Below are 144,179 nucleotides of genomic sequence, written 5' to 3' on the forward strand. Positions count from 1 at the left end.
CTGCAGCTCACTCGTGCCTGGTGCCTCACTATGTGCTGATCTGCCTTTATACTACCCTCTAAGGTATGTGCTGTGCCAGTATTTGAGCTTATGACTGTCAGATCAAGTGACAGTGCTTCTTTCTCAGTAGCTCAGTGGCTGCAGTGGCTAACCAGGCAGAGGTTCTTGGGTATCTGAAAGCATAAATACTGAAGGGGAGGTTTGGGATGAGGGAAGGGGTTTGATGTGGCAAGCAAGAGGTCCATCTGCAGCTTTCACATCATGCCAAATAGCAGGATGAGGATGAGATAAGAGTTGGGAAGGGGCATAAGGCAAAAACAGACTGTCATCCTGAATTAAAAACAAGAAATGCTGGAAATACTCAGCAGGTCTGGCAGCATCTGTGGAGAGAGAAGCAGAGTTAATATTTCAGGTCAGTGACCCTTCTTCAGAACTGGCAAATATTAGAAATGTGAAAGGTTATAAGCAAGTAAAGCGGGGGTGGGGCAAGAGATAACAAAAGGAGAAGGTGTAGATAGGACAAGGTAACAGAATAGCTGACCAGAAGGTCATGGAGCAAAGGCAAACAATATGTTAATGGTGTGTTGAAAGACAAAGCATTCGTACAGATAGGGTGTTAACGGACTGAATATTGAACAGCCGCAAGTACAAACATGAAAAAAAACAGTGGGTAAGCAAACTGAACAAACTAAGATGAAATAAAATAAAACAAACACAAAAAAAAGAAAAGATAACTAAAAATAAAAGTAAAATGGGGGGCCCGTCATGCTCTGAAATTATTGAACTCAATGTTCAGTCCGGCAGGCTGTAGTATGCCAAATCAGTAAATGAGATGCTGTTCCTCGAGCTTGCATTGATGTTCACTGGAACACTGCAACAATCCCAGGACAGAGATGTAAGCATGAGAGCAGGGGGGAGTGTTGAAATAGCAAGCAACCGGAAGCTCAGGGTCATGCTTTCGGACTGAGCGGAGGTGTCCCACAAAGCAGTCACCCAGTCTGCGTTTGGGCTCCACAATGTAGAGGAGACCACATTGTGAGCAGCGAATACAGTATAGTACATTGTCATTCTGAATGTTCTCCGCAACACTGGATGCAATGGGCTCTGTCATAGCTATCCCCATGATGGCATGCATGCCTGTCCCCCTCTGGTTCTGGTCTGCTCGCTCATGTTATGGGCAGCCTTGCCTGCAAGGGAGAAGGAAGAAAGTCAGTGATTAGATTTGGATGAAGTGCCTGCTGTGGTTGAATAGCTGAAAGTATGCAGAAGCAATGAAAGGTGGGTGTGAGGCTGGCAACATTGGAAGGTATGGGAGGGTCAGGTGGAGTATCTGAATGTTACTCCCGTGTTCTGATTGAGAAAGATTGCTGATGGGTGAGTTATGGAGGTATGGTGCATTGAACATTAGAGTTTGGTGGGTGCTGTCGATAGGAGTTATCCTTTGAAGAGGCATTCACTGACCTTGACCACATATATGTCATTGAACTTTTTAGATCATAAGATCATAAGAGATAGGAGCAGGAGCAGGCCATTTGGCCCCTCGAGCCTGCTCCATCATTCAATAAGATCATGGCTGATCTGATTTTGGCCCTAACTCCACTTTCCTGCCTGCCCCCCATAAACTTTGACTCCCTTGTAGATCAAAAATCTGTGTAGCTCAGTCTTGAATATATTCAATGACCCAGCCTCCACTGCTCTTTGGGTAGAGAATTCCAAAGATTGACAACCCTCTGAGAGAAGAAATTCCTCCTCATCATCGTCTTAAAAAGGAGACCACTTATTTTGTAACTGTGCCCCCTAGTTCTAGATTCCCGAGAGGAAACACCCTCTCAGCATTTACCCGGTCAAGCTCCCTCAGAATCTGATACGTTTCAATAAGATCACCTCTCATTATTCTGTACTCCAATGAGTATAGACCCATACAGCTCAAGCTTTCCTCGTAAGACAAACCCCTTCATCCCCGAAATCAACCTAAAGAATCTTCTCTGAACTCCTTCCAATGCAAGTATATCCCTCCTTAAGTAAAGAGACCAAAATTGTACACTACTCCAGGTGCGGACTCACCAATGCCCTGTACAATTCTAGCAAGACGTCCTTACTTTTATTTTCCATCCCCCTTGCAATAAATGCCAACATTCCATTTGCCTTCCTCATAACTTGCTGTATTTGCATGCTAACTTTTTGTGATTCATGTACAAGGACACCCAGATCCCTCTGTACTGCAGTGTTCTGCACTCTCTCTCCATTTATATAATACTCAGTTTTTCTATTCTTCCCGCCAAAGTGGACAACCTCACATTTTTCCACATTATGCTCCATCTGTTAAATATTTGCCCACTCACTTACTCTATCTATATCTCTTTGCAGACATTTTTCTGAGTTTTATTAGCTCACTGCACATCACGGCGGCACGTTTTGAAGTCGGCGGCGTGCCCGCATGCATTGGCCGCCGCTGAGCCCCCAAGACATTACACGTGGGGGCTCATTTAAATGGAAATGATATTGTGGTGCATTGCGTGTAAAAATTGAAATAAATGCTGGAGGCCCTTTCCCACTGCATCCCTCACCCCCCACCCCCCCACCACCTCCCCACCCCCACAATGTTTATTTTCGGGGCAATGTCAACATAATGAACTTTATTCCCAACCTGAACTTTTCTCCCCAACCTCTTCGCTTTTGCCCTTCAACCCCTTCCCATCATCCCCAGAGCATAAGAAGTGTTTTTCCAACTTTCCCCCTTCCCACCCTGATAATTTTAGTCCTCCCCCTCCCTACCGGTATCTTGCCTCGGAACTCCGAACAGAGTTCCGAAGGTGCTTGAGTTGCAGCCAGCAGTTGTAAAATCAGCGTGTGACAGCCACTGGGACCAGGTAGGTTTATTTGCATCTTGTTTTAATTGAAACTATTATTTAAATGAAGGCCCCACCACTTAGCGGGGGGTGCTGTCCGGAGGCATCACCACAGGCGGTAAAATTCAACAGGCCCTTATCGGTGTTATGGTGGGTCTCTCCCGCAAGTATTTTACGGGCACCCCCACCCCCCCCCCCCCCCCCCATGACCCCCAACGTCGAGGGACTGGTAAAATTGAGCCCTTTGGGTCTTCCTCACAACTTGCTTTCCTATCTTTGTATCATCCGCAATTTTGGCTACAATACATCTGTCCCTTCATCCAAGTCATTAATATAGATTGTAAATAGTTGAGGTCCCAGCACTTATCCCTGTGGCACCCCACTATTTACAGTTTGCCAACCTGAAAATGCCCCATTTATACCAACTGTTTCCTGTTAGTTAGCCAATCCTCTATTTGTGTTAATATTACCCCTAACACCATGAGCTCTTATCTTGTGCAGTTGCCTTTTATGTGGCACCTTATTGAATGCTTTTTGGAAATGCAAATACAAGACATCTACTGGTTCCCCTTTATCCACCTTGCCTTGTTACATCCTCAAAGAACGCTGATACATTTGTTAAACACAATTTCCTTTTCATAAAACCATGCTGACTCTGCTTGATTGTATTATGATTTTCTAAATGTCCTGTTACTACTTCCTGAAAAATAGATTCCAGCAATTTCCCAATAACAGATGTTTTGCTAACTGGCCTAAAGTTTCCTGCTTTCTGTCTCCCTCCTATCTTGAATAGAGGTTTGCGGTTTTCCAATGCTCTGGGACCTTTCCAGAATCTAGGGAATTAAGATTACAAGCAATGCATTCACTATCTCTACAGTCACTTCTTTTAAGACCCTAGGATCTGGGCCATCAGATCCAGGGGACTAGTCAGCCTTTAGTTTTCCTGGTACTTTTTCCCAAATGATAGTGATTGTTTTAAGTTCCTCCCTTCCTTTTGCCTCTTGATTTTCTACTATTCTTGGGATGCTTTTTGTGTCTTCTATTGTGAAGACAGTGTTACAACTGGGTGAGGAAGGGATCTCAGGCCCCCCTCTGGCCCCTTTCCTGGTTTGGCCGTAACAGGTTTAACTTTTAAAAACACAGTGTTTTAGCTTCACCTCAGTGAGTCCTTACTCACTGCTCTCCAATTGTAAATGAACCAATCAGCCAGGCGTCCATAGTTTTAAACAAAGAAAGTGTAAGTTTATTAACCTTATCACTCTAACTCAGTTAAAATTACTAAAATACGTGGCGCAACCACGCTAGCATGCATACGAGATAAACAGACACACAAATAGATAGAGAGGAGGAGAAAGAATTAAAGGGGGGCTTGGATTAGTAGATGGAATTCAGTTACTGTCTTTAGTTTTGCTGTAAAGTCTTTGGTTGTTATTGCGGTCTTGTAGTTCTCGCTGGGGCCCAATGCACACTTTCAAACTTGCTTCTCTGGTACCAGAAGGCTGAAGAGGTCCTCTCTCTTGAGGCTTAAGCTGTTTCCGTGGGTCCCTGGGACTTTGCTTGAGAGAGAGAGAGAGAGGGAGAGAGCTTTCTTCTCTTCTGCCTTCAAATTGCAGTCTGCCTTTTCTGTGTGGCACAATTCAAAAAGTCCCCAGGTTGGCCAGCAGGTTAGTCATGCGACCCACTCTTTGTTTGAAAAAGCATCGTCTGCGAGGATTGTTGATTTCAAAAGTTCTCCAGTCATATTCAGTTGCGGGGGCATTTGGGGGGGGGGGGGGTGCAGAGGCGGTGGAGCTTTGCCTCTTACAAAGTCAATGGCCCTCAATGTCTTTTGAGCACCACTATTGACAAAACCCGTCATGCTAACTGAATCAGTGAGCAGTCCCATTGTCTCTCTATGCAACTGTCTCTCAGAATGCAAATGTGCAACCATGTTTTAGCTGTTCAACTCTGTGGTCCTTTTAAACAAGTTATGTTCAATGTCCAGTAAAAAGAGTTCAAGCAGCGTTCCATATCTTTTGTGGCACTGCTATCAGGTCCTCAATGTGAGACGCCAGGAATTGACCTCCCCGGCCATCTGCTCCCATTCCCTTCTCAGGGTTTGCCTTGACAGCCTCCAGCCCTGTACGAAACCATTGTCTCTCTGCTTCTTTGACCTTGTGCACTAATGCCTCGAGCGCTTCATCGGAAAACCTGGGATCCCTCTCTCTTGGCTGTTGTTCCATTTGGGGTGCTTAACTTTGCAGCCAATTCCTGCACAGACAGATAACAGAAGCTTCCTTACAATGAGTAAAGCTCAGGAGTAGAGTTCCCCTTTAAGAATCATGGAATGGTTACAGCATAGAAGGAGGCCATTTGCCCCATCATGTCCATGCTGGATCTCTGCAAGAGCAACTCACCGAGTCCCACTCCCTGCCTTTTCCCTGTAGCCCTGCAAAATTTTTCTCTTCAGATAATTATCCAGTTCTCTTTTGAATGCCTCAACTGAATCTGCCTCCACCATGCTCTCAGCCAGTGAATTCCAGATCCTAACCACTCGCTGTGTAAAAATGTTTTTATTCATGTCGCTGTTGCTTCTTTTGCCAATAGCTTGCATTGGTGTCCTCTGATTCTGGATCCTTTGGCCAATGGGAACAATTTCTCCCTATCTACTCTCGATCTACTCTCGCCGGACTCCTCATGATTTTGAACACCTCTATCAAATCTCCTCTTAATCTTCCCTTCTCTGAGAAGAAAAGACCCAGCTTCACCAACCCATCCATGTAACTGAAGTTCCTTATCCCTGGAAACATTCTTGTGAATCTTTTCTGCACCCTCCCTAATGCCTTAACATCCTTCCAAAAGTGTGGTGCCCAGAACAGGACACAATACTCCAGTTGAGGCTGAACCAGTGTTTTATACAGGTTTGTCAAAACTTTCTTGTTTTTGTACTCTATGCCTGTATTTAGAAAGCCCAGGATCCCATATGCTTTATTCACTGCTTTTGCAACCTGCCCTGCAAACCTCAATGATTTGTGCTCATATATCCCCAGGTCCCTTTGCTCCTGCACCTTTTTACCCTTTATAATTTTACCCTTTACAATTAGCTTTGCCGAAACACGTGCTAGCCATGCTCGCTGCTGGGCACCCTGTGGAGCGTTCAGCCAGCAGTGCAGCTTGCACTCGAGCAAAACTACGATCATTCAAATTAGGAGGCAGCATGAAGTTTGTGTGCTGCCTGCCTCAATGGGACTAGCATGGGCAGATCATGAATCACAATCTCTGGGCCCAAAAACGAGAGCATTCCAATTTTTTCCCCTTGTGTTATGAATTTGCGCTTCCAGCTCTAAATTCACATCAGGAGTTCAGGTGTGGAGGTCAGTAGGCCCTGCAGAACTTCTGACCATTAAAGTGGATCCTGCATGGCCTACTGATCTCTGCACCCAAAATTCAGAAATGTGCTCCCAACAGAAATTCCACACTGAGAGTATAAATTTGCAAAATTAGCCTTCATATTCAAGATCAATTGTGCATTTAAAATTGGAGATTGATAGGTTTTTTGTTACCCAAAAGTATTAAGGAATTTGGGGCAAATATGGAGGTAGGTCACAGATCAGCCAAGATCTCATTGAATGGTAGAATAGATCCAAGGGACTAAATGGTCTACTCCTGTTCCTAAGAAGTTATGAGTCCCAGGTCACCACGTCAACTCAACCAAGTCACCTGATGTGCAGCAAACTGCCACAATTCAAATGCTGAAAAGCATTTATGCTTGTGTAGTAGGAAGCTGCTGCACCTATTTTACTTTCATTTGGCATATCTGTATGTGGTAACATGGGAACATAAATAATTGAGTATGTGTCGAACTGCATGGGTGCTATGTTCTACCTTAGCTCTACCTTAAAATATCTCCCCATGAAAATAGTCAACCCTTGGCATCAGTCAATCGTGGCATTGTAAAGGAGGTGTTATTCAATGTTGTGAAATATTAAAGAGACATGGGCCTTATGGGAAAACAACTGAGAAACTGTTCTTCCATTGGGAAGGGGGAAGAGCCAAGGGAGTATTGTGTAAAATTTCAAATCACATGCAAGTGATTTGGTGCAATTTACATTTTTGTGGGGCAAATTTTGGCCTTTTTTTGAGAAAGCTAGCAAGCAACTCCTTAAAATATTCACCTCTGGACAACCACAACGTGACATGGCTGACAGTCTAACCTGTGACTTCTTTGCTGTTCCTCATTCTTGGACTATTAACTGCGTATGTGTGTAATCCCACGCTTAGCCAGGGTACACCATATACTGAGCGTGTGGGAGCAGCGATCTCTCTCCATTGTGGGTAAGAACTGGTCATCAGGTGCGAGGTGCTCACATTGTTGCTGTATATGGCGCAGGTCTGGCCCATACTCCACTCCTGCGCTGTGGTGGTCACCTGAGCCATTTTCCACTTTATCTGAAGATCCAAAATGGACTGGGTCCGGAGGGATACAATGTACAAACCTCTGGATAAGGGCAGGAAAAATGTACCCATTGTCGCCCTCATCATGATGACCACCTTTGTGTGTGGCTGCATCAAGCTGTTCGTAAAGCCCCAGTTTGCAAACACCAAGTGTGACTACATGCTGAGGTTCTATCTGTGCCCGGTATTGCGAAGGATGGGCCTGGTCACATTGCCGCGCAACGCTCCATTCAGTTGGACTGTGCTGTACCACCTATCCTTCATGAAAAAGTTTCTGCGGAAAAACACCTTTGACCACCAATCCAGTGGTCTGCATGGAATGTCCTCAAGGTTCTATGGGAAAAGGAGATGGTGGATCGTGTCGGATGGTTCCCCGAACAGACTGCCAAAGTCATTTGGCAGAATGCCTCATCACCAGAACTTTCAAACAAGCACCAAGACGTAGCTTGGTTGGTGCTGAGAAGGGTCCTCCCAGTCATATCCTTCCTGCACGCCCGGAGTATCAACCCCTTCATAGAGATGCAGTGGTTTTTGTCAAGGTTCATCCCAAGCAGCTCTGAAACACGGGAGTCTGTGTTCTACAGACTGTTCCCAGGGACGCACACCGAGATAAACATCAGCTGCTGCTGGAGGACCATCAATTCGGCCAAAGACGCTCTTTGGTCTGCCCGAAACTTGCTGGTCTTCCAGCGCAAAGAGTTGTCCACGACCAAGTATTGCAGACTGGCACATTCCGAGGTCCAGGACTACGTGCTGAGGGACGCACTAAAGCTTGGGGCAGCCGCTGCAAAGGGTCAATGAGGAAAGACCACTGTGTAAGGTCCTCCCGCCATAGTGAACTGAGGGGCTGGACCCCTGGGAAACCCCTCGGGCTGTATACACCAAATATGGGTTTTGCTGTAAAATGTACATGGCATGTAACATGGAATGGAAGGGTTGTGAGGCAACTCACTCCTTGAAGAAAACTGATTTCCTTTGCACTTTTTGGAATTGTCAACTTGGTGCTGTTTTGAACTTTGTTGTAATGTTTTTTTTCCACAGATTTTTATGAATAAAGTATATTTTTGAGGGGAGAAAAACGCTTTCCCATTGCCTTCTGTGTGATTGCCCCCCTTATAGAGTGTAAAGGAAGACGTCGTGCTGCAGTTCAGCACCGGTATTGCGGTGCAGCACGGGCGCCTGCCGCCCGATGCCACCACTCAATACACAGGGCATGTGCCGCGAGGGAGCGAGAGAGCGAGCCCTGGGCTCTTCCACCAATCCCAGCACGAGGGTGTGTGCGCGCGGCCGGCGCATTGGAAGGAGGAAGTCAAGCGGGGAGAGATGTACAACCGCAGGGACTCCAAGTGTAGCCTGCACATGGAGCAGGAACTGCCGGGCTGTGTCTACCGCCAGCGAGGAGGGATACAGGTAGGAAAGAACAGCCAGCCAACTCATCCAACTTTACCCTGAACGCCGCTTCATAGCGTGCAGCCGACACACACACACACACACACACACACAGGACTTGCACTGGTGTAAGATCGTCCGAGCAACCAAAAAATATGGAAAGTCAAATCATTATTATTTTTTGTCTTCACGTTTGGAGGAGGCACCTGTTACCTCGGCTGCAGTGCGTTGCTGCCATTGCTGCATAAAGTTCAGTGTGTGGCAGAAATAATTTCGGAGCTCATCTGCAGAAATCTGAATATGCCTCTATCCACATATAGTTCTAGAGAATTTATATATAAAGTTTTATGGGCGCGTTGTGCATGTTATCTTGTGGCGCTGCAGAAGTCCAGAGCACATTATTGCGACTGTCAAAAACTATTCGGAAACAGTAGTTTCTACTGTAGTTTAGTGGCAGCAGTAGAAATAGTCTGAATTATATACCGCTGTAATCTATTTAAATAATTTGGTGATGAGAAACCATTACATGACAATACCATTTACTAATTTTGTTCAGAAACTTACACAAGGTTTTTCACATTCTGGCAGTGGTTGTAGAATTTGCATACTACAGTGGTGCGCTTTTCTCTGGAGCGTGTTGGACTGCTGAAAGTTTCGAGAAACGTAATTTTGGAGATTAGTTGGAGATTTTTTTTTCCCATTAGAATTTCTCACATGGTCAAAAGAATGAGGAACGTTAGTCGAACTATTTTGGGGAAGTCGTTTTAAACAACTTCTGTTTGCATTGTGGTATAGAGAATTTATTAGATCAATAATTTAAATAAATTGTGACTTATAACTGTTTGCGCACAACTGTCGTTGATACAGATTTTCGGACAAATTGGGCAAATGCTCCAATGAAAGAGGATGCTCAAGTTATTTCATTCCTACCTAAAATTTGAAAATTGAAAACGTTCTGCTAAATTAGTCATTCTATAATTATACAGTGCAGGGCAGAGCTGTAGGAGGAACTCATTTATTTTCAAGGCTTGCTATTAGCCAAATTAGTATTCAGATATTTGCATAAAACAATTTTATATATGCAGAACATACCGGGGAGGAGACAGTAATGTAGAAATATTGGTCATTTTAGGTATTGGACGTACTAATAATTTGTTTTAACACATTCTTGTTCTAAATATGCCATTTGTGTTAGCAACTATCTGATGTTGGTCAATGTTGGACCTTAAAATTGTTATTTGGTGATCATCATAATTAATTAAATTACTGGTTTTACGAAATCCAGTTTCATAATTTTTAAATATTAAAGTGCACCAAATGCCCACAAGAGACCAATCACTGATAATCTGCAATCCAAGCAAAAACAGTAACATTATTTCTACCCCACTAAACCTCAACCTTTTACTCCGTGGTGTTTTCAGTTGCTTCAAAACCAGTGTTTAGAACATAAAGTGTTACAGCAAAAGAGTAGCAGCTTCCCACCATTCGTTCCAAATCTGTGGAGCCATCTGCCAGTAAAACAGGAAGGCATGGGTTCCCTTTCTCTCCTGGGCTCGTTTCGCTATTTTAGGGAGATTCACTTCTCCCTATGTAGGAGCTAACTGAAGAAATTGGTTACTGCGACTTCTTGAAGTGAGGGACAGTCTAAAGCTGCTGTTCTGCCCATCTGCTACTATATGAGGTGTATTCATTATTAATCGAGGCAGAGCTGGTGCTGCTCAAATATGCAGTCCTGCTTGGGTAAATGAGACATTCTTCTGTAAATTGCTTCATTTTTGATTGCTGATTGTACAAGTGTCACAAAGCTGACTCAAGGTTCATCGATGCATGCTCAGTAAATTAGAGAGAACATAACTATAGATCAACCAGAGAATGAATTCTGTGCTTCTCTTCACATACAATGACCCAGGGCCATTTAATTTTCTGCTTAATTTTGTTGCAGTCAGTTTGCATTTTTGGGTTATTATGGAGTGGGAAATTAACAATAAATAACAAATTTCGTCAACCTCTGCCTGTAATGAAATTTCTATAAATCTTTGTAATCTGTGAAAGATCAGGGTCTCCCTGTCAGATAATAATGCATAGTTTTTTTTGAGAGTATTTGGACCTGAAGGAAGAAGGGCATATTTTCCATAGCAGATAGTGAATTAGAATAGTAAGCAGTTTCATTATCATCCATCCAGTAACTTGCTACATTATTCCTTTCCCCCCTCACTACAGAGCATCAGCAGAATATGGAAACTGAAGAGGCACAGGACATTTCCCAACTGTCAGGGGAGACAGGTAAATAGAATTTATGTAATTACACCACATTCTTATACAGCTCTCTTTTATAGTGTAAGACACATTTTCTCATATTTTCATTTTTAATGTTTTGTGCTGTGTTATGGGAAGTTAACTATACATGCTCTCCATTATAACACACATGACAGATGAACTCTTATGAACTGTTATAATCAGGGTGGAGAGTATACATGCCATAGACAACTTTTCTTTTTAGATAACACTTTTTTAGGCCTACAGCAAAACCTGAGTAAATCCTTATTCAAAGTATTAATCTAAGAATGAAGTTTATTGTAAAGAGATTCATATTGGTAATATAGATAGAAATGGTACATGATGGATTGAGGAACCTGAGGAAATGACTCCTAGAATTTACTGCATTATATAGAACAAAACAGAATTCCTCCTTTTGTGAGCATGTCATTTTGAGATTACTTCTATATTGCAATCCAACCTTACTGTTGCCCTATTTCTACTTTCATCAAAAAAAAATCAGTAAATAAGGAAGGTACATTTTTCCTAGCAATTTTCATATGCAGAACTTGAAGTTGGTTTTATTTAGCATTCATATTTAATTTGATCAAGAAGTTACTTGAAACACATTTTTAAACTTTAACTAAGTATACTCAATTAATTTAAACTTTATTCAATCATACATTAAGGAATATTAGTACCTTCTCATTGAGGCTTATTTCACAACAGCCCTGGTATATGTTTCTCACAGATGCAGTATGAATGTGAGACATTTAGCACAATTATTAGTGTCACACATCCTCCTCATAACCAGACCACACAATCTGCAACTCTATTCCACATGAGCCATTGAGCTTTTTATGTTCTAAAGTCCTCACACACATTGTGCCACAAATACCACACTCTCTATTTGCGAGTGTTAAAATGTCATTTGCTGCTGTAAAGATAAACTATTGAAACATAAAATAAAATTACAAAACAGTTCACTTTTTGAAACTCTTTACCTTTAAAGAAAAACTGCATAACCTAACAATAAGGCATATAATGTGACTAGCTTAAATTGCTGTTCAGGAGCCTCTCTCACTTCCCATGCAGCAGTTATTCTGCTAAGTCCAGGTTCCTCCCAGCAGCTGCTTATCTTCTGGTCCAGATCTTGTTGCCAGCTGCTCATCGCTCTGTTTAAGTCCTTTGACACAGCCACTCCTTTCCTGGTCAAGATCTTTTTCAGGACATGCTCCTCCATGATCCCATGCAGTTTGCAGGAACAGCATTCTGCAATTTACGTTCCAATGACACAGTCTCCTGCTGGAGTGAACTTTGAAAGCTGTCCTTTATTTTGTAGCATCACTAAAACATTTCTGATCTGCTTTCTCATTCTCGAAGTAGATGTCTGGAAGAAAATACAAAGCAAGACCTAATGTTTAATTTAAAATAAAAGTCAAATTCTTTAACAAACAGAACATCAGTCTGTATTCATTGAACACTAAAATATTAAACTTGGCCACCTTGACTACCCATAAGGGAAAAATACTTGAGTATTTTTCATAACACTTATTCAGTATTTTTCTTCTTCGGCAAGTACATATTCTATGCCACTGTCTGTAATCATTTTTTTTCCTTCCAGCCTACACAATTTATAGGAAAAGAAAAAGAAAAACTTGCATTTGTATAGCGCCTTTCATCATCTCATGACATCATTACTTTTCATAATTAATGTTCAGTGCTGTAAAAATTAAATTATTATATGCTGTCAACAAAAACATTGAGCCAGATTTTGCTGTGAGTGGTGAATGAATGACACCTGCCTTTCGTTAGGCTTCCACTTGTATGTCAGGACATCCAAATGGCCTGGTACCCTCTATAAGCATCTCCTTAACCAATCAGATTGAAGAATAATGAGCAGTGCAGTGTCTAAACCAGGAAGTGTAAGTTAGAATAGTGAATTCAATCCTAAATCAGGTATAGAAAATGGACAAAAAGTAGGGAAAAAATAGGATTAAGAAGACAAGCGATAGAGACAGAAAGAAAAAGTAAAAAAAAGTATTTACATATTTTTAAAAAATGTCTCCCAACAATAATAAAAGAATTGAAAGAAGAAGTCTTCACATTTGAAAAAGTTAATTTCCAGTGTCAGAGAGATTGTTTGGCCATAATTAAGACTTACCACATTGTGGTTAAGAAGGTATTTATACTGGAATGGACAAGCCCTCGCTGTTTGTGAGCTAAGTCCGTATCTATGTCAGTACAGGAACTTCGTGCCGTTCAATTCATTTGAATGGGAGCCGGATGTCGAGATGGTATTTTCACACAGCTTACAGAGAAGCAGAGCCTCTTCAATAACAGCTTCCGATATTTGCATTTAACTGCGCATATGTACTTAGTGGACGTTGCTGTCCAATTTATGCATAAATAGCGGTGAGCGCTGTTTTCCTTACCGTTATTTTCACAGCAAAATCCAGCCCAATGCTGCAGTATCAGTTTCTTAAGTTGCATTGTATTAGAAATGCAGTTTTGTTAAAAGATTGATGCAAGCAAAGGAGGACATGATGCAAGGGAGGATTTTCATATAACCAAACATACTAAAACATATATTTTCTGCTGGGTCCAGTTAGAAGGGAAAGCTACTTTAAATGTTTTTTTAAATGCTAACTTTTCAGAAATTAAAGTGTAAAATTTCCTGTGTGAAATCGAGACCAATAAATTAAGCAGGCACGGGCCTGGACTTTTCCTCTATTAAAGAAGAAAATTTATCCTTAAATACTTCACCATGTTTTCCGACCTACAGCTGAACTCTGAAAAAGTTTTTTAAAATTGCCATTGTTTTTGCCTTTCTGCTGTGAATATGGTGGTATACTGTGGTGTAAACTATCATTTATGTCTCATTAGTAAAATGAATTTTATTTTGTGGTAAACTACTGCAAGCCATTAATTATGTAATTCAGTTTAAAAACTTGTTTCCGGCCTCAAATATGATATAAAATAATACAATCATAAAGGTAAAGAAATGTTGAGGAATAGATACAAAACATCTTTCTTGCTGTTCACCTGAACTTCCCAGTCAGATTACATGAAAGATCCCATGGTAGTATTCAAAGAAGAATAGGGTCGCTCTCCCAGTCTCCTGGCCAACATTTATCCCTCAACTAACACCATCAAATGCAGATTAACTAGAAAACAACAGAGACCACATTTCAAAAATAATTCATTGACTGTAAAGTGCTTTTCCCTGAGGACATGAAAGGTGCCTACATTGATGCAAATTACTTTAATTATTTCAGTTATTTTCTTTGGCATAATAATACAGATGTGAAGAATAAAATATGTGTTAAAGTTTGCACATCTCATTAGTTAGCTTTGGATGAATATTCTTCTTGACTCTAAGGTTTTGTCTTGAGTCACTCATCAAATGTTTCCTAAGAGAAGAAATAGCACCTTAAAGCCTGAAGGCACACCATACACACTTTGGTAGGGGGAAAAGGGATGATAAGTGAAGGTAGACAAGACAGTATGGAACTCTAAAATAAAAATAAAAAATGCTGGAAATACTCAGCAGGTTAGGTGAACTTCTGCCTGACCTGATTATTTCCAGCATTTTCTGTTTTTACTTCAGATTTCCAGCATCCACTGTATTTTGCATTTGTATTAGTATGTAACTCTATCTTTGCTTAGAAATACCATGAGCATTGCTTCATAATTAGACATTTCAGATTTTATTTTTACTTGAATTCAGGTTAAAAGAATCAGTTGAAATCACCTTGGAGTAAATATTGCTTTTTGGGTCAAAAACAAAGCCTAATATTAATTTTCAAAGAATTCAGGTATAATTGGAACAAAAACAAGAAATGCTGGATTCACTCAGCAGGTCTGGCAGCATCTGTGGAAAGAGAAGCAGAGTTAACGTTTCGGGTCAGTGACCCTTCTTCGGAAGGTATAATTGGAATTCCTCAAAAAAGCAATTTGGAAGGAAAATAATACTATAAATACACTATAAATAAATAAATACACAAGTGCCCACACAAAGTATAATGCTAAAAAGATGTTGGCATGTATTTTTGACTGTATCCATAGTGCCTCCAACTGTACAGAACTTTTTTCAGTCATTAGTATCTGATGCAGATACTTGAAGGTACACTTGTCACAAAGAGTTTTATGATTACAAATGTCCTGTTTTATTTTAGACTGTAAAAGAACATATCTGTTCACAACCATTATCACATGACTTTTGACAATTTCAGGAACAACAAAGTCTGTTTTGTTTATTCATTCATGGGACATAGGCTTCACTGACAAGGCCAGCAATTATTGCCCATCACTAAAATCAGATGGCCTCTTTATGAAACAACATCATCACTTTAGAAAGTTTGAAACTCACCTTTTGGGAGTTAGTTGTCAGACTCAGTTGGATTGAACCCTAAAATTAGACATTTATCCACTATTAACACGATTTGGTGTAATTCACATCACATGACCTAGTTGCTGTAAATCAAATTTGTCTTCTGCCGTGTTTCCTTTAGAACAAAACAAAGTTAATTCTAATAATCCGAATTCTTTTGAATTAAGTAAAGGCCAAAAAGTAATGATATTTCAGTAATTGCTTACTGGAAGTATATTTCAGTTATTATAAAATGTGGAATTTGAGCTGAAACATTTAGTTTCTTATTAATAAGTTATGAGAAACCATGTTTAATATAATGTTGTAGTTGCCATGATTAAATGAATTTACAAAATGTAGATTTTTTAAAGTTTCTTAATTGGATTGAGATTACTTTTAGAACCTTGCCACTGTGTTTTTAACAAATGCTTGTATTCATCCAGGTGAAATGCGTGACTTAGGAGTAGGATTCTTCCCATTTTTTCGCCAACTTTTATCAGCATCAGTAATTCTCATGTCTAAAGTAATACAGCGTAGTTACGGGATAAAGCTTTAACTGAAGTATCCCAACAATGGGTAACGATTTCTTCTGTGCATGATATATCGCAAAATGATAAATAATCCTTATTGGGAAGTGTTCACAATTTTATTATTCTCAGCGCATAGAGGAAATCCTCTCCTAATATGTTCTAACCCCAGCTTCAGTGAAGCACTTCTGGATCAGTGTGTTTGTGCGACTTTCCACACTCATTAACTTTATTGGACTCTCCATAATATTGAGTATTCATGCTACATGATGTACAGGGGTATTCTGTGTACTCACTCCAACTAGTACCCAGGTTGAAACTGTCCATGTTATAACTTGAATATGCAGCAAGCAGAGTGGGGAGAGCTTCACCTTATCAGTCTACACTGGATTCAATTCCAAGTCCCAGCGTTAAAAGGACACAGTTCTACCCTCTGCATTCAATTTATTCACCACTGTTACTCCAACTTAATATATGTGAGTATATGTCACATAAAGTTTGCCTACTGATCCTCAGCCATTATTTAGAATAGTTATTGTGGGCCTTAAGATCCCATTAGTACATTTTATTTATGCCCTTCACAAATCATGTCCATGTCTGTTCAGTAATTGGCAGATTTACTACAACAGCAAGTTATATTTATATAGTACCTTTAACATTATGAAATGTCCCAAGGCTTCACAGGAGCATTATAAAGCAAAAGTATAACCATATAAGGCAAAGTTAGGGCAGATAGCCAAAAGCTTGGTCAAAGAGGTAGGTTTTAAGCAGCATCTTAGGAAGAAAGAGAGGTAGAGAGGCAGCGAGGTTTAGGGAGGGAATTCCAGATTTAGGGCCGAGGCTCCTGAAGGCATAGCGACCAATAGTGGAGCAGTTAAAATCAGGGATGCTGAAGAGGTCAGAATTAGATGAGTGCGGATATATCAGAAGGTTGTGGGGCTGGAAATAATTACAGAAATAGGGAGGGGCAAAGCCATGAAGAGATTTGAAAACAAGGATGAATTTTAAAATAATGGCATTGATTGACTGGGAGCCACTGTAGGTCAGCGAGCACAGGGGTGATAGATGAACGCGACTCTGTGCAAGTAAGGATACTGGCGGCAGAGTTTTGGATGAGCTCAACTTTATGGAGGGTAGAATGTGGGAGACCTACCAGGAGTGCATTGAAACAGTCGAGTCTAGAGATAGCAAAGGAATGAATGATAGTTTCAGCAGCTGACGAGCTGAGACAGGGGCCAAGTCAGGCGATGTTACGGAGGTGGAAATAGGTGTTCTTAGTGATGGTGTGGATATGTTGTCAGAAGCTCATCTCGGACTGAAATGTGAAAACAAAGTTGTGAACAGTCTGGCTTAGTCTCAGCCAGTTGCCAGGCAGAGGGATGGATTTGGTAGCTGGGGAACTGACTTTGGAGAAGGGACCGAAGACAATGGTATCAGTCGTCCCAATATCTAATTGGATGAATTTCTGCTTACCCAGTCCTGAATGTTAGATAAGCAATCTGATAATTTAGCAACAGTGGAGGAGTTGAGAGAGGTGGTGGTGAGATAGAGCTGGGTGTCATCAGCGTACATGTCAAAGCTAGCTAGATGCATTCAGATGATGTAGTTGAAGGCAGCATGTCGATGAGAAATAGGAGGGGGCTAAGGATAATCTTTGGGGGTCACCAGAGGCACCAGATGCAGCAGCAGGAAGAGAAGCCATTGCGAGTGATACTCTGGCAAGGATAAGCATGGAACCGGGTGAGTGCAATCCCAGCCAGCTGGCAACAGTGGAGAGGCGTTGGCGGAGGATGGTGTTATGAACCATGCCAAAGACTGCAGAAAAGTCAAGAAGGATGAGGAGGGGTAGTTTGCCTTTGTTACAGTCACATAGGATGTCATTTGTAATGTGGATAAGAGCCATTTTTGTACTGTGGCAGGGATGGAAATCTGATTGCAGGGACCCAAATGTAGAGTTCCAGGAAAGGTGGGCACAGATTTGGAAGACAACAACATGTTCAAGGACTATGGAGAGGAAAGGGAGGTTGAAGATGGGGACAGTAGTTTGTAAGGACGGTGGGGTCCATGTTTATTTTGAAGAGAAGGGGTTGACGGCAGATATAAAGGAGAGAGGGACAGCTCCTGAAGAGAGAGAACCGTTAACAATATCAACTAACATGGGGACCAGGCCAGGAGGGGAAGTTGGGTGCTCAGCAGTTTAATGGGAATAACATCGAGGGAGCAGGAGATGGGTCTCATGGACAAGATGAGCTTGGAGAGGGCACGAGGGAAGATAGGAGAAACTAAAGAAAGGTTCAAGATCAGGTCTAGAGCAGTGGGAAACTTTAGAGCAAGTTTGGTCCAATGGGCTAGTGGAAAGGAGGGAAGCAGCAGAGGCAAATGATCGATGGTCTCAACTATAGTGACAAAGAAGTCCACGGGTTTCCTCGCACTTACTGTTGGAGGTGAGCATGGAGGAGACAATGGAGAAGGGTTTAAGAAAATGTTTTACTGTATAGAAAAGAAGCTGTGCGGACAAAGAAGGTTGTAGGTCTGGGAGGTGGAAGGGGGAGGTGTGTGGAATGTGATACAACAAAGTGATCAGAGATGGCGTTATCTGTGATTGATACGCTGGGAATAGTGAAAACACATCAGATGGCGAGGTCAAGGAGGTGGGCATAACTTTAGGTTGGGGAGTTTACATGGAAGGAGAGATTAAGGGAGGATAAAAGGGCACGTGAGCTCAGAGAAGAGAGAGCATGATGAGTTGAGATAGAGGATGAAATCACCAAGGATGAGAAGTCGTTTTGTGCAGAGGCTGAGAAAGGAAAGCATTGAAGATACCTCAAACAAAACAGCTGCTTTATTGGCTCTCCATTCACCACCTTAAACATTCACACTCTACACCACCAGTGCATCATGGCTACAGTGTGTACCATCTACAAGATGCATTTCAGCAATTTGCCAAGGCTTCTTTGACAGCACCTCCCAAACCCATGAGCTCTTCCTAGAAGGACAAGGGCAGCAGGAACCTGCAAAATTCCCTCCAAATCACACACCAACCTGACTTGAAAATATATTGCCGTTCCTACTTCGTCACTGGATCAAATCCTGGAACTCCGTACCTAACAGTACATAGACTGCCACGATTCAGGAAGACAGTTGATCACCACCTTCTCAAGGGCGATTAGGACTGGGCAATGAATGCTGGCCTTGCCAACGATGCTCACATTCCTTGAATGAATAAAAACAAACTTTTGGTATCTGCCTTCATATAGTTTCCATTGTCTATTTTACTTTTATATCTTGCATTAATTTTGTTCCTTTTGTTTATTATATCAATTATTTTACTTACCTCTTTTTCACTCTGAAATCAATATATTACTTAAATAATAGAATCATTTAAATCCAACCTAGAATCATTCTCTGAAAACTTTGCATCTGTCAAACAAAATATGGTATAAATCAATTCAAACATTTTGACCACATGCATATTTTTCTGATAGTAAATTTATGACTTATGCAATTTACTCTTATCCTTTGGAGGAGGTGGCTCTACAACTATCCCCATCCTCAATGATGGGGGAGCCCAGCACATCAGTGACAAAGATAAGGCTGAAGCATTTGCAACAATCTTCAGCCAGAAGTGCCGAGTGGATGATCCATTTCGACCTCCTCCTGAGGTCCCCAGCATCACAGATGCCAGTCCTCAGCCAGTTCGATTCACTTCAAGTGATATCAAGAAATGACTGAAGGCACTGGATACTGCAAAGGCGATGGGCCCTGACAACATCCCAGCAATAGTACTGAAGACCTGTGCTCCAGAGCTTGCCGCGCCCCTAGCCAAGCTGTTCCAGTACTGCTACAACACTGGCATCTAGCCGGCACTGTGGAAAATTGCCCAGGTATGTCCTGCACACATAGAGCAGGACAAATCCAACCCAGCCAATTACCGCTCTATCAATTTACTCTCGATCATCAATAAAATGATGGAAGGTGTTATCAAGCAGCACTTGCTTAGCAATAACCTGGTCACTGATGTTCAGTTTGGGTTCTGCAAGGGCTAATCAGGTCCTGATGTCATTACAGCCTTGGTTCAAACAGGGACCAAAGAGCTAAACTCCAGAGGTGAGGTGAGAGTGACTGCCCTTGAAATCAAGGCAGCATTTAACCGGGTATGGCATCAAGGAGCCCTAGCAAAACTGGAGTCAATGGGAATCGGGGAAATCTCTCCGCTGGTTGGGGTCATATCTAGCGCAAAGGAAGATGGTTGTGGTTGTTGGAGGTCAATCATCTCAGCTCCAGGACGTCACTGCAGGAGTCCATCAGGGTAGTGTCATAGGCCCAAATATCTTCAGTTGCTTCATCAATGACCTTCCTTCAATCATAAGGTCAGAAGTGTGGATGTTTGCTGATGATTGCACAAAGTTCAGCACCATTCGTGACTCCTCAGATACTGAAGCAGTCTGTGTAGAAATGCAGAAAGACCTGGACAATATCCAGGCTTGGGCTGATAAGTGACAAGTAACAGTCGCGGCACACAAGTGCCAGGCAATGACTATCTTCAACAAGAGAGAATCAAACCATCTCCCCTTAACATTCAATTGCATTACGATCGTTGAATCCCCCACTATCAACATCCTGGGGGTTACCATTGACCAGAAAAACTGGAGTAGCCATATAAATACCATGGCTGCAAGAGCAGGTCAGAGGCTAGGAATCCATGGCAAGTAACTCACCTCCTGACTCCCCAAAGCCTGTCCACCATCTACAAGGCACAAGTCAGGAGTGTGATGGGATACTCTCCACTTGCCTGGATGGGTGCAGTTCCAACAACACTGAAGAAGCTTGACACCATCCAGCACAAAGCAGCCCGCTTGATTGGCACCCCATCCACAAATATTCACTCCCTCCAACACTGACGCACAGTGGCAGCAGTGTGTACCATCTACAAGATGCACTGCAGCAACTCACCAAGGCTCCTTCGACAGCACCTTCCAAATCTGCGACCTCTACCACCTAGAAGGACAAGGGCAGAAGATGCATGGGAACCCCACCACCTAAAAATTCCCCTCCAAGCCACACATCATCCTGACTTGGAACTAGATCGCCGTTCCTTCACTGCTGGGTCAAAATCCTGGAACTCCCTTCCTAACAGCCCTGTGGTTGTACCTACCCCACATGGACGCTAGCGGTTCAAGAAGGCAGCTCACCACCACCTTCTCAAGGGCAATAGGGATGGTCAATAAATACTGGCCTAGCCAGCAATGCCCACATCCCATGAACAAATAAAAAAAAATGTAATTATTTTAAGAGTGCAAGACAATAATCAAAAACTTGATCCAGGTGTCTTTCGTGCTGATCACCTGGAATTCTTGTTAATGCAACAAGATTGAAGTCAATATCTCACTGAAAATGTTTGGATATAAGTGAGTTGAGAACATGAATGCTGTATTTAATGTAGTATTAAAAATACATGGACACACATTACTGGAGAAAAATTACAGTTAATGTACAGATGCATTCTTCTCTCTTAAATGCACACATCTGTCATTATTATTGCTTGATTATTGTAACCATATCCTTTTTACATAGGGAGTAAGGAAGCTCTTTCTGTAAATGACCAACCCGAACAACTAGAGCAGATGCCTGTCCCAGAAGATCTTTCCACCAGCTCTGGGAGCCAGAACATCCCACAGGGTGAGAGGGTCATTGGTAAGTGCAAAAACTTTAGAATATTTACATAGAATGTACAGCACCAAATAGGCCATTCAGCCCAACTGGTCCTTGCTGCTGTGTATGCTCCATATGAGTCTCCTCCCATCCTGCTTCATCTAACCCTATCTCTTAAACTTCTATTCCTTTCTCCTCATGTGTTTATTTAGCTTCCCCTTAAATATACTAAATATTACTTTAGTATTACATATTATGCTAGTCATTAAAATGAATGCCTTTTCAGAATAACAAAATATTATTTGAAACTCTTCAAAATAATTAAGTAGTTCAGATTGACTACAGTTTGGCTAGAAAATGAAATATGGTTTAAATAAGAAATCTACAATATAAAAGAAATGGTTTAATATGTGTAAAACGCTTAATAAAATATTCTATATAAAATAGAATAGAATCTTTTAAATGCTTCAGAATAAATCGAGCCTGATGTTATATGATATATCTTGAACATACTCAGAGTACTTCTGCTATTTATCGAAAAAAATAAGAAAATGTAAAGACTTTTTTGAGTAAGGTTGTGCTACATTCCCCCTTGGTTTGTAAATCTAGGGCCAGATTTTATTCCAGCAGCTAGGCTCGAAGGTGGGGAGAAATCCCGCCTGGGCCTTCCATCAGACCCCCATTGCTATCTCACAGTGGGCAGCCAATTAACTGTCCGCATCAGGAACGCATCCCTTTAAGAGACGAGTTCCTTCCTCCAGAGCTGCCGGCAATCGGAAGGCTGACAACTGTGCAGTACCAGCAGCGCCACTGAGAGCAGTGACCACTGCCAGTACTGCAGGATGTTGGAGACCCCGGGAAAGGTAAGTAGGGTCGGAGTCGCCGGGACCATTCACGCAGGCCCCAGCAATGGGGTAGAGGTGTTAGTGAGGGTGGGGGGAGTCTTCCTGGGGGGTGGCCATCGCTGCTGGTGGTGGGGGGACACTCCAGGGGCCCTGGATTGCCCTAACTAGGAAGGACATCCCACTGACCCTGTTAGGAGGTCGCCAGACATTGCCTGGTGGGCGTCTCCACATGGTAGCAGGCCCCTCCGTCCTCTGTAAAATTGGAGTGGAGGCAGAATGAGGCCCTTAAGTGGCGGCCTTCCTTGCCCTGGGCAAAATGGCACACCTTGCCATTTTGTTTGACCCCCGCCTTCATTCCCATCTCCGGCAGGATAAAATCCTGCCCCTAGCGTGCAACTGAGTCATACAGTGAGGATGGTCCCAGATTTGATTCTGGTTTGTGCTGAGTATACTGATTTCTGCTGGGGGTTGTTATAGGGGCATTACAATTGACATCCTTGGACTAGGAAGGTGAAAACTCAAGCAGGGTTTCCACTAAGTGGTGATTCCTGCTGGAGAGCACACTTGTGTAGGCAAGTAAGGACAGGTTTGAGTTCAGTTGTGATGTTACCTGAGGTGAAAAAGCCTGCTGACACTTGCACAACTTGGGGCAGCCAGATTTCTGGAATTGGTCTTAAAACAGATGATAGACATGTCATAAACCCTGCTTTAGGTGTCACCAGGGATGTCTGAAAAATCATCTGACCTAAAATGCTGTCGGATGTCTTTCAGGAATCCTTAGGGCAAAGGACATAGTCCTGTGAAATTGGTTCTTATTGCTGCTGTTTCTCCTTATCTATCCTATCAAATCCATTTATAATTTTAAGCATCTCAATTAAATCACCCCTCATCTTAATAAACTCAAGGGAATACAAGCCAAATATATGCAACCTGTTCTCAGACTTTAAGCCCTTCAAGAAAAGGAAACTTTTGTAGGGCTGTAGGGAACATGCAGGGCAATATGATTGATTGGTTGGATAATACTTTCAAAGAGCCAGCACAGGCATAATGGGCTGAATGGCCTACTTCTGTGCTGTATGATTCTATAATGAGCTCTGATATCATTCTGGTGAATGTGTGCTGTATCCCCTCCAAAATCAAGAATATCTTTCCTGAGGTGCAGTGCCTAAAACTGAACACAGCATTCCAGATGGCGTCTCACTGAGGTTCTGTACCATAATTTCCTCCCCTTTGTATTCCAACCCCCTTGAGATAAAGTCCAACATTCAATAAGTTCTTTTGATTATTTTTGTACTTTTGCGCTAGCTTTTAATGATTGGCATACTAAAACACCTAAATCCCCCGTTCCTCCACAGGTCTCGGTCTCTTCCCACTAAGAAAATATTCAGATCTGTTGTTCTTGAATTTTCATTAAACTCCATTTGCCACAGTTTTGACCACTTGCTCAACTTGTCTATGTCCCTTTGTAACCTCTTACCCCCATCTACACAGCTTTACGTATTGTGCCTCCTAACTTAGCTTATCTGCAAATGTGGATATACAACTCACAATTATTCACCAAGTCATTGATAAATATGCTGAAAAGCTGAGACCCTAGTTGTGATCTCTACGTAACACCACATATTACATTCTGCTAATCAGAGTATATTCCCTTTATCCCTACTCTCCGTCTCCTACCTCCCTATGTAGGATCATAGGAACTGTTAGATGAAAAAAGACCAAGGTCCATCTAGTTTGCCTTCTACCAAACTGATAGTCACATGATACAAAAATAATAGTCATTGACTAATCAAAGCAATCAACCACTATTGATTAATCTACAGCAGACTCAGACATGAGGTGAGTGGTGAAAAGCTTTGAGAACCATAGGTTCAAAGTTACCTGTACCTTCTAAGCATGCTACACTTAAAAACCATTTCTCAAATCACTCAACTATTGCATTCCAAAAATAATACTTTCTAAAAGAAATCAATCTAATTTGCATTTGAATGAATTAATAATGTCTGCTTCCATCATCTTTCTAAGGAACTGGTTCCATAGATTTACCACTCACTCCCTGAAAGAATGGCCTGATATTTGCAGGGAGGGTATGGGGGAGCATGGTTGCATGGGTGAAACCCAACAAAGCTGGGATGTGGAGGCAAATTTAATGCCAGGACCTCATCAATCATCATAATTGCACTGTGGGACACTGATTTAAATATCTTAATGAAGAGGTGGGATGCTCACACTGCTATAAAGATAGCAGCAGACATGTATGCACCAGGTTGGAGATGCATTTCCCATTTTTATTATTAATTAATTTACCACAGACAATGAATTAAATTAAATTTTTCACCCTACCTCAACCCTCTCCTGCCCAACATGGGCAGGCGGGGGTGAGGGGGGGAGGGTGGTTGGTGGGGGTGGATGGTTAAAATCGAGACTAGTGTTTCTGAAGATTAGTTTTGAATGACACAAGGCTAACTCTAATTCCATATGCTTCTGCTTTTGTTAATAATCTCTTGTGCAGAACCTTATCAATTGCCTTCTGGAAATCCATGTAGACAACACCCATAGTCACTGTCCTGTCCCCCATGTTAGTGACTGCCTCAAAAAATTCAAGCAGATTAATCAGACATGACCTACCCTTCATAACTCCATGCTGGCTTTTATTGATCAGCTGTTCCTCATCCAAGTGCTCAGTCACACTGTCTCTGATGAAAGATTCCAGTCACTTCCCCACAACTGATGTGAAACTGACAGATCTGTAGTTTCTTGCTTTCTCTCTCTTTCAATAATGGAGAGTCATTTGCAATTTTGCAATCCAAAGATTCCAGAATCTAGGGAGCTTTGGAAAATTGCATCTGCAATTTCCTGCTCTATTTCTTCTAACACCCTGGGTGGGAATCATCAGCTCCAGGAGATTTGTCAATCAGGTTAATAAATAGATTCTTTTTTTGGAGAACCGTTGCAAGTTTTTGAAAAAGCAGATTGTGCAAGAAGAGTTAGGAGGCCCAAGGAGAGGTTTTGTAGCCTTCATCTGTCAGAAATGGGGCAATTGTGCCCTACAAATGGTGGGCAAATTACTGAGCCAACTTTGTGTACTCAAAAGTATTTTTTAAAACCCGTTCTTCTTTTTCATAGTATTTTAACTCTCCTTTACTTGTGCTTGTAAGGAAAACTGCACTGTGACATTTAAGGAGATAATGCTGTGTGAATAGCATCTTCATGGCTATGATTCATGTTTTATCATTGCTGGTACAGTATAAATTCCATAGTTAAGGACAATATTAACGTGTTTCACTTATTTTATTCACTACATAGACTTTTTAAAAACTCCCACCTGTTGCAAGAACCATTTTTGTGTTTCACCCCGATGAGAGGCAATGGGCAGGATTTTCCCTGTGGGCTTTTGAACCCCGAATGTAGGTCAGAAGCCGGCATTGTGTGGGAATCACTCTTGATGATTTTCCCCAGGGTGTCCAGTTAATGGCCAGCAGGCAAGTTTGTTGTCCAATTAAGGATGGCGGGAAGGCTCTTGAAGCTGGAGGGCCAATTAGAGGCCTTCCAGCTTGAAAGGAGCAGCAGGATGCAAAGGAAGGTAAGTAAGGGAGATGGCGCTTCAAGCTGAAGGCACCCTCTCTCCAACCTTTTAAAATTTTAATTAAAAAATGGGATTTGCAGCCAGGCCACCACTGTGGTGAGAGAGCCCCTCTACAGGTCAGCCTATGGCTGCTGCAGCACCCAGACAGGCAGAGAGGGCCTCTAGGCCTGCCTGGAGCGCTGGCCCCCCATTCAGCAGCCAGGATGCAGCCTCCAGGCACCTAAACTGGCCCTGCGCCTGTGGGAACCTGGAGGCCAACTGGAAAATCCCGGTTGGCATCCTTTAAATGGCCTTAAGTGGCCTTTAAGGAGCTGTATGAGTGGGTAGCCCACACCTGCCCCCCACCCCACTTCCCACCACCACCATTCTCGGCCCCAGCGGGGGCTCAAAATCCTGTCCAATATATCAGGTCAGTTGCAGGCCCCAATGCCAAGCCATTTCTGCACAGTGGGCTGATTCAACAACACAAGGACGGGGAATAGCAATCACATTTTTGCTTGTGAATGCAAATCTGGGGTGAACTTTTAGTTTCCCACTCCATATAAGCCAAGTATGCAGCAGCATCCAGTCCATTTCTGTGCAAGAATCTTGTATTTGTAGTACTTTGTAGCAGTACAAAACAAAACATTGAAAGCGTGTTCAAAAACTTTGAGGAGCTACAAATCAACAATTTACATTATTTTTACTGCCTTATTAACAATGCCACTGGTTTGTAGTTTTCATAGAAAAATGAACAAAATTGTGGAATATGATCACCAAAACACAGGTAAAAATGCTGGAGTCCGTATGACAAAAAGGGAATTTTATTTATTTGTTCAGCATAAACCAAACCTCTTATTTGTTGGGACTGAAGCAAATATAGTACAACACAACTAAATGTTTCAAAGTTTAGGCTACTGGGAATGCAGTTAGTTAGAACCCTGTAATTGGCCTCACAACCTAAAGTCCAATTCAGACCAGAATGATAGGGTCTCCCTTCTATAGTTGTAAGAATACTACTGAAATGAATTTAGGCAGTCTGAATCGATTTTCTAGTAATCTCAAGTCTATAGTTAATTGTAACAATTCAATGACAGTTGTCAGTAGATTGCCAAATACACAGAAAAGCTTCAAAGGAGGATTCTTTCAGGAAGTAGAAATATCATGTTTGGACAATAGGGGTTTCTCTTCTACATTAAGGTAAAGAAATATTATTGTGGAACTAATAGAGCAAGTTATATTGTGCATATAATGCTTGCTACAGCAATATGCTTGTTTTTTCTCCCTTTCCTTCTTAAACCTTCTCTTTGATATCTTCCAGTTCTGAGGAAGTATTTATTTATGCCTGAAATGTCAACTGATGTTTTCTTCATGGATGCTGCTTGACCTGCTGAATGTCTGCATTGTTTTCTGTTTTTGTTTCAGATTTCCAACATTTGTAGTATTTTGGCTTTTTGGCTACAAGTATAGAAAATTCTTTCTCTAACACTGAAAATCTACACCTTGAGAAGAATAGCATTTGCCCTAAAATCCATTAATTTTTCATTCTTTAGATCAAAATAAATACTGAAATATTATAGAGTAGAAGCTTCTCATCAGCAAATCTTGTGTACAAGCTCCTGTACTACATTTGGAATTGCTGCAGTGCCCCTTAGTTGTTGCAAGGGTTCATATTTTATGATTTTTATGCAGGTGTTAACCGATTTATTGTGGATGAGTTAATGCTTATTTAAAAAATAATGAATACAGAATACAACACAACAAATTAAGCATTCATGTGCATGGAATTTCCGCTGTAATTTGCAAAAGAAAAGCCTTCTGTATATTTTGGAGCAACAGATCAGATGTAATGCATAATTTTTGAAATTGTACTCCCAGTCCTTTTTCATGAATGCGTATTGAGAATTCAGCCACATGCTGTCCATGAATTTCATCTATTAAAATGAATGAATGGAAAATCCTGGGTGTGGATCCCCAAATTGCTGGTACATTACTGGTGGGAGAGGTTCCCTGCTGGGAATGCAATTTCACAAAATTATCTGAAAAATCTGTAATAACTCATAACACTTTTTGGCTGTCCAAAATAAAAATGTGCCAATTGGTTTTGGCATAGATGACAGACATTTGACCTTAAATTGTGCCTCATATCTCCTGTAATTTATACAGCAAGCTTCACTGGTCTGGTACATGACTTAAAAATAAATGCAGTGCAAGCAAAAAGTGGCAAATAACTAAACAGGCAGAACACATTCCACAACAACCTTGCATTGCGACGCAACATTTTCAAATATGTCACTTGACACCCAAACTCAACATCATCTTGTTAAAGTGATTTGGAATTGCGGAAATACCCCTTGGTTGTCTCAAGAGTTCATATTTTATGATTTGCATATGGGAGCACACATCAGGAATTCAGGATCAAAGATCAGCGAGCCATAGGATTTTTCCCCAATTAAAAAAGATGCACTTACATCTGCACCCGAATTCTCACTGTGCACTCTCATTGCCTGCAAGCATTAATATTAACCTAAAGATTTCTTTAGCACACTTTAAAACTATTGTTGACTTCAGTATTTATAAACTAAGAGGGTGAGTTTCCGTGGGGTTTCTCTCAATTGATCGTCATGGCTAACAATGGATAAATGAGAGTATCCTCATGGAAATTCTGCCCTCTAGTTTTTGAGGTCACATTTCTATGGTATACTGCAGGATATTAACTGTAGTAACAGTAGACGCTGCTTATTGTGCAAATCTGTTGTTACGACCAGTTGAGGCAGGAATCTAGGGCTCCCTTCTCAGCCTCTTCCTGGTTTGGCCGTAACAGTGTTTAATTTTTTAAACGCCATGTTTTTAGTTTCTCTCAGTGAACCCTTGCTCACTGCTCTCTAATTGTAATGGCAAAAAAATCAACTAGACAGGTTTTCTCAGATTTAAACAAGAAAGGTGTAAGTTTATTAACCTTAAAACTCTAATTCAATTAAAGCAATTAAAAATACACAGCCCAACCATGCTAGCATGCATACGCGATAAACACACATGTAAATAGAGACAGAGGAGGAGAAAGAGGGGAAAGGTTTGAAGTAATAGCTAGAGTTCAGTTACTAGCTTTGGGTTTGATGTAAAGTCTTTGATTGAAGTTAAGTCTTGCAGTTCTCATTGGGGCCCAGTGCACACTTTCAAACTTGTTTCACTGGTCTTCTGTCTTGAGGCTTGAATTACTTCCATTGCTTGAGAGAGAAAGAGATAGGGAGAGACCTTCCTTCATTTTGGTATTCAAAAAGTAGTCAGTTCCTTTCTGTGTGGCACAATTCAAACAACCCCAGGTTGCCCAGCAGGTTAGTCCTTATTTGGAACAGTCTTTCCTGCGAGGTTTGTGGATTTCCCCCAAGCTTACCAGACACTGTCAATGGGGGAGGGGAGGTGGAATGCTGGCTCTTACACATTCAATGTCTCTTGATCAAAATCCATCTGGCTAGTTGAATCAGAGAGGCACTCCCATTGTCTTCTTCCTGCAACTGTCTTTTGGAATGCAAATGTGCAGCCATGTTTTCAGCCACTGTTGTGGTCTTTTTAAAAATGTTATTTCAAGTCCAGTAGCAGGTCAAAAATAATGTCCCATATGATGAAATTAATATGTTTCATTTTTTGGCAGGTGTAGTTTTCATCACACCTCCACATCCAGCAGAATGAAATGTGATATTGGGAGAGCATTTCATTGTAAAACTAGAAAGAAGAGAAAGTATAGGAAAACACACATGCGTTTCTCTCATTCATTCTCATTCATTCAGAAATCCTATAAATTGTTACAGCCTGTCTTTCCTTTATAGCTGTGCTGTTTTAAACTGCCCCTTTTCTCTTGAGGTGGGTCTGAGATAGTTATATGTTGCCCAAAGAGATTTGAAGTTTCTTCACTACTAGCCTGCAATATGTTGGGAATGGGCATCCCAATAAACATGTGATTTTTGGGGAAGTTTGCAATTTGCACATTTCCATGACTGCCTAGGGTGCCTTTGTTCCCGTTGAGGTCTGCAGGGGGAGGATTAGATTTAATTAGCCCTGGTTTGGAGTTCTGCTCATGAGAGTTGGCAGTGGGTGGATCCACTCTGATCTCTCTTTCAGTGTTTGGATGAGTCATGCTAGGGCTTTTCACACTAGGGTATGTTTGGTTCCCTTATCTCCTGACTGTGGGAGAGGGTCTTTGCTAATCTTCCCTTTGTCCTCTGGGATACTCCTACTTGCAGGTATTTGTCCAGATTCCACTGCACTCCGCTACAGTACTTGGACTAGGTGAGGCATCACCCTCACAGTTTCTCTGCCCTCTTGAGGACTCTCTTTATCCCTGCAGGTTTCTGTAAATGCTGTTAGAAACTCTGGTGGGGTTCCTCTGGTGACTGCATTTACATCGGAGGATGTGGGGTCTAATCTTTTCAACATTTCTGGGTTGGCTGACCAGACAGTAGGGGTTTCCCTTTGGGAATCCTCTTGGATCTCCTTTAATCTGTCCTCTTTGTCCATTCCCTCTCTAACGTTTTTCGATTCCTGTGCTTGTCTGTCCCCTTTTCTTCTCGGCAATGGTCCCTTACAATTCAACAGCTCTCAGCTGGAGGGTCCTCCAAATGCCGATACAGGACTTAGGGGTGCAGATTTCAGTGTAGGTTGGGATTTCCCCTTAACCTGGCACATGTGGCATCATGTACCTCATCAGTACCTCATTCTTTAAATAGTAGCAATCAGAGACTCCCACTGCTTCAATTTCAGTCTGTGCAGCCTGTGCTCTCTCAGTACTGGGTCAGCTCACTGAGCCTCAGCTAGGGAACATCCATTTAATCCATTCCCTGAGTCCTCTAACTTTCCAACGAAATCTCAGACAGACAGACCTCATGGTCATCTGCCTGCAGTGTTAATTCAGTCTCTTCTGGGGGAGCTGGTTTGATCATGGCCTGATTCACTACACATTCAGGGGAACTGCAGGGGACTGTCTCCTGCCACTGCCCTGTCTCTGTGACCACCTGTGGTCTCTCTTTCACTACTGGGGAAACTATTACCTTTGCCCCCGCCAGTTCATTACCTAGGAGCAGGTCAACCCCCTCCCCAGGCAAACTAGGGACAATCCCTTCAGTCACCGGTCCCGAAACTAGGTCGCACTCCAAGTGCACCTGACCTAAGAGTACAGGCATACACTGCCCTCCAACACCATTTACTACCATTCTGGTATTTACTGCACTCTCTGGAGGAAAGGTCAGGCCTTTTCCCAGTAAAAGGGATCGAGTGGCCCATGTCTCTGAGGATTACTATGGGCTTGCCTGCCCCGCTCGAGGGGTATGGGGTTACTGTCCCTTCAGACACAAAATCCTGATAACCTTCAGGAATCCTCATAACATTTTCCTGCACCCACAGCAGTATGTTTTCTGGGCCTTACTACTGCTGCAGTTAAAGCCACAGCTGTGCTTTCCATCAGGGTCCTTTCTCCTGCACTGAGTGGGTACACCCTGATTAATCCTTAAGACTTTCCCTGTAGTTTCCAGCAGTCAGCTCTTAGATGATCTGCCTTGTTACAATGAAAGCACAAAGGTCTCCAGGTCTCACTCATACTTACAGCACCTTCCATTTTGGCTGGAGGAGGGCCCCCTGTGTCTCCTGCTTTTCTCTCTCTCCCAGAACTGCTTGGGCTCCTATCACCTTCCCACCCTTTGTCCTTTTCTGATTTGTGGGGGTGACCAGGAAAGGTTTTCCCCTGGGGAACTAACTTGTATATTAGAGCCAGAACTGCGGCTTGCCGAACTCTAGGAACCTTTTGTTCTTCCACATGAGTATTTATGGCGAGGGGGAGAGGGTTTTTAAATTCCTCTAGCAAAATTACCTCTCTGAGATTTTCATAGCTGGGATGCACTTCAAGAGCCCTCAACCACTGGTCAAAAGCCAGCTGCTTACTTCTCTCAAACTCCAAGTAAGTTTGACCAGCTTGCTTCTTGAGGGTTCGAAACTTCTGGCGGTACGCTTCTGGTACTAGCTCATATGCCCCGAGGATAGCATTTTTGTCAGTTCATAATTTGATGAATTCTCATTTGGCAACAGGGAATAAACCTCATGGGCTTTTCCTGTTAGCTTACTTTGCAGCAGAAGAGTCCAGCTCTCAGCCAGCCACTTTAACTGCCTTGCAAGTTTCTCAAAAGATACAAAAATTGCTTCCACAACTCCCTTATTGAATTTTGGAATCAGTTGCGAAAATTTTAACAAGTCAGTACACAGCCCTGAATTACTATTTTCCATATTGGCCATGCTTTCACTGTTACCCCCCAGTTATTTCAAGCCGCCTCAGCCCTCTTTCCGCACGTTCCTTCTGGAAGTTTCTTTCTCTCTCTGCTCTCTTTTTCTTTCTCCTGTCTCCTCCTTTCTCTCTTTCCCTGTCTTCTAATTCAAGTTTCCTCTGTTCCAATTGTATCTTTGCTAGCAATACCCTGTCGGAATCTATTTCTAACCCTGTGATTGGCCACTAGTCTTAGGAGTTTGGACTTCCTAGCGTTGGCACGGATAGTGATCGCACACGCTCAGCCATATTTCTCAACTCCTCTATAGAGAGTACTTTTAACTTATCCCAAGTTACTTCACCATGGCTTGGGGAGTTACTGGCTTCAGTCGTAGATATGTTAGTATTCTAGCACACACAACCACAAAAAAACCTGTCTCGAAATCTTTTTTCTTTTTGATTGGTATCAATTTGACTTCCCGCTTTCAATTTCTCATTTGCCTGTGGATCCAATCCCGGAAGAGCCCCCAAATTTCTGTTATGACCAGGTGAGGCAGGGGTCTAGGGCTCCCCTTCAGCCTCTTCCAGGTTTGGCCGTAACAGAGTTTAATTTTTAAAACACCATGTTTTTAGCTTCCCCTCAGTGAATCCTTGCTCACTGCTCACTAATTGTGATTGCAAAGAAATCATCCAGACAGATTTTCTCAGATTTAAACAAGAAAGGTGTAAGTTTATTAACCTTAAAACTCTAATTCAGTTAAAACTACTAAAAATACACATCGCGACCTCGCTAGCATGCATACGCGATAAATACACACGCAAATAGAGACAGAGGAGGAGAAAGAAGGGGAAAGGTTTGAAGTAATAGCTGGAGTTCAGTTACTGGTTTTGAGTTTGATGTAAAGTCTTTGATTGAAGTTAAGTCTTGCTGTTTTTGTTGGGGCCCAGTGCACACTTTCAAACTTGTTTCACTGGTCTTCTGTCTTGAGGCTTGAATTACCTCCGTGGGTACCTGGAACTTTGCTTGAGAGAGAGAGAAAGAGACAGAGAGAGACCTTCCTTCTCTTTGGTTTTCAAAAAGCAGTCTGTTCCTTTCTGTGTGGCACAATTCAAACAACCCCAGGTTGCCCAGCAGGTAGGTGACTTGACTAGCTCCTTATTTGGAACAGTCTCTCCTGCGAGGTTTATGGGTTTCCCCCAAGCTTACAGGACACTCTCAGTTGGGGGGGTGGGGGTGGGGTGGTGGTGGTGAAATGCTGGTTCTTACAAGTTCAATGTCTCTTGATCAAAATCCATCTGGCTAATTGAATCAGGGAGCACTCCCATTGTCTTCTTCCTGCAACTGTCTTTTTGACTGCTAATGTGCAGACATGTTTTCAGCCACTGTTGTGGTCTTTTTAAACAACTCATTTTAAGTCCAGTAACAAGTCAAAAATAATGTTCCATATGACGCAATTAAAATGTCTTTTTTTTGGCCGGTGTCGTTTTCACCACACTATTGTCTCTGTAAAAAAAAAAGTTGTTAAATGCATGATTTTGTTACAAATAGAAGAGCATTTGATAAGATTTAAAAATTCCCAAGAAAAATGTTTGAGTGTGTTAATTGAAATTAACTTTATTCTAAACTTTAAAAGCATTTTATTTTAACATTTTAATATTGTAAAACAGGGTTGCTTTTGGTTTTACCACCTTGGCAGTAAGCATCGCTTGGGTGGAACACAGAAAGGAAAATCTGATGAGGAGAATCACAGCTAGCAACAGAATCCATCTATTTTTCCTCCTATTGAAATTAACAAAAAAAAAATCTGATGTGTTCTGCATGGGGCATGTGGTCTTCCCCACCAGACTTTCTGTGCTTCACCCAGTCCAGATGATGCTTAATGGTCAGGCAGGAAAGGTAACAAGCCTTTCCACAGTGTCAACATTTGCACTGGATAGATCTTTTAAAACAGTTTCAGCATTTTAAAAACACATTGTAGTAGAAAATGAGTAAAAGATCTTTATTCACCTGTACTCAATATTACAGAATGTTCAGTACAGAAAGTAGCCATTCAGCCCTTCGTGCCTTTATTAGTGTTAGCTCCACATCAAAAGACTCTACTTCAATCCTATCTCACTCTTTCCAACTACCTCTTCAGTATTGTTCATCAAGTGTTTGTGGCATGCATGGCTAATGAGGATTTTGTTACATCAATTGTAGTTACTTGTGGCGAGTCGAAGAGACTTAGTAGTTGGCAGGAAAAAAGACAGAGGCGCAAGGGGAGAGCCAACTGTGCAACAGCCCCAACAAACAAATTTCTCTGCAGCACCTGTGGAAGAGCCTGTCACTCCAGAATTGGCCTTTATAGCCACTCCAGGCGCTGCTTCACAAACCACTGACCACCTCCAGGCGCGTATCCATTGTCTCTCGAGATAAGGAGGCCCAAAAGAAAAAAAAGAAAGAACTCAATATTACAGAATGTTCAGTACAGAAAGTAGCCATTCAGCCCTTCGTGCCTTTATTAGTGTTAGCTCCACATCAAAAGACTCTACTTCAATCCTATCTCACTCTTTCCAACTACCTCTTCAGTATTGTTCATCAAGTGTTTGTGGCATGCATGGCTAATGAGGATTTTGTTACATCAATTGTAGTTACTTTAGATTTCCAGGAAACCACTTAAACTGAAGGATGCTTAAGGATTATTAAGTCTATGATATAGTGATGTAGTGACGATAACAGTCCAGGCTCAAAGGGAAGGATTGGGAACATTATATTGCTGGCAACAATGTATTCAGAAAAGATAGAGAAGGGAAAAAAAGGGGGAGGTGGTGGCAGTATTGATTAAAGAAACTATTATAACTCCAGAAAGGAATGATGTTGAGGGGTCAAAGACAGAATCTACATGGTTTGAATTAAGGAACAATGAAGGAGTTATTAAGCTATAGGATATAGAGTATTGGCCACCAAATAGTAGGAAGCAGAGAGAGGAGATTTTCAGGCAGATTAGAGAAAGATGCAAGAACCAAAGAGTAGTGATAATGGGGGACTTAAATTATTCCTATATAGACTACAGTAGTAACAGTGTAAAGGGAAAAGAGAAGGAGGAATTCCTGAACAATGGTCCGAAAAAATCTGTAAGAGTGGTTTATAGGCCACCCAACTGTAGTTATACTGTTAGACAGAGCATTAAACAAGAAATAATTGGAGCTTGTAACAAAGGCAGTGTAATAATTGTGGGGGACTTTAATCTTCAATAGATTGTACAAGCTCATCAGGAGAGATACAGGAAATAAGAGAGAAGGAGGGAGGTGACACTGAATAGAGTGGTACCCCTGCTGCATGACAAATTGGCCCCCTCCTGCCATCCTCTGGGATGAGGACCTCCCTCCTCTCTCTCATGGCAGCATTAGATCCAGGTCAGCATTGATGAAACAATGGTCTGCCCTGCCTCAGGTGCCAGGCCTCCAGCTCTCCTGTGACATTTTGCTTCCTTCTGGTGAAGTGATGAGCTGTCTTCTTCCAAGGCTTCATCATCCTCAAGGTCCATACCTCTCTGGAGGGCCATGTTAAGAAGGACAGACCTAACAACTACAAGCCAGTCAGTTTATCATCAGTGGTAGGTAAGGTTTTAGAAACAATAATCGGGAAAAAATTAACAGGCTTTGGCACAAAGTGCATAATCTCCAGCAGCCTCAGTGATGGCTGCCTTTGGCTGTCTAAATGAGTCCCACACATCATCTGACCCACCTCCATTCCCACCTCCACTGGCTCTAAGTGAACAGGAAACCTGTTTGCATATCAATTAAGGGTTCACAACCCCTGTTGCTACATACTTACAGATGGCTTTTGAGGTATGGTACATTTATTGCTAGAACTTTCCTATGTATGTTGCAAACTAAATGCATTCTTTATTACAAGTCTCAAAATACTATTTTGCAATTAACATTACCTTTGATGATTGACTTCTAACTTAGTACTTCATCACTTATGAGTCTTTTGCCCCATTTATATGACCACACAACTTCAGTTTATACTGATTCAGGGCTGAATTCTGCCAGCCCCAAAGAAGTCCTGCCACCGGGGCTGAAAGTGGGAGCTGATCCCATTCTGGTGGCAGCCAATTAACAGGTGGCGTTCGGGTCCGCTTTCCAATTGATGGGCAGGGAGTGGGGGTGCGGTTATTTCAGCAGTGGCAAGTTGGGCATGAAGGCAGCCATTGCTGCTGGAGGGCCCTTCCACAGACCAATGGAGCCTGCATCAAGGAGGGTTCCCCTAAAAACCCACTGCAGCAGGCCCTCCTAACCTGGAAAAGTGTCCACGGGGGCGGTAAGTGGCCCTTAATTGAGCATCATGCTGCTAAGATTCCTGCTGCTGGCAATATGCTATGGCAGTGTGAAGACATCAAGCTCCCCTCCTGACACCTTCCCCCGCCATATTGCCAGCCCTCCAGCCTTCCAGCCTATCTCCAAAGAGCTGGGAAACTTCAGCCGTCACATTGAGCAACAATGAACAACTCCACATGCAGGAGATTGTAGTTGGCTCTATAAATTAACAGTGCGTGCATGAACCTCACACGTAATGCATATGAATTATAACAGATGGGAAAAGGCCCTCTGGTCCATCCAGCCTGTCTGCACAATTGTAATACCATGTGTATCACATATACACACTCTAACCCACCCAAAAATTATGGGATCTCCTGGGAGAGGCGAAAAATCAAATAAAATCCAAGCAAATTTGGAAGGGGCAAAGACTGAGAAATTCCTCTCCGACCTCCTTAGACAATTAAAACTAATCCAGAAAATCACTCTGATCCTGACGATTCTTTGCAATTGTAAAAGGTGATCTCAGTCCCAGCCATAAACAGATCCAGCTCTCACTTGGAGGAATTCAGTGAATCATCATCCATCGCATGCCTGTTTCAGAGGCCTGCTATTTCTAGAAAAAGAACCACCTCCTGACATCTAGCCTACATCTGGTCATATACAACATAAAATTGTGACCCCTGGTCCTCCATTAGCTATTTAATTGGAACAAACTGTCAAGTGAAAATTAATCTATTTCCCTACATCATCTTATAAACCTCAATCAGATCATACTTAAGTCTACACTTCTCTATAGTGTAGAGTCCCAACTCTTTTACCCTATCTTGATAACTAATATACTTTAAAGTGGAAATTAGTCTACTGGCCCTCCTCTGCACATTTTCCAAAGCCTCAATATCACCCACTATTTGAGGAGACCAAAGCTGGGCACACAATTCCAAGTGAGGCCTAACCAAGGCCTTGTACAAAGACAAAATAGCATGCTTTGTCTTATAATTAGTTGTCCTAGGAATGCACCCCAACAATCTATTCACTCCAGCTATTGCTTCATGGCATTGCTCAAGAACCATTACAGTCTCTTTCTCTCCCACCTTCTTTAATGTTTTTCCCTGAAGGATGTATGTTGAGCATTTGCCGTGCCTACATGCATTAGCCCAATTCCCCAACGTATTAAGATCTGCCCGAAGCAGTCTAGCATCATGTACAAACCTAACACTGGTACAAGTCTCAGTATGATCCTCACATTTTCAGATCATACTACTGGTAACTGGTCTCCAAACAAATCCAAATCTATCTACAATTACTTTCTTCTAGCCAGTCCTCAATCAAGCTCATATATTATCGCTAATACCAGAAGCTTTGGTCTTTTAGCAAAGCCTCTTGTGCAGTACCTTGTAAAAAGATTTTTGGAAGTCTAAGTTATCAATGTCTACTGATCTTCCTTAATCCACCAACTTAATGACATCTTCAAAACCTGTAATCAAATTTGTAAACATGACCTTTCTTTGAAGCCTTGTTGGTTGCCCCTAATCTATCAAATTAAATATATACTGCATCCATAATGATTCCCTCAAGCATCTTTCCTATTACTGATGTCAGAATAATTGACCTATAACTACCCAGGTCCGTCTTATCACCTTTTTTAAAGTCGGTGTAGATTCACACTTACAACATTCCCATGCCACTGGCCCACATCCTTTCTGAGAGAGTGTCTACAGGCTGGCAAAGGTGAAACTGTTTCATGACTGTAGAGATGTCTTGAGATACCATCCTGCCACTGGAAAGACTTCAGATGACAAATATGTCAGTGAGAAAACCATCCTCCCAACAGGACATAATAGTGTCTCTGACAGTGCTGAGATCATTTTGTCTACAAAACAAATATGTAGTTAGAACATTAGAACATTAGAACATTACAGCGCAGTACAGGCCCTTCGGCCCTCGATGTTGCGCCGACCATCTGACCTACACTATTCCATTTTCATCCATATGTCTATCCAATGACCACTTAAATGCCCTTAAAGTTGGCGAGTCTACTACTGTTGCAGGCAGGGCGTTCCACGCCCCTACTACTCTCTGCGTAAAGAAACTACCTCTGACATCTGTCCTATATCTTTCACCCCTCAACTTAAAGCTATGTCCCCTCGTGTTTGCCATTATCATCCGAGGAAAAAGACTCTCACTATCCACCCTATCTAACCCTCTGATTATCTTGTATGTCTCTATTAAGTCACCTCTCCTCCTCCTTCTCTCTAACGAAAACAACCCCAAGTCCCTCAGCCTTTCCTCGTAAGACCTTCCTTCCATACCAGGCAACATCCTAGTAAATCTCCTCTGCACCCTTTCCAAAGCTTCCACATCCTTCCTATAATGCGGTGACCAGAACTGCACGCAATACTCAAGGTGCGGCCTCACCAGAGTTTTGTACAGCTGCATCATGACCTTGTGGCTCCGAAACTCGATCCCCCTACTAATAAAAGCTAACACACCATATGCCTTCTTAACAGCCCTATTAACCTGGGTAGCAACTTTCAGGGATTTATGTACCTGGACACCAAGATCTCTCTGCTCATCTACACTACCAAGAATCTTCCCATTAGCCCAGTACTCTGCATTGCTGTTACTCCTTCCAAAGTGAATCACCTCACACTTCTCCGCATTAAACTCCATTTGCCATCTCTCAGCCCAGCTCTGCAGCCTATCTATGTCCATTTGCCATCTCTCAGCCCAGCTCTGCAGCCTATCTATGTAACCTACAACATCCTTCGGCACTACCCACAACTCCACCGACCTTCGTGTCATCCGCAAATTTACTAACCCACCCTTCTACACCCTCATCCAGGTCATTTATAAAAATGACAAACAGCAGTGGCCCCAAAACAGATCCTTGCGGTACACCACTAGTAACTAAACTCCAGAATGAACATTTGCCATCAACCACCACCCTCTGTCTTCTTTCAGCTAGCCAATTTCTGATCCAAAGCTCTAAATCACCTTCAACCCTATACTTCCGTATTTTCTGCAATAGCCTACCGTGGGGAACCTTATCAAACGCCTTACTGAAATCCATATACACCACATCCACGGCTTTACCCTCATCCACCTGTTTGGTCACCTTCTCGAAAAACTCAATAAGGTTTGTGAGGCACGACCTACCTTTCACAAAACCGTGCTGACTATCGCAAATGAACTTATTCTTTTCAAGATGATTATAAATCCTATCTCTTATAACCCTTCCCAACATTTTACCCACAACCGAAGTAAGGCTCACAGGTCTATAATTACCAGGGCTGTCTCTACTCCCCTTCTTGAACAAGGGGACAACATTTGCTATCCTCCAGTCCTCCGGCACAACTCCTGTCGACAATGACGACATAAAGATCAACAACAACGGCTCTGCAATCTCCTCCCTGGCTTCCCAGATAATCCTAGGATAAATCCCATCTGGCCCAGGGGACTTATCTATTTTCACTCTTTCCAAAATTGCTAACACCTCCTCCTTGTGAATCTCAATCCCATCTAGCCTAGTAGGCTGTATCTCAGTAATCTCCTCGGCAACAGTTTTGAGTGTTAAGGATTTTGCTGCAATTACCTTGCAGTTTTAGTGTGGGGCCACTTTTGACTTCCAATGGTAATCAAGGGGGAAGCCAGCTTTGCAATTATGCCGCCCGCTCAAGTGCAGCAATGAGAGGCCTGAACTGTCTTGGTAGTCGGGCCTTATTAGTATACAAACAGCAAGCTACGAGCAGTGAATGGGCGCTCCAAGCCAGCATCCTCGAAGAGCAGGAAACCAGATGACTCTGAAGCTGACCGAATTGACAGTACAGACCTAGGACCGGGGGTGGGGGTGGGGGGGGCGCGTGGTACGTGATCTGTACAGGTTAGGTGGCAGTGTGCCGGAGTACTCTGTTTGAGCCAGAAGGAGCATTCCTGCTTCTCCTTCTCCCACAAAAATAAAAGAACAAACATCTTGGTTACTTTTGGAGTAGCCTGCAGTGGCACATTTAAGGACCGTTAGTTGAACTGTTCCATGCTAGGGACCAACTGGCAAGGCATGCATGTCACATGCTTTGCCCAATGGCCGATGAAAATTGCCTCAGTGTCCTACAGTGGTCATCGTACCCCAATTTAAATAAGGTACCTGCCTGTTTCGGCAGGTGCATTGTACACCTATTTCAAGACCTTCCCAATCATTGAATCAAGCGGGCTGCTCCAATGTTGCCAGAAAATGGGACAAACAGAAGGTGAAAATCAGCTCCTATGTCTTTCCAATCCCCTTACTTTTACATCAGCTGTCTTACAGTTGCCTACTGCCTTTCTAGCAGATTTTTTCCCCCTTTGGCTGTTCTGTGTTTGTGTGTGTCTACATTCTGATCTGTTCCTGTCATTCTCATTGCTCTATTTATCTTTCCTGGTGTTTCTTATACATGCTGCTCTCCATTGTGATTTAATTTTACAGAGCTGCTGGATGTGACCATTGGGTCTGATAACCAGACCAATAATCCAGAGACCCAGGCTAATACTCTGGGGACATGGGTTCAAATCTCACCACAGTAGCTGGTGGAATTTAAATTCAATTAATTAAAAAATTCAATTAATTAATTAATGCAAATCTGGAATTGAAAGCTAGTCAGCAATGTTGACCATGAAACTACCATTGATTGTCATAAAAACTCATCTGGTTCCCTAATGTCCTTTAGGGAAGGAAATCTGCTTTCCTTACCTGGTCTGACCTAGATGTGACTTCACACACACCACAATAGGGTTTTCTCTTAACTGCCCTCTGAAATGGCCTAGCAAGCCATTCATTTGTACGAAACCACTACACAAAGGTTGCAAAGGAATAAAACTGGATGGAACACCCAGCATCAACCTAGGCCCTGGAAATGACAGTGGAAAACCCAGCCTTGTCGACCCTGCAAAGTCCTCCTCATTAACATCTGAGGGCTTGTGCCAACATTTAGGAGAGCTGTCTCACAAACTAGTTAAACAACAGCCTGACATAGTCATACTCACGGGACCATACCTTACATCCAATGTCCCAGACACTGCCATCCCCGTTCCTGGGTATGTCTTGTCTCAACGGAAGGACAGACCCACCAGAGATGGTGGCACAGTGGTATACAGTCAAGAGGGAGTTTCCCTGGGAGCCCTCAACATTGACTCTGGACCTCATGAAGTCTCATGGCATCAGGTCAAACATGGGCAAGGGAACCTGCTGCTGATTACCTCCTACTGCCCTCCCTCAGCTGATGAATCAGTGCTCCTCCATATTGAACTCCACTTGGAAGAAGCACTGAGGGTGGCAAAGGTACAGAATGTACTCTGGATGGGGGACTTCAATGTCTATCGCCAAGAGTGGCTCAGTAGCACCACTACTGACTGTGCGGGCTGAGTACTGAAGGACGTATCTGCCAGACTAGGTCTGCGGCAGGTGGCGAGGGAACCAACAAGATGGAAAAACCTACTAGAGCTTGTCATCACTAATCTACCTGTTGCAGATGCATCTGTCCCATGGCAATATTGGTAGGAATGTCCACCGCACAATCCTTGTGAAAACAAAGTCCCATCTTCAAACTGAGGATACCCTTCATCGTGTTGTGTGGCACTACCACAATGCTAAATGGGATAGATTCAGAACAAATCTGGCAGCTGAAAACTGGGCATCAGCAGCAGCAGAACTGTATTCAAACACAATCTGTAACCTCATGGCCTGTCATATCCCTGACTCTATCATTACCATCAAGCCAGTGGATCAACCCAGTTCAATGAGGAGTGCAGGAGAGTATGCCAGGAGAAGCATCAGGCATATCTAAAAATAAGGTGTCAACCTGGTAAAGCTACAACACAGGACTACTTGTATGTCAAACAGCGGAAGCAACATGCAATAGATAGAGCTCAGTAATCCCACAACCAGCAAATCAAATCAAAGCTCTGTGGTCCTGCCACATCCAGTCATGAATGGTGGTGGACAATTCAGCAACTAACTGGAGGAGGAGGCTCCACAAATATACTCATCTTCACTGATGGGGGAGCCCAGCACATCAGTGCAAAAGACAAGGCTGAAGTATTCATAACCATCTTTAGCCAGAAGTGCCGAGTGGATGATCCATCTTGGCCTCCTCCTGAGGTCCCCAGCATCACAGGTGCCAGTCTTCAGCCTTATCTAATTCACACCACGTGATATCAAGAAACGGCTGAAGGCACTGGATACTGCAAAGGCTATGGGTCCTGACAACATCCTGCTGCAGAACTAGCCATGCCCATAGCCAAGCTGTTCCAGTACAATGTGGAAAATTGCCCACGTATGCCCTATCCACAAAAAGCAGGACAAATCCAATCTGGCTAATTTCCACCCCATCAGTCTACTTTTGATCATCAGCAAAGTAATGGAAGGTATCGTCGACTATCAACCAATGCGCAGTTTGGGCTCTGTCAGGGCCATTCATCTCCTGATCTCATTACAGCCTCGGGAGGTGATGTGGGAGTGATTGCCCTGGAAATCAAGGCAGCATTTGACATAATGTGGCATCATGGCAAACTGAAGCCAATGGAAATCTGGGGGGAAACTCTACGCTGATTGTAGTCATTCCTAGCACAAAGGAAGATGGTTGTGATTGTTGGAGGCTAATCATCTCAACCCCAGGACATTGCGCAAGAGTTCCAGATAGTAGTGGCCTAGGCCAAACCATCTTCAGCAGCTTACACCTTCCCTCCAGCATAAGGTCAGAATTGGGGATGTTCGCTGACGATAGTATGATGTTCAGTACCATTTGCAACTCCTCAGATACTGAAGCAATCTGTGTCCATATACAGCAAGAGCTGGACAACAGTCAGGCTTGGGCTGATAAGTGGCAAGTAACATCCCCACCACCCAAGTGCCAGGCAATGACGATTGCCTTTTGCCCTTGACATTCAATGGCATTACCATTATTGAATCCCCCACTATCAACATCCTGAGGGTTACCATTGACCAGAAACTGAACTGAAGCAGCCACATACAAACTGTGGCTACAAGAGCAGGTCAGAGACTGGGAATTCTGCGGCGAGTAACCAACCTCCTGACTCCCCAAAGCCTGTCCACCATCTACAAGGCACAAGTCAGGAGTGTGATGGAATACTGTCCACTTGCCTGGATGAGTGCAGCTCCAACAACACTCAGGAAGCTCATCACCATCCAGGCCAAAGCAGCCTGCTTGATTGGCACCCCATCCACCACCTTAAATGTTCAGTCCCTCCACCACCAATGCACAGTGGCAGCAGTGTGTACCAATACATGATGCACTGCAGCAACTCGCCAAGTCTCCTTGAACAGCACCTTCCAAACCGACAACCTCTTCCACCTCAAAGGACAAGAGCAGTGGATGCATGGGAACATCACTATCTGCAAGTTCCCCTCCAAGTCACACACCATCTTGACTTGGAAATATATCGCCGTTCCTTCACTGTCACTGGGTCAAAATTTTGGAACTCTCTCCGTAACAGCACTGTGGCTGTACCCACACCAGATGGACTGCAGCAGTTCAAGAAGGCAGCTCACCACCACCACCTCAAGGGCAATTAGGGATGGGCAGCAAATGCTGCCTTTGCCAGCATCGCCCATATCCCAAAAAAGAAAAAAAATAGTCAGCAGCACTGGCCTCTGAAATTCTGTTGTACTACACTGCAAATGGAATCAGCTCATCAACCATACAAGTTCTGCATTACAAAGGGCATCACAAAAAATTTAAAACTATGAACAAAAATTAAAATACCCAAATACATTATATAATTGTGATCCTAAAGACAAAATGCACATCAAGATCATGGTTTTTGTAAGTTAGAAAAACCTTTTCCTGTCCATTATTTCAGAACATCTATTGTCTGTGCCACATCAGAATATAAATATTATTTTTGTTAAGTGTCATGTCGGAATAAATTGATTGTACAATTGAAGAATCGTTGGCAATATAGATCTATGGGTGTATGATCGCATAGAAATGACTGTACAATGGGTTTGAGATGTTATAGATCTTACCACCCCAATTAGTTTGAAATGTTACAGATGTAACTACACAATGGGTTTGGGATCGAAGAAGGTAAAATTTGAACAGAATCTGAAAATTTGTAATGCGAAATGTGTGGTTTACAGGACTATCTTATTTTTCAAAACACAAAACAATAAACATACCTTGGGATTGAGTTTCTACAGGGGTTCTCTCAATCGCCTAAGAAACTCCGAAGAAATTATGGCAGGTGATTGGGCAAACCACTCTGGAAATGAATGATGTTTGTATATATTATTTACAAATATGTACCATAAATAGTGATACCCTTCCCAAACTTAACGATTATTTCAATCAAATCTGCTGGTGCTACATGTATCAAATAGCTTCTGTACTTTCAAAAATGTAATGCAAGTTTCTCACCTCCACAATCAATAAACTGACATTTATGATATTTTGCCAATATAAATATTTATATTTTTGACTCTTTTTAACATTTTCATATAGAACAGTAGAATATTTATATACGCTATCAGATAAAAGGCCATTAATCTGTTTCCTTCTATTCTGGTTTTAAAACAAAATTCCTGAATATTTGTGATTAAACAATGCATTTCTCAATGTTGTATACTCCTTCTTCTTTGGCCTCGTTGTCGCGAGAGACAATGGGTAAGCGCCTAGAGGTGGTCAGTGGTTTGTGAAGCAACGCCTGGAGTGGCTATAAAGGCCAATTCTAGAGTGACAGACTCTTCCACAGGTGCTGCAGATAAAATTGGTTGTCAGGGCTGTTACACAGTTGGCTCTCTCCTTGCACTTCTGTCTTTTTTCCTGCCAACTGCTAAGTCTCTTTGACTCGCCACTCTTTAGCCCCGCCTTTATGGCTGTCTGCCAGCTCTGGCGATCACTGGCAACTGATTCCCACGACTTGTGGTCAGTGTCACAGGACTTCAGGTCGCTTTTGCAGACGTCTTTAAAGCGGAGACATGGTCGGCCGGTGGGTCTGAAACCAGTGACGAGCTCGCTGTCCAATGTGTCCTTGGGGATCCTGCCATCCTCCATGCGGCTCACATGGCCAAGCCATCTCACGTGCCGCTGGCTCAGTAGGGTGTATATGCCGGGGATGTTGGCCGCCTCGAGGACTTCTGAGTTGGAGTTACGGTCCTGCCACCTGATGCCAAGGATTCTCCGGAGGCAGTGAAGATGGAATGAGTTGAGACGTCGCTCTTGGCTACATACATTGTCCAGGCCTCACTGCTGTCGAGCAAGGTACTGAGGACACAGGCTTGAAACATGCAGTCTTTTGTGTTCCGTGTCAGTGCGCCATTTTCCCACACCCTCTTGGCCAGTCTGGACATAGCAGCGGACACCTTTCCTATGCTCTGTTGATTTCTGCATCGAGAGACAGGTTACTGATGATAGTTGAGCCTAGGTAGGTGAACTCTTGATCCACTTCCGGAGCGTGGTCGCCGATATTGATGGATGGAGCATTTCTGACGTCCTGTCCCATGATGTTCGTTTTCTTGAGGCTGATGGTTAGGCCAAATTCGTTGCAAGCAGCCGCAATCCTGTCGATGAATCTCTGCAGACACTCTTCAGTGTGAGATGTTAATGCAGCATCGTCAGCAAAGAGGAGCTCCCTGATGAGGACTTTCCGTACTTTGGTCTTCGCTCTAAGATGGGCAAGGTTGAACAACCTGCCATCTGATCTTGTGTGCAGGAAATTTCCTTCTTCTGAAGACTTGAACGCATGTGAGAGCAGCAGGGAGAAGAAGATCCCAAACAGTGTAGGTGCGAGAACACAGCCCTGTTTCACACAACTCAGGATAGGAAAGGGGTCTGATGAGGCACCGCTATGCTGAATTGTGTCTTTCATCTAGTCATGGAATGAGGTGATGATACATATTTGAAAATACACAATTTTCGACAGTGTGTGATGCAATAACATAAATTTCATTTTCTGTTCTTTCGGCAGCAGTGCAGGTCTGTGCAAATCTATTGCACCTCTACTTTGCTCTATTTTTCAAATAAATTTTTTAACGAAAATAGTTGCGGTGGGATGCAGCTCAGGTTGCAGAGGGAAGTAAGGGTAGAAATTGCAGAGGTGCTGGCCACGATTTTCTAATCTTCCTTAGTTGCAGGGATGTGCCAAAGGACCTGGAAAGGACTGAAAGATTGCAAATATTACACCCTTCTTCAAAAAAGGGGAGAGGGATAAACCTGGCAATTACAGGCTAGTTAGTTTAACACCAGTGGTCTAGAACCTTTTAAAATCAATAATTTGGCAGAAAATTAACAACTGCTTGGGCAAGCATGAACTAATACAGGAAAGCAGCATGGATTTGTTAAGGGCAAATCATGTTTGACTAACATGATTTTTGGTGAGGTAACAAAGAGGCTGGATGAGGTCTGTGCAGTTGATGTTTTGTACACGGACTGTCAAAAGCTGTTTGATAAAGCACCACCTATTCAGCAAGTTAGCAAAATTGAAGTCCATGGATAAAAGGGGCAGTAGCGGCATGGATACAAAATTGGCTAATGGATAGAAAACATGAGAGTTGAGAATGGCTGTTCTTCGGATTGGTAGGATGTATACAATGGAGGTTCCCAAGGTTCAGTAGTAGGATCCCGCTGATTTTGATGTACATTAATGACTTGGGTCAGGATTTTCATTGTGGGCTTCTGAACCCCTCCCTCCAACACCAGGCTGAAATGTGCATCATAAACTCGCACTGTGTAGGAAACAGTCACTCACTGTGATTTTCCCCAGGGCGGCCAGTTAATCGCTAGTGGGCAGGCTCGCCATCCAATTAAGGAAGGCAGGTGGGTTCTCGAAGCTGGAGGGCCAATCAGAGGCCTTCCAGGTTGAAAGAAACATCAGGCTGCAATGGAAGGTAAGCAAGGGAGAGGCACACATTTAAAAATGGGTTTTGCAGCCAGGCCATCACTGTGGAGGTGATGTACGTTGCAGCCTAGGCTCCTGCAGCATCCAGGCAGGCAGGGAGGGCCTCTCGGCCTGCCTGGAGCACTGAGTCCCTGGTCTGTCACCAGGAAGCTGCCTGCAGGCATCTAAACTGGTCCTGCTGCTTGCAGAAATCTGGAGGCCGACCTGGAAAATTCCAGTCAGCCTCTTTTAATTGACTTTATGTGACCAACAGATCAGATTAAAGCTCTGCAGTCTTACCACATCTAGTTGTGAATGGCGGTGGACAATAAAACAATTAACAGGAGGAGGAGGCTCCACAAATATCCCCATCCTCAATGATGAGGGAGCCCAGCACATCAGTGCAAAAGACAAGGCTGAAGCATTTCTAAACATCCTCAACCAGAAGTGCCGAGTGGATGATCCATCTCAGCCTCCTCCTGAGGTTCCCAGCATCACAGATGCCAGTCTTCAGCAAAATTGATTCATTCCATTGTGATATCAAGAAGTGGCTGAAGGTACTGGATACTGCAAAGGCTATGGACCCTGACAACATTCCGGCAATAGCGCTGAAGACTTGTGCTCCAGAACTAGCCACGCCCGTAGCCAAACTGTTCCAGTATAGCTACAACACTGGTATCTACTAAACAATGTGGAAAATTGTCCAGGTATGTCCTGTACACAAAAAGCAGGACAAATCCAATCCGGCTAATTACGGCACCATCATCCTACTCTCGATCATCAGCAAAGTGATGGAAGGCATCGTCGACAGTGCTATCAAGTGGCACTTATACAGCAATAACCTGCTCACTGATGCTGAGTTTGGGTTCTGCCAGGGCCACTCAGCTACTGACTTCATTACAGCCTTGGTTCAAACGTGGACAGAAGAACTGAACTCAAGAGGGAAAGTGAGAGTGACTGCCCTTGACATCAAGACAGCATTTGACTGAGTGTGGCATCAAGGAGCCCGAGCAAAATTGAAGTCAATGGGAATCAAGAGGAAAACTTTCCTCTGGTTGGAGTCATACCTAGCACAAAGGAAGAAGGCTGTGGTTGATGCAGGCCAATTTTTTTTTATTCGTTCATGGGATGTGGCTAGGCCATCATTTATTGCCCATCCCTAATTACCCTTGAGAAGGTGGTCGTGAGCTGACTTCTTGAACTATTGCAGTCTAAGTGGGGTAGGTATACCCACAGTGCTGTTAGGAAGGGAGTTCCAGGATTTTGACCCAGCGACAGTGAAGAACGGTGATATAGTTCCAAGTCAGGATGGTATATGGCTTGGTGGTGTTCCCATGCATCTGCTGCCCTTGTCCTAGGTGGTAGAGGTCACTGGTTTGGAAGGTGCTGTCTAAGGAGCCTTGGTGAGTTGCTGCAGTGCGTCTTGTAGATGGTACATACTGTTGCCACTGTGCGTCGGTGGTGGAGGAAGTGAATGTTGGTGGATGGGGTGCCAATCAAGCAGGTTGCTTTTTCCTGGATGGTGTTGAGCTTCTTGAGTGTTGCTGGAACTGCACCCATTCAGGTATCTCAGCCCCAGCACATTGTTGCAGGAGTTCCTCAGTAGAGGCCTGCTCTGGTCGGGAAAAAAGAACCCAACCCGAACCCGACTGAACCATAGCAGACCCGAGCCCGACCCAGCCAGAGTCCCTCCGATTTTGCCCCGGGCCTGACCCAACCCGAACCCGCCCCGACTCGACCCGACCCGACCTGACCATCCGTTTACTTACCTTACTGACACCGAACCTGCAAGAAGCTGCAGCGCATGTGTGATAGTGACGTCACTCGCTCACTGCGCAGACTCAGTTTCAGGCCAGTTTTTTAATTTCAACACTTACCAGCAGAGCACTTACTGTGTGTAAAAGCAAAATACTGCGGATGCTGGAAATCTGAAACAAAAACAAGAAATGCCGGATTCACTCAGCAGGTCTGGCAGCATCTGTGGAAAGAGAAGCAGAGTTAACGTTTCGGGTCAGTGACCCTTCTTGAACTTACTGTGTGTGTCTGGCCCAACCCGACCCAACCCGAGCCCGAAAGCCGTACCCTGAAGATGGGCCTGACCTGACCCGAACCTGAAACATGTTATTGGGTCCTGTCGGGTTAGGGTCGGGTAGCAGGCCTCTATTCCTCAGGGTAGTGTCCGAGGCCTAACCATCTGCAGCTGCTTCATCAATGACCTTCCCTCCATCATAAGATCAGAAGTGGGGTATGTTTGCTCATGCTTGCACAATGTTCAGTGTCATTTGCAACTCCTCAGATACCGAAGCAGATCATGTCCATATGCAACAGGACCTGGACACAATTCAGGCTTGGGCTAATAAGTGGCAAGTAACATTCCCGTCACACAAGTGCCAGGCAATGACTATTTCCAACAAAAGAGAATCTGATCATCTCCCCTTGACATTCAACGGCGTTGCCATTGCTGAATCCTCGACTAGCAACATCTTGGGGATTATCATTGACCAGAAACTGAATTGGACCAGCCACATAATTACTGTGGTTACAACAAAGGTTCGGAAATCTGCGGCAAACAACTTACCTCCTGATTCCCCAAAGCCTGTCCCCATCTATCAGGCACATGTCGGGAATGTGATGGAATACTCTCTACTTGCCTGGATGAGTGCAGCTCCAACAACACTGAAGAAGCTCGACACATTCCAAGACAAAGCAGCCCACTTGATCAGCAACCCATCCACCAACTTAACCATTCACTCCCTCCACCAGCGACGCACAGTGGCAGCAGTGTGTACCATCTACAAGATGCACTGCAGCAACTTACCCAGGTTCCTTTGACAGCATTTTCCAAATCCGCGACCTCTACCACCTGGAAGGACAAGGATAGCAGACACATGGGAACACCAGCACCTGCATGTTCCCCTCCAAGCCACACACCATCATGACTTGGAACTATAATGCTGTTCCTTCACTGTTGCTGGATCAAAATCCTAGAACTCCCTTCCTTACAGCACTGTGGGTGTACCCACATCAGATGGGCTGCAGTTGTTGAAGAAGGCAGTTCATCACCACCTTCTCAAGGGCAATTAGGGATGGGCAACACATGGCCTACCCAGCGGCGCCCAAATACCATGAAAGAATAAAAGAAAAAAATACTGGGCATGTTGGCTACCCGCAGTGGGATGTGGCCAGGAAACCTGTGTGCCAGTCGGCGGGGCTATTTTCAGCTCCCGCCCATTTCTGCTGCTGGCCTCAGTGGGGGCTTAAAATTTTTCCCTTGTACTTGGGTGTACAGAGCAGTATTTCGAAATTTGCAGATAGCATGAAACTTGCAAGTGTAGTAAACGGTGAGGAATATAACAATAAACTACAAGAGGACATAGACAGGCTGGTGGAATGTGTGGAAACATGGCAGATGAAATTTAACGCTGAAAAGTTTGAGGTGAAACACTTTGGTAGGAAGAATGAGGAAAGACAATTCATGCTAATTTGCACAATTTTAAAAGAGATGCAAGAAGAGAGAGATTTGGGAGTGTTTGTGCATAAATCTCTGAGGTTTGCAGGATAGGTCAGCAAAGCAGTTAATAAAGCAGATGGGACTAAAAGCAAAATACTGCAGATGCTGGAAAGCTGAAACAAAAACAAGAAATGCTGGAAACACTCAGCAGGTCTGGTAGCCCTGTATAATTGCAGCAAGACATCCCTGCTCCTGTACTCAAATCCGCTCACCATGAAGGCCAACATACCATTTACCTTTTTTACTGCCTGTTGGACCTGCATGCTTACCTTCAGCGACTGGTGTACGAGAACACCCAGGTCTCATTGCATATTCCCCTCTCTCAGTTTATAGCCGTTCAGATAATAATCTACCTTCCTGTTTTTGCTACCAAAGTGGATAACCTCACATTTATCCACATTATACTGCATCTCCAATGCATTTGCCCACTCACTCAACTTGTCCAAATCACCCTGAAGCCTCTCTGCATCCTCCTCACGACTCATCCTCCCACCCAGTTTTGTGTCATCTGCATATTTGGAGATATTACATTTAATTCCCTCATCTAAATCATTAATGTATATTGTGAATAGCTGGGGTCCTAGCACCAATCCCTGCGGTACCCCACTACTCACTGCCTGCCATTCGGAAAAAGACGCATTTATCCCTACTCTTTGTTTCCTGTCTGCCAACCAATTTTCTGTCCATCGCAATACACTACCCCCAATCCCACACGCTTTAATTTTACATGCTAATCTCTTATGTGGGACTTTGTCGAAAGCCTTCTTAAAGTCCAAATAAACCACATCCACCGGCTCCCCCTCATCAGCTACTAGTTACATCCTCGAAGAATTGTAGTAGATTTGTCAAGCATGATTTCCCTTTCATAAATCCATGCTGTCTCTGCCCGATTCTACCACTGTTCTCCAAGTGCTGTGCTATAAAATCTTTGATTAGAAAGCCACTGACCAATGCACTGCTGAAACCTCCATGTTCCCGGCGCACCCCACCGGCCCTGCAAGTGGATCTGGAAGTTAAAATGAGCCTGAAAGGACTGAATATATGGTTGCTATATTTGCAGATGGCACAAATATAGAAAGGTATGTTGTCAAGAGAACATAAAGAGTTTATAAAGGGATTTAGATAGGTTAAGTGAGTGGGCAAAAATTTGGCAGATGGAGTATAATGTGTGAAATGTGAACTTGTCCACTTTGGCAGGAAGAACAGAAAAGCAGAATATTATTTAAACGGAGAGAGACTGCAGAACTCTGCTGTACAGAGAGATCTGGTTGTCCTAGTACATGAATCACAAAAGGTTAGTATGCAGGTACAGCAAGTGATTATGAAGGCAACTGGAATGATGTTGTTTATTGCAAGGGAATAGAATATAAAAGTAGGAAAGTTTTGCTACAGCTATACATAGGAACATAGGAGAGGGAGTAGGCCATTCAGCCCATCGAGCCTTCCCCGCCATTCAATATGATCATGGCTGATCATCCACTTCAATGCCTTTTTCCCACACTATCCTCATATCCCCTTATGTCATTTGTATTTAGAAATCTGTCAATCTCTGCTTTAAACATACTCAATGACTGAGCTTCCACAGCCCTCTGGGGTAGAGAATTCCAAAGATTCACAACACTCTGAGTAAAGAAATTTCTCCTCATCTCTGTCCAAAGTGGCTTCCCCTTATTTTGAAATTGTGTCCTCTGGTTCTGGACTCCCCAACCAGGGGAAACATCTTACCTGCATCTACCCTATCCCTTTAAGTATTTTGTAGGTTTCAATGAGATCACCTCTTATTCTTCGAAACTCTAGACAATACAAGCCCAGTTTCCCCAATATCTCTTCACATCACAGTCTGCCATCCCAGGAACAAGTCTGGTGAACCTTCGTTGGGCTTCGTCTATGGCAATAATATCCTTCCTAAGGCAAGGGGACCAAAACTGCACACAGTATTCTAAGTGCGGTCTTACCAAGGTTCTATACAATTGAAGCAAGACTTCACTACTCCTGTGCTCAAATCCTCTTGCAATAAAGGCTAACATACCATTAGCCTTCCTAATTGCTTGCTGCACCTGCATGTTACCTTTCAGTGACTTATTGACAAGGGCATCCAGGTCCCTTTGTACATCTACATTTTCTAATCTCTTACCATTTAAGAAATACTCTGCACATCTGTTCCTCCTACCAAAGTGGATAACCTCACATTTTTCCACATTATATTCCATCTGCCACATTTTTGTCCACTCACTGTGGCATTGGGGCCGGTAAAATGCTGCAGGGAGAGGCCCGCCTCGACTCGCAACATCGAGACGGGCCCGCCGCATATTACTGGCGGCTGCGGGACCTCGGTGTGGCCCCCCCCGCCGCATGGCAGCAGCACCACAATTAGCATATGGTAATGCTTACTTACCTATGCTGATTATGCAGCCCGCCACCTCTCCACCAACACTGCCGGATTTTTCGTTGAACGGACGGCCATCACATGCCGTCCCGTTCACGATCTGAAAAGCCGGCAGGTCTTCACTCTGCATTACAGAAGGGAGGAGGGAGGGGGGATACAAGGGGGTCTAACATTGCATTATGGAAGGGAGGGGGGATACACAGGGGTCTAACTCTGCATTCTTAAAGGGCGGAGGGAGGGGGGATACACAGGGGTCACACTCTGCATTCTGGGAGGAAGGGGGGATACACAGGGGTCTTACTCTGCATTCTTAAAGGGAGGAGAGAGGGGGATACACAGGGGTCGCACTCTGCATTTTGAAAGGGAGGGGGTCTGGGATTACTGGAGGGAAAGCTGTGCTGGCATGAAGGGAGGTACCGTGTACCATCCCTCCGTTAACAGTGTACACTCTGTGTTTGTAAAGGGGCAATGGCACACCAGGCATCCTGTGTGGGGAGGGTGCCAGAAAGGGCAGGAGCATTAAGGTTTTGTGGAGGGTGAGGGCAATCGATTCAGCTGGTAGGATCTTGATGTGCTCATGCTATGCCACTCTGACTGTTGGCCAAGATGGGCAATGCCATGGCACACCACATAGTTGATCCAGGAAAGCAGCTGATGTACCCTTCAACACCAATCCATGCCCTGTTAGGAACCTTTGAATATATTATTTATCTTTAACATAGAAATAGGTTTGGCTCATCTTACATTGTGTGATACTCTGTAGAAGGATCCGTATGAACACACATTCCCACATAGTTTTGTGTCATACTACATTTGGTCCCCACATCCAAATCATTGATATATATTGTGAACCGCTGTGGCCCAAACACTGATCCCTGCGGTACCTCACTAGTCGCAGCCTGCCAATGCGAGAATGACCCATTTATTCCTACTCTCTGCTTTCTGCCTGTTAAACAATCCTTAATCCATGCCAGTATATTATCTCCTATCCCATGTGATTTAATTTTGCTAACCAATCTTCCGTGGGGGACTTTATCAAAAGCCTTCTGAAAATCCAAGTATACCATGTCTACCCACTCCCCTTTATCTATTCTGTTGGTAACATCCTCAAAAAACTCCAACAGGTGCGTCAGACATGATTTCGCATTCAACAATTCAAATTGACTATGCCCAATCAGATCATTATTATCCAAGTGTCCATTTATCATATCCTTTAGAATAAATTCTAGCATTATCCCAATGACTGATGTAAGGCTAACAGGTCTGTAATTTCCTGTTATCTCTCTCCCTCCCTTCTTAAATAGTGCGGCAACATTTGTGACCTTTCTAGCTGTATAAAACGCTAGTTAGCTGTATAAAACGCTAGTTAGCTGCATAAAACACTAGTTAGGCCATAGCTGGAGTACTGTGTACAGTTCTGGGCACCACACTATTGGAAGGATGTGATTGCATTGGAGAGGGTGCAGAGGAGATTCACCGGGATGTTGCCTGGGCTGGAGCATTTCAGCTATGAAGAGAGACTGAAAAGGCGAGAGTTGTTTTCCTCAGAGCAGAGAAGGCTGAGGGGGGGACATGATTGAGGTATCCAAAATTACGAGGGGCATTGATAGGTTAGATAGGAAGAAACTTTTTCCCTTAGCGGAGGGGTCAATAACCAGGGGGCACAGATTTAAGGTAAAGGGCAGGAGATTTAGAGGGGATTTGAGGAAAGAGTTTTTCACCCAGAGGGTGGTTGGAATCTGGAACATACTGCCTGAAGAGGTGGTAGAGGCAAGAACCCTCACAACATTTAAGAAGTATTTAAATAAGCACTTGAAACGCCATAGCATACAAGGCTATGAGCCAAGTGCTGGAAAATGGGATTAGAATAGTTAGGTGCTTGATGGCCGGCACGGACACGATGGGTCGAAGGGCCTGTTTCTGTGCTGTATAACTCTATGACTCTATGACCTTTCAATCTGCAGGAACCATTCCAGAATCTATAGAATTTTGGAAGATGATCACCAATGCATCCACTATCTCCATTACTACCTCTTTCAACACTCTGGGATGTAGAATATCAGGTCTTGGGGACTTATCAACCTTCAGCCCCATTAATTTCTCCAACCTTCTTGCTAATACTAATTTCCTTCAATTCCTCATTCCCCCTAATCCCTTGACTCTCTAATTCTGGGAGATTTCTTGTATCTTCCTCAATGAAGACAGACACAAAGTGATCATTTAGCTTCTGTGCTATTTCTCGATTCCCCATTATAAATTCTCTGGACTCTGTCTGTAATGGACTCACATTTGTCTTAGCCAAATGTTTCATTTTTAAGTGCCTTTTGAAGCTTTTACAGTCTGTTTTTATATTTTTTGCTAGCTTACATTCATATTCTGTTCTCCCTTTATCAGTTTCTTCATCCTCCTTTGTTGTATTCTAAAATCCTCCCAATCCTCAGGCTTACTACTATTTCTGGCAACTTTAAAGGCCTTTTCTTTTAAACTTATACAATCCTTAACTTACTTTGTTACCAACGGTTGACTGCCTTTATTTTTGGGGTTTTTGTGCCTTGAAGGAATGTATAGTTGCTGTAAACTATGTAATATTTCTTTAAAGACTATCCATTGCCTATGTACTATCATACCTTTCAATGTATTTTCCCAATCCACCTCAGCCAATTTGCCCCTCATACCTTCATAATTTCCTTTGTTCAAAGTTAACATCTTGGCTTCAGATTAAACTACCTCACTTTCAAACATAATGTAAAATTCTATCATATTATGGTCACTCATCCCTAAAGGTACTTTTACAACAAGATTATTAATTAGCCCTTTCTGATTACATAATACTGGATCTAAAATAGCCTGTTCTCTAGTTGGTTCCTCAACATACTGCTCTAGAAAACCATCCCTAACACACTCCAGAAACTCGTCCTCCACAGCATTAATGCTCATTAGGTTTACCCAGTCTATGTGCAGATTGATGTCACCCATGATTACAGTATTACCCAGGCTACTGCTACATGCTTCTCTAATCTCCTGATTAATATCATGCCCCACACTACCACTACTGTTTGGTCGCCTGTAAACAACTCCTACCAATGTTTGCTCCCCCTTGCTGTTTCTTCACTCCACCCGAACAGATTCCACATTTTGTTCTTCTGATCTGAGAACCTCCCTTACTAATGTACTGATCCCACCCCTTATTATCAGCACAACACCACCTCCTTTTCCTTTTTGCCTGTCCTTCCTTAATGTCGAAAATCCTTGAATATGCAGTTCCCAGTCTTGGTCACCCTGTAGCCATGTTTCCTTAATGGCAATCAGATCATACCCATTTACCTCTATTTGTGCCTTTAAATCATCTATCTTGTTGCGAATGCTCTGGGCATTCAGGTAGAGTGCCTTTAACCTTGTCTTCTTGACATTCTGCATTCTAAGCTTAGTTGATGCTCATCTTTGTTTCGCCTGCCTTCTAATGTCACTTGCTACTTTTCTACCTCCTGTTACCAGCTTTACTTCCTTCCAATTTGAGCTACCCCTCAGGTTCCCATGCTCCTAACAAGCTAGTTTAAGCCTTCCCCAACAGCACTAGCAAATCTCCCTGCGAGGATATTAGTTCCGGTCCTGTTAAGGTATAGCCCGTCCATCTTGTACAGGTCCCACCTGCCCCAGAACCGGTCCCAATGCCCTCCCTCCTACACCAATTCTCCAGCCACGTGTTCAATCGATCAATTCTCCTATTCCTATGCTCACTAGCACATGGCACTGGGAGTCATCCTGAGATTACTGCTTTGGAGGTCCTGCTTTTTAATTTCCTTCCTAGCTCCCTAAAATCTGCTTTCAGGACCTCATCCCTCTTCCTCCCTATGTCATTGGTACCAATCTGGACCATGACCTCTGGCTGTTCACCCTTCCCCAGAAGGATGTCCTGCAGCCTCTTCGTGACATCCTTGACCCTGGCATCAGGGAGGCAACACACCATCCTGGAGTCACGTTTACTGCTGCAGAAACGCCTGTCTGATCCCCTGACTATTGAATCCCCTATCACTATTGCTCTTCCACTCTTCTTCCACCCTTCCTGTGCAGCCGAGCCACCCGTGGTGCCACGGACTTTGCTGCACTCCCCCAAGGAACCATCGCTCTCGCCAGTATCCAAAATGGAAAATCAATTAACCAAGTAAGATAGACTCAAGGGACTCCTGCACTGCCTGCCTGGTTCTCTTAGACTGCCTGGGGTGGGGGAGGGGGTGGGGGGGGTCACCCATTCTCTTTCTGCCTGCATGCTCCTAACCTGCAGTGTGACCACCTCTCTAAACATGCTATCCACATAGTCCTCTGCCTCGCGGATGCACAACAGTGACTCCAGCTGCCACTTGAGTTCCGAAACCCAGAGCTCAAGCTTCTGTAGCCGGTAACACTTCCTGCAGATGTGTTCATCTAGGACACGTGGTGCGTCTATGATTTCCCACATTCCATAGAACATGCATTCCACTTGGCCAAGCTGACCTGCCATAACATAACTTTAAAACATTTTTATTACTATGAGAAGTAAAATAACTTACCAGTTATTCACCAATCAACTTCTTCCCCTGTACCAAAGAGAAAGGCAGCTGCTGGAGGCTGAAAAAAGGTAGAACAAAGAAAAGAAAGAAAGGAGCCCCTCCCTCACGCACAAAATTTCCACTTTACAATCTGTGCACTCAGATTTATTTTCTTCTTAAAGTTCCCCTCCTTACCGAACTCCCTCAATAACCAATCTACCTTCTTAACACTCTGTGCCCTCCTGCAGCACTCAATACAGACAAGCAGCACTGAGAGTCCCCTGAATTTATACTTTTAAAACAATGCTGTGTCAGCTTTGCTAGAGTTCTGCTACACCTCAGAAACCAGTTTAAGCTAGCTACCTATTTAGCTACAGCTACTCTCAGAGTGTTCGTATACCCTTTTTAAAACTGCAAGAAACCTAACTTACCTCATAACTGAAACAGGAAATTTCAATTTCAATTCTTGCTAGATGTAAACAAAACAAAAACTTATCTTGAGAGATTAGCCCTTAAAATTCACTCACTTACCAAACTCCCTTCTTCACACTCAGGGCCTTGGTGAGACCACATCTGGAGTACTGTGTGAAGTTTTGGTCTCCTTACTTAAGAAAGGATATAATTAAATTAGAAGCAGTTCAGAGAAGGTTCACTCAACTGGTTCCTCGGATGAAGGGGTTATCTTATGAGGAAAGGTTCTGGAGGTTGGGCCCATACCCATTGGAGTTTAGAAGAATGAGAGGTGATCTTTTTGAAACATATAAGATCCTAATAGAGACTTGATAGCGTGGATGCTGGAAGGATATTTCCTTTTATGGGTGAGACTAGAACTAGGGGACACAGTTTAAAAATTAGGAGTCTCCCACTTTGAAAACGGAGTTGAGAATTTTTTTCTCTCATCGGGTCGTTAGTCTGTGGAATTCTCTTCCTCAAACAGCAGTAGAGGCTGGGTCATTGTATATATTCAAGGCTGAGTTAGATAGATTCTTGGTAGTGTTACAAGGATTTTTTTTGTATTAAAACTTCGGATTCTGTGTTTTTAAAAAATGAAAAAGGATTTCAGTGGATATTGAGACACGTGCAAATAGTTGAACTTTATGGATGTTTTGAAAGGAAGTTCAGCTAAAGCTGAACTGGTAAACAAGCACTGTAATGCAGGTAATTTCAAGGAAACCACAAGGGGTTGACCTCAGAGCTACCCTCTGTTATGATAAGAAAGAATTTATGACTGGGCATGTGACCTGTTTCAGGAAGGGTTTTTGGGTTCAGTTTGGAACATTAAAAAGCCAGTGAGTTTGGACAAAAAACAGGCATTTTGAAATTTGATTTTGACCTACCTGGAGATCAGAAAACCCTGAAAAAGTATTACCTCTCTGTAAAGGAATACTGTATTTCAAATGTGGCAGATTTATATTACCTCCTGTCTCTGAAGAGTCCCTGCATCAAGCTGTACTGATGTCTCCTGGGTTTAAAAAATCCAGAATATTGGAAGAAACCTTTTACTGCTATACTGCTGCTGTAAGACCTAAAAGAAAATCCTTGTTGCTGCACATCTGATGGAAGACCTATGTGAGGCCTTCTACTGTTGAATTTCTTTGAACACCTACCCATCACAGACTGTTTATCAGCCTCACCTGGAAAGACTTTGAGTGGTATCCAACTATTCGACTTTGGGAAACCTCACCAAACCAAAGAACTTTCTTCCAGATCATGACATACTAAGTTTGTATTATTCCTTTCATTCCTATGAAACAGCTGTAAGCAAAAATCCTTTTTTGCTCCGGTTAACCAGTTTTTGGATATATGTGCGTGTGCATGAGGGCTAGGGAAAATAAGGAGCTTTAATATCTCAATTCGTATATAGATTTACGTCATTATTAGTTAAGACTTGGTTTTATAATAAAGTTAATTTTGTTGTTGATTAAAGAAACCTGGTTGGTGTGCTTTATTCAGGGACAAATAGAGTATCTAATTGATTGTTTCAGTAAGTGGGAGAAATGTATTGATATGCTGTGATCCATTGAGAAATGGGACTGAATTAACAGTGCATTCCTCCTGCCTCGGTCGTCACAATAGACAAGGGAGTCAAATGTTATGGGGGGGCAGACAGAAAAGTGGACTTGAGGCCACATTCATATCAACCAATGATTTTATCAAATAGTGGCGCAAGCTTGAGGAGCCGAAGGTATACTCCTGCTCCTAAGAACAAAGAACAAAGAAAATTACAGCACAGGAACAGGCCCTTCGGCCCTCCAAGCCTACGTCGCTCCAAATCCTCTATCTAAACCTGTCGCCTATTTTCGAAGGGTCTGTATCTCTTTACTTCCTGCCCATTCATGTATCTGTCTAGATACATCTTAAAAGACGCTATCGTGCCCGCGTCTACCACCTCCGCTGGCAATGCGTTCCATGCACCCACCACCCTCTGCGTAAAGAACTTTCCACGCATATCCCCCCTAAACTTTTCCCCTTTCACTTTGAACTCGTGTCCCCTTGTAATTGAATCCCCCACTCTGGGAAAAAGCTTCTTGCTATCCACCCTGTCTATACCTCTCATGATTTTGTACACCTCAATCAGGTCCCCCCTCAACCTCCGTCTTTCTAATGAAAATAATCCTAATCTACTCAACCTCTCTTCATAGCTAGGTTGATTAATTCATATGTTCATATGTATGTTCATAATAAAGAAATGGAAAATATTCACAGTCCTGGAAATACTACGTAGATGGACCAAGGAATGACAAATGCATTTTAATATTGAGAAGTATAAGGGAATGCAGTAGTACCAGCAACTGGAATTATATGTACGTGGTGGGTGAATTTGCATTAAAAATAGTAGGAATATTTAGATATTATTGTCAGTTGTTCTACGATAGTATCCATCAATATGAGACTGTGCTTAACATACAAAATGAGGTTCTGTTATATATCTAAGGTATTTTATTACAAATCAAGGAAGGCTATTTTTTTAACTATTGTTACTTATTTGTGACCCATATTTGGAATTGTATGTCCAGTTTTGCTACCTTCAAAAAGATGTGGCTGCATTGGTAAGGATACAGAGAAGAATGACAAGATTATGAAAATAAAATTCATTAAGGACAGACTGAAGAAACATAATTTGCTTTCACTAGAGAAAAAAAGATTGAGAAGCAATATATTTTCAAATCTTTAAAATGATGAAAAGAATGAATGATACAGAATTTGTTACTACTAATTTATTGAGCTCCATTAAAAAAGTAGTTGCTTGATTATGTGTCAGGCAATGACAGTGAAGTTATAAGAAAAGATTAGATAGTTATGGAATACTTGTAGAATGCTTTTCAGTGCATGGCATGGCAAGCGTATTTGTCGAAAGTTTGATGTTTTGGGAAGTTTGTCCAGGTTAAATCACCTTCCTATGACAGTGTAGTTGTACATGGTATTTTGGGGTGAATAGAGTATATGGCCTTATCTTGTTCCATAGCTTATGTTTTATGCTCTAAAAATGAGTATTGCTGTTTTTTTGCACATCCCAAAATGTTTAAGAAATATAAATAAAGAATAGAATGCTGCAGAATTATAATGACAAGGTGTTTCCCTTCAGATTTGACACTAACCAGCAATGTTACTGTTATTTTAATAATGTAGATTATATAGCTTTTCATCATTTTAAGTAAGCCGGGCAATTTCCCCACTGTCTTCTAGGATTGACATCTGATGGCTTGGCAGGAGGAAGATCAGTAGAATGTTATAATTCCTGTTCTCACTGATGTTTCATGGGTTGGAGACACTGTATAATATGTAGTCTCTTTAAATGCTGTGAAACAACCTGTTTGTTGAGGGAATGTCTTGTTCTGTGCGCATGAAAAAAACCCAAAAAGGTACACAAAAATAAGATGATCACGCTGCAGCTAAATGATGTTCACGAGTGAACCGTTTTATGACATTGATAGTCAGTTTCATTGCTTTCTGGATGTTGCACTATTTTAGGCTAAATTTCTCAACTGCTCTCCTTATTGTCATTTACAATAGCAATTTCCTTGTTTTAAAGCTTGGATGATATCTTTGATTTCGCTTGTCTTGTTCAGTACCAGATTGAATACAGTTCAGCAGTAACATTATTTAAAATGACAGAGAGCATAGTTGATACAATTGGCATCTATTATTATTTGTTCCTGAGTTCAGGTGTGTAATTTATTACTCCAGTTTTTGCAGTTCTATTGTTTTTATTAAATTTATCATGCTTGAAGCTGTAGTGGATTTCTAATTTAAAAAAATAAGAGCAGAATTTTGTTCTTCCCTTGGAGGCAGTGGGGACGGGATGGGTTGCAAACAAAACGGAATGGGGTACCTTTCTCAGCGTTGACGGACCCGCTGCTATTTTGACCTGGACAAGGAAGGCCAAGAACGGCCTTCCCGCCCGAGACCAATTGAGACCCAATTGAGGGTCAGAGGTGTCCTTCATTTGGGGGCAATCCGGAGCCTCCGAGGGCCCCTCCCGGTTGCGATCGTCACTCACCCTCCACCCCCAAGAAGACACCCCTCCACCCTGTCGTCGGGGCCTGCCTGACTGGCCTAGCAACCCTGCCCCCACTCACCTTTGCCTCCAGTTTTCGGTGCTGCAGGGCCTCCTGCAGTACTGGCAGTTGCCATTCCCCCCAGTGGCACTGCAAGTACTACAGAGCTTCCGGCCTGCCGATTGGTCGGCAGCTCTGGAGGTGGAAGCTCGTCACTTGAAGGCACAGTGTCCCTGAAGACGGGCAGTTAATTGCATGTCCACCGTCAAATAGCTTCTGGGTTCTGACGGAGGGCCGGGTTGGGGTCTCACCGCACCCACCCCCCACGCCCGGCCCAACACCAGGACCCCCATTGCCAGAATAAAATGCAGCCCCAAAAAACTACCAACATTTTTTCAGTATATAACTTATTATAATACAGAAAGATTTAGAGAGCATTCCAACATTATGCCTCTTATAGACAATTAAATAACAAATTGCCCCGATTTTAATCTAATGCGTGTGTTAAAGAGCGGGGCACCTTCTGGGTGGATAACCACTTTACACCATGCTCCATTTCCAGCTCCATTGAGTTAAAATCAAAGCAATAGTGGTTGGGTTAGAGATTTGTGGCTTTTGCTTTTACCCAAAGAAAAATTACTTTGGGGGGACGTTTGGAGGTGGGAAGAGCATAAAATCAGGTGGGATGGTGGCAGGGGTGGGGAGGTGGGGTTCCCACCACCACCCCACTTCCACCAAAGTTAGTCCAGGGCTGGAATGGCCTTCCCACCCGCTGCCAACTGAAGCCCTTAAGTGGGCAATCAACCCCAATTAAGGGTCTCATCCCACTTAGTCCCTGAACGAGGGACCTGACATTGGGAAGGGGGGGCCTGCTAAGAGCCAATCCCCTGTCCTTGCTAGCAACTCCCCTAAATCCTCTTCCCCGTGACCCCCCACCCTGCAGCACCCCTCCAGCCCTGACCTGCCTGTGGTGTAGGTCCAGCACGCTCCTGGGCCTCCGGTAGGTGCTTCTCCAGCAGCAGCCACTGCCTCGACAGTGGCACTGCTCAGGATAAGAGCTGATGGCCTCTGATCGGGCAGCAGCTCTCCAAAGACGGCACTTCTGGTGATGCGGTCCTTGATTCTGTGGAAGGCCCACTGGTGTCCTGATTGGTACTAGATTCGGCAGGCCTTCTGGAGAAGAGGCGACATGGGGATCTCGTTTATGGGATGTGGACATCGCTGGCAAGGCCAGAATTTTTGCTCATCCCTAATTGCCCTTGAGAAAGTGTTGGTGAGCCATCTTCTTGAACCATTGAAGTTCATGTAGTCTTAGGGATGGAGTTCCAGTATTTTGACCCAGCAACATTTGACTTGGTGGGGAACTTGCAGGTGGTGGTGTTCCCATGCATCTGCTGCCCTGGGTGGTCGAGGTTGTGGGTTTGGAAGGTGATGAAGAAGCCTTGGTGAGTTGCTGTAGTGCACCTTGTAGATGGTACACACTGCTGCCACTGTGCATTGTTGGTGGAGGGAGTGAACGTTGAAGGTGGTGAACGGCGTGCCAATCAAGTGGGCTGCTTTGTCCTGGATGGTGTTGAGCATCTTAAGTGTTGTTGGAGCTGCACCCATCCAGGCAAGTGGAGAGTATTCCATCACACTCATGACTTGTGCCTTGTAAATGGTGGACAGGCATTGGGGAGACAGGAGTTGAGTTACTTGCTGCAGAATTCCCAGCCTCTGACCTGTTCTTGTAGCCACAGTATTTATGTGGCTGGTCCAGTTCGGTTTCTGGTCAATGGTAACCCCCAGGATGTTGATGCTGGGGGCATCGGCGATAGTAATGCCATTGAATCCCAAGAGGAGATGGTTAGATTCTCTCTTGTTGGACATGGTCATTGCCTGGCACTTTTGTGGAGCAAATATTACTTGTCACTTATCAGCCCAAGCCTGAATAATTTCCAGGTCTTGCTGCATGCAGGCACGGACTGCTTCAGTATTGGATAAGTTGTGAATGGAACTGAACATTGTGCCATCATCAGCAAACATCCCCATTTCTGACCTTATGATGAAGGGAAGATAATTAATGAAACCACTGACGATGGCTGGGCCTAACTAATAAACTTAGAAGGAACTTAGAAAGTTTATTAGTTATCGTCAGTGGTTTCATTAATTATCTTCCCTTCATCATGCTCTTCTACGTTAAGTATTAAGTCTTTAGTTAATTGTAGAAATGCATTTTCTGCTCAAAAAATCTTACAAAGTTAATTTCTGTAACTGTGCTGTTAAAAACTACAAAATGGCAGAAAATATATTGGTACACAGGATTCTTGAAATAAACCACAGTATTCTGATCTTGATAATTTTTTGTGTTTGTGCAGACTGCTATTGCAGTCCTCAAAGGATTAATTCTGTGCTGGGTAAGATCTGAAGACATGAAGGAGACTAATTGTATTCTGAGATGAATCTGAAGCAGAAACCTAATTTTTGTGATTGGTGTTATGTGACGTGCCAAGTCTGACAGCGTTCTCTCTTTCAGAGGTGTACTATTTACAGAATTAATGTTGTTTTAATGAGTATACATTGGTTACTGAAGCATTACCAATGGCAGTGCAGGTGTCAGCTGTTAAATGTCAGTGGTGAGTAGAAAAGGTACAAGCGTGTGTTATTTATGACAGAATGATTAAGGCCACAAGAAGTGATAAACTCAAAGTCTGTTTGAGAGGAGAAGCACTTTGCTATGTGGCTTCAGCTCAGATACTGTGCTTACTGATCTAATCTGCAGTAAGAGGAAGTTGTTTTTATCAGAGAAGTGCATATCTTCTGCTCAGATCAAACCCATCTCTTGGGAGAGTTAAATTATCTTGCAGGATCTAACGGTGGCTGCAACAGAGCTCAGGCATGCAGAGCTCGGGCGGTGGAATTTTTAAGTGCATGAGAAAGAACTGGTAGCAGCAGGTTGCTAACCTCAGGTTATTTTAGCTTTACACCTTGATATATTGACTACTGGATGGTGTTTTGAGTTTTCAATGCTTTCGGTTTCTGGTGCATAAACGATCACTGTATCATTGAATAGTTTGCTTCTCTTTACTTTGCCGTTCTATATTGACTTTCTACATTTAACTATTGTTGAGACAGGCTGAAAAACATTTAACTTTTGTACTAAACCAATGGAGAATTAGGAGGTACAGGAGGCGAGAGAGCATTGAATACTTTGAAAAGAAAAGTGTAGCATTCTATCTCAAAATTAACCTCAATAATAAAATATTCTGCCTTTCTGGTTTGTTTGAGAGTTTGGAAAGAGTCATAGGCCTTGTAATTACATGTGCTTAGCATGTTCTTGATCTGTTCTAACAGACACATTCAACTGTTTAATTCTTTTAATTGCTTCATTTCTCTATTGAAATAGCAGACGAAGGAATATTGTAACAGCAAGCTGAGCCTTTGTTGGTAATCTTCACACAGTGCAATTTAAAGACCACAATGTGCATACATTCTTGTAATAAGGTACATTATCTCAAAAATATGTTTCACTACTGGAAATAGGTAGTACTCCTTAATAGTAAAGCAGACTACCCTCGTATTCAGTTGGGCACCACAAAGCATTTGTACAGTATACATGGCAATGGCTATTTGGCCCAACGTGGCTCACTCAACAGTAAAACCTGATAGTCTCCCCTTCAGAGCATTTCGTTGTTTGTGAAATGGTTCCAAAATTTCTATTCCTACTACTCTAACCAGAAGTCAGTTCCATAAATTGATCCCCCTTTATGTGAAGACCACTGTAACATTAATCTTAAATTTGCCTTTCACTAGTGTTTCCATGTCTCACTGTCACAGTTTATTTTGAAGATCTATCCTTTCATTAACATTTATTATCTTATTTGCCTCTACTAGGTTACCTGTCAGCTGCCTCCCTTCAAGGCTAAAAAGCCCAAGATGTTCCAATTTAAAACCTTTTTTTGAAACCCTTAAATGGGCTGTACTTTCAATTGTACTGGTTCTATTTTGCAATATTTACAAAAAAAAGCAGTCTAAGGGATAATTATTCCAAAAATTGGAATTTTGTGCCTGATTTTCAAAAAGAAGCATAGATAGGACTTATTTCTAAACCGTCACTAATGTGTTACTTTCAGTACACATGTGACATCCTCGGAAATTCCACAGGATATAGTGTAGATTGCTTAAACTTTGGAAGTTTCACAGGATGTAGCACAAATTGCTTAATATTTAAAGCAACTTTGAATTTTGTCAAATCTGTTGAGGGTAATCCTGAGAGAAATTTTGGCATAAGGGGAGGTGCAGTTTCAGCTCAGAGAACGTAAATGTTTTGATTTGTTTAGCCAAAAAATACTACCCATGTTCACTTTCCCCATCACACACTGAAAGATCATATGTTTGTCCCAAAAATTGAGATAATAAAATTGTTTTTGAACGAAATAAGACAATTGTGATATGTCTTATTAACAAGTTTCAAGTATTCAGAATGAGTCACAATTACTGCCATGGAAAGTTCCAAAGTAGCTGAAAAATAAGAGGATTGGGTGCATCACTGTTGTTCAAAAATCTTTCAAACTTGAGATCACAGATTTCTTAACATGAAAATAAGCAGAAAAAGACAAATTAGGACACACTTGAGAGCCACAAATGGTCTTAACACATCAAAGCTGTTTAAAAACTGGTTCTGCAATACTTGACCTCCATTTAGATAATGACTTTTAGGTCAATTTGTAGAACAAAAAGTGACATGTAGCCATTAGCAGAAACAAACTGACAAGTTTCCTTTTTATAAATTGAGTGTTTACTATCAAATTAAAATAGACACTGGAAATTCTAACACATATAGCAATGAAAATGAATTGGAAAATATCTCTATCATGTACTTAAAGCAGGTAGAGCTGGAAACCAATATTTGACGTCGCATGAAAGAGTAGTGTAGTTTTTTCATCCACAGTTCAATGTTCTGTAAGAGAAAAATTAAAACTAAACATCAAAGATGGTCCTGTAGCTCTTGTAGTGTTTAGCTTGAGTTTAAACCCCTGCCTTGATTGTTTGACCTCAGCTATATTCTTTGTGCATATTTCACAACATGAATTGCTAAATAAAATATTTCATGATAGAGTGCAAGGAAAAACTAGATGGACTCTACACTACTGAGCATACCTCCTGTTGGCTGTCTCTAGTGATTTTCCGGCAACATGTGCAGCCATCCATGGCCCATTATTGCATTCTCCTAGCTAAGAGAGGAAACACAATGGGTAAACTAGCACCAGTGGACTTGGAAAAGAGAACAATATCAACTGAAAATATAAATTTGTACTTTTCATTGAGGCTTTGTTTGTTCACAATATTTGAAAGATGAAGCAATATGGTATTTAATTTTGCCCATAATCACAGCACAAAAATGAAGTAAGTTTATTACTTTGAAGTTAGTTTTGAAACATCTCTTCTCAAATTTTCTTTGACTTTCATGCTGTACGCTTCCTCTCCTGAAGGCAGCAAATCATAAGAAAAGGAGAGAGATGTCCATGACTGAGGCCCATTGAAATTAATGGAGATGAAAGTGGGCCATTTCTGTAATGGGCAGCCGATCCTCAATGCCCTTTTTACACCCGAGTAGCAATTTGAAAATCTATTCCTATATCCCAGTCATAGACATCCCTCTGGCGACCCAAAATCTGCGCAATCTCCTGTAATAATACTTGATTGCAGTTCCACGGGCATCAGTGATCATTTTGCATTTTCCCCAAATGTGCAATCCTCAAATGTGAGGCTGCATATGAAGTGTTGGGCTAGACGACGATGGAAGCATCACAACTGAATCCAATCTTCCACAGTGATCAAGTGCAGGAACCTGAGCCTGCTATCATCTCCATACTTCCCTTGACTGAGGTTAATGAACAATACAGACCAAGGATCAAACCTGAGATTATCTTTTGTCTGTCATTCCATTGGGGGGGACGGGGAGGACAACTCTTAAAAAAGATTGAATAGGACACGATAGGGGAGAACCTCCAATTGCCAAATTTCATTTATGATCTCTTAGTACTTGTACCATAGTCTTAGTTTTATGCAGGCATTAACTCAGATAAAATAACACAAACAGTAGTATGAACATGTTGAGTTTTGTACATGAGCTTTGCTGTCCTTCAAACTGTTGTGCAAAGAAATGAGATCCAGAGTAATGACTTCACTTCACTTCCTATAGGAAGCAAAGTCTCCAGCTGTCTTTTTATTGCAATAGGCATAGTAATAGCATGTACTTGTGACATTTGCTGCAAAATGTTGCAGTTGTGCATTAATTTTACTTTGAAATATTTATATGCAAGAAATAAATTAATCTGATTTCAAATTCAGATGCTACCATTTTGGTCACAATTGAATTATCTTTTTCAGGAGTTAAACTCTTAAAAAAAAGTTTATTTGATCACTGTATCGTGTGGCATTTCATAGAGACCAAATATTTCCAAAAAAGTTTTGTTTTGCTGCGGTGTATGTGTGAAGCTTTCACTTAAGTTGCATTGAAATCCTTGAAATTCATTTCAGAATTAATTTATATCCAACATTTCCAATAAACATATGAACATACAAATTAGGAACAGGAATAGGCCACTCGGCCCCTCGAGCCTGCTCTACCATTCAACAAGATCATGGCTGATCTGATCGTAACCTCGACTCCACATTCTTGCCTATCCCCATAACCTTTCACCCCCTTGTTTATCAAGAATCTATCTACCTCTGCCTTAAAAATATTTAAAGACTCTGCTTCCATTGCCTTTTGAGGAAGAGACTTCCAAAGACACACGACCCTCTGAGAGAAAAAATTTCTCCTCATCTCTGTCTTGAATGGGTGACCCCTTATTTTTAAACAGTGACCCCTAGTTCTAGATTCTCCCACAATGGGAAACATCCTTTCCACATCCACCCTGTCAAGACCCTTCAGGATCTTACATATTTCAATCAAGTCACCTCTTACTCTTCTAAACTCCAGAGGATACAAGCCCAGCATGTCCAACCTTTCCTCATGAGACAATCCGCCCATTCCAGGTATTAGTCTCATAAATCTTCTCTGAACTGCTTCCAATACATTTACATCCTTCCTTAAATAAGGAGACCAATACTATACACAGTATTCCAGTTGTGGTCTCACCAATGCTCTGTATAACTGAAGCATAACCTCCCTACTTTTGTATTCAATTCACCTCGCAATAAATGATAACATTCTATTAGCTTTCCTAATTATTTGTTGAACCTGCATACTAACCTTTTGCAATTCATGCACTAGGACACCCAGGTCCCTCTGCATCTCAGACCTCTGCAATCTCTCAGCATTTAGAGAATATACTTGTTTATTTTTCCTGCCAAAATGGACAACTTCACATTTTCTCACATTATACTCCATTTGCCAGATCTTTGCCCATTCACTTAACCTGTCTATATCCCTTTGTAGCCACCTTATGTCCTTTTCATAACTTACTTTCCTACCTATCTTCGTGTCATCAGCTAATTTAGCAACCTTCATCCAAGTCATTTGTACAAGTTGTAAAAAGTTGAGGCCCCAGCACTGATCCCTGTGGCATACCCACTCGTTATATCTTGCCAACCAGAAAATGACCCATTTATGCCTACTCTCTGTTTCCTATTAGCTAGTTAATCTTCTATCTGTGCCAATATGTTCCCCCCACACCATGAGTTTTTATTTTCCACAATAACCTTTGATGTCTCACCTTAACAAATGCCTTCTGGAAATCTAAGTACAGTGCATCCACCGGTTCCCCTTTATCCACAGCACATGTTACTTGGTTTTTAGTGATACAGCACTGAAACAGGCCCTTCGGCCCACCGTGTCTGTGCCGACCATTAACCACCCATTTATACTAATCCTACACTAATCCCATATTCCTACCACATCCTCACCTGTCCCTATATTCCCCTACCACCTCCCTATACTAGGGGCAATTTATAATGGCTAATTTACCTATCAACCTGCAAGTCTTTGGCATGTGGGAGGAAACCGGAGCACCCGGAGGAAACCCACGCAGACACAGGGAGAACTTGCAAACTCCACACAGGCAGTACCCAGAATTGAACCCGGGTCGCTGGAACTGTGAGGCTGCGGTGCTAACCACTGCGCCACTGTGCTGCCCCACTTCTTCAAAGAACTCCAATAAATTTGTTAAACATGATTTTCCTTTCACAAAACCATGTTGACTCTGCCTGATTACCTTGAATTTTTCTAAGTGCCCTGCTATAAAGTCTTTAATAATAGCTTGTAATGTTTTCCCTATGACAGATGTTAAGCTAACTGGCCTGTAGTTTCCTGCTTTCTGTTTCCCTCTCTTTTTGAATAAAGGAGTTACATTCGCTATTTTGCAATCTAATGGAACCTTCCCCGAATCTAGTGAATTTGGAAAATTAAAATCAATGCATCAACTATTTCACTAGCCACATCTTTTAGAATCATGGGATGAAGTCCATTAGGGCCCGGGGACTTGTCAGTCCGCAGATCCAACAATTTGCTCCATACCACTTTCCTGGTGATTGTAATTTTCTTTAGTTCCTCCCTCCCTTCAAACTCAAATTATTTTTATCTGTGATTCCTCCAATGGCTCAGCAGATTTATTCAATGAATAGCTGAGTCATAAAGACAAGGAAGGTCAGTATAGAGTGTTCTCTCTTCACTTTATCCCACCCACACACTCATCTATGATTGCAGGAAGGAGAATTCAGTATCACCCTAACTTGTTTCTGTTAGAACAGTTTGTATTAGGAATAAATTTTAAACATGGTGGATAGGCAGAAAAATAAATAAGTCTGCATATTGGACTCTTCGATGGTTGGATTAGTGTATGAGGTTCCTGTGTGTTTTGGGAAGGGAAGGGAAGGTGCTGGCCGTGGGGGAATCTCTGGATAAATCCGTTGATGATTTGACCAACCATATATGTCTTATGTGGTCAACAAAATCATCAATTGATTGCATCCAGGTTTGTGCTGATTTAGCTTATTCAAGCTGGGACAGCAGTAGGAGCACTACAGTTGACCTCCGTGCCCCCGGATAATGAAACATTTATAATTTTATAGCGTTGTTGATTGTGCCAAGTTATCAGATTTATTGTGTGTAGACCAAGATACAATGAGAATTGAATTATTATCCTATGTTATATTACAGAACCTTCACTGATCTGACTTCCCATACCCTTCTCTGTTAGTAAAGCCATCATATTTACATTCCAAGGATGTTATAACAGCAACCGGCTGAAAGAGATGTCAAAAACTTTGCAACCTCCAGGCTAATAGATTGAAATGCTCCAGCTTGACCTTGAACAGGGAGTGAAGTTATTTCGGCATCACTCATGTATACAAAGCTTCACAAGCCAAATGTAAGTTATCAATTAAATTTGATGCTGGTAAAAATGGCCATGATCTTGTCAAATTGTCATAAAATATCAACTGGTTCACTAATGTCGTTCAGGAAAAGAAATTTAACACCCTTACCAACTTTGTTCTATATATATGATCCCAGTCCTACACCAATGTGGTTGACTCTTAATTGCCCTCAGAAGTGTTCTCAGAAGCCACTCAGTTGATCACACCACTTTGGGATAGGCAATAAATGTGGCCTTGCCAGTCACACCCACATCCTGGGAATGAGTTTTTTTTTAAAAGCCAAAGGAAGTAATTTTTTTTAAATGAATGATTTTAAAATAACTGCACGCAGTCATGCAAAAGTAGCTTACACAGGTTTTGTTTCTTTGGAAAAGCTTAAATTGTAATTTACTTTGGCTTCCATAACTTCCCCAAAGGCTGGGGAAGTTTTGTAGAAGTGAGTGATGCTGAAACTGCTTCAGTCCTCATAAAGCAGTGAGCGGGATTTCTTCAACTGCTCAGCCTGGCAGCAAACATGTTTCTTTCAACTATCTGGGCAGAATCTTCCCGGACTCCTGAAGGCAGCTTTGGAGGTGGATAGGGCTGGAAAGGAATGGGAAAACCCCGTCGGGACGGCTTCCCGACGCCGTCCCATCTCTGGGCAAGTTTCCCAGTGGCGAGTTGCCACAGGAATCAGCAACAAACTCCGCAGAGCCAGGGCTCCAATCAATCCAATTAAGGACCAAATCAAATGCCATTGGAGGTGGCCTCCCAGCGGCAGGTCAGAGGGCCATCGGAGCCTCCTCTCAAAACCCCAGTGACGGAGCCGTTAGGCTGAAATGGACACAACCGTGGCCATGATCATTCCTGTGGTAGGGTTCCCACCACTCACTGATGTCCCTAACATCTTTGGCCCTTTTTTAAAAAATGTTCCACAGCCATCCTCAGCAGCACCCAACTCTCCTGATGGGGCTGCCAAACATCCAGCTCTGCGAACCCTCTCACTGAACCTCGACGTTGCGGTCCTGCCACCATCCTTAATTGGACGGCGAACGCAGAGGCAGCCTATTGGCCACCTCCCATACAATCACGATAGCAGACACCAGTGGAATCAGTGCTTGGAAATGGACCCGACCTGTGATTATGTTCTATGTCAGGAAGATTTTTCCTTGTCTTCATTTGCACTATCACTTGTGTTTATATCCATGCAAAAGTGGTGTGCCATTTGGAAGTGAGAATGGACGCATGATTGCTGTTGACCTAAGCTGTGAGTTTCATAGGAAATGGACAATGTAAAATGAGGTCAAACACTATCAAAACTGAACTTGAGACTATATTCTGATCTTGTACCTCTAACTGCATTCAAATTCTAAAATAGACGAGTTACAGTTTCCTCAAATGCAAAGCACAGGCCAGTATCTAGTGCTGTGATAACTTAAACTAGGGATGTAATTGGTGCTCTATATATGTGAGAATATCTATCTTGTATGTTTTAGAGTTAAAACTTTACTGACACTCTGATGAAGTGTTGAGTTGTTGGCAAATTCTCCCAAAATATTAATTGACAGAAATTTCAGAAATTCAAAATCTAAGAGCAGCATCTTAATTTACAAGCCACAGAAACAGCAGTTGAAAACATGATACTTCTTTCATCTACATCTTTCCCACCATAGGAATATAGCCTCTATTGATCAGTCATAGGGAAATCATTGCATTAATTTTTATGATTTAACATATCAAAATTAAGGATCAGGAATTGCATGACCATAAATTGGGTGCACTGACTTTGGCACCTAAATTCCTGATGCATGTTGCCGTCACTTGAAGCTCTTCACCAGAAGTGCCAAATTGCAATGTGTACTCTTGCGCTGAGCATGCATACAAATACGTTGTTGTTGACACTGCAAGTAGTGGTACTGTACTTGGTCTCCTACTTTTGCATGCATGAAGCCCCAGGACCTGTGCCATATTGCCAGTTTGTTTTGGCCTAAAATTAACAGATAGCACACTTAAAACTAACCTTCCCTTCCCCTCCATGCTATAAACTGCAGTGTTTGTAGAGACAGACAAGTGTCTGTATGTGTGTGTGTATGCTTTGTGGTGTATGTGCATAAGTTACTGTTCATTTTTTTCCCCAGAGAAACAACTTACTTTGGCTCTTATTATTTACCCAATGGCTGGGGAAGCTCTGTAATACCAAAACTACTTTATTCCTTGTACAATGACAAGCTGCAGCATTTCAGTCTATGAATCTTTAATCTGTAAGAACTATGCTAGTATTCTTCAGTGATTCTCCTTTCTTTGACTAAACACTTCCTTTTTTACGTTTATTGCCATGAGAGATTTCAGTGCTTATTAAAACATTTTTTCTGTCAAATTGCTGTAACTACTATTCCTACATCAGTAACAGTGAGTTAATGCATTGCACCAAAATTCCCAATCTTTCAAGAATGTTTTGCTGCAGAATGGAATTTCAGTTCCCTATCCTTTTTCACATCGAGGCCCCCTCTTAGGGATGCTGAATTGTAAATCAATATTTTTGGATCCGTGCTCCCAGTTCGTGTGATAATAGCAGTAGGCTTCCATAAGCTTGGAACTGTTGATAACTATCACAGAATAGATATTTTTCTGCATTGGGTTTGTGTTTGTAGGAGCTGATTTATGTTGGTTGTGTCATTTTTGCAGTATCACAGTAGCAAAGGTTAGTCCTTCTAACAATTTGATAATTATCTTAACTAGAGAACTTAAATGCAGTTAATTGGATATACCTGGAATTAAAAAGCTGCTTTCAGTAATTGTGACCATGAACCTACCGAATTGACGTAACAATCTATCTGGTTCGCTAATGTCCTTTAGGGAAAGAAATCTGGAAAATCTGTCGTCTGTACCCAGTCTGGCCTACATGTAATTCCAGAAGCACAGCAACGTGGCTAACTCCTAAGTGCCCTCTCAAATGACCACCAGCAGGACAGACCCATCAGAGGTGGCGGCACAGTGATATACAGTTGTGAGGAAATGGCCCTACGGGTCTTCAACATTGACTCTGGATCCCATGAAGTCTCATGGCATCAGGTCAAAAATGGGCAAGGAAGCCTGCTGATTACCACCTACCGACTGCCTCAGCTGATGAATCAGTACTCCTCCATGTTGAACACCACTTGGAAGAAGCACTGAGGGTGGCAAGGGAACTGAATATACTGTAGGTGAAAGACGTCAATGTCCATCACCAAGAGTGGCTCGGTAGCACCACTACTGACTGAGCCAACCGAGTCCTGAAGGATGTAGCTGTGTTATTGGGCTTGCGGCAGCTGGTGAAATAGCCACAATGAGGGAAAACGGTACTTGACCTAGTCCTCACCAGTCTACATGTCACAGATCCATAACATTATTGGTAAGAGTGACTACTGCACAGTTCTTGCGGAGACGGCATCCCGTCTTCACAATAAGGACATCCTCCATTGTGTTGTGTGGCACTACTAATGTGCTAAGTGAGATAGATTAATAATAAATCTATTAGCTCAAAACTGGGCATCAATGAAGTGTTGTGGGCCATCAGCAGTAACAGAATTGGATAGAACCACAGTGTGTGACCACATGGTCTGGCATATCTCTCACTCTATCATTACCATCATGGAGGCCTGCCTTCTCTCCTTGCCCCATGCTTGTGGAGTGGTGACCCTCAAGATATACATCACCAACTCTCTCTTTCTCATGGACAGAGATGCAGATGGTCCCTAGAGACAATGGCTAGAACAACAACCATTACCATCAAGCCAGGGGATCAACCCTAGTTCAATGAGAAGTGTAGCAAAACATGCCAGAAACAGCACCAGGTAGATGTACATAAAATGATGAGGAAGCCCAGCACGTAAGTGCAAATAACAAGGCTGATGTGGTTGCAACCACTTAAGTTAGAATTGCAGAGTGGATTTTTTTTTATTCTTTCAGGGATGTGGGCGTCGCTGGCAAGGCCAGCATTTGTTGCCCATCCCTAATTGCCCTTGAACTGAGTGGCTTGCCAGGCTATTTCAGAGGGCAGTTAAGAGTCAACCAGATTACTGTGGATCTGAAGGCATATGTAGGCCAGCATATTTCCTGCCCTAAAAGACATTAATGAATCAAATGGGTTTTTACAACAATCGATGACAGTTTCATGGCACCATTACTGAGATTAGCTTTCAATTCCAGATTTTATTAATTAATTGAGTTTAAATTCCACTAGCTACCATGGTGAGATTGAACCCATGTCCCCTAGGCATTAGCGTAGGCCTCTGGATTACTAGGTCAGTGGCATTACCACCAAAACATTCTCCTGAGGGCCCCACCATCACCAAAGCCAGTTTCCAGCCAATTAGATTCACTCCACGTCACTATCAAGAAACGGCTGAGTGTATGGCAAAGATATGGGCCCCAACAGCACCCGTCTGTAGTGCTGAAGTCCTGTGCTCCAGAGCTAGCCATGCCTGTAAGCCAAGCTGTTGCAGTACAGCTACAATGCTGGCAACTACCTGACAAAATGGAAAATTGTCCAGGTATGTCCTGTCCACAGAAAGCAGTGCAAATCCAATCTGGCCAACTACCACCCCATTTGTATACTGTCAATCATCAGCAAATTGAGGGAGGGTGTCATCGACAGTGCTATCAAGCGATATTCACCTATAACCTGTTCAAAGATGCTCAGTTTGGATTCTTCCAGGACCATTCAGCTCCTGACCTCATTACAGCCTTGGTTCAAACATGGACAAAAGAGCTGAATTCCAGTGGTGAGGTGAGAGTGACTGCCCTTGATATCAGGGCATTTGACCATGTGTGGCGACAAGCAGCCTGAGAAAAATTTAAGTCAATGGGAATCGGGGGAAAATCTCCACTGGTTGGAGTCATATTTAGCACAGAGGAAGATGGTTATGGTTGTTGGAGGTCAATCATCTCAACCCTAGGACATCACTGCAGTCATTCCTCAGGGCAGTGTCCTAGGCCCAACCATCTTTAGCTGCTTCATCAATGACATTGTCTCCATCATAAGGTCAGAGGTAGGGATATTTTCTTCTTTATTCGTTCTTGGAATGTGAGCATTGCTGGCAAGGCCAGTTTTTATTACCTATGCCTAATGGTCCTTAAAAGGTGTTGGTGAGCTGCCTTTGTGAACTGCTGCAGTCCATGCGGTGTATGCACACCCACAGTGCTGTTAGGCAGGGTGTCTCAGAATTTTGACCCAGCAACAGTGAAGGAACGGTGATATAGTTCCAAATAAGCATGATGAGTTACTTGGAGGGGAACTTGCAGGTGGTGGTGTTCCCTTGCATCTGCTGCCCTTGTTTTCCTAGGTGTTGCAGGTTTGGAAGGTGCTGTTGAAGGAGTCTAGGAGAGTTGCTGCATTGCATCTTGTAGATGGTACATACTGCTGCCACTGTGTGCTGGTGGTGGATGGGGTGCCGCTCAAGTGGGTTGCTTTGTCTTGGATGGTGTTGCGCTTATTGAGTGTTGTTGGAGCTGCACTCAACCTGGCAAGTATAGAGTATTCCATCACACTGCTGACTTGTGCCTTGTAGATGGTGGACAGGCCTTGGGGAGCTAGGATGTGAGTTACTTCCCGTAGAATTCCCAGAATCTGACCTGCTCTTGTATCCACGTTTTTTTATATGGCTGGTCCAGTTAATTTTCTGATCAATGGTAACCCTCAGGATATTAATAGTTTCTGATGATTGCATAGTGTTCAGTTCCATTCGCAACTCCTCGGATAAGGAAGAAGTTTGTGCCCTCATGCAGCAAGACCTGGACAATATTCAGGCTTTGCCTGACAAGTGGCAGGTAATGTTCATGCCACACAAGTGCCAGGCAAGACCATCTCTGACAGAAGGGTGTAACCATTGCCCATTGACATTCAATGGCATTACTCTCGCTAAATCTCCCACCATCAACATAGAAACATAGGAACAGGATATGGCCATTTAGCCCCTCGAGCCTGTTCCACCATTCAGCGAGTTAATGGCTGATCTGTTAACTAACTCCAGATATCCTCCTTTACCCATATCGCTTAATACCTTTGGATAACAAAATCTATCAATCTCTGTAATGTACCCTGAACAGTAATGTACAATTTTCTTATGACTGCCTCACTGAGGGAGAAATCATACAAGATACTGGGGTGAATTTTATGAGCCCTCTACGGATGGGCAGGGAGGTGGGTGCACCATAAAAAGCGAGGGAAGATGGTGGGGTGTGGTGTGCTTGTCACCTTTTCTAGGTTCTGACACCGCTCTGAATGTCAGAGCGTCTGCCTGGGAGATCATCCCAGAGGTGGCCTTTTAATTGGCCTCTGGGTCCACCACCCGATTAAGGACAGTGAGCTGGTCATTGAGGCTGCAGGCCTCACGATTGCGTCTGCAGCCTTGGAAGGGTAGCAGCCCTACTGGCAGAATTGGGCGCTACCATTGTCAGAGAGGGATTGATAGCTGTGATTCCATGGGGGTTTGGTGTAGGAGGCCTCGTGGGCTCCCCTGGTCAGCCACTGGCAAGCTGCCTCCAGGCAACTGCCAGGCTTGGCCCTCAGTGGGATATCAGCAGGTAGCCTCTGCAGATGCTGACCCACCTCCAGGAAGAACACCCGTAGGTGGGAACACATTGGGCCACTGACATGATGCATATTTCTCTTAAATTCTTCCCGGTCCAGTCTTGAAGCCTTCCCTCGCGAGACTGGGATGATTCTTCTTGCATAAATACTCAATTGATGGACATTCTGATATGCATCAATATGTTCAAAGTACTGTGTAAATCAGGAAATGTTTATATGTTACATTTCTGCCCTTTTGTCCAAAAAATCATTTTTTTTAAATTTATTTGCCCCAGCAAGAACCTGAATGTATAACTTGTATAACTTCTAACCTGGATGAATGGCACAACACATGTTTTTATAACATTCTTTCAAAGCATAATTGTTGCCTACCAATGCATGTTAAATTTGGCATTCAGTTTATAAGTTACTCATATTGTGTTGCATTAGTTCTCCCTTTATCAACTTTGAGCCATAGGACATTTCACTATAGTAACACCATGACTAACCAGTCAGTCTCACTATTCTGCAAACAGTGAATAGCTGCTATTGGTGACTTCTTCTGAGCCCACTTTTATATTGTGATTATATATAGATTTCTATGCGATACATAACTGGCTAGCCACTCAAAAACTGATCTACAGTAATAAGACGTGGCCCACTTCTTATTACTGTAGAGTTCTGTGTATTTCAATGTGTCTATTTTTAATGACAAAATAAATCACTGAAATAAAAACTTTATATGGTTGATCATCCAAAAAAATCATCCATTTTATGGTCAGCAGTACATTCGTCATTATTCCCTGATAGTAAAATGAAGAAAAATCTAAACATGCAATTTTTACAAAAGAAAGTTATTTCAAGATGATCAAAGAATTCTGAAGTGGTTTTGTTATTTGTCCTTGAATGTTATTGAATAAAATATTAATGGTTCAATCTTTGGAAATAGACCTTGACTAACAAAGGGATTTGTACCAAGGAATCCATCAAATTAAAGAGCCAGATTAGGAATGGAATTGAAGATTATTAGAATAAGTATAGTGTTACGACTGAGGCGGGAGGAGTGCACTGTCTTTTCTCTAGTTCTGCTTCTCCACAGGTCACAACATATATTTAAATGTGTACCCAGTTACCCATATGGCCAATTATGTACTCTATTTTTATTTCAGAATAAAATCCGCCAAACAGGTTTCTTTAATAAACAACAAAAGTATAAATTTATTATAAAACAGGACTGAGTCAATAAAGATGCACAGCTTTAACACACAGGGCTGAATTTTACAGACCACCTGACGTCGGGAGTCATGGCGGGGAGGGCCGGAAAATGCCTCTGGGAGAGGGCTGCCACGCACACTGACACCGGGAAGGCCTAGCCCGATATTGCCGACAGGGGCAAGTCCTCATGGCGGCCCCCCAGCCCCACCACCCCCCACATCCCTGCCCCCCCCCCCCCCCCGGCCACTCGGCAACGGGACCGCCATCTAAATATTTAAATTAATTAAAATCAATGAAATAATGAGACTTGCGTTCCCACCGTCTGTGTTGGTGAGATCTTTGGGCCGATGCCACTCCTGTGCCATCAGATCCCCGTCCAAGGAAACGAGGCAGAACACTGGTGGGGAGGGAGGAGGAGGTAAGTTTCTCAGTGCAGCGTGTGGGGTGGGGGGAACAGGGTCAAAGTAATATCATTGGTGTAGGGGATGGTGGGATGGATTATTGTTTAAAGTTAATATACTTTGTGGGGAGAAGGTCAGTTGGACAAAGTAAATGTTTTGGGGGGAGAGGGAAAGTAATTAATTTAATTGTTATGGGGGTGTGGAAGAGGGGCAGAATGAATGGATTTAATTATTTTATTTGAAATATTTAAATGGAACGGTAGGACTCGAAGCTACAGCGCACAGGCAGCTGACGCATTGCTGGGGACGTACAGCCCGCCCCTTCCACATCATGAAGGGCGGGGGGGGCGGGTGCGGGACAGTGGCCCGCCCCAGCTATTTAAATGAGCCGGCAGGCTTAATATCACGGCAGCGGCTCTGCGACGTGTGGCCTCCCATTATTTTTGCCTTCCACTGATTGTTGCGGTCAGAGTATAAATTTCAGCCCACAGTTTGCAATATGACAGTAAATATATATATTCCCTTCTATATACCCAATACACGCACATGATGGTCTGGTCAGATGGGCAGAAAAGTGGCAAATGGAACTCAACGTGGAGAACTGTGAGATGATGCATTTGGAGAGGTCAAACAAGGCAAAGGAGTACACGATTAAGGGGAAAATACTGATAAGTGTAGAGGAAGTGAGGGACTTTGGAGTGAATGGTCACAGATCCCTGAAGGTAGGAGGACAGGTCAATAAGGTGGTTAAAAAGGCATATGGAATCCTTTCCTTTATAAGCCGAGGTAGAGAATATAAGAGCAGGGAGGTTATGATGGAACTATATAACTCATTGGTTAGGCCACAACTTGAGTACTGTGTGCAGTTCTGGTCACCTCATTACAGAAAGGATGTAATTGCACTAGAGAGGGTACAGAGGAGATTTCAGAGGATGTTGCCGGGACTGGAAAAGTGCAGATATGGAGGAAAGATTGAATAGGCTGGGGTTGTTCTCCTTGGAACCAGAGAAGACTGAGGGGAGATCTGATTGAAATGTACAAAATTTTGAGGGGCCTGGATAGAGTGGAGATGAAGGGCCTATTCACCTTAGCAGAGGGGTCAGTGACTAGGGGGCATAGATTTTTTATTTTTTTATTTTTTATTTAGAGATACAACACTGAAACAGGCCCTCTGGCCCACCGAGTCTGTGCCAACCATCAACCACCCATTTATACTAATCCTACACTAATTCCATATTCCGACCACATCCCCACCTGTCCCTATATTTCCCTACCACCTACCTATACTAGGGGCAATTTATAATGGCCAATTTACCTATCAACCTGCAAGTCTTTGGCATGTGGGAGGAAACCGGAGCACCCGGAGAAAACCCACGCAGACACAGGGAGAACTTGCAAATGATTGGTATAAAAACTAGAGGGGAGATGAGGAAAAACTTTGTCACACAGAGGGAGGTGGGGGTCTGGAACTCACTGCCTAAAAGGGTAGTTGAGGCAGAAACCCTCAACTCATTCAAAAGGAGTCTTGCTGTGCACCTCAAGTGCAGTCGTCTGCAGGGCTACGGACCAAATGCTGAAGGTGGGATTAGAGTAGGTGAATCGTTTTATGACTGGCACAGACATAATGGGCCAAGTGACCTCTTTCTGTGCCCTAAACCTTCTATGATTCTACACCAGTTAAACGCAAAATAAAGATGTTTTGGCCAAAGTACTTGTTAATTCTTGAAGAAAAGGGATGATATGTTAGATTCCAGATGGCATACAGTCTGGTGTCCGATTACACGTAGATTGATCACTGGGATTTTTTCAGAAGCAGTTCATTCAGGAGATGTCGAGAGGAAGTCTTCCAAAAGCTTCTCAGGAGAAATGTGGCATCAGGTATTACAGCCATCACACACTGGATTTTCTTCAGGGTTTCTCAGAGAGGTGGAGAAAAGTTGAGGGGTGTCTCTTTCAGAAGTCTACAAACATAACTGACTCAAAACAGTATTAAAAAATGAAACCCACTCTTGAGCACCATAAATCTTGACATGTCACTTCTCTTATAAACAACTCCCATAGTCAGAAGGCACCTGTTGTTTACTTAGCTGAAGGAATGCGACACCCAGTAAATGTTTTTAAACAGAGTCCTTCCAGTGACCCTTTAAAAAAAAAGTCCAGCATCTAGGGAATCACTTCAGTCCTTCAATGAATCCATCTCCACAATTCTAAAACACGAGTCCTCAAAAAAAATTTAAAAATAGAAGTACTTTCACAATAATAGAGAATGATGATCAACATGCTATGAAACTGTGATCCCCTTGCTACTTAACCCACATCTTTAAAATTGACCAGTGTTGATTCATGTAGATGTGGTCACAGAAGAAAACAATGGAATTTTCCTTTTGGGATCAGGGATTATTCATACAGAGTTTTCTCTTTGAAAATTAAAATAGTAGGGTGGAGTCCTTGTATTGATGACAGTGCAATCTATTACATTACTGAGGAGCAATGTAGAGATGGATGACAGCTAGCACATTATTTGTAACTTACAAACTTCTCACCTGTCAAGATCAGGCACGTGTGCGACTATTTTTTAAAAGCCTGAGTATCTTGTTAATCAAACTAATATTGTGACCACTTTGCAAAACCAAAGAGGAAATGGCCCCTTTAATATTACTACACCATGTGAGGCCATTTCCTCCCAAGCATGCAAACACACAGTTGTGAAAGTCTGACAGAGTTTTAAATTAATTGATTCATGTCTTTCAGCGGTATATTGACATTTTCAGCTGCTAAATAAATGTTCCTGCTAAGATGTGATGCCATTACTTAAAAAAACTCTCTCAAAATTTTCATTTAAGTTAAACAAAATGACAGTCAAACATCATTCTTACAGTTGCATGGAAATCATCATGAAGAACTTTTTTACTGGGGTCCGCCTTCATACAGTGCCATATTTGACTCTGAGATGAACTTCTGTTCACATATCTATGCCATCATTGTCAGGCAGAGCCCCACCTGGCAAGAATGAGAGACATTAATTTTGCCACATGAACATTGATTTTTAGACTGATACTGGAGTAAAGAACTTGTTTTTTTAAAAAAAAGACCCTTGACTGGAAAGATATTTGCATAGTAACAGACAATACTTGGAAAGGACAAAGGGGCCACTCCCTGCTCCAATTTAATCCACAATGGACCTTTGATTACCAGACGTTGAAGGCGGAGAGGCTAGCATTCCAGGTTAATTGCTAAAATGGCCGAATATACAAACAGACATGGTCAGACCAGTTTAGTCACATGACTGTTGGAGTTTTTTGAATTTGAACTTGCCACAGAGAATTTGAACTCAAATAGCTGTTTGCTCCTGGTCTGGAAAAGACCTCTCTCCTGTCTGCTGTCATCTCGGAAACCATTGAAGACATCTGAACCCCAAGAGAGAAAAGTCTCTTACAGTGAACAAGGTTTAAGAAGAATACTAGGCCCCAACAAAAAGCAACAATTACCTACAAGCAAGAACTACCTACAAAAGGACTACAGTGCTCTAGAAGCACAGTAACGAGAAACTCTTCTGATATTGCCTCAAACCTCTCCACTTTATTTTTCTTCTCTTTTCTGTCTCTATTTGCATGTGTGTATCACGTATGCATGCTAGTGTGGGGCACAGTGTGTATCCGTAGGTGTTAACTGAATTAGAGTTTAAGTTTAAGTTTCAATAAATTTCACTTTTCTTCTTTAAACCTAAGAAGGCCTGTTTATGCTCATTTATTTGCCTTATAGTTGAAAAGCAGTGAACAAGGATTCACAAAAGGGGAAGCTCAAAACACAGTGCGTTTAAAAATTAAACCCTGTTATAATAAGACCAGTTGAAGGCTGAGAAAGACCCCTAGACACCTTTCTCACCTGGTCGTAACATCACTAACATGGCCTATTCCCACCTATATAACATCACCCAACTCCACCCCTGCCTCAGCTCATCTACTGCTGAAACCCTCATTGATGCCTTTGTTACCTCTAGACTTGAGTATTCTAACGTACTCCAGGCTGGTCCTCCCACATTTCATCCGCCGTAAAATTTTTTCGTGGTAGATGAATTCATTATATTCCTTGGATGAATTGGTAGTTTCAAACAATTTTCTAATATTGGAGAATTTGGTTAATTTTCTTTTGGAATTTTTACCCCGAGAACACAACCATTAATTTAGGCTCTTTTGCAGTGCACAAATAAGCAAAACTTTTTTTTACGCTATACAGACGACACAAAAATTGGTGTTGTAAATAGTTTGGAGGAAAGCCTTAGACTACAGGACGATATAGATGGGCTGGTAAGATGGGCGGAGCAGTGGCAAATGGAGTTTAATCCTGAGAAGTGTGAGGTGATGCACTTTGGGAGGTCTAACAAGGCAATGGAATATACAATGGATGGTAGGACCCTAGGGAGTACAGATGGTCAGAGGGACCTTGGGGTGCTTGTCCATAGATCACTGAAGGCTGTAGCACAGGTAGATAAGGTGGTCAGGAAGGCATATAGGATGCTTGCCTTTATTAGCCGAGGCATAGAATACAAGAGCAGGGGGGTTATGTTGGACCTGTATAAAATGCTGGTTAGGCCACAGTTGGAGTACTGTGTACAGTTCTGGTCACCACACTATAGGAGGGATGTGATTGCACTGGAGAGGATGCAGAGGAGATTCACCAGGATGTTGCCTGGGCTGGAGCATTTCAGTTATGAACACAGACTAGACAGAGTGGGGTTGTTTTCCTTAGACCGGAGAAGGCTGAGGCGGGACCTGATTGAGGTATACAAACTTATGGGGGCATTGATAGGATAGATGGGAAGAAACTTTTTCCCTTAGCGGAGAGGTCAATAACTAGGGGGCGTAGATTTAAGGTAAGGGGCAGGAGGTTTAGAGGGGAGTTGAGGAGGAATTTTTAGAGAGTGGTTGGAATCTGGAACACACTGCCTGAAGGGGTGGTAGAGACAGGAACACTCACGACATTCAAGAAATGTTTAGATGAGCACTTGAAACGCCATAACATACAAGGCTACGGACCAAGTGCGGGGAAGTGGGATTAGTTAGGACGGGTGCTTGATGGTCGGCGCAGGCGCGTTGGGCCGGAGGGCCTGTTTCTGTGCTGTAAAACTCTGACTCTGACTCTAAACTTGAGATCATCCAAAACTCTGCCGCTCATGTCTTGTTCATCTGTCGCTCCTGTGCTCGCTGACTTACATTGGCTGCTGGTCAAGCAATGCCTCAATTTTAAAATTCTCATCTTTGTCTTCGTCTCTTCATGGCCCTATCTCTGTAATCTCCTCCAGCCCCACGACCCACCGAGATATCTGCACTCGTCTAATTCTGGCATCTTGAGCATCCCCAATTTTAATTGATTCACCATTGGCAGCCATATTTTCAGCTGTCTATGCCCTAAGCTCTGCATTTCCGTCCCTAAACCTCTCTGCCTCTCTACCACTCTTTCCTCCTTTAAGATGCTCCTTAAAACCTACCTCTTTGGCCAAGCTTTTGACCATTTGCCCCAATATCTCTTTATATGGCTCAGTGTCAAATTTTGCTTCAAAATGCTTCTGTGAAGCACCTTGGATGTTTTATTACATTAAAGGTCCTATATAAATACAAGTTAGGAACAGGAGTACGCCATTCAGCCCATCGAGCCTGATCCGTCATTCAGTACGATCATGGCTGATCATCCACCTCAATGCCTTTTTCCCACACTATCCCCATATCCCTTTATGTCATTGGTATTTAGAAATCTGTCAATCTCTGCTTTTAAGTTGTTGTTGTTGTTGTTGTTGATGTTGCTAAATCTGCATTTTCAGTGCTTCAGCCAAAATCAGGAAAAATGGAAGCTTGTAATAGCAGGTTATTTCAAATGAGGTTTCGCTTTAGGTTTAATTTCAGGAAGGATGTTGTGCGTTACTGTCTATGTGTGGTGAAAAACAGTTGATTTACATTCCTTTGTACTTCCAATTTTAATCGTAATTAACTTGTATTTGCTTCATTTATTAGTGAAGAATCTATTTATAGATTTAAATTATTCAATCAGACAAATTAATTATTTGTGATATTATCCTTAAACGTTGCTAATATGACATAAAGCAGAAAATGCTATGAAGGCATAATAGGTCAGTCAGTAGGTAAAGGAGAAAGATAGGTTAATATTTTGGGTAGAACAGAATGTAATAACTGATTTTAAATATGTGTGATTAGATATGCAAATTGAAGACTGTCAATCTGATGGTAATATTTTAACAGGTAGCAGCGTGATGAAAGACTATTGTGCAAAATCATAAGAATGACGGGATTTAATAAGTCAAGGCATAAAAAATGTTGTTGTTCTATCTTCTATAGAATGTGCTTTCACTGGAACTATAAATGTGGTCCAAAGACCATGGTTTGAAAGTTTTATTAACTATTTTACATTTATAAAATTTATTAAGTACTCTATATCATGGTATAAGTTGGAGCTGAGTTAACAAATGCTGGAAAAAAATGTTTAGTATGCTAAATGCAGCTGCCTGGAAGAGACCCCTTTTTCTCCTGTTCTCAAGTATTATTTTTCATCAGGGCTATCGAGTTGATGTAATCCAGTTTCAAAGTGTAATCATTACTGGTGTATTTTCAATTATTTTTGATAATGAAATTTTCATTATTAATTCATTTTATTATTAAATGCAGCATGAACCTAAAACAAGGTGGAGTCATAGGCACTCTTTTTCAAAGATATGCCAAGAGGAATTGCAGATAAAACAAGCTGAACTCAGCCCTTTTCATGTGGAATAAATGGAGGAGCAGAGTATGCTAAGAGAAGATTACAAAATTCTAAGTGTGACAGATTTAAAAGTGCCATAGTTGCAATGTATGGAAGAAATCATTTGTGGCTATTCCTAACTCACAAAAACATCCAGTGCTATTGACAGTACCATCTTCAGCCAGAAGTGCTGAGTGGATGATTCATCTTGGCCTCCTCCTGAAGTCCCCAGCATCACAGATGCCAGTCGTCAGCCAGTTTGATTCACTCCATGGCAAGAAATGGCTGAATGCACTGGATAGAGCAATGACTATGGGCCCCAATAACATCCTGGCTGCAGTGCTGAAGATGTGTGCTGCAGAACCAGCTGTGCCTCTAGCCAAGCTATTCCAGTACAGCGACAACACTAGCATCTAAACAACAATGTGGAAAATTTCCCAGGTATGTCCCGTCCACAAAAAGTAAGACAAATCCAATCTGGCCAATTACCACCCCATCAGTCCACTCTCAGTCTCAACAAAGTAATGGAAGGGGTTGTTGATGGTGTTGAAACAGCATTTACTCACCAGTGTTACTGATGCTCAGTTTGGGTTCAGCCAGGACCACTCGAATCCAGAGCTCATTACAGCTTTAAACCAAACATGGACAAAAGAGCTGAATACAGAGATGAGGTGAATGGGACTTCCTTCACATCAAGACAGCATCTAACCAAGTGTGGCATCAAGGAGCCTGAGTAAAACTGAAGTCAGTGAGAATCAGGGTAAAGCTGGAGTCATACCTAGCAGAAAGGAAGATGGTTGTGGTTATTGGAGGCTAATCATCTCAGCCTCAGGACATTGCTGCAGGAGTTCCTCAGGGTTGTTCCTTAGTCCCAACTATCTTTAGCTGCTTCATCAATGACTTTCCCTCCGTCAGAAGGTCAGAATTGGGGAAGTTCTCTGATGCTTGTACAGTGTTCAGTACCATTTGTCATTTCTCAGATACTGAATCAGCACACAAGTGCCAGGCAATGACTATCTCCAATAAAAGAGAGTTTAACCACCTCCCCATGACATTCAATGGCATTACCATTGACCGGAAGCTTAACTGGACCAGCCATATAAATACTGTGGCTACAAGAGGCTGGGAACTCTGTGGCAAATAACTCACCCCCTGTCTCCCCAAGGCCTTTCCACTGCCTAAAAGGCACAAGTCAGGAGTGTTATGGAATACTTTTCATTTGCTTGGATGAGTGCATCTCCAATAGCACCCAAGAATCTCGGCACCATTTAAAACAAAGCAGCTGCTTGATTGGCAGCCCATCCACCACCTTCAATATTCACTCCCTCCATCACCGACACACAGTGGCAGCAGTGTCTACCATCTACAAGATGCAATGCAGCAATTCGCCAAGGCTTCTTTGAAAGCAACTCCAAAACCCATGGCCTCTACTGCCTCGAAGGACAAGGGCAGCAGACCGATGGGAACACCATCACCTGCAAGCCACACACCATCCTGACTTGGAATTAGATAACCATTCCTTCGGTGTCGCTGGGTCAAAATCCTGGAACTCCATTCTTAACAGCACTGTAGGTGTACCTACACCACATGAACTGCAGCAGTTCAAGAAGTCAGCTCAGCACCAACTTCTCGAGGGTAATTAGGGATAGATAATAAATGGTGGCCTTGCCAGCGATGGCCATATCCCATGAATGAAAGAAATACCCAGTTTGTGTAATCAATTGCTTACTCCTTAAAGCTATTGATTAGCTACCTAACCTGATACTACTTTATGAAGAAAGTCCTGCCTCCAGAATTGTTTTCAGTTCAGTATAAAATAATCCAAGGGAAAAATTCTTTGTGAAATTGTTCTGCTTCCAGAGGCTTACTAATGTAACATCCATTAGAGGCTCATTAGATCTGTTTATAACATTTTACAAAGTGTTTAATCTACTACATTCTGGAGGTATACCTAGCACAAAGGAAGATGGTTGTAGTTGTTGGAGATCAATCATCTCAGTCCCAAGACATCACTACAGGAGTTCCTCAGGGTTGTGTCCTAGGTCCAACCATCTTCATCTGCTTCATCAATGACATTTCCTCCATCATAAGGTCAGAAGTGGGAATGTTCACAGATGATTACACAATGTTCAGCACCATTCGCAACTCGTCAGATACTAAAGCAGCCTTTTTCCAGCAGCAAGACCTGGACAATATCCAGGCATGGGCTGATAAGTGACAAGTAACACGCGCACCACACAAGTGCCAGCCAATGACCATCTCAAACAAGAGAGAATCTAACCATCTCACCTCGATATTTAATGGCATTACCATCACTTAATACCCCACTATCAACATTCTGCTGGTTACTACTGACCAGAAACTGAACTGGACCAGTCACATAAATACTGTGGCGATAAGAGCTGGTCAGAGGCTGGGAATTCTGCAGCGAGTAACTCGCCTCCTGTCTCCCAGTGCCTGTCTACCATCTAGAAGGCACAATTCAGGAGTGTGATGGAATATTCTCCACTTGTCTGGATGGGTACAGCTCCAACAACACTCAAGAAACTTGACACCAACGAGGGCAAAGCAGGCCTCTTGATTGGCACCCCATCCACCACCTTCAACATTCACTCCTTTCACCACTAACGCACAGTTGCAGCAGTGTGTACCATCTACAAGATGCACTGCAGCAACTCACCAAGGCTCCGTTGGCAGCCCGTTCCAAACGCACGACTTCTACCACCTTGAAGGACAAGGGCAGAAGATGCATGGGAACACAACCATCTGCAAGTTCCCCTCCAAGTCACACACCATCCTGACTTGGAACTATATCACCGTTCCTTCACTGTTGCTGAGTCGAAATCCTGGAACTCCCTTTCTAGCAGCACTGTGGGCGTACCTACACCCCAAAGACTGTAGCTGTTCAAGAAGGCAGCTCACCATTACCTTCTCAAGGGCAATTACGGATGTGCAATAAATGCTGGCCTAGCCAGCGACGCCCACATCCCATGCACAAATAAAAAAAAAGTCTTCTCTGTGATGCATTACATTTTTAACATTTATTATTCCTGTCCCTTTGTATTATCCAGGAGATGTGGCAGAATTGCAAAATTCAAATATTGGTGTAAAAATGTATATTTGTCTTTTGACATTACAACCATATTGGTGTCTAGCTAATGTGCATAGACAGTACTAGTTAATGAAAATGCCACATGTAACAAAGAATCTTAAATTTGTGCCTACTGATGCTAAACTCTCACAGTTGCAGGTCGTATCTTGTGTTTTCTATCTCAGAGTAGGTCTTCCAATATTTCTTTGGATTGCATTATCAGTTCTTAATTAAGATTGAAATCTGTAAAGGAATTCAGGGCGATTTCATAGATGTCATAAGTAAATAACTGATCCATTCTCGACAGTATTGAACAGGAGAGGAATGTGCTTGGCTTGGCCTTTATATCTCGAGAACTAGAATACAAGGGTATAGAAGTTATGCTACAGCTGTACAAAGCCCAAGTGAGACCATACCTGGAGTACTGTGAACAGTTTTGGGCAACACACCTTAGGGAGGATATTTTGACCTCAGAGAGTGTGCAACATAGATTTACCAGAATGACCCCTGGATTCCAAGGGTTAAATTACAATGAGATATTACACAAAGTTTTGAATTTAGAAGGTTAAGGGGTGATTCAATCCAAGTTTTCAAGATATTAAGGGGAACTGATAGGAATCATAGAGGAAAACAATTTCAGCTGGTTGTGAATTGTAAGACTAGGGGCCACAGCTTAAAGGTTAGCGCTGGGCCTTCCAGGAGTGAAATTAGGAAACACTTCTACGCAAAAAGGATGGTAGAAATTTGGAACTCTCTTCTGTAAATAGCCACTGATACTAAGTCAATTGTTAATTTTACATCTGAGATTGATAGATTTTTGTTAGCCAAATATATTAAGGAAGGCAAAGGCAGTTCTATGGAGTTAGGTCACACATTAACCATGTTCTCGTTCAATGGCAGAACAGGCTCAAGGGGCTGAATGGCCCTATGTACATGTTCCTATGTACAGTCCTGTTCTGTTTTAATATCCTGTTGTTTGATGCAAAAACACACCTTTTCTGTTTGATTCCTATATAGAAAAAAATGTTACATGTTTCCTCCTCCTCCTCTTCCCCTAATGTGTAAAATTAATGTCTTTTCAGTATTTTAGTGATCATGATGTTTACATCTATTATATTTTGTGTTCTATTTTCTTCTAGCAAATTCTATTAAAATAGAAACTCCAAGTGATGAAGAGAATGGGAGAACCTGTGACACAAATGGTGAAGAGTGTGCTGAAGACTTACGTATGATAGACACTTCTGGGACTAAATTGAATGGACCACACAATGGCCAAGGCAACAAAGCATTTTCTGGAGTTGGTGGCATTCGACTTCCAAATGGCAAGCTGAAGTGTGATATCTGTGGAATAATTTGCATTGGCCCAAATGTCCTCATGGTGCACAAACGTAGCCACACTGGTAAAAACAGGCACCGCTTTTTTCTGTTTTTTACCTTCATCATTTCATTTGGATTTTACTATGCCGCATTTTTGCATGCCATTTCCAAAAAAAATTATCATAACTGAAATAGTAAAATGCTTCACATTTAAAATGAGAATGTGATGCAGAGATTAAATTGAGAGCCTGAAATGCATTTTTAATAAGTTTTCTTTTTTTTCTTGTTCATTGCCATTTCTTATTTTTTTAAGACCATTGGAAAAGCCACATTAAAAAAACAAAATGCCACAACATTCAGAAATCAAATCTGTTTATTCTGAAACTGCTGATCAGGAAGAGTAGCTCTTAATACACAATGATGCAGGAACTCTATTTAAATGAGTTTGAATCTTCATTGTGATGTGCCATTTTGATTTTTAAAAAATTAGATTTTTCAGATCAAATTGACCCAGCCATTGAAGCGTTGAGAAACTGGCAGGTTTAGTCTGAATGCCTCATGTTATATCAAACCTACAGCTGGCAGGAATTACAGAACAGTAACAAAGATATATCGTTTTTTGAAATTCCACACTTAATACATTTAGCTTTTTTTGCTAACAAATATACTCTGTCTTGCAGGGGAGCGCCCCTTCCAATGCAGTCAGTGTGGTGCATCTTTTACTCAGAAAGGCAATCTACTTCGCCACATTAAGTTGCACTCTGGTGAGAAGCCATTCAAATGCCATCTTTGCAACTACGCTTGCCGCCGTCGAGATGCACTCACAGGTCATCTGCGGACTCATTCTGGTGGGTATATATCAACAATGTGTGCGCTGAGTTGTTCAGCAAACGGTCAGAAAATTATAGATTCATAAAATGAAAAGCAGAAACTAATGTTGCTGACATTAGCAGAGGAATGGTTAGCACATTAACACCATATTCCCCTGTCCATCGTTTTCACAGACATTACCTTCCATTAAAATAGCAAGTAGACAAATGTCATATAAATAGGCAAAATATTCATCCACAAATATCCCCAACAGTAATTCCTAGGCCTGTAAGGTATTCATTGATTGGGTCTGTTATTTATGTAGTTAGTTTTTGTTTTGGCCCCCTCCAACTTTCTGGCACCCTTCAATTAGATCAGTTGTAGTTCTGTTTTGGACAACCCAGCTGAGATCAGATACCTAACACAGACAGGGATCTTGAGTTTAAGAGCTTCCTGGTCTGTGTAGCTCAGTTCCACAGGCAGCTTTGCACGTACCAACTGGGCCATTAAAAAAAGACTTCTGGAAATGTAAATTTCATTTCATTTTATATTTAAAGTTACAATTCTGCAGGCATATCAATATTCCATGCTCAGTAAAATCATCGTAAACATAAAAGCATAGTAATTAACTGCATGATCTAAATTTGGGTTTTGGAAGGGATCAAAGCAGGAGATGGACTACCATGTCTGAAGTGTGAAAGATGTATGCTAGATTATCTCCCATCACGTTGCTGATACCTGGTTTTCATTCTGATTTTTCTTAAATATAAAGTGCTATTTAATAAGATTTCACAGCCTCTGTCATATTCTTCAATGTTTGCCCCTCTAAAAAAAATTGCAAATTGGAACAAATTTAGCATAAGGTTGTGGTCTGTAGGTAGTATTATTTTGTTTCTTTCTTGTGAAAATACAGATTAATTAACAAATGCGGAAGACTGCAGGGGAGAAACTCATTCGCATAGTGCCACATCTAGCTTCTAGTAGCGCTACACAGATTTACTTAGATTCCCTGGGCGCAGACATCACCATGGGCTGCTACATGTATGGCCTGCATGGCGTTCTTCATTGATATCAGTGAATTTCAGGGTCCCTGGTCTGGTCGGTTTTTGATTTTTTTTTGATCTAGCTCTCCCACACAAATGATTCAACAATTTTTTTTTTATTCGTTCCTGGGATGTGGGTGTCACTGGCAAGGCCAGCATTTATTATCCATCCTTAATTGCCTTTGAGATGGTGATGGTGAGCTTCCTTCTTGAACTGCTGCAGTCCATGTGGGATAGGTACACCCACAGTGCTGTTTGGAAGGGAGTTCCAGGATTTTGACCCAGCGACAGTGAAGGAACAGCAATATAGTTCCAAGTCAGGATGGTGTGTGGCTTGGAGGGGAACTTGCAGGTGGTGGTGTTCCCATGCATCTGCTGCCCTTGTCCTTCTAGGTGATAGGGGTCACGGGTTTGGAAGGTGCTGTCTAAGGAGCCTTGGTGCATTACTGCAGTGCGTCTTGTTGATGGTACACTCTGCTGCCACTGTGCATTGGTCGTGGAGGGAGTGAATGTTTCTGGATGTCAATCAAGCAGGCTACTTTGTCCTGGATGGTGTTGAGCTTCTTGAGTGTTGTTGGAGCTGTACCCATCCAGGCAAGTGGAGAGTATTAATATACCAATATATTATAGCATTAACGGTACCAAATTATCAGGAAAAACTTTGATACTGCTGTATTAATTTTATACTACTAATTTAAATGCATCACAACATTTAAATCAAAATTCAAGCTTTTAAAAACTTTGCATTTTATTTGCCTCTTGTCTCTTTTTTCCCTTATTTTCTGTACTTCCAAATCTCACTTATATATGTTTTCACTATTCTCACAATTGCTTTAGATTATTTCTTATTCGTCTATATGCTTAACTTTTTGTTTTACTTTTAACAATAACTTGTATTTAGATAGCACCTTTAACATACTAACATAGTTCACAGGAGCATTATAAAGCAAAATTTGACACTGAGCCACATAAGGAGATATTACATCAGATGACGAAAAGCTTGATCAAAGAGGTTTTAAGGAGTATCTTAAAAGAGAAAAGAGAGTTAAAGAGGCAGTGAAGTTTATGGAGGGAATTCCAAAGCTTAGGGCCTTGGCAGCTGAAGGCACAGCCTCCAATGTTGGAGCGATTGAAATCAGGGATGCTCAAGAGGCCAGAATTAGAGGAGCGCAGATATCTCGGAGGGTTGTGGGGCTAGAGGAGATTACAGAGATAGGGAGGGCCAAGGCCATGGAGGGATTTGAAAACAAGGATGAGTATTTTAAAATCGAGTTTTTGCTTAATCAGGAGCCAAAGTATGTCTGCGAGCATAGGGGTGTTGGATGAATGGGACTTGGTACGAGAAAGGAAATGGACAGCAGAGTTTTGGATGACCTCAAGTTTATGAAGGGTAGAATGTGGGAGTCCAGCCAGGAATGCATTCGAATAGTGAAGTCTAGAGGTAACAAAGGCAGGATGTGGCTTTCAGCAGCAGATGAGCTGGGAGTTGGGAAATGTTCTGCATATGGAAATAGGCGATCTTAATGATGATGCGGATATATGACTGGAAACACAACTTGGGGGTCAAATATGACACCAAGGTTGCAAACAGTATGGTTCAGCCTTAGACAGTTACCAGAAAGAGAGATGGAGTTGAAGGCTAGGGAACAGAGTTTGTAACAGGGACTGAAGACAATTTCCTCCATATTCCATTCAATCTGACCCAATTCATGAAAATGGCAAAAGGGATGTTTGTACAGGTAAAAGGAGATACTAATGAGACCTTGTACCATCATCCCTTTTTCTCATGGAATCTCTCCTGCCTTCTAACCTATCATAGACCTTCCCTTTTGTTCTTTACTCTATCCACCTTGGGGTCTGTGCTTGCTAAAATGTGTTACATCTCTAACTTTTTTCAGCTCTGATGAAAGGTCATCGATCTGAAATGTAGCTCTGTTTCTCTCTCCACAGGTGCTACCAGACCTGCTGAGTATTTCCAGCATTTTCTGTTTTTATTTCAGATTTCCAGCATCTGCAGTATTTTACTTTTCTATGGTAACTGGTTGGTAACTCAGGAGCTGGGTGTGTGATATGAGTTATTTCATCGGGCAGACCATAGGGGTTAATAGATGTTTATGTGATACGCAGTTTTAGCTCAGCTTTATATCTGTTGGTTTAAATAAATTGCACAAGGCAGATGGAAATGCACATTCTCATAAAATACAAATATCTTATTAATAACAAATTACAAAATGTGAAGCCCATGCTGTATTCTTTTAAGACCTCTTCCTGTTTGTGTGTAGTTGGAAAGCCTCACAAATGCAGCTATTGTGGGAGAAGCTACAAGCAACGCAGCTCACTAGAAGAACACAAAGAACGTTGCCACAATTACTTGCAAACCATGGGACTGCATAGTGGTATATATTCAGGTAAAAAAAGCTTTTTCATGAAGGTGAACATTTTAGCTAACATGGCACCAGATGCAATGATCGTCCCTTAAAGTTGAATGCATATATTTCCCTGGTTTGTCATTCTTAATTGAACATGTTAACACCTGCCTTTATTAAAGTCAGGTTACTTGTGCTTACGGACAATTTCTAACTTTTATTGCATTCTGTTTACAGTTTGAGCATCACCATAAAAGCATGTAAACTAAAAGTAAATCCAATAGAACAATTAGTCTGTAAATAATTAGCTGTCGCAGGAATTTTAAGTGAATTTTGTGCTCAGTAAGGTAAATAATATTGAGGAGTGAAAAATGTTACCTCAGTGAACCATGCAGTGACAATCATACCTGGATTAAGTAAAGCAAGGGTTTGATGATTTTTTTTCTGCTATCCTAGATTCACCCCATAAAACCTCAGTGCGATATTTCCATTTATCACATTACCTATCAGTCTTCCTGAGAATAGGAAAATGCCTATTTAAAACTAACTAAGAATAACTATGCTGCTGTCAATTTCCAGCTCTCCTGCCACCCCATTGCCAGATTTAGGGCAGGTGTGCTGCTATTCTAATGTTAATAGAGGATGTTAGAATCATAGAATGACACGGCACAGAAGGAGGCCATTCGGCCCATCATGCCTGTGCCAACTAGTTCCATGACCACATTCTTTCCCCACAGCCCTGCAATTTTTTTCTCCCTCAATTATTTATCAAATTCCCTTTTGAACATTTCTATTGAATCTGCTTCCATCACCCTTTTAGGTAGTTCATAACAACCTGCTGTGTAAAAAAAGGTTTCCTCATGTCATCTCAGCTTCCTTTCCCAATCACCTTAAATCTGCGACCTCTGGTTATCGACCCTTTTTGCCACTGGAAGCAGTTTCTTCTTATTTACTCTATTAAAGCTGTTCATGATTCTGAACCCCTCTAACAAACCTCTTCTTAACCTTCTCTACTCTAAGGAGAAAGCCGCAGCTTTTCCAGTCTCTCCACATAACTGAAGTCCCTTATGACTGAGGCCTAATCGGTATTTTATAAAGGCTTAGTATAACTTTCTTGCATCTGTGCCCCATGCCTCTATTAACAAACTTGGGGATCTCATATGGTTTTTTTAACAGCCTTCTCAGCTTGTCCTGCCACCTTCAAAGATGTGTGTACATACACCTCCCATGTCTCTCTAATCCTGAAACCCCTTTAAAATCATATCATTTAGCTTTAGGAAAATTTTAGGAAAATGGGACTAGAATAGTTAGGTGCTTGATGGCTGGCACAGACACGATGGGCCAAAGGACCTGTTTCTGTGCTGTATAACTCTATGACTCTATGTTGCCTCTTCTCATTCTTTCTACTAAAACGTATCACTTCACACTTCTCTGTGTTAAATTTCATCTGTCACATGTTTGCCCATTTCTATGTCATCCTGTAGTCAGGCACTTTCTTCCTCATTGTCCATGACATTTCTGAATTTCGTGTCATCCACAAACCCTGATATATGCGCTGTATACCCAAGTCCAGATCATTAATGTGTATCAAGAAGAGCAGTGGTCTTAATACCAAACCCTGGGGAACACCACTGCACACTTCCCTCTCGTCTGAAACACAATCATTCACCACAACTCTCTGTCCTCTGTTCCCCATGCTGCCACTGTCCCTTTAATCCCATGGGCTTCATCTCTGCCAGGAAGCCTACCATGTGGCACCTTGTCAGATGCCCTCTGAAAGCCGATATACATAACATCAACTGCATCACCCTCTCCATTATTTCATCAAAGAATTCAAACAAGATAGTCAAGCATGACTTTCCTTTAACAAATCTAAGCTGACCTTCCTTTATCAGCCCATAGCTTTCCAAATCCCAACTAATCTGGTCCTGGATTATTATCTTCAAAAGGTTCCCCACCACCAGCATTAAGATGACTGGCTTGTCAGTGCCGGGTTTATCCTTCTCTTTTTTAAACAGGAGTGTAATATTTTCAATCTGCCAGTGCTCTGGCACCACCCATACATCTAAGGAGGATCAGGTTGGTGAGACAAGATGATACTAAATCCTCCACTACTACCCCACACCCAATTCAGATTGATAAAGCCCAATTTAATTTCAGCTGAGACCTTCATCCACAGCTTTCAGCTGTTCTGTATTAATCAGGACATCCAGATATTAAACAGTACTGTTGAGAAAAGCAGCAGCATGCAGGTCACTCAAACAGCTGGTTTGCTGGTTCTCCAAAAACAAAAAATCCCAGTCCCTCACCAAGCATCAACCGTCAGCAGCAGCAATCTCACCTCTGAGTCAGTAGGTCAAGGTTACAAGCCCCACACCAGAGAATTGAACACACAATCTAGGCGGACATTTCTGTGCAGTGTTGAGTGAGTGCTGTACAGTCGGAGGTGCTGTCTTTTGGAAGAGACAATAAGCTAATGGCCATGTCTGCTTGTTCAAAGTGGATGTAAAAGAAGACTGGCACGATTCGAAGAAGAGCACAGAAGTTCTCTTGGCGTCTTGGCCAACACATATCCTCAGCCAACATCACTACAACAGACTATCTGGTCATTTATCTAATTGCTGTTTCTATGACTTCAGTGTGCTCAAATTGGCTGCTATATTTTCCCATATAACAATCGTGACTACACTTCAAAACTACTTCATTGACTGTGATATTCTGAAGATATTAGAGGTGCATTATAAATGCCAGGTTTTTTTTTGTTTTCTTTCATCAATGCAATCAATACAGTTTGAGAAGTCTGGCCTTGAAATTCTGAAGGGTGTTCCCAGTCACCTTGCTTAACTCTAGCAGGAGATTGGTGAAGCCCCAACAATGTCTGAGATCTGGTTTAACTGGAATACTGCAGAAAAACTAGGAGAACCCCCTGGAATTCATGGCTTACACCTTCAGCTATCACATCTGTCTGCAATACATCTGAACCCAGCTGTCACATGTGATTTGATCCACATTACCTAAGTAGGATTGGTTTACAGCCAGTTAGAAGCTACAGTAATCCTTGTGATACAGTTTAAGTATGACCCTTGAACATGTATATTGTAATGTGAATAAGTTATGTATCCACCATGGCAAAGAAATAGATAACTGGAGATTAGGACATGTTGGCAGTAGGATTCAGTATCAACTTGTCTAATTATTTTTTATTCATTTGTGGGATGAGGCCAGCATTTATTCTCCATCCCTAATTGCCCTTGAACTGAGTGGCTTGCTAGGCCATTTCAGAGAGCATTTTTAAGAGTCAAGCACAGTGCTGTGGGTCTGGAGTCACATGTAGGCCAGACCAGGTAAGGACGGCAAATTTCCTTCCTTAAAGGACATTAGTGAACCAGATGGATTTTTACAACAATCGACAATGGTTTCATGGTCACCGTTAGACTAGCTTTTAATTCCAGATTTATTTATTGAATTCAAATTTCACCATATGCCATGTCCCCGAGCATTAGCCTGGGCTCTGGATTACTAATCCAGTGACATTAACGTCACACTATCGCATATACATCATATTGAAACAGTGGGGCCAGGAATCTTCAGCACATGTCTGGCATGAGTGAAACGGGCAGTAAGTAGGCTAGAATTTCAGTATGCCAGATCACAAAGCTCCCCAGCATCCCACATGGCGGGTGAAGTTTGTTTGTGGAAGAACCTTGACACAACCCAAACAAGGTCATCTGTATCAGTTGGGTGGTGGGTTGTGGGGGTGGGAGGGGGGGGTGAAATGTGGGAACATGGAAGTGAGCATAGTTATAAGATTTTATTATAGTACTGGTCCATCTAGCACATATAAAATGTAGTTTTCAAGTGAAGTGGGGTTAGAGGGCAGTGGTGGATCATTGAAGGATTATTTTGGTAAAGGAGGCAGAGAGGAGAGCTAGAGCAGGCACGAGAGACAAGATAATAGAATAGAGCATAACTCCTGTATATTCCACCAGAAAGCAAGTTTACAAGCTTGTTCGCACCTGATCCCCAACACTAGAGCAAAAAAGAAGAAATGGGCTTGATTTTATGGCAGGCTTCAGGACTCTGACATTGGGACCAAATGTGGGTCCCTAGCTGGCACTTGCCGGCAGCAGGACTGGCGTGATGATTTACCGGAGGCGGCCTCCTAATTGGCATCTCCAGGCCCACTATCCAGTTAAGGCCCAATCAGAGGGCTGGCAATTCTGAAGCCTCAGCAGCACCACCAGCAGACGTGGATGCTGCTAAGGCAGGTCGGAGACCTCGGGGGCACCTCCAGGTAAGTAAATTAGAAACAAAGATTCTGGGGCCAAGGATTGTAGGTTAAACCCCTCCAGGGGGATCTTTGGGGCCACAGGGGCCGCCTTCCCTGCCCGTGGCCTCCATTTTGAGCCAGGGAGCTGCAGCCTCCTGACCCGGCAGGGGGCCATCCTGCCACCGGCAAAATGTCAGCAGCCCCACTTAATGGCCCCTAATTGATGTCTTAATTGTGCAAATCAGCTGTCTACCTCCGCGGAGCAGATAGCAGATCCGTACTCCTGCCCACTGCTGGGACACCAGCCCAGTGTTTCAGTGCCTTCACCTCCCTATTTTCCCCATTTTTATGCTCATTAAGATCAGGGGGCAGGAATTTTATTCTGGTGGCGGGGATCTCGACATCTGGAAAAAGCGATGCCAAGATATCCGCATCGCCTCTTCTCTGGAAGGCCCGCTGAATCTGGGGCCAATCAGACACTTAAGTGGACAGTGGTGGGCCTTCCACAAGATCAAGGACCCCATCACCAGAAGTTCTGCCCTTGGAGAGCTGCAGGCCAATCAGAGGCCGGCAGCTACTGCACCTACCGGAGGCCGAGGAGCGTCGCTGGACCCAGGCCTAAGGCAGGTCAGGGTGGAAAGGGTCTCGGGGGTAGGGGTACGGGGAGGGAGGGGGTGGGTGTTCGGCAGCAAGGGCAGGAAGGTGGCTCTCAGTGGGCCCCTCCCTTCCCAATGCCGGGCCTCTCGTTCAGGCACCCACATGGTTTTCTGTGCCATGCTTCCCATGCGGCGACAGGGCCGCCTGCTGCACGGCTAATTGCGGCTGCAGCAGGAAGAGGCCCTTAATTAAGGGTTAATTGCCCAGTTATGGGCCTCAATTGGTGCTGTTCACAGGCCTTCACACCCCGGACTAAAATTTTGGCGGAGGCCAGATGGTGGCAGGTACCCCCTCCCCTTGACATCATCTCACCCAATTTTATGCCCTCCCTACCTCAAAACCCACTGCAGGGGAGAGCATAAAATTTCCCCCAGGATGTAGGGGATTATTATGTTCTAGAACAAACTTCTTTCCCAAAGTTCTGCAATTAATATGAGCATCAAAACTGTTACTTCTGTATTGGTTGATCCTTGTATAATCTCTGGTCTAAATCCCATTTAATGGGCTGAATTTTGTTGAGCTCCCGTGTCGGGCTGCGTCGCAGTAGGCACCGGAAAATCGCAGCGGCAGCGGTCCGCCATGGAGCCCGACGCTGGAATTGCTGGGCCCAGTCTTCCCGGCGGCAGCGAGGCTCCGTGGCGGCCCCCTCCACCCCTCGGCGACAGGACCCGACTGTAAATATTTAAATAAAGGACATGAATAAATTCATATGCCATTCCCCACGATCTTACCGGCTGTCCACCACCCTCTGTGCGATGGCCGGCACTCACACACCTTCACTTTCCCATCCAGGCACCAATGTTGTGAAGGGGGGAACTTAGGATTTTTAGTGTAGTTTGGGGGGGTGGGAAATTGGGTCAACTCTGCATTTCTAGTGTGGGGGTTGGGAAGGGGTGACCTCTGCACTTTGTGCAGTTATGGAGGAGGGAAAAGGTCAACAATTCAACTTAAGTGTTTTGGTGGGGATGGGGGGACCTGAGCTACCATTTATCTTCTGTGTACTGGGGAGGGAAACGGGTCACATATTTATGTACAGCGTAGTGTGGGGGTGGTGGTTCCAGGGTTGTACCTTGCACTCATTTTGCAGGTCTGGCAGCCCTTTAAAAATGGCGCCAGTGCCTGCACAGACGCAGCTGACGCCGTTGCCAGAATCGTTAAAATACCCCCCCCCCCACCCCGCCACGTGATTGGACGAATGGAAATGAATGCCTCGCACTAAATCGCGCAGCATGGCTGCACGCTTGTAGGTCGCCATTTTTTTCGCCTGCTGCCACTCCTGGCAGCAAGAGAATAAAATTGAGCCCAATGTGTGTTAGCACAGCAGTGTATGTGTGGTTGAATATTCCTCCAACAAAAATGCTGTGTGATACTTTGCCACTCATTATTTGCCACAGTGTATTCTGCTTGTTGTGCTATACTGAGTACTGCTGGACTAGTGTATTGCCTGAGGTGCTGCCACCAGAATCTTGCTATTCTTTACTGAGCTGCAAAATATTCCATAAAGGAGTGGTCCATCTTTTTTTATTCCCTATTTTTCCAAACACAGGAGGAAATATATTTTGTAGTAATGCAAAATGAGGCCATTTCTTCCCCATAGCTTGCTAAAATATATATGCAAAAACGTGCAAATGACCTTGTGCATTTATTGATGACATTGTGCTTTTGTTGTTTCCATATCACATACATTTGACAGTGTAAGGTATCTGCTGATTCCCACAAAATACTCATAAACAATACTTTAGAATAATAGGCTGAAAGAACCAATTAACTAATTAATGAAAGCAATTAATATTAAAGGTGACGCACATTCCTAACGCTTGCTGACACTGTGAACTTTGCTTGTTCATTTATAAATGGATTTGCATTTTTCTTTTTCTTTGTTTTATAGTGAAAGAAGAAAGCAAATCACATGAATTAACTGAAGGAGTGTGCAAGATGGGATCAGAAAGAGCTATGGTACTGGACAGACTTGCAAGTAATGTTGCAAAGCGCAAAAGTTCAATGCCACAAAAGTTTGTTGGTAAGCATAAACTATTTGGTTACAGTACTTTTTCATTTACTAGGGTCTGAATTTTATCCGCGTCGCGCTCCACTGCGGCGCGCTTTCAACTCAGCGGCCTTCCGACACGAAAGTGCCGCCGAGGAGCCCCCACGATATTAAGAACGGGGCACATTTAAATGGAGGGGGCAGAGTGGCTGCCCCTGATGATGTAGAGGGGGCGGCCTCCGTGTCCCTGGCAACAGCGTCCGGTGCTGGCGCCAATATTAAAGGGCTTCAAGCACTTAGGAGTAATTTTAATTTTTAAAGGAATATTGTAAATGATTATTTAATAAAGGTGAAATACATAATGGCCCTTTCCCATCACCCCCCCCCCCCCATTTTTTTTACGGGACAATAGCAGAAAAAGAAACCTTATTACCAACCTCTTTACATTTGCCCTTCAACCCCTTCCCACCATCCCCACATCCAATAAAAATTGTTTTCCCCGCTCACCCACCCCTCCCACCCTGAAAATTTTATTAATCTCCCCTCCCCACCGTGTTCTCGCCTCGGAACTCCATACGGAGGTAAAATTCAGCCTTAGTTGTGGCATACAAGCTGTACGCCAATGAACACTGGTTTACTAAAATAAAAGCAAAATACTGCAGATGCTCGAAATCGGAAATAAAAACTAGAAATGCTGGAAATACTCAGCAGATCTGGCAGCACCTGTGGAGAGAGAAGCAGAGTTAATGTTTCAGGTCAGTGACCCAGTTCTGATGAAGGGTCACTGACCTGAAACATTAACTCTGCTTCTCTCTCCACAGGTGCTGCCAGACCTGCTGAGTATTTCCAGCATTTCTAGTTTTTATAAAACTGGTTTACTGTTTGCTGTCAGAACATGTAAATACAGTACTATTTTTGATATATCCACATTGAATTTGTATTTACTTTCTTCTGGTTACCCACTTCATTCAAGGTCTGAAAGTGATGATCATTCTATGCATTAAAATAGTGACACATGCTTCAAGTATTTTGAGCCCTTTATTTACTTGATATTAAAAGTAAGATATGATCACACTGATTTTACTGAATATTATGAGAATTAGGGAGGCCGGCTGGAAAAGGGGCATTGAAAGGTAATAACAAAAGGAGAGTAGAGTACAAATGATGATTGGGAAGGGGGGATATCTTAGGAAATAATTAGCGAGGAGAAGACACAACCACATATATTGGAATGTATTTGAAGAGAGAGCCTCAGCATCTGGACCTCTTTTTTAAAAGAATCAGACATTAGTAAAGGATTATGATTCACATTTTACATCATTTTGTTTTTTTTTTGTCTGCATTTTAATGATTTTTTACTTGTTTAATAACAATAATGTTGATGAGATCATTGGGGATACAAGTATGAAAGGATATACGCTTTTTATTTCTGCATGGCTATAGTTACTGAATTTGGAAACATTGGGCTGAATTTTACTGGATCCTCGGCACCACGGGCCTTCATCTAAATATTTAAATTCATAATAATGAAATGTAAACGACCCTACCTGTAGGCAGCGGCCGTCCTATCTCGATATTACGGCCACTGTTTGTCCTTCGTGTGCCTTCGGTACGGAGTTCCGAGGCGAGAACCTGGTGGGGAGGGGGGAGGAAGAAAATTTTCAGGGCAGGAGGGGTGGGGGAGCGGGGAAAACAATTTTTATTAGATGTGGGGATGGTGGGAAGGGGTTGAAGGTCAAAAGTTAGAAGATTGGGGGTAAAGTTCAGGTCATGCATAAACTAAGTTCTGGTTATATAGAGCAATGCAAATACCATTGGGGGGTTTGGGGAAGGGCCTCCATCACATAAGTTTTTATTCAATAAAAATCAATACTGATACACCTTTAAACATTCTAATTTTTGCTGAGGGCTTAAAGCCCTTTAAAAATGGTGCCAGCGCCTGCGCGGTGGCACCGGACGCCATTGCCGGGAACGTGGCGGCTCCCCCTCTATTTAAATCAGCCCCTGTAGATAATGTCACAGGGGCTATGCGGCGGCCCTTCCATGTCAGAAGGCCACCAAGTTCAAAGCGCGCTGTCGCAGAGTGTGGCGCGCAAATAAAATCCAGCCCATTGTGCCATGGCTAAGGAGACCCCATGAATTTAATACTTAATTTGCATTATAGGAATATTCAGGAAAAATTCTCCAAAGAAAGGTGCGAAATAGGTTACCTGATACAATAGGAAGCTTTAAAGAAATTCATGTGTTTGAAGTAATACTCAATAAAAAAATACAAAAAATATATTAAATATCTTATATTAAAACAATTCTAAAAAAAAATGGAATAGGTAGAATATATAGTTCAAGTCTGAAAAAATATTCTGGATGTCAGGATGAGCTAGATGGACTGAATGGCCGAAGCCAATTCTTGCAATCTTCTGTTCTTACAATGGGTAATCAATGGTCTTGTTTATTCCTGCCATGATTTACTCCTCATAAAACATTGGGCTATAGTGTTTACTAGTTTGAATGAAATAGGGTCCACAAGAAATTTTTCAATGAGAATGGACTTAGAAATATGACATCATACTATGACTTGTATGTAAATCTAGAGAGGAAAAATAAATACTTGCATGTATTTAGGGCTTTATTATTGTGTCAGATGGCTCAAGGCATTTCACACAGTGAATTACATATTGGAATTAGTAATTTTTACTCTGTAGATTTATTTATATTTATAAAAGTAGAAGCTGGGGTCTGGGTTTTTTGCAGTGGGACTAGAATATTGTCCTTTTCCCTAAGCTAATGAGATGAAATCTCCCGTCTATATTACAAAAAGATGCTTTCTGAATTTAAGGTTAAAATACATATGAGTTGAAATTACGCCGTCCGATAACAAAAATGAACACATGAATACTCGTATGGAATTTGTGGGCTGAATTTTATGCGCCCGATGCCAATTTCAGTGGCGGCGAAGAGAACGGCAGCACGCTCATGTCGCGAAGCCACCGCGTTTCTGAGCAGTGGCTCATTTAAATAGCCGGGATGGGCCACCGGCCCCGATCACATGGAGGGTTCGGGCTTTCTGCCCCCGGCAATGGCATCAGCTGCCTGTGCGCAGGCGCTGACATATTTTTAAAGGGCTGCTAGCCCTACTGGCTAATTTAAATATTTAAAGGTAAAGTGAATTAAAATAAATAAATACATTTCTTTTGCCCCTCTCCCATCCCCCAATAACAATTAAATTAATTATTTGCCCTTCCACCCCCAAAGCACTTATCTTCACCATTTGACCTTCCCCCCCAAACTGCACAAGCTTTCAACTACAACCCTTCCCACCATCCCCTACACCCATGACGTTAACTTGACTCCATTTCCACCTCCCCCCCCCCCACCGCCCAATGCACCAATCAACTTACCTCTTCCCCCTTCTCCACCAGTGTGGCGCCTCATTTCCCAGATGGGGAACCAAAGGCGCGGGAATACCGGCCACTGGGCCAAAGATCACAGTGGGACATGAGGCAGTGACGTGAGCTTCATTAATTCATTCATTTTAACTTATTTAATTATTCAGGTTAGGGTCCCGTCACTGAGTGGCGGAGGGGCCACCACGAGACCTCGCCGCCACTGGTAATATCAGTCCGGGCCCTCCTGGCGTCGGGTGCGTGGTAGACCTCTCCCGGAGGCATCTTCAGGCCCCCCCTCCATGGAACCCGCACCTCAGGGGAGCAAAATCCAGCCCTTTGTTTCAACTATTTTAAGAAAGGCATTAAGCTGTTTAAAATAAATAGATTACCACCTTTATTAGAATGGACACAAAAATTTATACTGATACAGTAACATTCATCATCAGTGCAATTTAAGCCCAATTATATTTTCAGTACAGACGGAACTATGGGTTTAGTTAAAATTTAGTACTCCTAGTACAAAGCTTCAGGATGCAAGCACATATTTGGAATTTGGGTGTAGAGGTTAGCACACCCAATTTACAGCCACATAAAGTTCATTAAAAAGCCTGTGCCACCAGTGCTAAATTATAAAGTTTACTTTTATTTTGTACATGTATTGCTGAAGTGGCAGTTTGATGCTGATAGCAGATGCAGAATTTTGGGAAAGCATTTTGCTCCAATGTTTTGTCACCCCTACCTTACTGAGCATAAACTTTACCTAAAATGGAAAAAACAGTAGATGAAGACACTCAATACTTTTGAATTACTTATTTTAATTTTCCTATAGGGATTCAGATATCATAGAAATCAGACACAGAAGGACATTCAGCCCATTGTGCCTGTGCCAAGTCCAGCACTTCAACTAGAGTACCATACTCTAATTCCATTTCCCTGTTATTTTCCCATTTCCTTTTATACATATTTCATTTTCTAATAGTTAGTTGTGTTATTATCTTCCAGATTCTAATAACCCCCTGTCCGTAAAGAATTTCCTTTGACTTCCCCTTTCGTTCAGATAATACTAATCATGATTCGGTGCCCTCTTGTTACAGAGGTGTCACCATTGGAAGAAATCTTTCACTATTTATCCTCTCAGAACTTTTATAATTTGTCAGCATCCAGTAGATCTCCCCCTTAGCTTTCTCTGTTCCAGTGCCAAGACCACCCATGTTTTGAGACTTTCCTAATAACTAGATCTTCTCATCGTAGTGAATCTTGACTATTCTCTTTTATGGCTCTAACATTCTCCCCATAATGGTCTTAGAGATGCTCTCAATAAACCAACTGTTGCCAAACCAATGACTTATAAAAATTCAAAAATCACTTCCTTGCTTTTATATTCTATACTCTAATTAATCTAAATTCATCAAGCATAACTTTCCCTTTAAAAATCCCTGCTGACAATTGTTGATTGGCTCCAATCACTCAAATTATTTCTAATGCTTTGCAATTTGATTCTTCTGTGAGAACATTGGTACCAATTTATTTATTAGTATTTATATTTACTAATATACAAAGTAGGCTGATAGATACTTCTACTGGTAAATGCATTATTAGCTGTTATACTTTTGCTACCAACCTTAAAAATGCTAGTCAGTCTTACTAAGTGTAAACACCTTGATCTCATTATTTCCCTATACCACTTATCCAGTGTTAGTACAAAAGGAACAGTTTAATCTTTTTGATGATTTCTTTTCAGACTAAGCAAATTTCTTAATGGCTTATGCAAGTATTACAGCTGCAGGATCCTTTATTTTTATAACAGGAAATCTGTTATTTATACAATCTGTGTAAAGTAATACTGTATTGGTTGTTCATATGCTAATTACACAGGTGAAAAGAAGCTGCAGCTTGGTATTTCAGAGCTTCAGTATGACGCTAATTCAAATTATGAAAAGGAGAGTGAGATGATGCAGACTCATGTTTTGGATCAAGCAATTAACAATGCTATCAATTATCTAGGGGCTGAATCCTTGCGTCCACTTGTCCAAACTCCTGCTGGAAGCTCTGAAGTGATACCAGTAATAGGCAACATGTACCCCATGCATAAAACGCATTCAGACACACACAGTCATGCTAATAGTGCCACAAGCCAAGATGGTGCAGTAGAAAACATGGTGCTTATTTCAAAAACAAAATCACAGTCATCGGAAAGAGAACCATCTCCAAGCAACAGCTGTCCAGACTCCACAGATACAGAGAGCAATAATGAAGAACGGAACAACCTTATTTACCTAACAAATCATGTAGCTGCACAGGCAAGAAATGGCTTGCCTTTAGTAAAAGAAGATCATAAATCTTATGATATTATGAGACCAGGCATGGAACCTAATCAAGAAATCTTCAAAGTGATTAGTAGCGATGGAGAACATGTGAAGGTTTACAAATGTGAGCACTGCAGGGTACTTTTCCTGGATCATGTGATGTTTACAATACACATGGGATGCCATGGATTCCGTGACCCTTTTGAATGCAACATGTGTGGGTACCAAAGCCAAGATAGATATGAATTCTCTTCACACATAACAAGAGGAGAACACCGTTTTCACATGAACTAGTGAACTATTTCCATCTACCATTTTGACATTTCTTTCCATTTTGTGTGATTGATTATAATTTGCACAAAAAATAAGAGAACAAAGAAGGAACAGAAATCCTTAGTTAAATTTTTCTCCTTAATTTCATCTATTCCTCTGGTTCAAACTTTACTGTAATGTGCAGGCTGAGTTTTATACATTGGACAGTATCATTATACTTCTCAGAATTAATACATCTGAAGGAGAGTTCTTTAAGATAGTATTTAATCATATTTGGCACTTAAATTATTGCAACTGAAAATGTATATGTAAACAGTTCAGCACAAACCTCAAATTGGTGGAAGTTAAGAGCTTGCTTTTTTTATTACTGTAGCTTACAACAGGCGGTATTAGAATTTTGAAACAGTTTAGGGCTTTTTAGTCTAGCATCTTTTATAAAAAGCATTGATAGATGTGAGTGGTTTAGTGTTTTAAATTATAGAATTAGACGCACTATATAGTCTTGTTTCTTTGTCTGTGTACCTTTTTGTACACAATTACCAGCTAAAACTCAAGAGCTTCAATAAGATACTATCTGCATTTCTCCCTGTTAAAACTCAGCAGTATCTGCATAGTATCTTGAGGTTAATTGTTTACACAGAAATTGTGCCTAATCATGATGGCTACATTATGGAGACAGTTTCCTGACAAAAGAATTGCTATTTTTCATTGGTGGTATAAATGTATAAGTGTTTACTAATGTTAATCTATATTTCAAACCCAATATGGTATGCTTTATTTATTATATTACGTGTTAAATTTTAAATCGAATTAATCACCTCACATTTCTAAATGAAATATTGATGAGTCATTGTTATTTCTTTGAGACACAAAGTTATATATATTAATTTAAAAATCAAGATAAAATGTGTTAACCTTCAGACTCTTCTAATAGGGGTGGCAGAGTATGATAAAAATCTAAAAAACTTTGGATAATGAAAAGTGTCTATACTATGGCTAATATTAAATTATAATTGTAGGATTTGGCACCACATAAGAGGACATTTGCTCCATCATGCATGTGCCAACTACCTAAAAGAACTATCCACTTAGTCCAATTTCCATGCCCTTTCTCCATACCCTTTTTTTCTCTATTTTCAACATTTATCCACTTTCTTTTAAAAGATATTATGGATCTGAGTCCTACCAGTACTTCTGGTGGGAAATTTCATGTCGTAACAACTGTTTCCATGAATAAATTTCTCCTAACTTCCCTATTATTCTTCTGGTGATCTTGCATTTATGCAACTGGTTACCAACTCACTGACTACTGTAAATAGATTTTCCCTATTTATCTTCACAACAACAATTTGACTTTGTATAGCGTCTTTAACATAATAAAACATCCCAAGGCACTTCACAGGGGCATTATAAAACAAAATATGACAAAACCTCACCTAGTTTTGAACACCTTTATGAGATAGTCATCTTTGTTATATTGATAACAAGCTTACAAGATATCTGCACTCCTCTAGTTCTGGCCTTTTGAGTAATCCCGATTTTAATCGTTCCTCCCTTAGTGACTATGCCTTTAGTTGCCGAGGCCCCAAGCTCTGGAATACCCTCCCTACATCTCGCTGCCTCTCCACCTCGCTTTCCTCTTTTAAGACACTCATTAAAACCTACCTCTTTGGCCAAGATTTGGTCATCTGACTTAATAGGCTCTATTTTAATATCCCACCGCCAAGAGTGGTGACGGGTGCGCAAAATGACGGCGGTTCCAGCTGTGATTTTTGCAGACACGCCGCTGTGATAATGCGGCAGGTGGCCATTTAGCATAATGACGACAGCTGTTCCCACCCCCCCCCCCCCCAATCACATGGCAGGGGCAGCATTGATGATGCCGTTAACCGCGTTTCCTGATGTTGGATTGCAGAGTTCCACCCTCCCCCGCCTCAACAGTGTCCACTTGCAGAGTTCCCCCGTTCTCCCCCCCAACATTATCTGCTTGCGGAGTTCCCTCCTTCCCTCACATCTACAGATTGAGCTCAGTGGCAATGTCTGAGGTGAAAAAAAATTCCACAAGATAACAACAGATAACTTGCCTAATCTTTACAGGCACCAATGACTCTCGCCTTGGTGGCACTAGCTTTGCAAAGACGGGAAAGTGAAGGCACTTGAGTGCCGCAAGTCATGCGTAAGATTGCGAACACCTGGTAGGAGCGCAGTAAATTAGATACAAATTCATGCAAAACAATATGTAACAAATTTAAATTACAATCCCGTCGCATTGTGGCGTGGGTGCTGTCACAGAACTTTGCTGCCTCCAAGAAAATCGGAAACCGGCATTACAGCATCGGGTTCCGTGGCAGACGACTCCATGCCAATTCTCTGGCCCCCGCCATCCCGCCAAAAAAACCCGCCTACTAACGGAGCTTAAAATCCGGACCAATATCTCCTTATATGGCTTGGTGTCATATTTTGTTTTATAATGCTCCTGTGAAGCGCCTTGGGCGTTTTATTATGTTAAAAGCTCTGTATAAATATAAGTTGTTGTTGTTGATAAGAACCCCAATTTCTCTAGTCCCTCTTCTCTAAAGCCTCTCGTCGCTGGTATCATCATAGTGGATCTCTTCTGTACTCTTTCCATAGCCTTGGCATCCTTCCTTAATAAAGCCACCAGAAACTGAACACAATATTCTAACTGCAATGTAATCAATGATTTATCTCAATTTGGCATTTCCCGTTTGCTTTTGTGCACTAGAACTTAGGATCCCCTATGTTGTTTTGCGGCACAGTGGCGCAGTGGTTAGCACGGCAGCCTCACAGCTCCAGCGACCCGGGTTCAATTCTGGGTACTGCCTGTGTGGAGTTTGCAAGTTCTCCCTGTGTCTGCGTGGGTTTCCTCCGGGTGCTCCGGTTTCCTCCCACATGCCAAAGACTTGCAGGTTGATAGGTAAATTGACTATTATAAATTGCTCCTAGTATAGGTAGGTGGTAGGGAAATATAGGGGCAGGTGGGGATGTGGTAGGAATATGGAATTAGTGTAGGATTAGTATAAATGGGTGGTTGATGGTCGGCACAGACTCGGTGGGCCGAAGGGCCTGTTTCAGTGCTGTATCTCTCAACTAAACTAAACTTTATCAATTTATCCTCCCACTTTAAAGGTTTGTGTATCTGTACCCCTAAATCTCTCTACTTCTCTACTCTTTTTGAAGTTTTCTGCTATTCTTCCTAAAATGTATGGCCTCACACTTCTCTGAATTAAATTGTATCCAGCATCTATCTGTGCAATCTACTAACGTTACTGTGTATTCCTGAAGTTACTTACAGTCTGCTTCCCTTTTTATTTCACTTTTTAACTCTGATCTTCTCAGTCCACTACTACATAAAAGCTAGCCTTCCAATGGACTAAGGGCTTCCCATTTAACTGGCCAACAATATTGCAGTGTTATCCATTCTTTAACACATAATGAAAAAAATACAGAAAATTAATGCAAGTCCCTAACTTTTATGAATTTCTAAATTATATTCCATCCCTAGTAGTTGTACTGAAATCTGTGTATATCTTGTACAAAAGCTGTTAACCAGAAAACTGTTACAGTAGATAATTAGAACGTAAAAATCTTTACATTATACTAAGTTTCAACCATTATCAAAAATGTAAAGTTTTTTTTAATCAATCCTAAGGTGTTTATAATGTACAAATACAGATCAGCCATGATCTAATTGAATGGTGGAACATACTTGAGGCACTGAATGGCCTTCTCCTGTTCGATGTTCCTGTTCCTAAATTGGTCTTTCAAATATAATGCATCAACTTTTAACTTCTGAAGTTTTAAATGTTTTTATCAGTGTCTTAAAATTTTTTCTACCATTTTACAATACTTCATATTGTATTTAAAAATGAACATCAACTATACTACCGTGAAACGACGCCCTGTTTGAAGAGAAAGAAAACACGGAGATACCTGATCTGATATGTAGTCTACTTGTGCTCTTTGAGAGAAGACACAACATTTCTAATGTGCAAAATGTCTTTGTTATTTTGGTACAAATAACATATCTAACATTATATTCACATTTAAAATGTAATGTCTTCATGCCTGTATAATTTGTTGGTCACTTTTATCAGATAAGATTGATAAAGTGATGCTTAGCTTTTCCAATCTTTTTCCGTTATAAGTTGTATTATAGTGGTCACCTTTTATCTCTGGAAAGAATTAGACTGTGCTTGCCTAAAGGAAAATAATTAAAAAAGTATAAACTCTTCAAAATGTGTATTGTGTATTAAAAGTACTAAGACACCCTGAGAGAACTTGCAGTTACATTTTTATGTAGACACTCAATTTTGATTTGTGCAAGTAGATGCACAATTTTTGTAAATTTTGAGAAATAACTAATATCATCACGAATATCAATTGACAGGCCAATTTTAATCAAGTTAAAATTGTCCAGGAGACTTACCCACTGATGTCCTGCTCCCTTCTCATAGAATTCCATTTTAATCTACTCTTCTGAGCAGGCAGGAAGTACACCTGTCAGAAACCAGCCAGGACCTTCATTAAATATGTAGATTGGGCTCCGATTGTATGATCAAGGTCCAATTGATACTTCAACCAGTGGCCTGAGCAAGGAAGCCATTGTGGCTGTCTCACCAGGTCAACCACGCAGGTAGAAGAGGTAAACAATTTTTTTATTTTCCTTGTGGGGCCTAGAGGAACAACAGTCCTCCTGAGCCCCACAAGATAAGGGCTCCCCTGCCCTGTGCTCCCCTCCCCTCCCCTCATTATGAGGCCCTTCTTAAATTGCCGTCCCACAACTCACCTAAGTCATGGACAATTCCTTCGATCACTGCCAGAGGCCTCCTGCCACCTTATATTCCACCTCCTACTTATTTCAGGTGGGCAACTGACCAAGGACATGCATTTGAGACCCGGGTGATAAAGCCATCTGGCCCACACGCTGCCAAGGTCAGGATGGTTCACAGTTCAATTTGGCCCCTGTTCAAGTCCCACCCTGAGTAAAAATTGGGGCTTTATTTTCATTGTAAGATTATTGATACTTACTGTAAAAAAAAAGTAGCTGTAATAATAAAAGTGTGTTCCCAAAATGCAATCTTTTGCAAAATGTATCTATCTTAATAAGCCATCACAATTATTTTTGGAAGCATACATGACTTTAACACCAAATTTCCTTTTGAGTAAAATAAAGTTAGTATTTCAGGCAATCCCCACTTGCCAAGCTTCCTGACACCTCAGTGAATGATTGTTTTGTGGTACTGACCCTTACAGACCAGAAATGCTTCGGATTTGATCTTTGATTTGTGTTGAGATAGCTGATCTTACTTGGGGTAGTGAATGAAGTGCTACAATTTGCCTCAGTGCCCTCCAGTTAGAGAAGGAAAATTTTCCTTAAAATAATGCAACAGAAAAGCATACATAAAAGCAATGGAGAGAGAGAGAGAGCCTAGTAGTGGGCTCTATAATTGTCCTAGAAACCAGCCAAGACCTAAAAAAAAACCCCTCCTTTTGGGGCTTTTCAACCCCCTTTAAATCCCCCGTCACCCCTATTCATGTTACAGTCATGGCCTTGCAGTGGCAGGCCTCTATATGGAGGCAGGGAGCTCACCCTGCAATACGGATGACTTCTGACCTAGGAAATTGGGTTGGGGTTACAACAGTGATGGAAATCCCCACCCCCTAAGAGGGGAATCCATCCTCATGGATCTAAATGCAACACATGATGTAATATATTTATCAAAAATCCTCACCTGATGTGATGTTCACTGTATTAACAGAATCATCAGCTTTACAAAAACAATTGTTACGACCAGGTGAGAAGGGGTCTAGGGGTACCTCTCAGCCTTTGCCTGGTTTAACCGTAACAAGGTTTAATTTGAAAACACTGTTTTTAGCTCTCCCTTAGTGAATCCTTGTTCACTGTTCCAATTGTAAGACAAAGAAATCAAACAGGTTTCCGTAGATTTAAACAAGAAAGGTAGAAGTTTATTAATCTTAAACTCTGATCTGGTTAGCGACTATGAATATGCGACGCGGCCACACTAGCATGCAGATGCGATAAACACACATGCAGATAGAGACAGAAAAAGTAGAAAGAATGAAGGGGAAATGTTTGAGGCAATATCTGTTAATTATTTACTGTCCTTTGAGTTCGATGTGGAGTTGTCGGTTGCCGGTAAATCCTGCTATTCATTGGGGCACAGTTCATGCTTCAACTTGTTTTGATGTTGGAGTCTTTTCTCTCTTGAGGTTTGCGTGAGTTCCTTGGGTCTGGTGGCTTGCGGAGAAAGCGAGAGAGAGACAGCCAGGAGAGAGGTTTCCTCGTTCCAGCTTCAGTTGTAAAAGCTCTAGGCTGTGTGGCACAATTCAACTCCAGGTTAGCCAGCAGGTCAGTCATGTGACTAACTGTCTTAACCACTCCTGCATTTGTGGATTGTATCATCTTAGCAGTCCCTGGAATGCATTTCCTTACACCTTCAAAGGTCTGGTGATCAAAATCCATTTGGGTCAATTGGGACCAGGGAGTAGTCGTTTGTCTCCACAAGCATCATCTCTTCGTATGCAAATGTCCTCCAGTCAAAGGTCTGATGATCTCTTTAGAAGTCATTTCTTCACTCCAGCAACAGTTTAAAATCAATGTTCATATGGCGAAATTAATATGCCTCATTCTTGGCTGGTGGGGGTCTGCATGACACAATGTTAGACCTCACAAAGGAGTCATCTCTGTCTGGCCAGGCAATATATATTAAGATGATTTTTCAAAAAGTCAATACTGAAAAGTATTGGTTTAGATTGCAAACTTACTGTAATAAGATTGTGTAACAATTACACAATAAGTACAACTGTAATAATTCGAAAATATTGCATCAAATTGTTTTAATGTTTTGAGTTACAAATTACTGGGGAGTGGACAGTCTGGTGACAGCTATTTGATGTACTTGTTTCCACCACTGCCATTCATTCTAAAGTCGAGAGAAAGATCAGAACAAAACTACGTTAAAGCACATTGCACCATAGTGCAGCCGTGGCGCTTAGACCCAGTGGCCCCAATTTTAATTCCTTGACGCAATGGGAGCAGGGAGTGTCCAGTAGCACACGGGAAGCCCTGAAGTAAGCGCACCACATCTGTCAGTGGCTTTTTAACGCAGCCACCTCATTATGATTTTACCTCCAGATGTTTGGTCCAATCAATGGCAGCAGACAAGATGTGGATCTGCATGACACAATCTCAACTTCAGTTTTTAAAGGGATATTCCAAACATGCAACTTGAAGAAGTTTGAAGTTGGGGACCAAAGAGAAGGAAGTGGAAGAATATAGTCCAGACAGTCAAAGGTTCTTCCTAGTTTCAGTGGCACCTCCCTGGATGTACTAATGGGGGTTGTGAGGAGTTGGAGAGAGATACTCTTCCTACCAACGGGAGGAAGAAGCCTGCAGCGAAGACCAGGAAGGTGTGATTGGAGGTTGGACTAACAGGGGAGTCAAAGGGTATCGGGGGTCGGCGGGAAAGTGGAGATGAGGCCACAATCAGATCAGCCACAATCTTATTGAATGGCGGAGCAAGCACGAAGGGGCCGAATGGCCTACTCCTGCTCCTAGTTCATACATTTGTATGTTCATAGCGGGGGAGGACAGAAGCAGAAGTGTTGTGCCACACTCCTAGAATCAGTACAGAACGCATTTTAATGAGCTAAACAGGTCAGGAAAGGCGAGTACAGTGGCAGATTAGGCTACATCCTGCTGTGCGAATGACCCCCTCTCCCCTGGCACATTCTGCCTTGTTAAGCCCACCTTCATCCACCCTGATCACATCTCTTCCTCATAGTCATCCTCACCAAATGCACTCCATTAGATGAACATGTGCCATTACACTCACTCATACATCTCTTCCCACCTTGGAGGAGATCAGAGCACAGAACACCAGGGAGAAAGAGAAAATTGGAGGGGCTCTGCTCAACATCTCACAGCTGACAAGCACAGAGGAGGAGTCACTTAGAGATCAGTGGAGCTTTTGTGTCCCTGACTGTAGGAGATGGCGTGGTGGGGAGCTCCCAGCTACCTGGTGACACAATTAAATAAAAGTCCCTCACATGTCACATGGCATTTAGTCATGTTGACTTGATTTCAACAGCGAATGAAATATGATTTGTCTAGATGAGTGCAGCTCCAACAACCCTCAAGAAGCTTGACACCATCCAGGACGAAGCAGCTGGCTTGATTGGCACCCCTTCTTTCATCTTAAATATTCATTCCCTCTACCACCGATTCACAGTGGCAGCAGTATATACCATCCACAAGATGCACTGCAGCAACTCACCAAGCCTGCTCAGACAGCACCTTCCAAACCCACGACCTCTCCACCTAGAAGGACAAGGACAGCAGATGCATGGGAACGCCACCACCTGCAAGTTCCCCTCCAAGTCACACACCATCCTGACTTGGAACTATATCACCATTCCTTCACGGTCACTGGGTCAAAATCCTAGAACTCCTTTCATAACAGCACTGTTAGTGTACCCACACCACATGGACTGAAGCGGTTCAAGAAGGCAGCTCACCACCACCTTCTCAAGGGCAATTCGAAATGGGCAATAAACGCCTTTGCCAGCAGCATTCACATCCCTGGAACGAATATTAAAAAATTATTATCTTGATAATGATAATTTGTCATGATTAATTAATGTCTTTAATGTTCCACAGGGCCTTCACATGTAGCAGTAGGCGATTGAGATCGCAAATGATTCCTTAGAGGCCCTGCACCCTTCTGAAAGTGTACCAACACAGGACTTATGCAGACTATGCCCCAGATCAGATGCTCACACTTGGTGGGAACAGCAAGTCAGTTAGTTGACTTTTAAGCTGGTGACTCACACTTAACAAGTGAGCAAGAGCAGCGGGTGGAGCCAGGGACAGCAGGGGAGAGACCACGTCGGAGGGCACAGCCCTTTCCAAGTTCTGCTCAGCTGGACACAGATGCTATACCCAGGGGCCATCGATGAAGGGGGGAATGATTGACAAACCTTCAAAGTGAATTCACACAATTGCAGAGAGAATGGAGGAGTCCACCTCAAGCATGAGTGGGGTGATGTCTCAGGCCATTGAGGTGCTGTCTTCTTCCATGGATAGAGTGGCCAATGCCATGGAGTGTCAAACGCGGCAATCAACTGAGTCCATGCATGCCTGGAAGACCACCATGCAGACTCTAAATGCCAGCATATCTGCCACCTTAATAGGTTGACAGAGACCTTAGTCTTGGCCTTACAGGAGCATGCTGATCTGCACAAAAGTATTCTCCAGCACAATGGTAGCAATGAAGTGCAACTGAGCCATGAGAGGAATGTTTGTGAAAGGGGTCATGAAAGTGGGGATTCCATGCAAAGCACTTTGAACTCACCCACAGCTCCCCTCTCAGTCAGTAGTCCACATGCTTTTCCATCTCCCGATGGCTGAGTCTGCCCCTGTACTGGTGCGAATGGGAAACTCTTTGGAGGGGCACTCAATGGCTCCAAAACCCAGAAGATGTCGACTAAGACCATCTCAGTAGTCAGTGCAGGGATATGAGCAGCCTTTCTATACCTGTGCTGAAGCTATACAGGTTGCATCACGTAGCAGTAGCAGAAAAAGGAAGAGTAAGGCATTCCAGTTGCACAAATTTAAGCATATGGGTGTCTGAGAAGATGTTGGGCTGAATCTTCTGTGCCCCTGTCAATGTCAGCAACGGGTGAAAAAAATGGCAGCCCGCCCATGCGGGCCCCATGTCGCAGTGCCGCCGCAATCGTCCGCGTGGCGGCTCACTTAAATAGCTGGGGCGGGCCACCCCCACACTGATCACATGGAGAGGGCGGGCTGTCCGTCCGCGGCAATGGACAGTGTGATGGAAATCCCACCTGCCAAAAATGAGGCGTATTAATTTCGTCATATGGAACATTAATTTTTAAACCCTTACTGGACAAATATATGGCTGTACCTGCATTTTAGAAGGACAGGGCTGGAAACATTTGCATTCTAAGAGATAGTTGCCTGGAGAAGACAATGGAACTGCTCCCTGATTCAATTAACACAAATGGATTTTGATCACCAGACATTGATAGTGTAAAAAGCCAGCATTCCATTCCCCAGCCCCCACTGAGTGTGCCTGCTAAGATAGACAATCCACAAACCGCAGGAGCTGTTGTCCCAAATAATTGGTTAGTCACATGACTAACCTGCTGGCCAACTTGGAGTTTGAACTGTGCTCACAGAACAGTTTGAGGCAGACTGTAATTTGAAGACAAAAGAGAAGGAAGGTTTCTCCCTCTATCTCCCTCTCATGCAAAAACAGGGACCCACGGAAGAAACTAAGACAGGACAGAAAACCATCGAAACAAGTTGGAAAGAATGCACTGGGCCCCAATGAGACAGCAAGATTTAACAGCAATAAAAGATTTTACATCGAACTCAAAAGGCAGTAAATGAACTCCAGCTACTGCTTCAAACCTTGCCCCTTGATTCGTTCTCCTTTTCTGGCTCTATCTGCATGTGTGTTCATCACGTATGCATGCTAGCATGGTCGTGTTGCATAGTAGCTTTAACTGAATTAGAGTTTTAAGGTTAAAATTTACACCTTTCTTGTTTAAATCTAAGAAAACCTGTCTGTTTGATTTCTTTGCCATTACAATTGGAGAGCAATGAACAAGGTTCACTGAGGGGAAGCTAAAAACAGGGTGTTTTGAAAATTAAACCCTGTTGTGGTCAAACCAGGAAAAGGCTGAGAGGAAACCACTAGACCCCTTTCTCACCTGGTCATAGCTGGGGGCTGGTGTCCAGATTCAACCCACAGACAAACGAGAAATTGGAAGTCAAATTGATCCCAATCAAAAAGGGAAAAGATATCAATACAGGTTTTCTTGTGGTTGTGTGTACTAGAATATTAACATGTCTGCGACTAAAGCCAGTAGCTCCCCAAGCCAGGGTGAAGTAACTTGGGATAAGTTCAAAGCACTGTCTACAGAAGAGTTGAGAAAAATGGCTGAGCAGTGTGGGATCACTGTCCGTGCCAAGGCTAGAAAGTCTGAACTCCTCAGACTAGTGGTCAACCATTTTCCCTTTGAATATGAAGAAGCAGAAACAGGGTTTGAAATAGACTCCGACAGGATATTGCTAGCAAAGATACAATTGGTACAGAGGAAACTTGAATTAGAAGGCAGGGAAAGAGAAAGAGAGAGGCAGGAAAAAGAAAAAGACAGGAAAGAGAGAAAGAAAGAACCTTCCAGAAGGAACGTGAAGAAAATGAGAGAGAGGACAGAGAAAGAGAAAGAACATTGCAGAAGGAATGCAAGGAGAGAGAGCTGAGGCAGCTTGAGTTAACTAAAGGGTGACAGAGTAACCCCAGTGAAAGCATGGCCAATATGGAGGATCGTAATTCAGGGCTGGGTACTGAATTATTAAAATTTACTCAGCTGATCCCAAAATTCGATGAGGGAGAAGTGGGAGCATTTTTTGTATCTTTTGAAGTACTTGCAAGGCAGTTAAAGTGGCCAGCTGAGGACTGGACTTTGCTGTTGCAAAGCAAGCTAACAGGAAAAGCCCTTGAGGTTTATTCCCTGTTGCCAGATGAAAGTTTAAAGCAGCTGGCTTTTGACCAGTTGCTGAGGGCTCTGAAAGTGCAGCCCAGCTATGAAGATCTCAGAGAGATAATTTTGCTCGAGGAATTTAAAAACTTTTTCCCACTCTCCATAAAGACACAAGTAGAGGAACAAAAACTTCATACAGCCAGGCATGCCGCAGTTCTGGCTGGTGAATTTGCTCGTATTTATAAGTTGGTTTCCCAGGGGAAAACCTTTCCTAGTCACCCCCATAAATCCAAAAAGGACAAAGTGTGGAAAGGTGATAGAAGCCCAAGCAGTTTTGTGAGAGAGAGAAAAGCAGGTGACACAGGATGCCCTCCTCCAGCCAAAAAAGGAAGGTGCTGTAAGTAGGAGTGAGACCTGGAGATCTGTGTGTTTCTGTTGTAATAAAGCAGGTCATCTAAGAGCTGACTGCTGGAAAATACGGAGAAAGCCTTACGGGTTAATCAGGGCACATGCGCTCAGTGAAGGAGAAAGGACCCGAATGGAAAACACAGCTGAACAAGCTGTGGCTTTAACTACGGCAATAGTAAGGCCCAGGAAGCATACTGCTGCGAGTGCTGGAAAATTTAATAGAATTCCTGAAGGTTATCAGGATTTTGTGTCTGAAGGGAAAGTAACCCCATACCCCTCGAGTGGGGCAAGCAAGCCCATAGTAATCCTCAGGGATACAGGCCACGAGATCCCTTTTACTGGGAAAAAGCCTGACCTTTCCCCCAGGGTACCTTTATGGCAGGTGCACTTGGAGTGCGACCTAGTTTTGGGGCTGGTGACTGTGTACATACCTTGCTTTCATTGGCAAGGTTCAGGAAACCCATGGACCTGAAGTTAAAGTGAAAACACCGTGTCAATATCACTCTAATTGAGTGCTTAACATATTGAAATTGACATCCCACCTCTCCTGAAGATGCGCGCAGGCAGCCTAACATGTTGGAGTCAAATGCAGAAGTTTGCAGGTTGGAGCCAGCTTCCCAACATACTGTCAGTTTTGCAGGTTTTAGCCACCTACACCCGCTCCCAAACGCATGTGTTCTACCACATACAAATTTAGCGCACTGTCTCTCACAAAAAGTGTTACACAACCTGTCCTGAAGAGATGTTGGTGAGAATTTGATCTCAGTAGTATGCATTTTTTGGGCACTACGAGTGCCGTTAGGGATCCAGAATACTGGAAGAGGGAAAGGATGAAGGGTTCTCAGCAGGAGCAATTCTCCTATCTGAACCTCAGCGATGACAAATGTTTGAGACATCTGGGCTTTACCATGGTACAGGACGCCATTCACTGAAAACACATTGCTTTGTGGACACAACGGGCTGAATTTTACTAACTTTTACTACCCAATTTAGCCCCCATGATGTGCTGCCTCTTCCAGGCCTCCAAGTCTAAATTAGCAGGCCTGCAACTGTGTTACAGTTGTTGATAAAGCATTGCCAAAGAAAGGGATAATGGCCCCAGTATTAATGGGGAGATGGAAAGGGTGCAGGGGAGCCCAGTAGTGTGTGAAGAACTTGGCATGGCCAGGGACATGGACACCCTGCCGATCTTAATGGCAGGATCTTATCTAAATAACTGCAGACAGTTGCCCAGATTGACTGCCTGGCCGGCAAGTAGGAGCAGTAATTTAACAGTAGGAGGACACTTAAGTGTGAAGGGGGGGGAGTGGTGAGGGGTGCGTCAGGCCGTAAATGGTGGCTTGATGGGGATGGTAGAATGGAAAGCTGTGACTGTGCTCAGTTTGGGGGAGGAAAGATTCATCTGCGATTGAGAGGATAGAGTATGCTGATGGTCACAATCAGAAAGGGAGAACCTGATAATGGAATTGATCAGGAAGGGGTATCTGCTGATGGATTCTATTAGGTAGGGAGAATCTGCTGGTGGAATTGATCGGGAGAGGGAAGCCTGTTGATGGAATCGATTGGGAGGGGGGAGCCTGCAGATAGAATTGATCAGGACATTGGAGACCCTGATGATGGCAGCAATTGGGAAAGTGGGAAGTCGAGACTTGTGAAGCCTAGGGGAGAACTGCTAGTACCCCTGGCTCCCAAAGAGCTTAAAACCAGGCAAAGTTCTAAACTTACTTTGCCTCTTGACTCCTCCCACCATGTTGCTGCTGCCTAGCATGACATCTTCGGGCTGCGACTTTTCCATGTTAAGTGAGCCCCTGCCTGCTATTGGTAGAAGCCTCATCCGGGGCCTGAATCACTGCCATAAACATTCTAGTGGTCTGGAATGGGGTCAGATTGCTCAATTCCAATATTTTAACCACCCCCTTCCCCACACCGCACCCACCACCCTGACTCTATCCCACTAACCTGTTTAGATCAATGAGTGATTTTTAATAACAGACAAGCTATATATAACCTGATCTTTAAGAGGGATCCATAAGTATATCCCTAAGTCCAGGATAGAGTCAGAGTTTTACCTGTGCTTGGAGTTACTCCTTTATTTTTCCCAGTTTCTTCCATGAGCAGCCAGTGTTCCTCCTAACTAAATAGTTGATTATGTTGTTCATTTATACATAGAATTGCAGTGGTTTAGGTTTACAGATCTAATTATAGAAAAAGGAATTATTATTAAAAGAATCTAATTTTATATTTCGAGAAAGGGAAAAGATTGAAAGAGGAAATATAATAATAATAGTAATAAAACAAATCTATATTTAAAAAATATACTTATAAAAGTGCTTTTTTTGTTAAAAATATATTTGATCTTATTTGACTACATAAACTAAATCACCAAAGTTGTAACACGCTTAATAAGTTTGGGATTTATTCTTTTTTTTATTCATTCATGGAATGTGGGTGTCACAGGCCAGGCCAGCATTTATTGCCCATCCCTAATTGCCCTTGAGAAGATGGTGGTGAACTGCCTTCTTGAACCGCTGCAGTCCATTTGGGGTAGGTATACCCACAGTGCTGTTAGGAAGGGAGGTCCAGGATTTTGACCCAGCGACAGTGAAGGAATGGCGATATAGTTCCAAGTCAGGATGGTGTGTGACTTGGAGGGGAACTTGCAGGTGGTGGTGTTCCCATGCATTTGTTGCCCTTGTCCTTCTAGTTGGTAGCGGGTTTGGAAGGTGCTGTCTAGGGAGCCTTGGTGCATTGCTGCAGTGCATCTTGCAGATGGTACACACTGCTGCCACTGTGCGTCGGTGGTGGAGGGAGTGAATGTTTGTAGATGGGGTGCCAATCAAGTGGGCTGCTTTGTCCTGGATGGTGTCGAGCTTCTTGAGTGTTGTTGGAGCTGCACGCATCCAGGCAAGTGGAGAGTATTCCATCACACTCCTGACTTGTGCCTTGTAGATGTTGGACAGGCTTTGGGGAGTCAGGAGGTGAGTTACTCGCCTCAGGATTCCTAGCCTCTGACCTGCTCTTGTAGCCACGGTATTTATATGGCTACTCCAGTTCAGTTTCTGGTCAATGGTAGCCCCTAGGATGTTGATAGTGGCTTTGATGTGGCCTTAAAATAGATGCTGTTGTATAAGGATCTGACTACAACAACAACATAGCAGAGGCTGCCTTTTTTGAAATTGCAGTCATATATATTCATTAAAAGTCTGTGGATTTGTCAGAAGTATGAAAAGATTGTTGAAGGCAAGATAAAGCCTAGTTAGCTGTGAACTTTTTCCTTTATCATTCTTGGGCACTGTTTTGCCAGAGAAGCATTATAGGTTAATAGTGCAATTGACAGAACAGTGGATTGGATTTATTGCTAGTGGTAATGGGACAGCAATACAACTGGCAGTGAGTTAATTTCCAACTTTTGTTGGTTGCCGTAAAATTGGGCTTTCACTTGGCTATCTCTCTCTCATGACTGTACTAGAACTCAGGAAGGGATCTCAAGGGAGGCATTTGGAAATGTTTATCCTTCTACCCAGCCACCATGTTATGAACCGGTGTACAAAGGTGTCTAGGGTTCCCTCTCAGCCTTCACCTGGCCTGACCGTAACAGGGTTTTATTTTTAAATACACCATGTTTTAGCTCCCCCTTGCTGGATCCTTGTTCACTGCTTTCCAATTATAAGGCAAAGAAACCAGAACAAACAGGTTTTCTTGGGTTTAAAGAAGAAAGGCTGAAATTTTATTAAACTCCAATTCGCTTAACGCCTATGGATACAGGACACGCAGATGTTAGCATGCATACGCGATACACACAGGCAGATAGAGACAGAAAAGTGCAGAAGAAAAATAAAGTGGAAAAGTTTGAGGCAATATCTGAAGAGGGTTTTTGTTACGGTTCTTCGAGCTCACTGTAGAGTCCTTGATTGTAGGTAGATCTTGCTTTTCATTGGAGCCCAGTATTCTTCATAAAACTTGTCCATTGTAGGAGACTTTTCTGTCTTGGGGTTCATGTGTCTTCAGTGGATTTGAAGTTCTGTGAGAAAGAGATGGGAGCAGACAGACAGGAGAAGTCTTCTTCAGTCCAGGAGCATTCTGCAGTCTCTGAGTTCAAAGTGTTTGTACAATTCAGAAAAACAAAGTTGCCAAGCAGGCTAGTCACATGATCAGCTGGTCTGACCACATCTGTTTGTGGATTTGGCCATTCCAGCAGTCATCCTGAAATTTGAGCTCCCTCACCTTCAATGTCTGGTACTCAAAGTCTATTGTGGGTTAAATTGGATAAGGGAAGTAACCCCTTTGTCTCCAAAAATACTGTCTGTTAATATGCAAATATCTTTCCAGCCAAGGGCCTGGTGATTTTTTAAAACAAGTCCTTTCTTCACTTCAGCAACAGTTTTCAAATCAATGTTCACATGACAAAATTAATATGCCTCATTCTTGGCATGTGGGGTGGTCTGCATGACACACCACATGATATTTTTCAAGCTCTCGTTAATTGGCATTGGAGTTAAACTGGGTACAGGGCAGTCCTTTCTTCATATCCTGTGTCAGGTAAACCCCCACCTGTCAAGACTGAGGCACACATTATTTCGCCACATGAACAAAAACTTAAAATTGCAAGCCCTGACTGGAAGGACATTTGCAGAGTTCCAGACAATGTTGAAACAATAGGGACCCAATAGTTGCTTCCCCAATATACAGAAGTGGTCAGACCAGATTTAGTCACATGACTAGCTGGCTGGAGTTTTTGAATTTGAACTTCCAACCAATGATTTGAGCAGAAAATGCCATGTGATAGATATATTTCTTAATGCCAAAGGGATCAAGGGATATGGGGAGAAAGCAGGAACAGGGTACTGAATTAGACGATCAGCCACGATCTTTTTTGAGTGGCAGAATAGGCCTGAAGGATTGAATGGCCTACTCCTGCTCCTATTTTCTATATTTCTATATGTGCTCATGGACTGAGAACATCTCCTCTCCTGTCTGCCTGCCTCCATCTCTTTCCCACGGAACTGAATCTTGTAAAGACACGTAAGCGCAAAGAGAGAACAGTCTCCTACATGAACAAGGTTTAAGACGAATACTGGGCCACAACGAAATGCAAGACCATATCTTCAATCAAGGACTACAGTGAGTTCGAGAAGCAGTAACAAGATATTGCCTCAAACTGTTCCCCTTATCTTTTCTTCTGCTCTTTTCTGTCCCTATTTGCATTTGTGTATCGCGTGTGCATGCTAGCACGGGCATCGTTTATCCATAGGCGTCAACCGTATTAGAGTGTAGGTTTTAAAGTTGAATAAAATTTCATCTTTCTTCTTTAAACCTGAGAAAGCCTGTGTGAATGGTTTCTTTGTCTTATAATTGGAAAGTTGTGAAAAAGGATTCACAAAGGGGGAGCTCAAAACACAGTGCGTTTAAAATTAAACCCTGTTACAATCAGACCAGGTGAAGACAGTAACAGACCCCTGGACACCTTTCATACCTGGTCATAACACCGGCATGTGCCTCAATTTATACCAGGGAGTGCCGTGAACAGAATTTGACACTAGCGGTGCATTCCTATATTTTTTGTATAAGAAATGTCTTTTTAAAATTACTTTAGCTCACTGTCCCCTGTGTTGTTACTACACTGTCGCCAAAATGGTCACAATAATGGATAATGACCACCAGACCAACCAGCACTTCCTGTTCTCATGTTAGTATTTGAAGTCTAGTTTGATGAATCAGAATTAATGGTTATTACAGGAGCGTGGAGCACAAGCTCTCTGATACATACCTATCAAACGGTTTAAAAAATAACATGGATGTCAGGCTGAATTTTATGCAGCCGGCGGGGATCCTGATGACAGGCCAAAAAGGCAAGGAAATCCCACCTTGGCCATTTGGGGGACCCTCGGCTGCATTTTACGGCGCTCGGGCAATTAACTGCCTGGCGCCCAGGTCCCCGTCCTGTTAAGGACATGGATCCCACCTCCAAGAGCTGCTGGCCCTCTGATTGGCCAGCAGCTCAGCAGTCCCAGCAACGTCACTGGAAGCAGTGGCCACTGCTGGAACTGCAGGAAGCCCAGGACCAGGAGCAGCCATGGAGCCCCAAAGAGGACGTAAGTAACAGCGGGCTCGCCGGGGCAAATTAGGTAGGCCCCAGCAAGCAGTGGGGGTGGGTGGGTGGTGGCACTGGGGTGGCCTTTGCCGTTGGGGGCTCTCCATGGGCCACAGATTACCCCAGCAGGAGAGTCCCCCCACCCATCTGCACACACAGTAGCCACCTGGAGTTACTGGACAGCGTCCACGCGTGGCAGAGGGCCCCCTTCCCGCTAATGATAAAAAGATAGCGGTGGCGGGATGAGGCCCTTAAGTGATGCCAGCTTGATTGGCACCCCATCCACCACCTTCAACATTCACTCCCTTCACCTCCAACGCACAGTGGCAGCAATGTGTAACAATTACAAGATGCACTGCAGCAACTCACCAAGGCTCCTTCGACAGAACCTTCCAAATCCACGACCTCTACCAACTAGAAGAACAAGAGCAGCAGATGCATGGGAATACTACTACATGCAAGTTTCCCTCCAAGCAGCACACCATCCTGACTTGGAACTATATCGCCGTTCCTTCACTGTTGCTGGGTGAAAATCCTGGAACTCCCTTCCTAACAGCACTGTGGGTGTACCTACACCCCAAGGACTGCAGCAGTTCAAGGAGGCAGCTCACCACCACCTTCTCAAGGACAATTAGGAATGGGCAATAAATGCTGGCCTAGCCAGCGATGCCCACATCCCATGAACAAATAAAAAAAATTAATTAGCCCGTTAAGGACCTCAAGTGTCCTCAGGGGGGAAAGGATATCCTCGGCCTTCCCCACCCCTGACTAAATTGAATAGTGTCAATAAGGTGATGGGCACTCCAGCCCCTGCCTTCCTTCATTATTTTCTGGGCCCCCACACCACCCTGCCCATCCCTAGAGGTCTGATAAAATGCAGCCCATCATTTGCTGCCTTCAAACAAAAGAGACAAGCAAAAAATTGAGGATAAAGTGAGTGCAAAGGACAAACACCATCAAATGACTCTTGTCAGTAATAGGACAGAACCATGAAGTCACACAACACTGTTCGTCTTAGATCTAAGTTGGCAAAAAGTTTTAAGAAATGCATGTTATTCACTCAAGCTGCTCATTACTATCTATTCGCTCCATCAGTTGTGTGCCAGTGCTAAGTGCTTAAGTTAATGATTTCCAATTGTCTCCAGTTGTGTATCAGCCACTAAAAGTCTTCCAAATAGTGATCTCAAATTCTATCAGAAGTAGAATAACTTTGTGACAAAGCTAACTGATAGTGTCCCCATTAAGTTCGCAGACGACATGAAAATTGGTGGTGTCACAAATAGTGAAGGGGAAAGCCTTAGATTACAGGACGATATAGATGGGCTGGTAAGATGGGCGGAAAGGTGGCAAATGGAGTTTAATCCTGAGAAGTGTGAGGTGATGCATTTTGGGAGGTCTAACAAGGCAATGAAATATACAATGGATGCTAGGACCCTAGGGAGTACAGAGGGACCTTGGGGTGCTTGTCCATAGATCACTGAAGGCAGCAGCACAGGTAGATAAGGTGGTTAGGAAGGCATACAGGATACTTGCCTTTATTAGCTGAGGCGTAGAATATATGAGCAGGGAGGTTATGATGGCGCTGTATAAAATGATGGTTAGGCCACAGCTGGAGTACTGTGTACAGTTCTGGTCACCGCACTATAGGAAGGATGTGATTGCAATGGAGAGGGTGCAGAGGAGATTCACCAGGATGTTGCCTGGGCTGGAGCATTTCAGTAATGAAGACAGACTGGATAGACTGGGGTTGTTTTCCTTGGAGCAGAGAAGGCTGAGGGGGGACCTGATTGAGGTATACAAAATTATGAGGGGCATTGATAGGATAGATAGGAAGAAACTTTTTCCCTTAGCGGAGAGGGGACATAGATTTAAGGTAAGGGGCAGAAGGTATAGAGGGGAGTTGAGGAGAAATTCTTTTATGCAGAGGATGGTTGGAATCTGGAACACACTGCCTGAAGAGGTGGTAGAGACAGGAACACTCACGACTTTCAAGAAGTATTTAGATGAACACTTGAAACGCCATAACATACAAGGTTATGGGCCAAGTGCGAGGAAATAGGATTAGTTAGGATGGGTGCTTGATGGTCGGCGCAGGCACTTTGGGCCGAAGGGCCTGTTTCTGTGCTGTAAAACTCTATGACACCCCAGTATGGTGGAAGAAAAGCATTAATAAGCATGTGGTGTCTGTCCCAAGAAAGTGCAAAAGTTAGTTGCATAAAGTAACCAGTGCAACCCCAGGTCTCCCCTCTCCTCATATACACACAGCACACAATCCTAGATGAGTTCCTTAGGGTACTATTCCTGCTGAATATTTTAAATTGAAATACAATCTTGCATTAATGGTGCAGGAGAAAATGCTCTCATTAGCCAATTTTTTTTATTTGTTCATGGGATGTGGGCATCGCTGGCTAGCCCAGCAAATATTGCCCATTCCTACTTGTCCTTGATAAGGTGGTGGTGAGCTGCCTTCTTGAACTGCTGCAGTCCTTGGGGTGTAGTTTCATCAACAGTGCTGCTAGGAAGGGAGTTCCAGGATTTTGACCAAGCAACAGTGAAGGAACAGCGATATAGTTCCAAGTCAGGATGGTGTGTTGCTTGGAGGGAAACTTGCATGTAATAGTGTTCCCATGCATCTGCTGCTCTTGTTCTCTAGGTGGTAGAGGACGTGGGTTTGGAAGGTGCTGTCGAAGGAGCCTTGGTGGTGTGGCTTGGAGGGGAACTTGCAGGTGGTGGTGTTCCCATGCAACTGCTGCTCTTGTCCTTTTAGGTGATAGAGGTCGCAGATTTGGAAGGTGCTGTCGAAGGAGCCTTGGTGAGTTGCTGCATTACATCTTGTAGATGATACACACTGCTGCTACTGTGCACCAGTGGTGAATGGAGTGAATGCTTTTAAATGGGGTGACAATCAAGTGGGCTGCTTTGTCTGGATGGTGTCGAGCTTCTTGAGTGTTGTTGGAGCTGAACCCATCCAGGCAAGTGGAGAGTATTCAATCACACTCCTGACCTTGATTTTTTTGATTTAGAGATACAGCACTGAAACAGGCCCTTCAGCCCACCGAGTCTGTGCCGACCATTAACCACCCATTTATACTAATCCGACACTAATCCCATATTTCTACCACATCCTCACCTATCCCTATATTCCCCTACCACCTACCTATAGTAGGGGCAATTTATAATGGCCAATTTACCTATCAACCTGCAAGTCTTTTTAGCTGTGGGAGGAAACTGGAGCACCCAGAGGAAACCCACGCAGACACAGGAAGAACTTGCAAACTCCACACAGGCAGGTCCCAGAATTGAACCTGGGTCGCTGGAGCTGTGAGGCTGCGGTGCTAACCACTGCGCCACCGTGCCGCCCTAGACTTGTGCCTTGTAGATGGTGGACAGGCTTTGGGGAGTCAGGAGGTGAGTTAGAATTCCTAACCTCTGTCCTGCTCTTATAGCCATGGTATTTATATGGCTACTCCAGTTCAATTTCTGGTCAATGGTAACCCCCAAGATGTTGATAGTGGCGGATTCAGTGATCGTAATGCCATTGAATGTCAAGGGCTGATGGTTAGATTCTCTCTTGTTTGAGATGGTCATTGCCTGGCACTTGTGTGGCGCATATGTTACTTGCCACTTATCAGCCCAAGCCTGGATATTGTCCAGGTCTTGCTGCATTTCTACATGGACTGCTTCAGTATCTGAAGAGTCGCAAATGGTACTGAATGTTGTGCAATCATCAGCGAACATCCCCACTTATGATTGAAGGAAGGTCATTGATGAAGCAGCTGAAGATGGTTGGGCCTCGGACACTACCCTGAGGAACTCCTGCAATGATGTCTTGGAGCTGAGGTGATTGACCTCCAACAACCACAACCATTGTCCTTTGTGCTAGGTATGACTCCAACCAGCGGAGAGTTTTGATCTGATTCCCATTCACTTCAATTTTTCTAGGGCTCCTTGATGCCATACTCGGTCAAATGCTGCCTTGATGTCAAGGGCAGTCACTCTCACCTCACTTCTTGAGTTCAGCTCTTCTGTCCTTGTTTGAACCAAGGCTGTAATGAGGTCAGGTGCTCAATGATCCTGGCGGTATCCAAACAGAGCGTCACTGAGTAGTTATTGCTAAGCAAGTGCCGCTGAAAAGCACTGTCGACGACACCTTCCATCACTTTACTGATGGAGAGTAGACTGATGGGGCGGTAATTGGCTGGGTTGGATTTGTCCTGATTTTTGTGTACAGGACATACCTGGGCAATTTTCCACATTGCAGGGTAAATGCCAGTGTTGTAACTGTACTGGAACAGATTGGCTAGGGGCGCGACTGGTTCTGGAGCACGTCTTCATTTCTGTTGCCGGAATGTTGTCAGGGCCCATAGCCTTTGCAGTATCCAATGCCTTCAGTCGTTTCTTGATATCACGCGGAGTGAATCGAATTGGCTGAAGACTTGCATCTGTGATACTGAGGACTTCAGGAGGAGACCGAGATGGATCATGCATTTGGGACTTCTGGCTGAAGATTGCTGCAAATGTTTCAGCCTTAGCTTTTACACTAATGTGCTGGGCTCCCCCATCATCGAGGATGGGGATATTCATGGAGCCACATCCTTCTGTCAGTTGTTTAATTATCCACCACCATTCACGACTGGATGTGGCAGGACTGCAACACTATGCAGTTTCAATGAATTTCAAATAATGTTTGCTTAGCATTGATGGAGACTATGCAGTGTAGTTTGTGAAGTCAACATGAAACCATTTTTAAAAACAAAAGGAGCCTTCACATTACTTTTAGACTACAACAGGTGCAGTATAACTGTAACCAGCGCAAAATTGAGTTTAAGAAGTTCTCACATGTGATAAAACTGTTTTAAATTCATTTTTACAGTCCTATTGTTAATAGATATCTATCTGTCCAATCATATTCCAAAATTCAAATTTCACCAAATTTGAATAGTGGTGAGGGGACCTTTGTTCTCTCTAGCCAAAAGTGTGACTCAGATCTTTCAGTTTGTGAGCAGGTATCAATCTCAAACCCATATTATACTTATTTGATGCTACATAGAAACATCTAAGTACAGATTTGGTACTTTTGTGAGCATTAAAACATAGCTGGAGTGTTCCAAAGGAAGAACCCATACACATGCCGCAAAAATTGATTTTATTTTTGTCTTTTCCATAAAATGGCATAGCTTACCGTGCTTTGCATGAAGAGCAAATGAAGGACAAGAGTGTTCTCAACCATGAAAATTGCCACATTTAGTTTCAGGGATGCCATAAATTTGTTGCAAATATTGGAAGGAATCAGTTTAGAATGAATCTAAAGTAAGTTAGAATTAGAATTAGAATATTACAGCGCAGTACAGGCCCTTCGGCCCTCGATGTTGCGCCGATCATCTGACCTACACTATTCCATTTACATCCATATGTCTATCCAATGACCACTTAAATGCCCTTAAAGTTGGCGAGTCTACTACTGTTGCAGGCAGGGCGTTCCACGCCCCTACTACTCTCTGCGTAAAGAAACTACCTCTGACATCTGTCCTATATCTTTCACCCCTCAACTTAAAGCTATGTCCCCTCGTGTTTGCCATCCTCATCCGAGGAAAAAGACTCTCACTATCCACCCTATCTAACCCTCTGATTATCTTGTATGTCTCTATTAAGTCACCTCTCCTCCTCCTTCTCTCTAACGAAAACAACCCCAAGTCCCTCAGCCTTTCCTCGTAAGACCTTCCTTCCATACCAGGCAACATCCTAGTAAATCTCCTCTGCACCCTTTCCAAAGCTTCGACATCCTTCCTATAATGCGGTGACCAGAACTGCACGCAATACTCCAGGTGCGGCCTCACCAGAGTTTTGTACAGCTGCATCATGACCCCGTGGCTCTGAAACTCGATCCCCCTACTAATAAAGGCTAACACACCATATGCCTTCTTAACAGCCCTATTAACCTGGGTAGCAACTTTCAGGGATTTATGTACCTGGATACCAAGATCTCTCTGCTCATCTACACTACCAAGAATCTTCCCATTAGCCCAGTACTCTGCATTGCTGTTACTCCTTCCAAAGTGAATCACCTCACACTTCTCCGCATTAAACTCCATTTGCCATCTCTCAGCCCAGCTCTGCAGCCTATCTATGTCCCTCTGTACCCTACAACACCCTTCGACACTATCCACAACTCCACCGACCTTCGTGTCATCCGCAAATTTACTAACCCACCCTTCTACACCCTCATCCAGGTCGTTTATAAAAATGACAAACAGCAGTGGCCCCAAAACAGAACCTTGCGGTACACCACTAGTAACTAAACTCCAGGATGAACATTTGCCATCAACCACCACCCTCTGTCTTCTTTCAGCTAGCCAATTTCTGATCCAAAGCTCTAAATCACCTTCAACCCCATACTTGCGTATTTTCTGCAATAGCCTACCGTGGGGAACCTTATCAAACGCCTTACTGAAATCCATATACACCACATCCACGGCTTTACCCTCATCCACCTGTTTGGTCACCTTCTCGAAAAACTCAATAAGGTTTGTGAGGCACGACCTACCTTTCACAAAACCGTGCTGACTATCGCAAATGAACTTATTCTTTTCAAGATGATTATAAATCCTGTTAGATGGTTTCTGGTGTTATTGTGAGTCTTTATATTTATCCTTCACTGGGAATTATTGTCAGTGTAAGCAAATATATCTTTGGCCCTATGCATTTTAAAAGTGGCAATAACTCAGTTTTAAAACAAACTCTGAGGTCCAGAAAATCCCAGGACTGGAAAAGAGAGAAAGTCTGACTTCTCCTTCAGTGACAAAGGAGTATGTTTCAGAATTTTCCAGGCTTCCTCAGGAAATCATGCCCAGTATCCCTCTTGATAGCTCAATGGAACTTAGGCCATATGTTCTGTTGTGGGCCTAGTGAAGGCTGTGTTAGCACCGCAGCCTCACAGCTCCAGCGACCCGGGTTCGATTCTGGGTACTGCCTGTGCGGAGTTTGCAAGTTCTCCCTGTGACCGCGTGGGTTTTCGCCGAGTGCTCCGGTTTCCTCCCACAGCCAAAGACTTGCAGGTTGATTGATAAACTGGCCATTATAAATTGCCCCTAGTATAGGTAGGTGGTAGGGGAATTGAGGGAAGGTGGGGATGTGGTAGGAATATGGGATTAATGTAGGATTAGTATAAATGGGTGGTTGATGGTCAGCACAGACTCGGTGGGCCGAAGGGCCTGTTTCAGTGCTGTATCTCTAAATTTAAAAATAAAATAAACAAATAAAGTAATTGAGACCTAATAGAGCAAAAGCATTTTGCAAATTTGTTTTTTTCTTCAGCCCAGAGGGGTCTGCGGAACCTCAGGCAGTTCTGTGCACCATTTTACCTTCAAGCAAGCATGTTAGGGAACCTTGCAGCCAGAATGCACCCACTTTAGCAATGGAAATTTCCCGATCCCCAGTATGTTAGATGGGATCTCCAGCTTGGGGCTAAGGCAGACAGAACTTCTGCTCTGTCACAGTTGCACTGTCAGTGCAGGCACCTCGGAATTCTAGGGTCTTAGTTAATGTTCCCTGTTGGCTGCACAAATGTGTGGCCACACAGTCACCCAGAAGGTACTATGCAGGCCGCTCACAAGTTGTCCCCTTTAAAATACCACCCTTGTGCAACCATGCAAACAAATCTAAAGGTACTGGGCATTCAAATGAACAGGCCGTGCACAACAAAAGTCATTTAGAAGGGACATTCATCTTATACCTTTATTGGAAACTGAAATGGCTGCTAACAGACACTTCACTGAACTCTCATATCTACAGGATCTGTTACTTGCATCCCTCAGGATATGATGGGGCCAGATGCAAATTATATTTTTGATTACAGTCAGTTGTTAAAATAAGCAGGCCGTCTTGCAGTGTTAAGACAGTTATCATTTGGTTTCCTGAACTCTTCTAAGAAATTGCTTGATAAGCCAAGAATCTTCCAATGTTTATCATTTTCCATTCATCATTGCACTATTGATGGTGCCAACTGTGGCTCAATGGGTAGCACCCTCACTTCATGAGTCAGAAGGTTGTGGGTTTAAATTCCATTCCAGAGACTTGACATTCCAATGCAGTACTGGGGAAATGCTCCACTGTCAGAAGTGCCATCCTTTGAATGAGACTTTTTTTTCTTTTAGGGGCCATGCTAATTTTCTCTGTATCATTCCAATTTTAGTATATGTGCTCCTAAGGTCCCATTCAGGTGGATGTAAACGATTCCACAGCACTATTCAAAGAACAACAGAGGAGTTCTCTCCTGTGTCCTGGCCAATATTTATCCTTCAAACACTAAAAAACAGATTAGCTGGTCATTATCACATTGGGATCTTGCTGTGTGCAAATTGGCCACTGCATTTTCTACATTGTAACTGTGACTACACTTCAACAATTGGCTGTGAAACACGTTGGGACAGAATGAAAGGGGATATAGAAATGCAAGTTTTTCTCTTTTACATATACAAGGTAGATAGAGCTGTGGGACTGAAGTTCTACCGGGAGGTCTACCAGGCTTTTGCTATAACTCTAGAGACGAGTGGAACCACTGCGAAATTTTAGCCTCTGTGTCTTTTCGAGAATTTTCCATTAGGAACTGTTGAATAAGCTCGTATTGTCTGATCCTAATAACATGTGAAGGAGGAGGATGGCATGAATTATTGAACAAATAAGAGAAAGCATTACTCTTAAAATAAAAAGTATATTGATTGAATTTTAATTATTTTACCTACATTTTATATTTCATTTCATTAGATGAGTTCTAAAGCATTCTGGAAAAGCAATTACCCCACTTGTATTGATGATCCAAACTGAATTTAGTTACTACAGCTTTCTTATCTCTACTGCCTCCCAATACTGTCTCCCAACAATGTGCCTTAGCCTTTCATTCAATCCTAAACAAGCATCCACTTGGTGTGAATTAATCCATGTCTTACACCAAGGCCAGCTTGTGTTCAGTGGTGGTTGATTTTGTGGTGTGGGCCTATGCCCTGTGTAGCGCCTGTGCTGGGACTGACAGATTCATTTTATTCTACTGGTAAGTTTGTTCGGTTAGAGCGCAGAGACCTAAAGCATTTTTTTCCAATAAGTGTGCTGAGAAGACTAGTGGCACTGCACAGGGCTGATTTTATCCTCAGTCAGAACTAGGGATATGGCAGCCAAACTCAACACCAGACATACAATGGGCAAGGAATTAGGAAAGAAACTTTTCAAAAAATTGTATTAAAGCCTCAACATTCATCTGATTTTGGAAAGTACCACTATTTCTGTCTCCCTCTCTCTTTCTTTCTGTTGTTGCAGGATTTCCCAGCTCGTTCCTATTTGTCTTTTTTTCGATGCTGCAGATTTAAATGGATTCATTTGAGCTTCTTATTTGTATTAAACAGAACCATAGAAGTTTACAGCATAGGAGACCATTTATCCCATCATGTTTGTGCTAGCTCTTCACTCATGAAATCCAAAACTAATTCCACCTTTTGTATTAATTTTGTATTTTTTTCAATGCATAGATGGAAACATGCCCGGGCTCCCAGTGAAAGTGCATTCATTTTCTCTCAGCAATTTTTATATTTTTATAGCTAGGACCAGCTGTTTCTCTCCCTGTTAATGACAAGGAACTTCACTTTAAAGCCCTGTTGCTTTAGTAGAACTTGTTGAAATTGATTGATTTTTTATATTCTGATATTTTAGTTTGTAAATTCTGCAATACTAGGTAGAAAAATCTGCTTAAAAAACATACAAAAGCAAGATAAGACCCCAAAATAACTGGACTAATGCTGCTTGGTTTACCTGAAATCAATTGAAAACAGAAAATGCTGATAACACTCAGTTGGCCAGGCAGAGAGAAAAACAGAGTCCATGATCTTTCATCAAAAAACGAACAGTCCCATCAAAGACCAGGTGGATGGTAACCCTCTCGATAGAGATTTTCTCAGACCTAAAGAAGTTAATTTTCACAACTTGAAATGGTCTATTTTGAACTGCAAAATTTGTGGATTTTAGATTCTGAATCAACATTTGCCAAGCAAGTATGACTCTTGGTAGAATTCTAGTGCAGTAGCAGGTTTAAAATATGCAGGAGGTGTAATACCTGCCCATTTACCTTCTCTCTCCTCACTATCCCAGGCCCCAAACACTCCTTTCAGGTGAAGCAGCGATTTACTTGTACTTCTTTCAATGTAGTATACTGTATTCGCTGCTCACAGTGTGGTCTCCTCTACATTGGGGAGACCAAGCGCAGACTGGGTGACCGCTTTGCGGAACATCTCCGCTCAGTCCGCAAGCAGGACCCTGAGCTTCCGGTTGCTTGCCATTTCAACACTCCCCACTGCTCTCATGCTCACATCTCTTTCCTGGGATTGCTGCAGTGTTCCAGTGAACATCAACGCAAGCTCGAGGAACAGCATCTCATCTACCGATTAGGCACACTACAGCCTGCCGGACTGAACGTTGAGTTCAATAATTTCAGAGCATGACAGCCCCCCATTTTACTTTCATTTTTAGTTATTTTTCTTCTTTTTTTTTAACATTCTTTTTTACATTTTTTACAATCTTTTTTTTGCATTGATTTCATTTCATCTTAGTTTGTTCAGTTTGCTTACCCACTGTTTTTTTTCAGGTTTGCACTTGCTGCTGTTCAATATTCAGTGCATTAATACCTAATCTGTACTAATGCTTTGTCTTTCAACACACCATTAACATATTGTTTGCCTTTGCTCCATGACCTTTTGGTCAGCTATGTGGCCTGGTCCAATCTACACCTCCTTTGTTATCTCTTGCCCCACCCCCACTTCACTTGCTTATAACCTGTGACTTTTCTAATATTTGTCAGTTCCGAAGAAGGGTCACTGACCCGAAACGTTAACTCTGCTTCTCTTTCCACAGATGCTGCCAGACCTGCTGAGTGGTTCCAGCATTTCTTGTTTTTATTTCAGATTTCCAGCATCCGCAGTATTTTGCTTTTATATTAAAATATGCATTACTGCTCTCAACAAAAACATGTCAAGCTATTCAAAATATGAATTTGTCAAACTTCACAGCTAAACCACGTGTGAAGGACTTACAGATATAGCACAGCTATATCTGATTCCTGTCTGGGATGGACTAGCTATAAAATTTTCTCCCATGTTGGTTAGTCTTAAGAAACTTGTTCATTTATCTGTTCTTTTAAAGCTCTTTACACAATCCAAATCCAGAGACAGAAAAATAGTATTTGTATTTTCACAATGTGAAAAAAGTGGAACATTTCCCAACTTTATCTACCAACACCACACATGATAAGTATGATTCAGTTCTACCGTACTGCTGTCACTAACTGGAAGTTACATGTAGCAGCACCTTCCTGTCGCTTTGGGCTGAATAGAAGGTTCTGGTTTGTGAGCAAAAGAGTAAAAAAAAAAATTGGTTACAACAGGCAGTGGAACCTAAGGTGGCAGCCTGAGGAAGTTGATCTGTACTAAATAGGCCAGTCGGGATGAGGCCAAGCAGATGGTCAGACTTTTCACTTGAGAAAACGGGAAGCAGATGCACCACTGCTTCTCTCAGTGCATAACTGGAAACAACCCAGTCAGTAAGAACATTTGCATAAGGGGATAATCTAGTACACAAATTGTCCCTTTCATGTTCTGCATGGATCTAAACAAAATTAGCTGTTTTCACTTCTTGTTTGTTAAATATTACTGACCATGCTTCAATTTTTAAACTACTTTTTTTTGCACGTGTGAGTGTGCATATGAAGAATACCTTAGCACTGGAGTAAGCTTTTTCATCAATCACTCACAGTTTCTGATGCTGGTTTCAGTTGAATTCTTTTCTAGTGTTAGGCAGACAGCTTGAGCTGCAGGTCTACTGATATAATACAGAAAATACGAACCGAGGGAGGGGGTAATTTCCAGAAATGGGGAAGGACATGTTACACCCTATTCTTGTCCTTTTGCTGGATCTCATTTTTTTTCTCTCTGGGGGAAAAAAGGAAGAAGGGAGAAGAATGTTTTCCTTTTGCTTCTTCTTTTTGTTTCCAAAAATGCTTGCCTCATTTCCTCTGTGTTTACAGCATTACACTTGTAAAAAATAAGTTTGAAATCAGCTCACTTGTTTCCATTTCCAATTTCATAAAATCTTTAATCATTGTTTTGCATGTTGTATGCAGTACCAGTACCTAAAATGCAACTGGATAATAAAATGTCAATAATTCCAAAGAACTGATCAGAAAATGACACAAATTTGGATACTAAACAGTAGAATCAATGACAAATTCTATCTATCTACTTGGTTTCTTCCGTACATTCTGGAGTACACATGGTATCAGTGAGTAAATGAACTACAAAATAAAGAAATTACAGCTTACTTGTCGAAACTGTGCAAAGGTAGATGCAGGTGTTCTAGAGTTTAACTGAGGGGGCCTATGTGTCTATGATTTTCCATCCATAATGGCGAGTAAAGTGATTTTTCAATATGCACTGGATCATGCGGGGTCACCCACATGGGGCTGTATCTTGTTGTCCCCCGGCATTGATTTTCATGGCGGAGGGGGGCCTGAAGATGGGTCTGGAAGAGGCCCATCATGGACCTCGATGCCAGGAGACTGATTCTCCCAGTGGCGGCGAGGCTCCGTGGCGGCCCCCCGCCACTGGGTGACAGGACCTGAATTTAAATATTAAAATTAATAAAATGAATACATTTAAATGGACTTACCTTCAATCGTCCGGGCCTGTCGTGATCTTCGGCGCGGAGGCCAGCATTCCTGTGCCTTCAAATCCCCGTCCAGGGAAAGGCGACGTGACACTGGTGTGGAGAGGGGGGGAGGAGTTAATATTTTCTGTCGGGGGGGGGGGGCAGATGGCGTCAAATAAACGTAATGGGTGTAGGGGATGCTGGGAAGGGGTGAACTCTAAACTTTGTGCAGTCTGTGGGGGGGGGGGGAGGTCACATTTAAAAGGTGTGTCTTTTTGGGGAGAAGGGGAAATAATTAATGTAAATGTTCTTGGGAGTGGGAAAGGGGCATTATAAATTTATTGTATATTTTTGGGGGGCATACTTCTTTAAAAATTTAAATGAGCCGGCAGGGCTTTAAAACGGCGCCAGCACCTGAGCACAGGCAGCTGACGCCATTGCCGGGGACAGACCACCGGCCCCCTCCACATGATTGGGAGGATGGGCCGCCCCAGCTATTTAAATGAGCTGCTGCGCAGGAGATCATGGCGGGACTTCGGCATGCGGCCCGCACAGGTGGGCTGCCATTTTTTGAGCTCGCTGCCGAGATTGGCGGTGGGCTCTTAAACTCCAGCCCATGGTGTGGGGAGGCTCGCAAAACGATATGTTAGCTCTGTTGTGACCAGGTGACAAAGGTGTCCAGGGGTCTTTTACTGTCTTCATCTGGTCTTATTGTTACAGGGTTTAATTTTTAAACACACTGTATTTTGAGCTGCTCTCTTGGTGAATCCTTGTTCACCACTTTCCAATTATAAGGCAAAGAAATGAGCACAGCTAGGCTTTCTCAGGTTTAAAGTAGAAAAGTGAAATTTACTAAACCTTAAAACTTAAACTCTAATTCGGTTAATGCCTACAGATACACGCCACGCCCCTCGCTAGCATGTATACGTACATGCAAATGAAAAGAGCAGAAGAAAATTAAAGTTAAAAAGTTTGAGGCAATCTCTGAAGAGGGGTTTTTACTGTGCTTTGAGCTCACTGTAGCCCTTTATTGCAGGTTGATCTTGCTTTTCATTGGGGCCCAGTATTCTTCTTAAACCTTGTTCACTGTAGGAGACTTTTCTCTCTTGGGTTCATGTGGCTTCAATGGGTCTTCAGTTCCATGAAAAAGAACATAGAACATAGAACAGTACAGCACAGTACAGGCCCTTCGGCCCACGATGTTGTGCCGAACCTTTAACCTACTCTAAGATCAAACTACCTACATACCCTTCATTCTACTATCATCCATGTACCTATCCAAGAGTCGCTTAAATGTCCCTAATGTATCTGCTTCTACTACCATCGCTGGCAGCGCGTTCCACGCACCCACTACTCTCTGTGTAAAGAACCTACCTCTGACATCTCCCCGAAACCTTCCTCCAATCACCTTAAAATTATGCCCCCTGGTGATAGCCCTTTCCGCCCTGGGAAAAAGTCTCTGGCTATCCATTCTATCTATGCCTCTCATCATCTTGTACCCCTCGATCAAGTCACCTCTCATCCTTCTTCGCTCCAATGAGAAAAGCCCGAGCTCCCTCAATCTTTCTTCATAAGACATGCCCTCCAGTCCAGGCAGCATCCTGGTAAATCTCCTCTGCACCCTCTCTAAAGCTTCCACATCCTTCCTATAATGAGGCGACCAGAACTGAACACAATATTCCAAGTGTGGTCAAACCAGGGCTTTATAGAGCTGCAGCATAACCTCGCGGCTCTTAAACTCAATCCCCCTGTTAATGAAAGCCAACACACCATACGCCTTCTTAACAACCCTATCAACTTGGGTGGCAACTTTGAGCGATCTATGGACATGGACCCCAAGATCCCTCTGTTCCTCCACACTACCAAGAATCCTGTCTTTAAGCCTGTATTCTACATTCAAATTTGACCTTCCAAAATGAATCACCTCACACTTTTCCAGGTTGAACTCCATCTGCCACTTCTCAGCCCAGCTCTGCATCCTGTCAATGTCCTGTTGCAACCTACAACAGCCTTCCACACTATCCACAACTCCAGCAATCTTCGTGTCATCGGCAAACTTGCTAACCCAGCCTTCCACTTCCTCATCCAAGTCATTTATAAAAATCACAAAGAGCAGAGGTCCCAGAACAGATCCCTGCGGAACACCACTGGTCACTGAGCTCCAGGCTGAATACTTTCCATCTACTACCACCCTCTGTCTTCTATGGGCCAGCCAATTTTGTATCCAGACAGCCAACTTTCCCTGTATCCCATGCCTCCTCACTTTCTGAATGAGCCTACCATGGGGAACCTTATCAAACGCCTTGCTAAAATCCATATACACCACATCCACTGCTCTTCCTTCATCAATGTGTTTTGTCACATCTTCAAAGAATTCAATAAGGCTTGTGAGGCATGACCTGCCCCTCACAAAGCCATGCTGACTGTCTCTAATCAAACCATGCTTTTCCAAATAATCATAAATCCTGTCTCTCAGAATCCTCTCCAATAATTTGCCCACTACTGACGTAAGACTGACTGGTCTATAATTCCCAGGGTTATCCCTATTCCCTTTCTTGAACAAGGGAATAACATTTGCCACCCTCCAATCATCTGGTACTACTCCAGTGGACAGTGAGGATGCAAAGATCATCGCCAAAGGCGCAGCAATCTCTTCCCTCGCTTCCCGTAATATCCTTGGGTATATCCCGTCTGGCCCCGGGGACTTATCTGTCCTCATGTCATTCAAAATTTCCAGCACATCCTCCCTCTTAACCTCAACCTGTTCGAGCATATCAGCCTGTTCCACGCTGTCCTCACAAACGACCAGGTCCCTCTCACTAGTGAATACTGAAGCAAAGTATTCATTTAGGACCTCCCCTACCTCCTCCGACTCCAGGCACAAGTTCCCTCCACTATCCCTGATCGGCCCTACCCTCACTCTAGCCATCCTCTTGTTCCTCACATAAGTGTAGAACGCCTTGGGATTTTCCTTAATCCTACCCGCCAAGACCTTTTCATGTCCTTTTCTAGCTCTCCTAAGTCCATTTTTCAGTTCAGCTGGGAACAGAAAGGAAAGAGGTGTTTTCAGTCCGAGAGAAAAGAATTTGCTGAGTTTCAAATGCTCTGTGGCAAGTTCAATTTCAAGCAGCCAGTTCGTCATTTGACTAAACTGGTCTGACCAGGTCTTTTGTGTATTGGAGAAGCAAGGACTGGGTCCTTTGTTCCAACACTGCTAACATGCAAAAAAGGTCTTTCCGGCGAGGGGCCTGGCAATTCCGTGTGATAGGCCCTCTTTTCCTCCCAGCACCAATTTTAAGTTTTTAATGTTCATGTGGTGAAATAATGTGTGCCCCATTCTTGGCAGGTGGGGGTCTGCATGACAGTACTAACATGCATAAAAGTTGAAAACGTTCTCAGATGTGGCATCCACCTCAAGTTTTTTAGTCAGTATTTTCCCTTGTTAATTTAAAGTATTTTTATTAAACAACCTGCATTTATATAGTTCCTTTAATATAAAGAAGCATCCCAAGATGCTTCACAAGGAGCCATAATATAAGCAGATACCTTGGAAGGGAGAGAATAGGACTGAAACTTGGTCAAGGAGATGGATATTGAGGAGAATTTTAAAAGTAGGGAGGTTTAAGGATGGAGTTCCAGAGAGTAAGACATAAGTGGCTGAAGGGTCTGGGGGAGAATTTCCATGCCTTTCTCCCGATCTCCCCCAATAACTTCAGTTGAAGATTGGCAGGCACTCGAGAGAAATGGTATTTTCGCTGTTTCTCTGATCTCCCATCAGAGTACTCCACAGATATTCTAAACATCTGTCACCAATAGTGATGTAAAAATGCACAGAAAGCCAGAATCAGAGGAATGGGCACACAGGAGGGAAATAGGACTGGAGATGATTGCAGAGGTAGGGATGGGATAAGATCATAAGAGGTTATATAGACAGGAACAAAGACTTCAAATTTAATACACAGAGAGGGATGAAGGATTTGGCCAAATGGTACTTAATGTGCGACAGGATACATGCAGCAAATGGTTTTGTGCCAGTTTGAGGTCAGCATGGAGAGCATTAGAATTCTGTAAGTGGCAAAAGCATGTGTAAGGGTTTCAACAGTGGAAGGACTGAAGTAAGCATGGAGGCAGGCGACATTATAGACATGGAAGTAAGCAGATGGATCGTGACTTGTGTATGAACTTCACGCAATAGGATAGACGCCCGACCATAAAACAGGTTTTGCGGATCATTTGCTCATTCTAGAAATGACCTGATTTTCATTTCGATGGTTTCAACACCAGCTTTAAAGTTGATAAGCTATTCCAACATTTTTACTAACTTATTGTTGTTTTTCTGAATGGAGAAATCAAACTGAAGAGTCATTGCAGGTTACCATCAAGGTCGAATGGAAAAGAGTTTGAGGTAAACCAGGATATGGTGACCAGGTGATGGCAAACTTGCACATTAATATCTTGAAAATTGTAGAAAGAAGGAAAGACTGAGGAAGAAATGAAGAGCTAAGAAACCAAAGTTGAGGGAAATGGAAGAAATGTAAAAAGTGATTATCAAAATAAGGCAGAGAGAAAAATGGATAGGTAGTAAAGCAAATGCATAGCAAATCCCTAGGACACACTTAGCCGTAACTATGTGATAGTGATGCTACGTCAGGTAATCCAAAAATATCTACCCATTCATTTGTTTGAAAGAGCTGCTTTTTTTTCCCCAAGGCAGGAAGAAGAATTACCGTAAAGAGAGATTTTCCACTCCTATGTATCAATACAATATATACCATTTCTGCAGGGTTTCTATGAATCTTCTAAGTACAACACGAGTGAAGAATAGCGATAGCCAATTACAAGTTGGTAGACCAAGGTTCTTCAAAATTCTGGATGTATGTTGGAGCTGACTACGATACCAGTTTTTATATTATGCAGCACAGAGTCAACTTCTGATGCTGTGAGTTATTTCTGTAACCTCGTCTAGCTCTACAACTCTCTGAGATGTCTGTACTCATCAAATTCTGATCTCTTGCACATCACTGATTACAATTGCTCCACCATTGGTAGCTGTGCCTTCAGCTGTTCAGGTCCTAAGCTCTGGGCACTCCTTAAAACCTACCTCTTTGACTAAGCTTTGATCAAAGCTCAGCATTTAATAATACCCCTGTGAAGTAGCTTGAGACATTTTACTACATTAAAGGCACCATATAAATTCAAGATGTTGTTGCTATGAAGGTTATTGGATGGTTCTAGGTTCCTATTGGCACAATGCTTTGAATGTATGATAATTTCATTGAAGGAAGAAAAAGTGGCAATTTCTGGGTACCAGTTTGGAGATGTTGGTTGGCCAACTGCATGCACCTTGCAATGGGCTCTGTGGTATGGAAGCCTATTATTCCAAAGTTAATTCCTCCAAGTAGGTTAAGGGTTTGATATTGGGTGTCACACCACCAATTGCTTACCTTGCTTTC

General features: G+C 42.7%; 1 protein-coding gene, 1 long non-coding RNA gene and 1 pseudogene across 10 annotated transcripts; 1 reads left to right on the forward strand and 2 right to left on the reverse strand.

Moving 5' to 3' along the window:
- The first annotated feature begins 8,439 nt into the window (after positions 1–8,439).
- ikzf1 (IKAROS family zinc finger 1 (Ikaros)) lies at positions 8,440–112,250 on the forward strand. Of its 7 annotated transcripts, none has more exons than XM_068010849.1 (8): positions 8,440–8,693; positions 10,893–10,955; positions 21,402–21,521; positions 90,718–90,978; positions 91,576–91,743; positions 95,031–95,156; positions 101,930–102,061; positions 107,290–112,250. In XM_068010849.1, the coding sequence occupies exons 2-8, from the start codon at positions 10,907–10,909 to the stop codon at positions 108,012–108,014; spliced, it is 1,581 nt and encodes a 526-aa protein (XP_067866950.1). In that variant the 5' UTR covers positions 8,440–8,693; positions 10,893–10,906; the 3' UTR covers positions 108,015–112,250. The 7 variants fall into 7 exon arrangements, with proteins under 7 accessions (XP_067866950.1, XP_067866971.1, XP_067866961.1 ...); XM_068010870.1 differs by having other exon boundaries at positions 107,419–112,250; XM_068010860.1 differs by having other exon boundaries at positions 90,718–90,900.
- Positions 32,846–58,102, reverse strand: LOC137346874 (uncharacterized). Of its 3 annotated transcripts, none has more exons than XR_010968812.1 (5): positions 57,752–58,102; positions 49,200–49,285; positions 44,612–44,694; positions 38,111–38,227; positions 32,846–33,640 (listed from the first exon to the last, which is right to left on the reverse strand). It is a non-coding gene; the product is annotated as an uncharacterized lncRNA (long non-coding RNA). The 3 variants fall into 3 exon arrangements; XR_010968810.1 differs by having other exon boundaries at positions 38,111–38,311; XR_010968811.1 differs by having other exon boundaries at positions 38,111–38,311; positions 49,185–49,285.
- A 21,908-nt stretch (positions 112,251–134,158) lies between the features above and the next one.
- LOC137351996 (U6 spliceosomal RNA) lies at positions 134,159–134,257 on the reverse strand (annotated as a pseudogene).
- Positions 134,258–144,179: the final 9,922 nt, after the last annotated feature.

This window comes from Heterodontus francisci, chromosome 2 (genome assembly GCF_036365525.1).
Source record: "Heterodontus francisci isolate sHetFra1 chromosome 2, sHetFra1.hap1, whole genome shotgun sequence".
NCBI lineage: Eukaryota > Metazoa > Chordata > Chondrichthyes > Heterodontiformes > Heterodontidae > Heterodontus > Heterodontus francisci.

Bases quoted from the DNA above. Each gene is read 5' to 3' on its own strand.
- ikzf1 (XM_068010849.1), top strand. From the start codon at position 10,907: ATGGAAACTGAAGAGGCACAGGACATTTCCCAACTGTCAGGGGAGACA. The intron at 21,522-90,717 runs GTAAGTGCAAAA...ATTTTCTTCTAG, and splicing joins ACAGGGTGAGAGGGTCATTG to CAAATTCTATTAAAATAGAA. The intron at 102,062-107,289 runs GTAAGCATAAAC...CTAATTACACAG, and splicing joins AATGCCACAAAAGTTTGTTG to GTGAAAAGAAGCTGCAGCTT.